Source organism: Cavia porcellus, unplaced genomic scaffold (assembly GCF_034190915.1).
Source record: "Cavia porcellus strain 051 isolate PalLab524CR breed Dunkin Hartley unplaced genomic scaffold, mCavPor4.1 scaffold_10, whole genome shotgun sequence".
NCBI lineage: Eukaryota > Metazoa > Chordata > Mammalia > Rodentia > Caviidae > Cavia > Cavia porcellus.
In genome coordinates, this window is record NW_026947493.1 from 67236478 (window position 1) to 67372956 (window position 136479).

The 136479-nt window shown below is 37.8% G+C and overlaps 3 protein-coding genes across 9 annotated transcripts; 2 read left to right on the forward strand and 1 right to left on the reverse strand.

Annotated features, from left to right (window-relative positions):
* Positions 1-5853: 5853 nt before the first annotated feature.
* Rbm12b (RNA binding motif protein 12B) lies at positions 5854-68010 on the reverse strand. 6 transcript variants are annotated; one of them, XR_010050222.1, is made up of 9 exons: positions 67605-67781; positions 64786-64835; positions 37225-37446; positions 29571-29640; positions 29271-29345; positions 26496-26553; positions 22298-24198; positions 15648-15795; positions 5854-8652 (listed from the first exon to the last, which is right to left on the reverse strand). XR_010050222.1 is itself a non-coding variant. In XM_013143889.3 (4 exons), the coding sequence occupies exon 4, from the start codon at positions 64180-64182 to the stop codon at positions 61324-61326; it is 2859 nt and encodes a 952-aa protein (XP_012999343.1). In that variant the 5' UTR covers positions 64183-64210; positions 64786-64835; positions 67605-67672; positions 67983-68010; the 3' UTR covers positions 60796-61323. The 6 variants fall into 6 exon arrangements, 5 of the variants coding, with proteins under 5 accessions (XP_012999343.1, XP_012999342.1, XP_012999341.1 ...); XM_013143889.3 differs by lacking the exons at positions 5854-8652; positions 15648-15795; positions 22298-24198; ... (2 more) ...; positions 29571-29640; positions 37225-37446 and adding exons at positions 60796-64210; positions 67983-68010 and having other exon boundaries at positions 67605-67672; XM_013143888.2 differs by lacking the exons at positions 5854-8652; positions 15648-15795; positions 22298-24198; ... (2 more) ...; positions 29571-29640; positions 37225-37446 and adding exons at positions 60796-64210; positions 67979-67996 and having other exon boundaries at positions 67605-67672.
* Cibar1 (CBY1 interacting BAR domain containing 1) lies at positions 38649-57702 on the forward strand. 2 transcript variants are annotated; one of them, XM_063257552.1, is made up of 8 exons: positions 38649-38845; positions 39639-39873; positions 41994-42062; positions 42694-42789; positions 46014-46118; positions 50815-50928; positions 55454-55573; positions 56791-57702. In XM_063257552.1, exons 2-8 carry the CDS (start codon positions 39781-39783, stop codon positions 56872-56874), a joined length of 681 nt encoding a protein of 226 aa, XP_063113622.1. In that variant the 5' UTR covers positions 38649-38845; positions 39639-39780; the 3' UTR covers positions 56875-57702. The 2 variants fall into 2 exon arrangements, with proteins under 2 accessions (XP_063113622.1, XP_063113621.1); XM_063257551.1 differs by lacking the exon at positions 38649-38845 and adding an exon at positions 39010-39166.
* Positions 68011-74502: 6492 nt separating the features above from the next.
* On the forward strand, positions 74503-114187 carry Tmem67 (transmembrane protein 67). Its single transcript, XM_003479952.5, has 28 exons — positions 74503-74750; positions 76341-76429; positions 78058-78151; positions 81224-81323; positions 81904-81973; positions 82068-82142; positions 83751-83813; positions 85505-85659; positions 85772-85880; positions 86600-86686; positions 87010-87075; positions 88952-89108; positions 89999-90122; positions 91228-91333; positions 95009-95065; positions 96321-96419; positions 98455-98553; positions 98859-98945; positions 100398-100497; positions 100592-100731; positions 102450-102590; positions 105896-105976; positions 106457-106573; positions 108854-108970; positions 109063-109167; positions 109711-109813; positions 111604-111746; positions 112648-114187. Exons 1-28 carry the CDS (start codon positions 74528-74530, stop codon positions 112726-112728), a joined length of 2988 nt encoding a protein of 995 aa, XP_003480000.1. The 5' UTR covers positions 74503-74527; the 3' UTR covers positions 112729-114187.
* Positions 114188-136479: the final 22292 nt, after the last annotated feature.

Genomic DNA, 136479 nt, shown 5'->3' on the forward strand with positions numbered 1-136479 from the left:
AAAAGTTTCATTTAAAACTCTATTGGTACAAGAGCTGCAAAAGTTTAGCTGGATGTTATTGCCAATTATACAAGTTTTTTTTTAATGTCCTTTTCCAAAGACAGCATTTCAATACTACATGGAAGATGGCAGGATTTAATGAAGATCGCTAAGGCAGGGAGCTAGTTTTCCCCGCCCATGGTATCAAAATCAGAAAATAACTCTCCTATAGAAATACCTAAAATAAGGAATCATTGTTTCTATATTTTACATAAATTTGTGAAATTACTTCCTAGAAGATGTGATTACAAACAAGTAAAAATCACACACACCTAAGGTGGCTGAACATAGAATTTGATATATGAATTCTGTGAATTCTGATAAACGGAAGACCCGGAAGCCCATTATAACAGCAAACCAGCAGCATCTACTGTCTGGAAATGAAATAGCAATGCAAGCCGTGTTCTGCAGAAAGCAGAAGGCCTTGGGAAAAGTGTAAGACTGGAACTGACATGGGGATTGCTGGTAAGAGGCTGAGCTCTCTTCAGAGACAGCAGAGGAAGAAGAAAAAAAACAGGGTAGTTACTGAGCATAAGCAGTGAATCTATAAAGACACCAGTCAAAAAAACCAGGAAAGCAGGACACCAAGGGAAGTGTCACCTACAAAATTAATTTTTTTCCTGAGTTCTCAGCTCTTTTCAGAGGAATTATTTCTCCTGCACCATTTGCTTTACATCTTCCTGTACTTTCTAACTGACCCTCCTCCATTACAAATCTTTCTGATCAGAAAAGATTTCCTGCTAAACTTTCAATCTACAAATGTAAAAAGACTTTTATGTGTATGCAACTTTCAGCCATTGTTGTTGATTCTATGTCTTTTAATTCTGCCATAAATAAAGAAACTTGGAACTTTAAGTGAATACAATAAACACTTAAAGCTAGGTTGATCTTTTATAGTCTATCTAGTACACATTTAACAGGTAAGAACATTGAAGCTAGGAAAATTAGGGCGACCTTGGGGTCATGGAGCCTGTGAAAGAAAAATCCAGGTGGGCTGCTATGTCTCCCACAGCAAAATAAAATTTCAGTCAAGGTAGCCACACCCACTAGGCACTACAAATTTCCCCACCTATAGCCTGTTTTGTTTTAGAAATGTTTAAGATTTCAGAGGCTTCAACAAAATTACACATTTTCCTCATTTTTGAGCTGTTGAGAGCAATCAGAATTCAATACCAATACACAGCTAAAAAGAAACAAAATGGACAGTTATCTGTAAGTTGGTACATCTGTAATGTGTCTCTGAGAAGAATAAACTGATTTAATGTAAAGTCACATTTTATGGTTTTTTGTAACATAGTACAATAAAATGAAACACCTAGCTTTTTATCTTATTTCTATCTGTATGCAACATTCTGCCATTATAGAATGAAATTTCCTAGCAAATCAGTAGTCATTAAATTTTCTATAAAGCAAGTATCTTAGGATGAACGAGGTATTTATTTTTATCGCAAACTTCCTAAATATTTCATTAATCAGTGATCTAAAGATTTACTTTCCTCTCCACTTATTTACTATTAAATGTGCAGTGCCTCTGCAAATCAGCCACCACATCAACCAGCAAATTGCACCCCCAATATGTACTTTATCTGTATTAAGCTCTAAGCATGGTTCCACTTTTTCATTTTCATGAAATACTTTATATATGTAACATTCTCCTTTTTTCCCCAAAAACACCCTGGAGAAGAAATTTTGAATGACAAAATTAAAAACCATTAAGTTGTTTTCACTTTAACCCTTTTGTGAAGCAAAGAGAACAGGGCCAGAGTATTTTCTGAATCCGTTCTCAATTCAGAAGTGAACAAGGTTGACTAAAATACACACGCACGTACATGCACGCACATACGCACGTGCATGCACTCACACAGACACGTACTTTTCTGTGTTCCACCAAATGGATTGCTGCAAAGAGCCACCCTTTCTACAGGACTCAGACAGAACTCATGGATGCTCCTTGGTTACCTGTGACCATACTGGACACAGAAACTCCACATTACAATGCTTTGGCTCATAAATGATTAGCTGAATCTCTTAGCCCCTGATCAATGGAAGCAAAATGAGTTAACCCAGTTTTTGCTGTTTCTCTTTCCTCTTCTGCCCTATGCACCATTTCTCCATCTTCAGCATCCGTTCCTTCTTGCCTTGTTCACATGTCTTATAAACACACTTTGCACGAAACTACTGAGATGCCTCAAGGTCTCCCAGTCACAGCTTTCCCCCTGTATAAGTAGTCTTCCCATCCCCACAATAGTGCCATGACTAAAACCTCTCCTGAGTCCAGGTTGTTTTCATTTAACAAAACCAAGAATTCTAAACAAGTGGAGGAAAGCTCATTAAATAAAATAGATCAGAATCATAAAGTCTTACTGCTTTAGAAGCAAAGTCAAATCATTTTCAAAAGAGTATCATATATCTTATATTTTACCTTTGCTCCAAAATAAAACTGTAAAGCTTTACAAAAGCAAGGTTTTTTGGACAATATTTGCATTAAATAAAAGTAAAATTTTTTTAACAAATTCTACCAAAAGTTCCAGTATTTTCTATATTTTGTCTTAGAGTATCAAAGCATACTAAAAAAAATGAGTGAAGTAAGTACTTTAGTGCTCAGTCACTGAATCTCTTGCAATTTGCTATTTTGGAGCAGGAGGAGAAATCTGAATAATTTTATTAAAAATTCCTGTCAACATGCTGAGTAGTCAGTTGTTTACCCAAAAAGAAATCTAATTGTTCAATCACAAAAGCTACATTGTGAGACCTCCTCCACCCAAACCTTCAGGATATTTCTATGGCCAGAGCTGACCATTACCATATGCCACATTATGTAAACAAATATGTACCAATGGGCTCAACTGTAGAAACCACAGGAGGAAACAAAAATGATGAGCTGAACAGATGTCTTAGAAGCATAATAATTTCCCTGAAATCCAGGAGAAAAAGACCTTTCGGTATGTGGAAACAGTCTGGAAATCTTTATACGTACACTCTTTATTTAAGAAAAATTAAGACTGTGCACACCAATGAAACAATTAGTTGGAGTTTCATAAATGTAACAGATCCAGGTAAATATGAATTAATTTAGCTGGTGCCTTTCCACATGTGTTGGAAAAGAACCATTCATTTCCCTTGACATTAGTTCTAGGCTCAGATCCAATGCCTATATACTCTGATTCATTTCTGCTGTGTTTATTGAATGCTGCAATCTATTTATTTCTTTATTTGTTAAATATTTATTGGTTTCCTACTGTGTGCTAAACTCTAGAGATTTAGTTGTGAACAAAATATACAAAAATCTCTGTCCTCATGGAACTTGCAATCTAGGCAAAAAAAATCAGAGAAATGAATAAAAATATAATCAACTATAATATATAATAAAATATATAACATATAATTATATATTATATAATAGTATATAATTATAAATATATAATAATATAATAAAATATAGAAGGCTAGCTATATTTTGTGCTAAGGAAAAAACAACAAAACATAGAACAGAAAAATAGGATCTGAAATGATATGAAGCAGGAGAATTTCAGAAACTGAAAAGGTGTTTTTTGAGTAAGCATAGGGAAGACCTAGCCTGTTCCCTAGTGCTCATCTTCCAGGTCTTAGCTTGTGAAATGCTTCCTCAGGGTCTCCTGTAAACAGGAGTTCACAAAAGAGGAGGAGTAAGTCCTTCAGACGTCTGGAGGCAACACTCCTGGCGCAGGGAACTGTCAGTGCAGAGGTCTGGAGATAGGCACCCTGCCACATGCAAGGCTCGGTGTGCAAAGGGTCCGCAGCTGGAGAAGCTCAAAGGTCTCAAAATCTAGTAAAGAGGCTGGGAAGAGCTGTACTAAAACAGATACCAAATGGAAGATTTTAAGAGGTGGGAGAGAGAGAAGAACATCATTCTGTAGCGGTTCATAAATGGAATCAGTGATATCCTTGAAAAATCTCAGCAGGCAGAGCAAGGTGGGGTAAGGTGTCAAAATTACTTCATAGAGGAGCCCAGTCTGAGAGCCATCTGTACACGGCATGTACACCAATGCCACCGTGCCCAGAGGACAAAGCGGAGTTAGGACCCCAAAAGGGGGAAGCATGTAATTGTTAAATATTTCACAGATAAATATGCAGCAGATGTTGCATTTTATGTTATGATGTTTATGGCCTATAAAGTATGCATCAACATACATTAAATGTATATTTCCCCTTTCCTTGGTAAGGGCTTCTTCTTCTTACATTTGGAAAGATCCTGTCAAATATAAAGCCCCCAAGATGGATGTGGGAGAGGGAAGGGGAAATGGCATTAGCTATTAAACTAGAACTCAGAAGAGTCGGGTAATCATTTTCTCTCACATTACCAAAAGGCATCACCGTACAGCATCATGGAATCTATCCCTCCCTTCCTCAGAGCACCCTCCCTGCCAGTTCTAGCCTCTGACTTTGCTACTGTCCCCCTTCTGATTTCCAGAATCTTGCTTTTCTCCCTCAGCAGCCAAACAACTCTCTTCCTGCTTCCTCAAGAAAGGGCTTGCTTTCTTAGGGTTTCAGTACCAGGCATGTAGTAGGGTCTGAGAGTTTGTAACGAACAAGACTGGGTCCTTGCTGCAAACAGAGCCCAAATGAGCAAACAGGAGGTTACTAGGGTCTGGGAAGAGCCACAGAGCGGAGTAGGAACCTGAGACCCTAAGGAAGCATTTCACAAGCTAAGACCTGGAGGATGAGCACTAGGGAGCAGGCTAGGTTTTCCCTATGCTTAAGGGACTTCGAGAAAGTTCTCTTAAAGGATCCATAAGGGCCGATGTTATAATTCTTTCAAGCATGTTCACTTTTCTCATTTCCTACCCTTCTTCCTTCCTACCGCCAAAGCAAACGGTCACTAGGTGTTATGAAAGCTCCTGTGTAGCTGGGGTTAACATCATGGTGCTCTTTCCACTTCCTGTTTGCTGTTTTGCATGTTTCCTGTTTTTAAAGAGCTGTGGTCATTCTTTAAATCATGAAACAAGTGGCTAAATAAAAGAAATGCATGCTGGGTGGTTGTCTCATGAGAGGATAAACATTAGAGCAGAGTCTTTAGGGTGTACCAGGAGGCCCCCTGCTAGAGGTACAGCCAGCTTGTTAGGCCTGTGCAGTAGGCCTGCTTAGCCCAAGAGGAGCTAAGCAGGATCTGGGCTTCTCCCAGGATCCAGCAGCCTACGGTTCATCCCCAGTTCCACTCCACTCTCCCTTCACCTCCCCTTGACTACCCTGGCCAAGTCACCCCGATTCTTCTTCAGTGGTGATGCTTACAATGCCCCACTTTGGGTCAGTGTCTATATGATGGCAAATAAAAATTATAAAACTCCTCATCTTGGGCCTCATATCCATCAGAATGTTGGAGATTGTGCATCCCAGCTCTAGTGCTCTCATAAGTTTGATTTAAGAAAAGATCTAAGCCTCACTTTCCCCAATAGGTTAAGTAACAGTTGATGAGTTGCTATTAAGATTCCTTAAAGAATTAGCCAAGTGTGGTGATACACTCCTGTAATCCCAGCACTTGGGAGGCCAAAGCAGGAGGATCCTTACAAGTTCGAGGCCAGCCTGGGCTACAAAATGAGCCCAAGGCCAGCTTGAACTACATAGTGAGACACACACACAAAAAAAGATTCCTTAAAGATCAAATGTCCCATTCTATGTACCATCCCTTTTGAAATGATCTAAAATGTCCCACAAATCTTTACAGTTCAGGAAACCTAAAGTAATATTTAAATTAATGGTCATTATTCTATACGACTTTATCCTTTATTCTAATATTTGAAAAAATATTTTATATTTATGAATTCCAAATGCCATTGTTTATTAAGAATATGTGAATGTACATACATGTCCCTTTTATTCCATCTTAAAATATAAAGTCAAATCAGAAAAATAATCTCATCAATGTGTAGATCAAGATTTGGATCAATAAGTCACATTTATTATTATTTTAAAGAAATATTTTAAATATTACTATTAGCATGATAGTAATTCACTTTATTCTAAAAGAATAAAGACCAGGCATACATCCACTGTCTTTTTCAAGGCATATTAACTACAATTAAATGGAAAAGGTATCCTTGCATTTTTTCTTTTCCCTATGCATAGTTCAAAAGCAATGATTTGCTGCCCCCTGGCTGTAAGAAGATCCTAATCTTTTAAATCAACTGTCTTCAAAAGGAGAAATAACTACACTGAGTATTCAAAAAGTGGAGAACTGGGGGGATTTCTCACCTCTCATGGATATTGGGATGTAAATTAGCACTGATTAAAAACCCGAAGTTTTAGATCAGATTGCCTGGGTTCGGATCCCAGCTCTACCCTGTACCAGCTGTGTGACCTGGGTAAATTTAACTGAATCCCTCTTACCTTCCTTTCTCAATCTGTAGAAGGGTAAGAAGAATGGTAGCTAGTCCATGTGGCCAGTGTGGGAATTAAACGAGTTCATACAGTGCTTAGATGCCCTGGCACAGATGCTGGATATTAATAAAATGGCAGTTTCAAAGGAACGGTGAGGAGATTTCTCTCTGACACCAGCACTCCTGGCCTCTGAACCCCCTGTGGTTCTTGTTTTTTTCTGTTGCAGCATTTCTGGCCTTGTGACATACTGTAGAATTCGATTTGTATTAGCTCTGTGACTCTGCCTGTATGTTACTGTAAAAAAAGTACAGGGACCTTTGTTTGTTCATTGATGTGTACACCAAGCACTGTGTCAGATCTGGTGTATACTATGTACTTGATAAATATTTGCTATAAAATTAATTTGCTGCCATAATTTCCTTGCTATCCACAGAATCTTAAACTCTTAAGGCTGCCAGGAGTTTTAAAGTATAGCACGTTCATCCAGCAACCTTTTGTGTAGACTTACTCCAGACTGATGTTCAAGGCGCAGAGTTTACAAAATGACTAATGCCCGATGTGTGATCAAGTACAAGACAAGCACAAAAACAAATCAGTTCAAAATACTAGGTTTCAGGACAAAATGTTGGGCATTGAGGATGAGAGTGCACATGTCTCTCCAGGAAATCAGAGAAAAGTGATGTAGTGTAAGATGCATTTTTTGGGCAAAAACTATATTTTATATTCAAGTACAGGAAGCACTTGAAAGAGAACCCTGAGAGAACAGCCTGTTTGGGGCACATAGAGGATCACAGGCTTGTGTTGGGGAAAGGTTTATTACTGCATTAACAGTAGATACGCAGAAAGGCCAGGTTTTTGATTATGGATGTTAACAAATACTCTGGATTGGTTTTAACCAGACAAGGCTAAATACTGAGAACTAGGAGCCCAGTGGGGGCTAGAAGAGAGTAAGCAAGAGTGCAGAATATTTTGCTGCTGACTTTTGTTTTGGGTTGTTTTTTCATGTGTGTGTGTTGTTGTTTCGTTTTGCTTTGAGACAGAGTCTCACTCTGTACTTCTGGCTGGCCTTGAACTCACTATGTAAACCAGGCTGGCCTGGAACTTGCAGCAATCCTCCTGTCTCAGTCTCCCAAGCGCTGGGTTTATAAGCTTGCAACACAATGCCCAGCAAGTTCAGGGTATTATTGACAGATATCCAGGATCCAGGCAAGCAAGGACTCAAACCCAGAGGAAATCATGGAGTCTTATAGTAAGTGTGGCTCTATTCTGGGTGAAAATGTAAAGTATTATAAAAGGCTTTTTGTTGTTAAACTAAGAAGAAAATTTTTATGGGTCGGTGTGTTAGAAAACATGATATATATATGGAGTACTATTGTGTCATAAAGATGGATAAATCTGAATCATTTCTAGCAAAATGGATGTATCTTGAGACCATAATGTTAAGTGAAATAAATCAGACACATGAGCTTTAATATTGTATCAGCTCTCTTATATGAGAAACTCAAAATATAAATAAAGTGCAAATAAAAGATAAACAGGAGGAAATAGGGAAATAGATTTTTAGCAAAATGAAAGGGATCAAGAGATGGAGGAAGGAGTAGGGAAGGAAGAGAAAGGGAATGGAAAAAAGAATTAAAATGTGCTGTGCACACACACCAACTCCTTTATGAGGAAGGTAAACATTGTGTATGGCAAACATGTTCTAATAAAAATTAAAAATTGAAAAAGATAAGGGTAACCTGTATGAGATATAGAAGAATAAAGGTCAGAGATGGGATCATAAAAAAGAAAAGTCCTCAGCCATGGCCAGAAGAGAACACAGCTAAGCAGCTCATAAGAGCAACCCCTGAGCAAGATTCCACATTAATCCAGAGTAATACCTGAGTTTTGCTGCGAATCTAGCATAAAATTTTTTCGTAAGACTTCAATTGCCTTGTTATCTAAGTATAAACATCCCACAGGATGTATGCGATTGTTCTAGAGAATAAATTGCAAGTTAGACAGTCTCTCAGAGTTAACAAGGGAGGCAGAATTGAGCAAACCTAACTACAAGCATCATCCTAGCGTCCAGAGAATCAGCAAACTCCAAGGCGACTATCACTGCTGGGGTGTGCTGCTCCCTTCAAAGGCCAGGCAAAGCATGCAGAGCCAGGTGAGCGAGCTTGCTGACGATACAGTAGTAAGATGGCCAGAGCTTGGTCAGTCACAGAAAGTTACCAGCCCTGGGCTTGAATGACCATCACTTCCAGTCTTCTCACTCTGAAATGCAGAGACATTAGTTAGGTACATGGTGGGCTAATAATTCTGACTGCAGGGTCACCCTCTGTCTAGGCAGAGCAGTAGTTCTAATGAGTAGAGGAAGACACAACAACAACAAACAAACAAATGAAAAACTTCCCCGTAATTACTTTGTACACAAAACAAAAATTGATTGGTAGCATGTTCCATTTTTGCAACTGGTTTTCTTGGCACAGTATAGAACCCATCATAGAGAAATGAAATTTATCATATTAAAAATCACATTGAAATACATTCTTGATGATTTTTATCTCGACCTCCTTAAAAGTGAGGGATTTCAACAAATACAGTATATCACTGAGAATATTCTCAGGCTAAACTACTGCAAAATGCTAGACATGTCAGAGGTGATCGTTTCTATCATTTGGTATGACATCTTAACAAGCAAAAGTTCCATGACACAAATAACATCCTACGGGGTTCAACACAATGTTTTTTACAGGGCCAAATAGCAAATATTTTCTGCTTTTCAGTTCATAAGGTAACAACTCTTCAACTCTACCCAGGTGGCACACAAGCAGCCAGAAACTACACACAAACAGGGAGGGGGAGAACCAAGGAACAGAAACAACAGACAGAAACAAGTACCAAGGTAGACCGTTTGCCAGCCCTCGAACTAGAACCTGTATCTTGTTCTTTTCTCTTAACAATATATCTTGGACAGTGGATTGAATGATTGATTGGTTGACTGATTGATTTTAGACAGGGCCTTGCTATACAATTCAGGCTGCTCTTGGGCTCACTTTGTAGCCCATGCTGGTCTCAAACTTGCAACAATCCTCCTGTTTCAGCCTCCCGAGGGCTGGGATTTACAGGAGTGCACCACCACACCTAGCTGAGAGTGGATTTTAAATCAGAATATTAGTGAGGTCTCATTACAAACAGAATGTGTAATAAACCACTGTATGCATATAACACAATTTATTTGGTTGTTCTAATTTTTTATTATTAGAAGTAATTGCTACAGTGAGCTATATTTTACATACTTCCTTGTGCATATGTATGAATTCATGTGTTGAATAAAATACCTACAGTTTAAGTTGATATTGCCAAATTATCCTCCAGTTTTGTACCCTACCAATATCATCTGAGATAAAATGCTCTAGATCCACATGGCATTATATTGATACAGAGTAAATATGGGATCCACTCTGTTATTTTATAGTTCTACAGATGGATGCTCAGTTGTCCTAAGATCATTTGGTACATCATTTTTACCTCCTAATTTGAAATTTTATTTGATTAAAGTCTTCTGCTTTTACTAGCAGCCAAGAAAAATGTTTCCTATTCACATATCAAATGAAGAAGTTAAAAATCTGAATGTTATCTTCATCAAAGCTGCCTCTCTTCCTCCCCTATTCAAATCTAAGAACAAGCAACTGATTTTGATTTTATTTTGAATCTATGAAAGACATATGGACATCAACTTAGATAAACATATTATCCACGAGATTTTGGGAACATCGGTAGCTGTTGATACCCTAACATGAGAAGTAAGCAGTTATGTGTATATTGTTATTAATGTGCTACTCTGCTGCTTCGTTCATCCCTCAAACTCTGAAATTCTATGTCAAAACTACATAGAGATCTAGATCCACCACCCTGAGGTCATGTCAAAGTCAAGGCTCATAGGAAAAAAAAACCCTTCTCTGCAATATTTGCTCTATTGCAGCTAACACTAAATAACACAAAACATAAGGGTAGATTTTCAAGGGTAATTCTTGATTTTCATTATATTTGACTATTGAATCATGCAACAGCTACTATCTATACATAGTTGGGCACCTGAACTTCAATAGTTGAAATCAAGATGGACTACTAAATATGTACCATATATCTAAGATAGAATAAAAACAGAAGCCAACATACCTCAATAGTATTTCATTTAGAATTCGAAATGCTAAAATTCTGGATAGATTTGTTAAAATTTACTATAAAAATTAAGTTCACTCTTTTTTCTAAGTTGTTCTGTTTCCTGTAGTTGCTACAAAAGTTATAACTACAAACAGGGCTCTTTCTATATTTCCATCATTGCTATTTAGCTCACCCTAATAGAACTTGTGAATTCAGTGTGTAATTTGAAGGCTTAGCTGTGACTCTTGGAATCTACAAAGAGGAACTATAATCATAGGACTTCCCAAAAGTTCAGAGTAAATAGCACAAAACACAACCCACATAGAATAGCATTCATTCTGCAAATATGGATTGAGTACTAATTATTGCCAGAAATATGTTTGTCACAGAATCAGAGTTGTAGAGGCCTCAATAACTATTTAGCCTTGACCTGCTGAGGCATCAAACTTCGGTGAATCCCCTAGCTCCATCTTAAAAACAGCCTCTACCCAAGGAGAAAAGATTGGAATTGCTACACTCTTGAAATCTTTTTTCCACGTTAAGATCTGTAATTCTGTGTGTATTTCAATTTTGTGATCAAGGTCTCTAGCTGGATATAAATCTGCATTAGAAAAGGTTATATCATAAATTTATATAGCACAGTTATGCCCATGATTTACTTGAGCATTTCCTCTCGGCATGTAAATACATTTCATCAGCATCTAAAATATCTAAAGCAATACAGTTCTGTAATCAGTAGTGTACTAAAAGGAGAAATAAAATTAAATATATCCATGCATCACATCATGACATCAGTTATATTTTGAGATATGTGACTTTTCATTGATTTATCTAATACTTATTTAATGAGTATAAGGCAAGATATGTATAGGATCAAATATCCATAAGCAAGGACCCCTTTCTTCAAGTAATTTGTCACTGTACAGTTTTCCAACTTCCCTGGCCAGTGTTTCTCCTGAAGGTAGATTCAGTTCCTTCTTCATTTATGCTTGTATTACAGCACTCAACATGTTGTCATTTTCCTGTTCTCATTTCTTGTTTCTCTCAGGACTGCAGTTTGTAGGTGAAGGAATTATTTATCTTTGAACTAGGTATATTACATATGCATGGAAGCCACGCAAGATGCATCGAAGTCTTAGTGTCAGACTATCACAACACCAATACAGGAGAGTTGGACAAACATGGACCTCCACATGCGACAGCCTGAAAATGACACGGCATCAACTATGCAGGACCTTGGCCAGGAATGCATGGCTCGATCTACTATGTTAAATGTGAGAGAAGGAAAAAGTGATATACATTCTACTAAGGAGGTGGGACAAAGAGACTAGAACTATATTCTTATAAAATATTAATAATATAAAAGACAAAAGAAGCTTGTGAAAATTTTCCATATTGAATGACTGACAAGCCAAGACAATCAAATGCAATGACTTAACCTAGACTGGACTTTTATTGGAGAGAAAAAGTACCATCAAGGACATTATTAGGTCAGTGAATAAAATTGGGATGTGGATGGTAAATTAAAATATTGTATCAATGTAAGTTTATGAAACTGGGGACTTCACTGAGATTATTCAAGAGTATTTCTGTTCTCATGAAATATGTACACAAAAAATATTTAAGAGTAAAGAGGTAGAACATATATAGCCTTCAAAAGTTCAGTATAATTATGTATGCACACACAGTCATGCATACATAAACAGTGTAGGAATCTAAAAGAAAAGTACACCTATGTTCCTTGTATGACTTTTATACTTGCAGATTTTGATAAGTTTGAAATTAGTTTAATAAATTTGAAATTATTTCCAAATAAAGTATCCTCAATTGCATAAAAACCATATATTTTAAAAGATATTGGACTTCATTACTATTTAACGAAATACAAATTAAACATTATAAACTATAGGCAAAAATTTAAAGAACAGAAAATATTTAGTTAAGGTGAGTATATTGATAAATAAAAGTTCACATACATGATGCTAATGGAAATACAAACCTCATTGGAGAACAATTGGATCCATACCTTAAATCTTTTAACCTATAAACTCAGTGTCTAAGAATCTGTCTTATAGAAATAAATATACTTGTATACATTAATAAAATATAAGACTCTCTTATGGATTGTTCATAATAGCCAAAAATAAATAAGTAACCTAAATATTAAATAATATGTTAATGATTAAATACATAAGGAAACATTCATACTATTGAATACTATGTAGTAGGATGAGATAAATGTTGATATGCTATTACAGAAAAATGTCCAAAATACAGTGCTGTACAAATGATTACATTCATCTTGTGAATCTGGTATATATACATAACAAACCTTAATTTCTTTTACGTCCCCTCCCTTCCAGCTGCATTTGTTTCCTTACACACACATAAACACACACACACACACACACACACACACACACACACACACACCAGCATCTCTTTTTCTCTCCTATTAGGGATTTTTAACTTTGCCTTTTAGGTTGTCTTCTGATTTTTCATTAATTCCAGTTAAACTTAGGTTAGTATTCTTTGCATTACCTAGCTGCTGTTGAATCCATTTTTTTCTAGTTCTCCTTGTTGTTGTTTGTCAGGTGATTGGTTGGTTGGTTGGTACTAGGAGCCTAAGTCAGGACCCTGCACTTGCCAGGTAGGTGCTGTGCCACCGAGCTATGCCCTAGGCCCCCTCCCTTGTTGTTTTTGAGGTATCTCTGAGTAACTGGTATTTGAAAGCATACCTGTCTTTCAATTCTGGTATTCTGTCCTCACATTGTCATTTTTGTTTTCTATACTTTCAATATGATTTTTAATCTCCTGGATTTCTTTTTGGAATCTTGTCATAGACTCTTAGTTCCTTGCCAAATTGGTCATTCATGTTCTTCATCATTTTGTTTAGCTAAATAACCTTTCTCTTTCCCTAGTGTCTTCTGTAATCTTTCTTATTGTTTTGGTTAATACTTCCATTATCTGATTAGTTATACATTCTATGTACCTTCTAAGGCCTTCATTGATCTGTTTTTAAATCTCATCTGTTAGCCTTTCAAATAATTTGACTGTGACTTTGGCTTTCCTCAACCTCGATGCCCCATAGGAAAATCTGGAGTTTTGGGAAACATTTTGATGCCTTATCTTATGTTTCTATTATTTTTCATTTTCTTGCTTACTTATTTGTTTTGTTTTGCACTTAGGTGCTCAATTGGTTATAGTGCAACGACTTTGTTACTAGTATGGAGATCTGTTTAATTAGTCAGCTTTAAAGTCCTCTGCTTCTGTCCCAAGATCTGATTACCTCTGCTAATATGGGAGAAGGACATAGTGCAATGGGCTCAGGTTCAGTTCTCTGGGAATGAATGATAGTATTGTTAATGTCACAAAGGTAATCCTGACATTGACATACAGAGAAAAACTGTTAATAGAGACAACTACACAATCATGCAACATCAAGTAAATCAGTCATGGTGCATCACACGAGTACTGACATACTGTAAGAACTAAGAAAGTACCACCCTTAACCTTAGAAAAGAAATCTACAATTACAGTGTAAACCCTAAAACAAATCAAATACTGGCATACTACAAATATCTGCTCAATTTGGTAACTATCTCCATTAATGATAGAAAAGAACTCAACAGTAGTAACACAGTAACCATCTAAAGATTACTAATGCTTAATGGATATGCTATTAAAGATGTAAGGGGTTGAGAATGAAAAATACAAAATGAGAAATTTGAAAAATTAGTGGGAAATGAGGAGGAAAAGTAAGAAAAAGAATCTCATCATGGAGGAGAAGGATATTTGTAGAGTCAAAAAGAAGCAACAGAGTAAAACTAAAAATAAAATATAAAAAATAAATAAAATGGACCTCCCCTCCCTGGTAAGCGGTGGCAGGGTGGCAGACTGCAGCCCTTCCAGGGGGAGAACCTGCAGTATCTCCTGAGATCCACGCCATGTTGGAACTTAGGACGCTGTGAAATCAAACGACCATCCTGCCTCCCTCCTAAGCAATAGTGAACCTACTGCTACATGGCCTAGAGTCAAATATTCCACTTCCCCTATCCTCCTTCTCCTCCCCCCATTAGCAAATGGGAACCAGAAATCTGAGCATCTCCTGGGAGGTTGACCATAGCAAATAAGGGGGACTTCCTTCTACCATTTCTTTGAAGGCAAATATTTTTATTACTGTTTTGCTCCTTTCTGATTAATGGTACTGCTCTATTCAATATTGTTTTGATAAGTTCTTTAGTGTTCTACCTTTCATCTCATTTTGATATACATGATTGAAAGAACTATTACAAAGATAACAAAATATACTGTGATACCTATTACTGTTATCCCGGTAACCTGCTGTGAAGTTCTGTACCAATTTCACTGTACGATCTTAGTTGGCTTTATTCTGACTTGTTCTGTTGTATACTTTCAAAATAAAATTTAAAAAAAATAATTCAATAAATAAATAAATAAAATGGAGGATAAAATTTAAAAATTTCAAAGGTACAAGAAAGGAAAAGAGAAAAAAATAAAAGAAGAAAGAAAAATAATGAACCCAAACACATTTTTTAAAAAGTTCTTATCTTATTTTTGAATGAGTGGTTTCCTTTGAGGATCCTCAGTTTTGCAACCCAGCAAATCTGTTTTCTCCGTTTAGCCTTTAAGCCTGTGGATTTCTGAGTCACGCCCCCGTCCCAGAGACCCTCCAGGGCAGTGTCCATGCCAAGATGTGACCTTGCTCTCTTTGGTGGACAGGGAAGGCTGTAGGACCTCAGATCTGTTCTAGATGCAGGCAGCAGGTCAAGGGTTCAAGCACTTACTGTCCCCAAGCACTTTCAGACCTACCTGTTTCTGACACTGTGATGAGAAAGGCTTTGCTGCCTGAATTTAAACTTCTCAGGAAATCTTGGGTTCCCTTTTTAGCTTGCACCCTGTCCACAGCTATTTCTCACCCATACACGGTGGGAGGGTAACACTGGGAGCAAGGAAGCTACGTTTTAGTTGTTCTGAGTCCCAGATTTCAATAATCCACTCCCTCCCAAATGGCATATGATCAAGCACTCTGGCAATATGGTGGGTGCCCAGACATGGGTCCCCCCGCAGCTGTTGCCTACCCTGTTGAGGAAGTCCCCTCTGAGCAGAACTCCACGCTGTTTCTGCAGCTCACGAAGACTGTGCATTTCGCCGGCATTCCTTCCTGGATCTCTCAGTCCTGGGTGATTGTCTTACTTACAAGGAGACCGGTTCCCTTCCCCAAGATCCCTGAGAGCCAAAACAAGAGTCCAAATTGTTTCTTGCTTTTCTGTTGTGAACCGTCTTCCCAATTTCTCTTTAATATTTTTTTCAGTCCTTTCTGATTCCCAGTAATCTACTTGTCTTTTCTTTTTCTTCAACAAGTTTTTGTTTACCAGTGTGTGGATTCTGAATCTCGAAGCAGTTGAATTTTGCCACCAATCTTTCTCTCCCAATTTAAATTTGACCACAATCAATTTTAATTTCACCACAATCTTTCTCTCCCAATTTAAATTTGCAAGGGAGTCTGTACAATCCTATTAATAATATACTTATGTCATATGTTTTTATATGCATGGAAAAGAGGGAGGGAGAAAGATAGGTGTGGGGGAGACAGAAAGAGACAGAGCGGGGGGGGGGGAAGGCTTTCCTATTGGTATATATGTAGTTATGCAGCTGTGGTAATTATTCTATCTAAAATTCTAGTGAATTGAAAGGAAATACTTACCAAAAGAAAATAAAACCAAATAAGAAACATGACCATGATAATACAGTGGCTGTTAAAATAGACAAGCGGTCCAGTTTGGCACAGTTTGTTAAAGAAATATATGAAGAAGACTTAACAGGGCACACTAAGGAGCCAGCATGGCTAAGTGGTATCCAGCATGTCTGACAGTGATGTTATCTTCTGCAAAGTACAGAAGAACCGGGTGGAGCTTGGAGAGTAAGGCAAATGCAGAGCAGCCAAGCAGTTGTAAAGCTGTAAAAAGGAGATGTGATAATGAAAGAATCCATTGCCTACTGATCTTTAACATATGTGCTTCTCAGCCTTCTATCTACTGCACCTAAGCACCTTTTATATGTGTGCATTCTGACACTGCAGATTAGCAGAATTAATAGAGTTAAGTAGTGGTGGACTAATAATCCAGCATATTCCAGCAGAAGCACATAAGCATGAGTACTCTTGAGAAATTAAAGCAGACCCAAGAGAGAAGGGGACAGAAAAGGGGAAGTGTCGGCCAATTACTCTAGATTAACAAAAACTATATATGCTAAAATGCCCAGAAATAGCAGAAAAGGAAACTAGGTTATACAAAACACACTCAGAGACAAAGCAAATTAATTTAAAAACACACTCAAAGACAAAGCAAATTAATTTATTGGCTCAAACCTAAGAGGGAGACCTCTTCCCCAAGGGAGATTACTCAACCAAAGCACTAAAAAATTATTTCCTCGAAGGTGGCAATGAAGAATATTTGTGTCAAGGAAAATACTGGCTTAGACACCACAGCTACCTGCTGGGAAGAGTGAGTTGGGCCAAGCCACGGGACCCCGTTCCAGCCTTTTGGACTGCCCTCTCTCCCCCCGAAGGCCACACCACAGCTGCCTGCCAGGAAGAGCCTCAGGATTCCATCCCAGCCTTGCGGACTGCCCTCTCTCACCCGAAGGCCACACTGCAGCCAGAAAGAAGAAGCTGGGCTGAGCCACGGGATCCCATTCCAGCCTTGCCGACCACCCTCTCTCACCTGGAGAGCACATGGCAGCTGCCCCACCTGAAGGAGAGAACAGGGCCAAGCTGTGGGAAACTGCTCCGACCTTGCCTGAGACCTTCTTTTAGCCTGGAGAGCACCAGCACTACTGCCACCGCGTGGAGGAGGGAGCAGCACTTCTGAGGAGGTTTGAGGTCTACCTAGGCCATCAGGGGACCCTCTATCAGCCTGGGGAGCTTTGCCATCCAAGGAGTTGGATGGTTACACAACATCCAATCCCCGGCAGAGTTGAGATCCTTGCTTTAGGGGGTTGGAGGCCCACTGGGCTTGCAGCCACACTAGACTGGGCTTACCAGGATTTGGGATTGCCTGGAACACACCAGGTATCCTTCTTTCCCTCAGGGAAGCTTTGCTCCAGAGGGAGGAGCTTTGTAGCTTGAGGAGGCCTTAGGTCTACCTAATAGGAGCCTGTCAACCTTCTTTTAATCCGGGGCTTCACTGCCCAAGGAGGGAACTACACTACCAGAGGAGTCCAGGAGTCTAGGACATAAGAGACAATTTACAACATGCCCAGGGGAAGCTTTGGAACAACACTTGAAGCATGGAAATATAGGAACATGACAAAACGAAAGACTAAAATGCAATCTCAAGCATCCAGCACAACCCAAGAAAGCCTAGGAGCCATGTACATAGAAGAAAATACATGCCATATGCCTGAAATACCTGAAATAACAGTAACCAAAATAAAGAAGCAACTCCGGGAAGCCTTAAAGGAATTCAAACTAGAAATAATCTCTCAGGTAAAAGAAGAAATGATAAAAGAAATGAAGGAGATGCTGAACATATCTAAAGAAGAAACAGTTAAAAAATTGGAGGAATTAAACAAAAAGATAGAATCCCTGGATGAACAATATAAGAAACAAACAAAATATATAAAGCAGATGCAAAGAGATATACAGGAAATCAAAAATTCCAATGAAAGTTGTAAAAACCACCTCAATGAATGTGAAGATAGAATTGAAGACCTCAAAGATAAGATTGCAGAGAGTGAACAGCTCCAAATATCCATAACAAAAATAAAACTACACCCAGACATATAATAATCACCATCCCAGAAATCAAACAAAAGAATAGAATGTTAAAAGCTGTCAGAGAGAACAGACAGATCACCTATAAAGGAAAATCTATAAGAATCACAGCAGACTTTGCAGCAAACAATAAAGTCAAGAAGAGTATGGAGTGAAGTATTTCAGATCCTAAAGGAAAATGGTTTCCAACCTAGACTGATGTACCCTGCAAAACTGTCCTTCAGAATCAATGGAGAAATAAGATACTTCCATGACAAAGAACAGCTGAAGAACTTCATGATCACCAAGCCAATCCTGCAAAGAATACTGAAAGACAGTTTAGATACACTTAGGAAAAAAACACTAAACAAAGCAGATAATTAAACAGAACAGAAAGATAAAGATACAACAGCAGAAAGACAACATGTCAACAATAAACCAATATATAACAGTTATAACCATTAATGTAAATGGTCTCAACACACCAATTAAAAGAAATAGACTGGCAGAATGGATCAAGAAACAAAATCCAACCATATGCTGTCTACAAGAAACCCATCTAACCCAGAAGGATACTCACAGACTGAAAGTCAAAGGATGGAAAACAATACTTCATGAAACAGGAAACCAAAAAAAAGTGAGGGTAGCTATTGTGTTTGTGGACAATGTGAACTTCAAACCAATAATGATAAGAAGAGATAAAGAAGGTCACTACATACTGGTTAGGGGAAAACTTCAAGAGGAAGAGATAACTATCTTAAATATATATGCAACCAAAGTCCAGAGCACCCAGTTATATAAAACAAGTATTAACAAAAATAAAAAACCAAATTAGCAGTAAAACAATGATAACAGATCTTAACACACCATTGACACCAATGGACAGATCAACCAGACAGAAAATCAGCAAAGAAATAAAAGAACTGAATCACACCTGTGAACAAATGGACTTGATAGATATATACACAGTATTCCACTCAACAACAACAGAATACACATTCTTCTCAGCAGTACATGGGTCATTCTCTAAAGTAGACTATATATTAACTCACAGAACATATTTAAATAAATGCAAAAGAATTGAAATTATCCCTTGCATGTTATTGGATCATAGCACTATAAAATTAGAAATTAATGATAAAAGATACTGCAAAAATCCCACAAACACATGGAAACTGAATAACACACTCTTGAATAATCAGTAGGTCAAAGAGGAAATTAAAGAAGAAATTACACTATATCTACAAACAAATGAAAACACAAATACAACTTACCGGAATCTGTGGGATACAATGAAAGCTGTCCTCAGAGGAAAATTCATTGCACTGAGTTCCCACATCAGGAAAACAGAACGAATACAAATAAATAACCTGATGTTACACCTCAAACATCTAGAAAAGAACAAGTCAAGCCCAAAGCCAAAAAAGAGGAAATTATAAAAATCAGAGCAGAAATCAATGCAATAGAAACTAAGAAAACAATCCAAAAAAATCAATGAATCAAAGAGTTGATTCTTTGAAAGAATAAATAAAATTGATAAGCCCCTAGCCAATCTTATTTTAAAAAGGAAAGAAAAAGCTCAAATTCATGCAATAAGGAATGAAAAAGGCAAAATCACTACAGACCCTATAGAAATACAGAAGATCATCAACACCTATTTCAAAAACCTCTACTCTCAAAGGCTTGATAACACAGAAGAAATAGACAGATTGCTAGAAGCATATGAAGTACCAAAGCTAGATCAAGAAGATGTAAAACTGATGAATAACCCAATTTCTATTAATGAAATTGAAAACGTAACTAAGTCCTTACCTACAAAGAAGAGCCCAGGCCCAAATGGATTCACTGCAGAATTCAACAAGAAATACAGAGAAGACCTAATGCAAACACTCCTCAAACTCTTCAATGAAATTGAAAGGGGAGCAATCCTTCCCAAGTCATTCCTGGAAGCAAATATTACTCTAGTACCAAAACCTGAGAAGGACCCAACTGAAAGAGAGAACTACAGACCAATCTCCCTAATGAACACAGATGCAAAAATCCTCAATAAAACATTGGTAAATAGGATGCAGCAAATCATCAAAAAGATCATACGCCATGACCAAGTGGGATTCATCCCAGGCATGCAGGGATGGTTCAATATACGTAAATCAATAAATGTAATCCACCATATCAATAGAGGCAAAAGTAAGAATCACATGATCATTTCTATAGATGCTGAAAAAGCTTTTGATAAGGTCCAACATTCATTTATGATAAGAACCTTGCAGAAAATTGGAATAGATGCTCTTCACCCAATATAATAAAGGCCATATATGACAAACCAACAGCCAGTATCATACTAAATGGCCAAAAATTGAAGGCCTTTACTTTAAAATAAGACACAAGACAAGGATGTCCCTTATCACTGGTCCTATTAAATATAGTACTGGAAATACTAGCCAGAGAAATTAGACAAGAGAGAGAAATAAAAGGCATGAAGATAGGAAAATAAGAAGTTAAATTATCATTATTTGTAGATGACATGATACTCTACATAGAGGACCCCCAAAACTCCATTGAAAGACTCCTTGATATAATAAATAAATTCAGCAATATGGCTTGTGATGTTTGCAGCGACACTGCTGTGTAGCTTCTGGCTTTAATTTCTGAAAAAGTGCAGCAGGCAGAGGGCATAGCTATAGCAAAACCCCCGGGCCATGCAGGAATTTAATGTAAGCAAGGCTTCTTATTTTTTTTTTAATTTAAGGAGAAAAGAAAAAAAAACAGTGAAGGGGTACAAGTTATACAGATTTACAGAAGAAAAAAAATGCACAGTTGGAAATCACTAGTTAATGGATTACATATTGCCATCTTAGAAATAATTGTTCAAGTCACAAAATTAAAGCTTGTAGAGTGGACATTCCAACAATGATACTGCAAACAGTTCTGTTCAATGATCCAATAAAACTCTGTGATATCATTTTCTATCTTATACACTTAAATATACATGCAGTTATATAGTTTAGAGCACTTTCTTTTCCTCTCTTTTGTACAATGACTATTACACATTTTGGGTTTCATTGCTCCCACGGTTCTTATTGCTTTTTTGGAAGAGAGTAAAACCAAATGTGACATAACAGAACAGAATCGGTCAAGTCAAAAGGGTGGACATAATAGATAATATAAAAACATAATACAAGGTGATCAACAATGGTTACCATAATGCCTCCCGCTATCTCTAATAGAATTGCCTATATCATTAGTTGTAATACAATTGAACAAAACAGTAAAGAACAAAACCGACAAAACCAAAACATTGGAGACATTGTAGGTCTTCAAAAGTAAATAAAAGTCAACGAGAATGGGCGTTATAATGAATCTCATTATCTTCTCAGCTGATGCCTAAACTTTCGAACCTGATACTATCCAGCAAAACAGAATAGAGGAACCTCAGTCAAAAACAAGATGGTGAGAGTAATACAGGGCTTCAAATCGAGATAATAGAAAGTCAAAGTGGGTTACTATATTATATCCTGCTATTTTTTTCCCTTTAATTAAACGGATAAAAATAAAAAAGTAAATAATGGAGTGGAGATTGAGGAAAAAAGAGGGCATTACAGCGAAACAGGGCAGATCAAAACATAACCATTTAAGCAGAATAGTGTTTCACCACCAGATAATTCCAACCCAAAAGTAGTTACCATATTGACTCTTTCCTTGAAGTCCTTGAGTACAACTTCGTATACTGTAGCATTAAGTATATCAAAACAATGTAAAACCATTTAAGAGAATGACAGCATTATAGAGTATTTAGAATCGACTAACAGAAAATGAACAATGGTTTCTGTATAATCTCCTTGTCTTTAAAAGGTTTTTGCTTATACTATCGTACATAATAAAATCCAATAAGATACAACCTGTTTAGACCATTGGAGACAGAAGAACAAAAGCTAGATGAGACTTCAAAACAAGATGGTACTAAATCAGTATTACCTATTAAGATGTCATTTTCTCCAAAATAGCTGTTCCTATCATCCAATCTTCTCTGTCTCATTTCTGTTGAGCTCTTTTTCTGTCAGTAGCTGTCAGTTTGTCTTCTTCATTTTGTTCTCTGCTCCATTCGTTGTGGCCTCCCCGCCACTATTTCTGGGTTCTTTGTATTTTTCTTTTTTTAGAATATCCTGCAATACTTTCTGTAGGGTTGAATTGGTGGTTGCAAATTCCCCCAGTTCCTCTTTATCCTGGAAGCACCTTGTTTTTCCATCAATTTTCAGGGACAGTTGTGCAGGATATCTCAATCTTGGCTGGAGATTATTATCTTTCAAAGCTTGAATTATTTCCCCCCATGCTCTTCGTGATTTGATGGTTTGTGCAGAGAAATCTGCTGCAATTCTGATGGGTGGTCTGTTTCTTGTCTCTTACAGCTTTTAATATTCTGTTCTTGTATTGAATTTCTGGAATTTTTATTATTATATGTGTGGGTGTTTCTCTGTTAGGGTTGTAGGTAGCTGGGGTCCTGTATGCCTCATACATCTGAGTATCTTTACCTTTTGCTAAATTAGGAAAATTCTCCTGGATTATTTCTGTGAGTAGCTTTTGTAGTTCACTTGTTTGTGTCCCTACTTCTTCTTTTATGTTCTTAATCCTTAAGTTATGGCTCCTCTTATCATCTTCTTGTCTTTGTATTATTACTGTTTGTTTCTTTGTTATTTTTAAGAAGTTTTTCATTTCATTCTCCCATATTACAAGTCTGCCCTCCAGTTCAGATAGTCTGTCCTTAGTTTCTTTCAAGCTGTTATGCCAGTCTTGGATAGACTTCTTAATTTCTTGATAGTCCCTTTGAACCTGCTTCACATACTCAATGCTTTCTCTGTTTTCTCCATCAAGCAATTCTCCCCTCTTTTTCTGTTCTTCCATTCCACCATCTGTTTTTTCCTGGGTGGTGCTTAGCATTTCTCTAACTATTCTGCATACTTCTAGCTTCAGGTCGTTGATAACTTCATTCCTGAATTGGTCTATGAGGCTCTCTATATGGCGCTTAATGTATATTGGTGCGGTGTCCACTATTGCCTGTTTCTCAGAATTGGGGGCCGAGGAGCCTTTCTTGTTGCTTCCCTTCCCCATATTTTCTGTTCCTTATAAAATGCAAGCTTACATAGGAGGCCCGGCTTCCCTGCCTGTCAGCCACAGCCTGATCAAATTGCGCTGGCTAGTTGTTCCCGCCCACCGCTGCGCACCAGGGAGTTGCGGAGGAGGCAGCCTACGCGGGAGTCAGTCGCTCCTCCGGGCCACCGTCAGGCTCTGGGATCTGGGTTAGGCCAGCCTACTGAGTCCGCCAGCAGCGTCACGCAGGCCAGGCACTTTTCACCAATCCCGTCCGAAAGGGGAATGTGTGGCTGGAGTCGCCACCACGCCCTGCTCTTACAGGACTGCCCGAGCCCAGAAAGTCCTCCGCTGGAGTCAAACTGTGGTAGGGGGTCAGTTTCTCTCACTCACCTCGCCACCAGTCAGTGTACGCCTCCTTGTCCGTCCTGTTTTCGACTCTGTTCACAGACTCCCGTTCCCAGAGCTTCTGCGCATCTCTCCTTGCCGAGCCGCTTGTGGAGGCAGCCAGCTGCTGAGTGGCGGGAAACCCAAATCGCGGTTTCCAATGGCGCGGGGTCGAGCCTCCACACCGAGTCTTTTCTGTTCCTATTTTAGCGCCAGGACTGTATTCTAAGTTGGTTTCTCTCAGCCCAGTTCGTTCCTGAGTCAGCAGAGCATATCTCTACCGGTTAATGTCTCCTTAGTCTGCATCATTCCTGGCCTCTGAGCCGAGCCTTTCAGAGAGCCTCCGGTAGTTACTGTTGTCTGTCCGCCATGTTCTCCCAGAGTCCAACAAGGCTTCTTATAACCTACACCAATAAAACCAAAAATAAACAGGTAATTGCATGGGCCTGTGACCCTGGGGGGTAGGGGGCTAGGAGAGAGAGACGGAGAGAGACAGGGAGGGAGATAAGAGAGAGAAACCAAGATCTTTATCAGAAACCTTTGTTGCAACTCCACCTTTCCGAAAAGTGTTGGAAAACAGAGATCTGTATGTAGTAACTAAACTGCAATTATAGCAAAAGGGAGAGAGAAAGAGAGAGAGAGAGAGAGAAAGCAAAGTCAAAACAACTTTGTGGAGCCCACAAAGTGGCAGTGGACTACCTACCTCTGTATATCTTTGATGTGACAAAAGAATAAATCAGTGACTGTTCCCATTATTCCTTGCAAATGAGCAGTGCTGAGCAAAGCAGATACAGATAAAGAGCAGGAGAGGGTGACTACAGTTAGTCACATTGCAACATCTATTTCATAATAACTAAAAGAGAGGATTTTGAAAGTTCTCGTAACAAAGAAATGATAAATGCTGAAGGAAATGTACATGTGAAATAACCTCATATGATCATTACACAATATATACATGTATCAAAACATCTCCCTGGACCTCATATATATGTACAATTATTATTAAAAACAAAATAAAACTAAAACAAGTAAAAGTCTATGCTTAAGCAATGAAAATAAAAAGATAAAACAACATTTTACTGCCATGGCTCCAGCGAGCAGTGGGTGCTCCAGGGAAAGAACCAGCCAGCGTCTCCTGAGATCCCACCATGCTGGACCTTAGGGCGCTGGGAAAGAAAGCAACCTGGTGCCTCCCTGGTAAGCAGCTGTGAGCCCACCAGCACACGGGCTGAGAATCAGACATCCCACCCTCCTCTCCCCTGCCCGCCCCCTCCATTAGCAAGTGAGAGCCAGAAGTCTGAGCCTCTCTGGGAGGTTGACCATGTGCAATATAGCAAATAGGAGCGATTTCCTTCTACCATCTCTTTGAAGGCAAATATTGTTATCACTGTTTTGCTTTGTTCTGATTAATTGTATTGCTCTATTCAATATTCTGTTTTGATAAGTTCTATAATGTTCTGGTTTTGGTTTGATTTTGCTATACCTGATTGAAAGGACAATTACTGTGAAGATAATGAGACATACTATGGTACCTATAACTGTTATCCTGGTATCCTGTTCTGACGTCCTGTACCAATTTCACTACATTGTCTCAATTGGATTTGTTCTGTTGTATTTCACTACCTTCAAAAAAAATCCTAAAAACAATTTACAAAAAGAGAATAATTTTGTGATTTAGGGTTCTGATACCATTTCTAGGCACATCCTTGAGAGAAGTGTCTTTGAGATCAATAGAAGAACAAGAAATGCATGGGGCCCCATCTTAGTTACTTTTCTCTCTCCTTGTTGAGACAAAATACGTGACACCCAAAATTAGGGAAGGAAAGGTTTATTTCTTATAGTTCTTGGAGGTTTCCGCCCATACTCCGCTGGCTGCAAGGCCGGTGGCATGGCCGAGGGGCAGCCGTTCACTGCAACTGCAAACAGCAAGGTGGGAAAACAGGCAAAAGGCAAAAGAGAGAAAGACACACTCCTTTCCTGCCCTTACACTTTATGTTGGCTCCACCCCTAGGCAGGTGTATGTATCACTCATTCCGCCAATTTGAGGGCTAGAGAATGAACCAATCACAGCTGCTAGATTCAGCAGTGTCCATGATTGCATGAGACTTGGGAGGTCATCTGATATAAACCATAAAAGGCCCTGAATTATAAGGGATGATACATGTTATTAAATAAATAGTACTGCAGAAAATTACTACTTAGAAACATCATACAACACTGTTATCTCCCTGTTTCAAACAAATAAATTTTATATGGGTCAAGAAGTGAAGTACATAAAATGCAACCTTATAAAAGCTACAGATGTTAGGCATGGTGGCACACACTTGTAATGCCAGCATTCAGGAGCTGAGGCAGGAGCACGGCCTTGAGTTTGAGGCCAGACTGGGCTACATAGCAAGACTCTGTCTCAACAGACCCTCCCACCAAAACACTGAAAGATTAATGATTTGAAGTTGGGAGAGGGCTTTCAAAAATACATAACCAAATCACAGTGTTAAATATTACTAAAATGGACTGTACAAATTTACTTACCTGTTCGTTCGAAACCATGAAGAAGCAAATTACTAATTAGAAAAATATTTTTAACAAATACTATGTATTCAAAACAGTTCACTGACTATTACATCTAAAATGCTAAGGTCCCAGACATCCCAGAGTGAGCAACACAGTCATGTTGTCTGTATAGACACAGTTGACAAACCTGCAGGACAGGCACAGGGAGTATTCATCACTCTGTCAAGAATCTACTCACGGCGTGCCTACCAACAAACAAACACAGGCATCAGACAGAGAAGGTTTACTTTCCAACTTGATATCTTTTCAAGAGTTAGAAAGCATTAAAAAATTTTTATGGTAAGAACAAAACAATAAACATGTATTTTTAAAAAATGAAAATTTGGGTTATACTTTTTAATAATAATATGTCTATTTTTGTATATCATCATGTAGATTTAAAAATGAATGCTTCTGAAAATTATTTAAATGTTTCAGTTGATTCCCAAATACAGATTTAGACACATTCTGATAAATGTCTGAATTTTTATGTCATGGTATTTTTCATATAAACATTGTATTTATAGACCCTGCTAACAGAATGAGAAGTATTTCTAAAACTGATAATCTGAAGAAATATTAATCTTTCTTCCCTTTAGGCTAGCCCTCTGAGTATGTTAAACTGCACACAAGTGTTACTAGTACAAATAATATATTATATAAAATAAACTATTTTAGAATGTTGCATTATTGGGCTGGGGATTTAGCTCAGCGGCATAAGCACCTGCCTGGCAAGCGCAAGGTGGTGAGTTCAATCTCCAGTACTGCAAAAAAAAAAATGTTGCATTATTTTTTTTTCAGTACTGGGAATCAAACTCAGGACCTTGCACTTGCCAGGCAGGCACTGATGCCACTGAGCTATCTCCCCTTAGATCAAAAGTATATTTGAACACAAAGAGATAGGATTCAATGCTGCTTTTCTACTATGTTATTCTATTATTATAAGATTAACATATTGTTCCATTGACCATTGCACTAACAGTCAAAATGGGTGGTTTTAATGATTTACTCAGCAAGCAAGTTATTCCCAAAACAACTGTGAAGAAAAATAAAAAATTTACAGTTTTTGTTTAAAATGATGCCTCAGTGTTTCTTGGAGAACTGGTTGGTTCCAAGCAGAGAAAGTATAAAGGGACTCTAACACTTTTTTTTTTTTTTTTTTTTTTTTTTTTGTCTTTTTGAGACAGGGTCTCGCTATGCAGTTCAGGCTGGGCTTGAGCTCACTTTGTAGCCCAGGTTGGCCTCAAACTCACAAACAATCCTCCTGCCTCAGCCTCCTGATGCTGTAATGAGATTACAGAAGTATGTGCTACCATGCCCAACTGTGTATAGCAACTTGGCAGATGATAGAAATAGTAATAAAAATCAGTTGGGGGATGAATAATTCAATAATTTAAATTAAGACAAATGGTTATTCATATGAATACACAAGAAATAAACTCCAACTAGTTTAAAGAATTAAAGCTTAAAACCCATGTCCTACAAAAGTTTCTACAAACAGCATAAAAAGAAAAACTATGTAGATACTCTAGAGAAAATCAAGTCCATGTGTGTTGCAGTATATTTTGGAATAAAAGGAAACAACCAATGTCTATCAGAAGAATGCAACCACTTCATTTATTCATTCTACTCAAAATCTCTGTGGCATTAAATGTAACAACATGGGTGACTTTCTAAAGCATAATGTTTCCAGGCACGGTGGCCAATGCCTGTAATCTTAGCACTTAGAGGCTGAGATAAGAGGGTCACGAATTCAAGACCAGCCTTGGCTCAGCATGAGTTCAAGGCCAGCCTGGACTATACAACAAGAATGTCTCAAAATAAACAAACAAACAATAAAAAACTAAAGCCAAAATTAAACCACATGAAATGTATAAAAAAGCTAATTTTTTAAAAATGTGTAAAATATTATACAAGCTATACAAAATTTAAAAACAAAAATTGTATCATTAAAGTAGACATATATACACAAAGTAGAATTATAAAATCAGACATGGAATGCTCACCACCCTGAAGACAGGCATTATGGAAAGAAAGCCCGGGGTAGAGAATTGTGAGAAAAATGGACAGAACTTTAACTTATCTGGAACTTTTGGTTAAAATGTAAAATTAATATAGTTAAATCTACTCAGTGATATGCAGGTATTTATTAACTGATTTCTGTGTATTTTCTGTATTTCATAATGTAAAAAATATAAGAATTCCCAAGTAAAGTTTACAAAGAGACACATACAAAAATCCTATTTTATAAGACTGTCTTCATGCTTACTGTGTGTGTGTGCATGCATCTTATTACTTTACTTGTTGCTGAAACAAAATACCAACATCCAAAGTTAGAGGAGAAAAGATTTATTTAGCTCATTGTTTGTAGAAGTTTCAGTCCACAATCTGCTGGTTCCAAGGCAAGGTGGCATATGGCAGAGCAGAAATAGTTCATGGTGGGCAGAGGTAGCAAAACATCAAGGGATAACCATAGTACCTTCCAGCTTTTGTATCTTATTTAGGGTAACTTAGGGCAGGGAGCACTCCCACCCTTCATCCTAGTGTCCTTAATCCTAGCATTGCACCATGAATCAATTCCAGCATCATGTACTCTAGAGCCAGCCATGTCTGAAAAAGCCTCACCCATAATCCCACGAGGCTTTGGGCAGACATCTAAACACAATCCAAAGCAGTGTTTAGAAATACAGACTCTACCTCTACCCTCAAGATACACCAAGACAGGGACATACAGATAGATGAGCAAGTACAGAACATACTTAGCATTATAAAAATTTATTTTATGATTATAAAATTTACATTTTTAATCATGCTTCTCAGTACAAAGGATGATAACAAAATATGACTTTTTAAGAATTTACTAAATACACAGTGACATCAATCTCCTTCAAAACACTGCTTCCTTTGCTTTGAATATACTTACCTAACCATTCTCGCCACTTTCTGAAACAGTCATAGAGTCTTCTTTCATTAATATCTGGTCCCATGCATCTTCTGGCTTTTCCCCAAAATCAAAATGACAGTGAGATGTAAACATTTTGAAATGATTCAGGATATTAAGATGGCTACAACAGCACAACTATTAATGACACCTCTAATAATGAATACATAATAATTTTATCTAAAAGTCTTGGTTTTTATACTTGAATCGTGTTTCCTTAGTTTTGACCCACTACCCACTTCCTGTTTGAGGATCTCATCCAGAATACAATGTCACATTTACCTGTCATGTCATGTCATCTTCAGTTCCTCTTGACATTAGACTTTCTCAAATTTTCTCTGTTCTTGATGCCCTTAAGAGTTTTGAGAAGCACTAGTCAGGTATTTTGTAAGAATATCCAGGTACTGGGACTTACGTTTTTCTCATGCTTACACTAGAATTATGGTTTAAAGGAGGAAAGCCACAGGTATCAAATTACATTTTCATCATGTCAGGAAGAGTCTGCATGTGTTAGATACTGGTAACATTACTTATCATTGTCAATATTGACCTTAACCATTTGACTGAGATAACACTTGTCATGTTTCCCTTCTATGAAGCTGCTCTTTCTTTCTCTTCCCATGTTGTTGTTTGTTTGCTCTTTTTTTGGCATGCATAACAAATGAGCAGGTTTACTCCACCTCTTGAGGACAGTGTATTAATCAGAATCATTTGGAATTGTGCATGGGAAATTTGTCTCTTCTCCATTTATTTCCTTATTTATCATTCAATTATTGACTTATCAAAGCATGGCTTCAAGAATATTTACTTTTCACTTTGGGTCATAATTCATTATTACTTTAGTTGCTGAAACTGTTTCATTTTTGGTCACTGAGAGCTCATCCTATTCATATCTGTGTTCCTCTGTCATGACACTACTATGTGTGTCTTTTTTTATTTTGTAACAATCTTTCAAATCAATACACAAAAACATTAATGCAAAAAGAAATGCTAATGGAAAACACTAAGAGTGTTTATACAATCCCAAGCAGGAAGACCTTAGTGATTTGTAAATGTGTTGATATATCTCAGGTAATATTGGTTCAGCAACAATATTAAAATGTCCTACATTATATAGTACTTTCAATTTCTTAAATGAGAAAGCATTGATAAATTTATGCTATTAATAGGAGCTAACCTCATGGCGGATAGGTAGCAGCAGTTATGGAGGCTCTCTAAGCAGTTATGGAGGCTCTCCGCTTAGAATCCAAGAATGGTGCGGTGCGGGGAGTCCTAAGCAAGGGGAGATATACCCTGCCGACCCAGGAACGAACTAAGCTGAGAGAAACCAACTGGAAATGCAATCCTGGTGCTATAACAGGAACAGATAAAATCTCAGCATGGAAGCTTGAACCTGCACCACTGGAAGCCACGATTTGAATTTCCGGCTGCCACTGCTGTGTCCAAATCGGCATGGCAGGGAGAGAGACTTGCAAAAGCTCTGAGAGTGGGAATCAGCGAACGGAATTGAGAGCAGGACTGGCAGGGAGCCCTGCATCGACCTGCAGTGAGTGAGCAGAATGGGGAAACTTCCATAGAGTAGGAGGCTCCAGCAAAGGATATACTGGGACCGGGCAGACTAACCGGAACAGGACGCTGCAGTAATTTTAGTCACATATTCCCCTCTCAAGTGGAATTGGTGGGAAGTGGCTGGCCTGGGTGACGCCACTGACTAAGACCCAGTAGACTAGCCCAAACCAGGTCCCAGTGCCTAGAGGTGCACCCTAGCAGTAAAGCCTTCGGTAGGTTGACCTGGAGGGGAAGGCCCAGCAGAGGCTGCCCAGGTCTGTGTCTCCCTAGTACACTGCAGTGGGTGGGAACACCTAGCTGGTGCAATTCAACAAACTATAATGGAAAAAGAGAAAAAAATTGGGCCTCTTACATTCGCTTGTATGGAAGGAACAAAAAGTATGGGAAGAGGAAGCAACAAGAAAGGGTCCTCAGTCCCCAATCCTGAGAACACTGATCCAGGAAAGGGAAACGCAAAGGAAGACAGAAAACATGCAACATCAGACACAGCACCAATAGACATAAAGTGATATCTCCAGAGTCTCATAGACAAGTTCAAAAGTGAAGTATTTAACGACCTAAAGCAAGATATAAGTAGAATAGTTAGAGAAATGCTAAGCACCACCCAAGAAAAAACAGATGGTGGAATGGAAGAACAGAAAAAAAAGGGGAGAATTGTTTGATGGAGAAAATAGAGACAACATAGAATACGTGAAGCAGGTTCAAAGAGATTATCAGGAAACTAAAAACTCTATCAAAAGCTGGCATAACAGCTTGAAAGAAACTAAGGATAGATTATCTGAACTGGAGGACAGATTTGTAATGTGGGAGCATGAAATGAAAAACTTCTTGAAAACAAACAGCAATAATACAAAGGCTAGAAGATGATAAGAGGATCTGTAACTTAAGAATTAAGAACATAAAAGAAGTAGGGACACAAACAAATGGACTACAAAAGCTATTCACCGAAATAATTCAAGAGAATTTCCCTAATTTAGCAAAAGGTAAAGATACTCAGATGTATGAGGCATGCAGGACCCCAGCCACCTACAACCCAAACAGAGCTACACCCAGGCACATAATAATCAAAATTCCAGAAATACAATATAAGAACAGAATATTAACAGCTGTCAGGGACAAGAAACAGATCACTTACAAGGGAACACCCATCAGAATTACAGCAGACTTCTCGGCACAAATCATCAAATCACAAAGAGCGTGGGGGGGGGGAATAATTCAAGCTTTGAAAGATAATAACCTCCAAGCCAAGATTGATATATCCTGTCCCTAGAAATTGATGGAAAAACAAGGTGCTTCCAGGGTAAAGAGGAACTAGGGGAATTTGCAACCACCAATTCAACTCTACAGAGAATACTGCAAGATATTCTAAAAAAGAAATATACCAAGATTCCAGAAACAGTGGCAGAGAGGCCACAATGAATGGAGCAGAAAGCAAAATGAAGAAGACAAACTGACAACTCAGGACAGAAAAAGAGCTCAACAGAAATGAGGCAGAGAAGGTTGGATGGTAGAAACAGCTATTTTGGAGAAAACAAGACATAAGAGCTAGTGTTGATTTAATATCATCTTGTTTTGAAGTTCCATCAAGCTTTTGTTCTTCTGTCTCCATCGGTCTTAACATGTTGTATCTTACTGGATTTTATTTGTGATAATATAAACAAAAACTTTTATAGACAAGAAGATTATACAGAAACCATTGTTCATTTTCTGATAGTTGGTTCTGAATACACTGTAATACTGCCATTCTCTTGAATGGTTTCACATTGTCTTGATATGTTTGGTGCTATAGTATATGAAGTTATACTCAAAGATTTCAAGGAAAGAGACACTATGGTAACTACATTTATGTCAGGATATCTTGTGGTGAAACAGTATTTTGCTTAAATGGTTATGTTTTGACCTACCCTGTTTTGTTGTTATGCCCTGTTTTATCTCAATCTCCTTTTTTTAATTATTTACTTTTTTATTTTTATCTTTTTAATCAAGGGAAAAATAAATAAAAAATAGCAGGATATATTATAGTAACCCACTTTGATTTCCTATTAACTTGATTTGAAACCCTGTATTGCCCTCACCATCTTGTTTTGACTGATTTTCCCCTAATTCTACTTTGCTTGATAGTACCAAGTTCGAAAGTATAGGCAACAACTGTGAAGACAATAAGATTCATTATGACGCCCATTCTGGTTGACTATTATCTTCTTTTAAAGTCCTGTAATGTCTCCAGTGTTTTGGTTTTATTCTTTACTGTTTTGTTCAATTTTATTATAACTGATGAAATAGGCAATTCTTTTTAAGATAGCAAGAGGCAGTACGGTAACCATTGTTGATCACCTTGTATTTTGCTTTTACATTATCTATTATGTCCATCCTTTTGATTTGACTGACTCTGTTCTGTTATGTCACATTTGGTTTTACTCTATTCAAAAAAAAGTAATAAGAACTGTGGGAGTAATAAAACCCAAAATGTGTAACTGTCATTGTACAAAAGAAAGGAAAAGAAAGTGCTCTAAAGGATATAACTGCATATATATTTAAGTGTATAAGATAGAAGACTGTATTACTGAGTTTTGTTGGATCATTGAACAGAACTGTTTGCAGTCTCACTGTTTGAAAGTCCACTTTATATGCTTTAATTTTGTTACTTGAACTATTTCTAAGATACCAATATGTAATCTATTAACTAGTGATTTCCTACTGTTTGTTTTTTCTGAAATTCTGTATAAACTTGTACCCTTTTTCTGTTTTTTTTTTTTCTTTTTCTCCTTAAATAAAATTAAAAAAAAAAAAAATAGGAGCTAACCTCTGCAGAGCACTTACCATGTCAGACAGCACATGAAGCCCTAAACATCTAATATCCCACTTCATCTTCACAACTTTGAGAAATGAAAGACAGTTTCATCAGTAGAGGACTCTAACAATGATTCTCAAAGTGCGGCCCCTGGACCAGCAGGATAATTATCACCTGAGAAAGTGTTATAAATGTACAGTATATACCTTGTCCTCACTTCAGACCACCCGAATCGAAAACTCTGGAGTTGGGATCTAGAAAGCTGGGTTTCAGTACACTCTCCAGATGCATCCTAATGCTTGAGACAGATGGTGTTCAGACCTTAAATCCTGGTTCCTAGACATCATATCCTACCAAAGCCCATGAGCATAATTCCTTATTCACCCTCCCTCTCTGCTACATGAGAAGAACACCAATTACAGATAAGTTTTACCTTAAAAATTCATTGTCAAGAGATATCTTGTGTCCTTTCTTATCATCTCACTTATTTATGTACTAAATTCACCACTAGAGGGAGGTACGACATTCCCACATACACTGAATCGTAAAAGCAAAAAAATGAACAAAACCAAACCAACAAAAAGTTAAATCTCGTATCAAAAAAGTTTTACTTCTATGTATTAACATTAAAATAATTTGCTTGATTTACTTAACATTGGACAGTTGCACTGGAAGTTGGTATTTTGTTAGGCATGAACTTAGTGTTAACAAACAAGTACAATATATCACGATTGATCACTTAACATTGTTTGCATTTCCTGTGAATGAGGGACAGGGAAAGATGGAGGGAGAGAGAGATGGGGAAAGGGAGAGGAGGAGGGAGAGGGAGAGGGAGACTAGGGGTTGAAATTCAGGACCTCATGCATGCTAGACAAGTGCCCTATCACTAATCTATATTCTCAACCCTCATCTGTTCATTTCTAAAATAGGAAAAAGTTTAGATTACCAAAATAATATTATTATTTAAATAAAAAATCTAATTTATACTGTATTATGATATGTAAAGTCCCAAAGAAACAGGACTTGAAAACAGTTCCCCCAAAAAAACTTATTCAGTTGTGTGCATGATGTCTGCTTTTACCTTACTCAGACAACTGAGTTCAGAAATGATAAATTCTATAGCCGGTACATGATGAAGTTCTCACGACTAAATTAGTGAACAAAGCTAATACAACTCTTTTCCTCTGGCAGACTCTGCTTAAATCATACTAAATAAGTTAGAATTTATTAAATGTTATACAAGATAATGTTATGCCATTTTCATAATGTATGACTAGCATATAGTACTATAAGAAAATCATACCATAATACTTATAACCTGGAATAATTTCCAGAGATTTTGGAAGCCTACATCCAATGATGGACCAATCCTATGACATATGACCTTCCTCTTCAAAATCAAGAATGACTTTCAAATGTTTATATTTGTTTAAGAACTGCAACAACAACAAAAAAAAGTACTCTTGGATGGGGGTCTTGGTGCAGTGGGGAAAAAAACATTAAGGAAGATGAAGAACTTAATACCAGGTCTCCTGCTATGTCATCATGTGACCTGCTAGGTCCCCAGCTCCTCTTCAGTGGGATGACAGGTTCCAAGAGAAAGTATAACTTATAAAAAATAAAGTGTCTCTGAGTAGTCAAAAGACTTGAGAGAAATTATGCTTATGTGTTTTGAAATGTCTGTTGACAGGACAATAAGATCAAAAACCTTATCTCAGGAGGTTTCCTAGAGAACATTTATCCCACATACCAGATGGAGACTGAGAAGTGCAAGTTGATACATTTTTGTTTCACAATTACAATGCTGTACTTGAGGCATTTGTTAAAAGCTTTATGTTACATTATGAATAACACAGTGCCTGCTCTTTTTAGCACATTAGTACCTTCACACTGTTACTAAAATAAGGTCAGTGATCCTTAATTTTATGTATCAACTCGATTGGCCCCCAGGTGTGCAGACAGAGATTCTGTGCGTGATTGTGGGGAACGTTTCTGAGTGAGATTAACGTGTAAATCTGTAGGCTGAGTAAAGTACATTGTTCTCCCTCAAGTGAGTAGTCCTCTGCCAATCGCCTGAAAATCTGAGTAGAACAAAAAAGCTGCAGAAGAGAGAATTGTCCCTTCCTGACCATTTGCTATAGACATCGCTCTTTTCCAGCTTCCTCACTAGAAATATCGACTTAGGGGGAGTGTATAACCTGCCAGTTTTCAGACTGGAATTTACCCAAACAGTTTTCCTGGTTCTCGGGTGTTTTCACCGGGACCAAGACTACACATTGGCTCTCCAGAGTTTCCACTTTACGGTGGTCAGCAGATCTTAAGATCTTTCAGTCTCCATGATACTTGAGCCAACTGCCTATAATATAAGCACTCTGTCTCTCTGTCTCTCTCTCTTAGTTCTGTTTCTCCGGAACTCTCACTCATACAAGAAGTAAATTGCAAACTCCTTAGCATGGTCCAAATACCCTAGAAGACCTGGCTGCACCTGTCCTGGACCACAACATGGTCACCCCCTCCACTCCCATCTCATGGGCTTCATTCCATTTCTTTGCTCACAAGAGGCTCCCTCTGACATGGGCTTTTCAATCACTCATTCACTCATCTATCTATTCATTGATAAATGCAAGTCATTATTGAGTTCTTATGATGGATACAGCACTGTGGTGGTAACAGGAATATAAGGGTAAGAGAAAAGTACCTCATTTCATGAGAATATACTCTAGTCATGGGAAACAGAAAGAGGATATAACCAAATGAATTGCAAAGAGTGGTATATGCTTCAAAAGCAAGGAACTTTGGAGAGTGGTACATTCTTCAAGAGAAACAGTAATTTAATAGTAGGTTGATGATCAGAGAAAGCCTTGTTCTGTGCCTTTAAAGCACACTATTATATGGTACAAACCTACTGAGACTCAAAGGAGAGGCAGCATAGGCAGAGAATGGCAAACGCAGTACTGACTGTGAAAAGCTTGGTAAGTGCTGGGAGCAGAACACTAGTGTGGCATAGCACAGCGGCTCAGCAAGAGAAGGTAGAGGGTGGACAGGAATGCGTTCAGCCTTCATAATCAGAGTAAGAACTAAAGATGCGACTTTAAGTGCACTAGGAGCTGTGGAGGGTTGACATGCTCTGAGTTTGATTACGCACCACAGTGTGTAACGGCAGGTATGGGGGGACCTGTCAGGAGAGGTGATGGTGAGGAGACCTGCATGATTAGAGGGGTGTGCAAGAAATGAAGAAGTGATTCAGGATGTGTTTTGAAGATGGAACAGATGGGAACTGCCAATGTGGCTACAGAAAAAGACAGCTCCTGGGCTTTTGATTTGAACAATTAACCAAAAGGTAATGCTTTTTTTGGAATATGGAACAGGGTTGAGGAGGAAGGTGGCAATTCGCAAGTGCTATCCCTCTTCCTAGACTGATTTTTACACCCTTGCCACCTAATTAACTCCTTCCCATTCTTTAGAACTCAGATTAAAATTCACTTTCTCAATGAAGTCTTGCTTCAATAGTTCAAACCAAAGCTCTAAGTGTGTTCTCCCTTGGTGCCTTGTTGTTTCCCGTAGTACCTCACTTACATTGCAAAAGTAGCCACTTTTCTTCTCCGCTCTTTACCAGCCACCTCTGCACTAAACACTGGAGAGCCCACTTGCTGATGCTGGTCTGAGCCACGTAACTTGCAGCATCCAATAGGATAGTGGTGAACGTGTGCCAGCGGAGACTTGAAAAGCATCTGTGCAGTGGGACTGGTCCTGTCTTGCTCTAGCAGAACGCTGAAACCACACGAAGAAGCAGGCTGTCTGGAAAAGGAGAAACACATTGTCCCTACTGCCAGGTGGCCTATCCCAAGACACATAAATGAGGCCATGTGTATTAATCTGTTTGCATTGCTAAAATGAAATACATGAGGCAGGCTATTAAAAAATAGAGGTTTATTTAGTTCCCAGTTCTGAAAGATTCACAGACGTGGTGCCTGTACCGGCTCAGCCTTGGAGAGGATTTCATGAACCGTGACAGCAGCACTTGTGGGAGGAAAAGACCACATCTGGACACCACGGTGCACAGGCTTTTGTAACAATACTATGGGGAGAACTAACCCAGGTCCCACAAAACCTTAATCCTAAGCAAAGGCAGTTCATTCCTCCAGTGACACAAGGTCCTCCCTCCTAAAAGCCATCTCTTAAAAGTCCACTACTTTCCATCTCCACACTGAGGACCAAGCCTCCAACACATGAACCTTTGGGGGACACACTCAAACCATATCCAAACGGCTCCATCTAAAATCACCCAGCTACCAGCAGACCCACTGGTTGATTAGCAAAAGTGGGAAAGAGCCTGACTGAACAGAACCAAAGCAGATGAAATACTCACCCACTCACAGAATCCTGACCTAGAGAAAGGAGTTTGGAAAACCACTAAGTTCAGTGGCGATACGCTGCACAGCAAAAGCTGATACAGAAGCACGTACTTCCACTGCGATTTTACATCTGTGTTTGAGTCAGGCCTATCCCTTTGCCCAGACAGAGAGCTCTGTAAGAGCAAAGGCTCTTCTGACTAGGTTATTCCTGTTCTCAGAGCCCAGCAGAGGACGAGAATACAGCAAGCATTCAACAGAGAGCTTGCTGAACCAATGTAGGGGAAGAGAGGCAGGCATCCTAAGACAAGAGAGAGAGGGAAGCTTTAAAAAGCATAAAAAGAACCAACGACACCCATTAATGCAAAATGACCTTCCACTGAAGCTTATGCCAAAAGCACGTTTCCTTTACCAAAAAGAACCCAAGGATGTAGAGCAAAATCAACAGTATGCTCCAAGAGAAAGATACCTAGACTGCCTGAGTGAGACCCAGAAAGCTTGACTTTAGACCGGGTTTACACGGAAGAGCAGCTCTTAAAGATTCCAAGGGGTGCAAAAGCGCACGTGTTCAGAGGAAACTCTGGGGTCCTTGTCTCCTCTGTGCATGGACACATTTGAAGGGTGTCCTTGTATATTATTCCCCGGCTCTGACTCAATCTTTTCCACCAAGGAGGAGCTAAACATCTGCCCACGTCTCCAGATTCCACATCGCGAAGCACGCAGACAGGCGAGCCAGCCGACAAGCAGAGGCGGCGCCCGGGCTCCCCGTCCCCCTCCCGGTCGCCGCGACCCAGCTTTTCCTCCTCTGCTCGCAGGGGCCTGGCAGGCCGGAGACCAGTGCGCCGGTACGGGCAGCTCTCCTGCAGGACTACAGGCCCCGGCTCCCGCCCTCCTCGCAGGCGGGCCCACGCCGCAGCCCCTCGCGGTCCCTCCCCACGACGCCCTGGTCGCACCCCGGCTGCCTCCCTCCCGCTTGGGGCCTGGACCTCCGGGCCGCGCGCCACGTTCCCATGGAAACGCCGGGCTGGCGCGGCGGCGCGCGCGGGGCGGGCTCTCGGGTGTGCGCGGTGGCTCGCGCCCAGTGCGCGCCGGGCGCCTCGGAGCCCTAGTCGTTGGGCTCCAGGCCGTTTGCGAAGCAAGATGTTGCGACGCACCCTGGAAAGCCGGTAACACGGAGGGCCTAACTGCCCAGGGCCGCATCTACGCGGGAGCTGGCGTGGGGGAAGGGTGCCCTCTGGGTGAGGGCCGGGGTTTCGCGCCCAGGTCGACCGCGGGCTAGAGGCGGCATGGTCCCCACAGCGCTCCGGGCCCATCTCCTTGCTGCGGGGAACCAAAGGCCGCAAGTGCTCGCGTCCCTGGGCCACCATCCGCTTCTCGCAGCTGCAATCAGGCCTGCGGTGCAGAAGCCTGGCAGGCTACTGGCGTCCGTGCCGGTCCCATCGCGGCCCTACGCGGTCCAGGCCGGAGGCCAGGCCCCGATGGGATCCGAGGACGGTCGGCCCTGGGGATGGTGGCACCGTTGTCGGGGGTGGGCTTTGAGAAGTGCAGGGCTCTGACAGTGTTTGCATTATCAAATTAACGTGAAGCCGTCTCATTTTTAACGAGAGTCTTTCGCGCTCTGTCACCTTTTTTCTCCAGGGACGCCCAAACCAGACACCTGCAAGATGCTGTCACAAATGTGGAGAAGCATTTTGGGGAGTTGTGCCAAATCTTTGCTGCTTATGTGCGGAAAACTGCCAGACTGCGAGACAAAGCAGACCTCCTGGTGAACGAAATCCACATGTACGCCTCTACGGAGACCCCAAATTTAAAGCAAGGCCTGAAAAACTTTGCTGATGAGTTTGCCAAACTTCAGGATTATCGACAAGCACAGGTATGGGGTGAGGTCACAGCGACATTGTTAAGAATGACCCAGGAGGGGCTGGGGATTTAGCTCAGCGGCATAAGCACCTGCCTTGCAAGCAGGCGGTCCTGAGTTCGATCCCCGGTACGGGCAAAAAAAAAAAGACCCAGGAAGTAGAGGATTATGGTTTCATGGAAGTTTTCACTGTAATCTATCACACAGCGGTGGCAACACACATTGATGATAAACATAATTTTCATGTTTGCATCACCATGTGAGCCCATTAAAGGAACGTTTTCTGTATCTTGCTATTTTCAAATAAAACTTCAGGGTGTCTGTGGTATCATGAATTTACCCACTTCGTTTGCCAACTTTAGTGAAAAGGTGGGTCAGTGTTCAGGTTACTTCATCTATGTATAGGTTACTCCATCTTAATTATTACTAGTGATGGAAAACGATGAGGACGGCAATAGGAAAATACATGTTAATAAATGGCCAAGATGTGGATGCTTCCCTGCTCTAGAAAGCTGACCAATAGGAAAGCGATGATTTATATCATACAGTAGTGGAACTTTGTTAAGGCTGCCTTTTGCTTTTTGTTTTCAGTGGTCGAAGTACTTGTTTTTGTAATTGCTTTCCTTCTAAAAGGCCGTTGTTTCCTTTAATATTTCATAAGCACTTGCACTATTTTCTGTTTCAAGACAGAGGTTAGCTTGTCTGAGACTGCCCATCAGGACTCCACTGTTTTTGTACATTTCTCATCAGTACGCTCATCTCTGATTGGCTCTTTTTACAGCTTAAAACAGAAATTTTGATTATCAAAAGAAAGCGGACAATAACCACCTTTGAAACCATCATTGTTATGCATATAAAACATCTGAGTAGTAACCACATTTAGATACCTTTTGGAAAAATGCCGAGCTCTTGTACATTTTGTGATAAATTCTCAGTTATACACAGCACTTGGGTATGGTATGTTTCAAAACTAATTTATATTCAGATACTTCTGAAATCCTATTTTAGCCAGTAATTTTCCCTTTTTAGAAAACGTGTATGTTTAACAAAAGCAAAGTGAATTGATTTACATTTGTTCTCCTTTTATTTCCTTTGCTTACCAAATGGTGGAGATGCTAATGAACAATGACAAAAGGTAGGCAACAGGAAGAACCCAGGGGGGGCGTCCTGAATAACCCTTACACCAGTCAGTGTCTGGATTATTAGCAATGCTATAGAATAACCTATCCTGAATATTTATATGCTCATGTGAACTTGATTTTTTTCATTTTTCTAAAGCTTTTAAAATGAAACGTTTATACATTTTTGTATAAAAATGAAATGTACTAATCAGCATATTATTAAAAGCTTTTTTCCTGCTATACATATTTTAATACATGTCATTTGTATTACCTGTCCTGATAAAATTTTAATGTCAAAGTTGTTTTTCTTACACTGTATTTATACATATTTGTTTTTAAAAACTTTTTCAGTGCTATTAGCATTTGTAAAAGCTTTTTCTCAAATTGTTTTAAAAACTGTAATAACACTGTTAACTCTTGATTAAAACTTTAACTCTACATCATAGTTTAACAGAGCAGAGATACTAAGATGATTTATCTTGTTCTCTGTCCTTGACAATTTAAATGGCTCAGGAAAAAAAAAACTGCAGTAAATATAGTAACATCTATGCTTTTTTGCTTTTGAGGGCTTTTTAAAAAATGATTTCAGTATGCTATATTTTTCAGCTTCCTTTTTCTGGAAAGTTGGACTCTTACAATTCAGAAAATTCTGTGAAGTATCCACTAAACACACTGAAATGATAGCTGTATTACAATTTGTGATGTCTTAATTGTTAAGGTAATTCAGATCATTTTGCAGCAATTTGTGCTCTGCAGAAACCCATTTTGTTATATTGTACACTGGCTGCTCATCTGCTTTTATTATTACTCAACAGGGTTTAATGTATTTTAGATTTTTGTCTTACAAAGTTCTGGTGATTATTCTTTTATTTATAAACATGTTAAAACAGTAGCATTCTAGAATAGTAATCTGTACTGTATTTCAGGTTTAAACAGAATAGGTTTTATTTCAGTGTTTAAATTTTGATATCTCTATGTTTCTTTTCAGTTATATTTTATAATAATTTTCAATAGGTTGAAAGACTTGAAGCCAAAGTGGTTGGACCTTTGAAAGCTTATGGAGCAATTGTAAAATTGAAACGGGTAAGTCAATCAATGGCAAAAAACATGAGGTTTCAGACTATCCTTTTAGTTAAAAAATACAAAGTGATGTGTTCATTTACATACTGTGAAAGATAATTTCTGATTTTTAATAATGAAATATTTTTAATGAGCTAATAAAAATGCTATTAAAATATACTGTGGCAGGATACTTTATTGGAAATTTTAAAAATATTTAATAAAGTGAAAGAATATATAGACAGAATATTTTACCAAATAGATGTATCTTTATGTATCTTTGTTTTAAAGCAGATGACACTTGTACTTTATGGATGTGCTGACGTTCTACTTTTAAAATCAATTCAGTAGAATTTGGCTGTTTTTAAGTGTTCACTGAATTTTGACAACTGCATGTCCATATAACAACTACCACAATCAAGATCATACACATTTTTATGGTTGCAGTTTTACATTGAATTATGTCATTATTTTCAGAGTATTTTAAAAACCACATGCACTGACACTTATACAAACATACATTAACTCTGCAGTACTTGTAATTCTTGTGATAATGGTACCTTGGATTAAATGAGCAGCTTTTTTTCATTCTTAAAACAATATATTTTTATTTCTTAAATCAGACACCTTTATTGACAAAAAAATACATTTGCAGGATGATCTCAAAGCAGCATTAACAGCAAGGAATCGAGAGGCTAAGCAATTAACTCAATTAGAAAGAACGCGTCAACGAAACCCATCTGATCGACATGTAATTGTATCCTTTGATTTCTGATCTGCAAAAAACATTTACTTGTAAAGTCTGCAGTAGAGAAGTAGATGTATATGGATGCTATAGAAATTCTACTTTGAAAAAGTGTAGAGAATTTTAATATAAATGCTGAAATGCATAACTTAGTTACTGCAAAACTTATAGCTGAAAGGTGAGTATACACCTATCTCAATATTTGTTTTCAACAATAGACTTCCCAAAGACAAAACAAAAAGCTTCCACTCATAAATGCAGATGTTTTCTCAAATTCAAAATTCTGAGAATTTTTTTCTCACAACATGATGGCTATGTAATTATAAAATTAAAGATCTATCACTACCCTTAATGTCAGTGCTGTCTGTCCCACTTTTGAGAAAAATAATCCTTCAATAATTCTCTCCATCCTTAAACAAACAAAACTTAGGTAAAACCATAGTTAATGATTTTCAACAAAAGACTCTCAGGACACTAAGAGTATAATTAAACCAGTCCCACGTGGACACAAAGTATCTAAACAGAAATGTCTACTGTGCATACTCACAGCTTTCTTAGAGTATACCTTGTTAAAGACTTACAAATTTAATTCATATGCTAGTTGCTAAATGCAAGCAACTGGTAGGCCTGCTGCTTTTTTCCCATTTCCTTCATGTATGTCTTCCTACTTAAGGTTATTGCTTAGCTCAGCCAGAAACCAACAGGAGTGGCACATTGGGGACTTCTGAGATTCCAGAAACTCCATTCCTGAGGGGAATCCCTTAAGCAGTTGCCTGGTCTTCCTTCCTTTGGACTAAAGATACACAAGTCCAACCTGTATTAAACAACTGGCAGCCGCAGGGCTGAGAGTGTCCACGGGAGGCCAGGACAGGTCCATGTAGGCAGTTATTGAGGTTTCCCAACTCAAACTGGAGATTTTAACAATGTATTTTTAAGTAAGCCAGACAAATGAAGAGAATGCTGAAAATTTCATGACTGATAACTAGAGATCAAGGCAGAGGCCAGGAAGTCACCAGTGTTTAAGAAGTAAGCTGGAGACCAAAATTGTTTTGTTCTTGGTGAGAGGGATACATGAAGGCAGGTGAAACAAAACATCTGGAATCTTGTAATTGATGACTGAATCAGCAGTACTGGTACTGACCTTCAAAACAAAGGTTTTTCTGACAGAAGTTCTGTCAATGCTGCTGTGAAAGTAGCCCTACAGCATAGAAAAGGTCTGTGGGTTCAAAACTGAGGGAAGTGAAACAAAAAGTTGTCACAGATTAACTAATTTGCTCAATATTATGGTATGATCTAAAACTTGTGGATTTTAACCACTTGAGACTTGAAAATACAGGGCAATCTACATATTTAAATATAAGTATAAAAATACTCTGTCACACCATTATAGTATTTTTAAGTAAGACAAACTATTAAAATTCAACTGACTCTATTCAGAAGCATGCTGAAGTTCAATATGTAAAACAAAATGAAGTCTCTGGTTGAAGAATGCCAGGGTTCTGTCTGCTGAACCCTGAAGACCTGGGATGACTTGTGAACAGCTTCCTGCAGCATGGTTTGACAAGTACCCATCTGGCTCAATCTTTTATAGTATTTGAAAAGTATACAAAAATAGAAGATGTAAATGAATATATTTTTAAGTACTTTTTAAGTTTAGTTTGAGTTTTAAGAGTATAGAATCCTGCAGGAGTGGTTTTAATTTATTGAAAAAATTGGTCTATTCTCTTTGAAATGCATTTTTTCCTTTATGAAAACTTTCAGTCACAGGTGGGTGATAGAAAGTGGTGTACCAAGAAATGGATCCTTACAGTAAACCTTTTTACTTCTTTCAGTTTATATATGTTCTTGACAAAGAGAGCAATCACTCACAATATTACATGTCCCAACTTTGCTGACAAATTCAAGTTTTTCTCATGGTTAGTTATTAGACACTTGAGCAAATATACTAACATAAAAATCAACTTTGCTAGAAATAATTTCATCAGAAAATTGGGTTATAAAATCTGTTTCTATTGTGAGAAAAGTCTTTTATGATTTCTCTTTTAAACCATTCTTACATTTTAAGAAAATATTTTAAATGTTTTGGGGGCAACTATTATCCTAAAAAAAGAGAAGCTTAAAGAGAATCCTTGATTGAATTGGAAATGTCTGCACTTAACATTACTATTGATTTGGCTGAGTTCAGGAAATACAACCACAGTAACCTAAGAAACAGTTTTTGTATCTTTATTTAATGTGGCAGGTGCCACCATATTAACTGCACAACACAGATTTAGATAGTTTGAGTACATGTCAACGTGTGTGAAGCAAAACATTAAACTTGCCATCTAATTTACTACTAGTGTATACATACTTTTATAGAAGCACAAGCCAACAAACAGTATATTTCTAGTTCATAAAAATCTACAAGTAAAAGTCCCATGCTGAAATAATTTTAAAAACTCCAACTGATGACTATTCTAAAATTAGACATAGTTCATGAATTTGGAAAACTGTTAAAACCAAAGTTGTAGCAGATTTAAATTACTGTACATCCTTGATAACCTCAAGTGCTATACTTCAGTGTTGTGATAAATTTTGAAAATGACTTTTCAGTGCTAGAAATTGTCATGGCAATTGTGTTTTCTATTGTGAACTCTCTGAGTCCTTTCCAAAGACTACTTCATTTGACCCATAAAATAATCTTTTTTTTTTTTTCTTTTTTGAGACAGGGTCTCTCTATGCAGTTCAGGCTGACCTTGAGCTTACTTTGTAGCCTAGGCTAGTCTTGAACTCACAACAATCTTCCTGCCTCAGCCTCTCAAGTGCTGAAATTACACCACCACACCCAGCTCATAAAAGAATCTTGTATTTTACAGACTGACAATGCTTAAGAGAACTGGAGATATTTGTTAATTATAAATATTATTCCCTTTGGGGGAAGAAAAAAAGGGTAATATGATAAATGGCATAGGCATTAAAACAGAAGGAAGCAATAGAAACAGGTGATGATAAAATGGTTTTATAGAAAGATTTTTGAGTTCATGAACCATGTCACTTAAGGGATTTAAAATTAGTGATTCTGCATGACTTAACAGAGATCATTTTATTATATGTGGTAAATTATAATACTGAATAATTTACACTGTTATGCCCAAAAAGCAAACACTGAAATGGTAATATTTCCCAATAGTTCAACTAAATGGATCCTGATGTAATTTTTGTATTTCTGATTGGGGAATATTTTATAGGCAGAAGCCGAATTACACATAGCTTCAACAGATGTTACCCGAACAACTCGTCATCTGGAGGAAACTATTGACAATTTTGAAAAGCAGAAAATAAAGGATATCAAGGTAATTAAATTAGTTAGGTTTGAAAAATGTTTTCTAACCTTATTTCTATTTAAATTTGTGAAAAACCAAAATTACTGATTTTTTGTAACCCCATAGTTCGTATGAAAAGATATCCTGGATCAAAATATATTAAATGTCAACAGTAAAGATATCATAGATCAAAATATTTCAAATGTTTAAAGTGGTAAATAAAGGGGCTACATTGTCAGCCAAAGGCTAAATACTGTTTGATCAGGGGGAATTAATATTCCTTGTATTTTCATGAATCAGGTATTGTATTTTTATGTATCATCATAACAATCACAAGAATGAGGTAATTATTAAGAAACAGATACAATATAATTTACCCAGGGTACCACTGCCAGAAATATGTTTTTTAAAAATCTGTTTTACTTATCATTAATATCTATAGCACAAAACTTTCTAACAGCTATTTATAAGAGCCAACTATATAAATTAAATCCATTACTATAGCTACTAATTGCATTACTTTAACACATCAATAGATGATCTGAAACATTTCTGAGAATCATGGAATTCAGTAGGTCCTCAGTGTCTTTTTATTAAGGTACCTTAGAAAGACCTGAATAATCGTTTGCCAACTTTTGAAAATGCATCTAGGAATGTCTTTTTTAGCTCACTGAAAATTTTCCTGTAATAAACTTTAAAAGTAGGTTTTTACTGTTATTTTGCTACTACTAACAAAGAATACTTTATGACTTCATGAGCTATATTCTTATCAATGAGTATTATGTGCCCCTTGGTTGTATAATCCATCTCTGAGATCCATGAAATATTAATTTGCATCTTTTAATGTCCTATGGTAGTTTCAAAGAATTTTATAACGTCAGCCTCCCAATTAAGTCACCAGCTCTGCAATCTGTTGTGTAACTGCAGAGTGCAATTCACAGATGAGCATCTAAAGAGATTGCCTTGAAACAAATGCCATTACCAAGCTAGGAGGAGCAAAGAAGGGCAAGGAGTTGTACAATGGCTCACTTCCTCTTTCTTGAGTGCTAAAGGAAGAAGGGTTTTTAAATAATTAACTTTAAGCTGAAAATTGAGAATGGAGACTTGAGAGGATTGGCCTGATGTTACTGCCATCACTGAGGGCTTCCTTAGTAATAGGAATCCCATTCCTTGCTCCACCACTGTTTTTGTGCCTAAAAACTGTTTTAATCAGATTCATCACTACCCTGATCTTTAGAATCACTGTTGTGTTCCACATGTGTTGGCTACTTTTACAAGCATTATCAATTCCCTGAACTCAGCAAGTACAAAAATGGGACAGAAAGGGTGAATGCAGAATTCGCAGCTACAACTGCTATACCAGAGACTTCCTGCAATAGATGGAGGGACTGGGGGAATGCAGAGAGCTTCCAAACTTTCCTTTGTCTGGGAGTATCATGTCCCTAAGCCATCTGACAGTTGTATGGGGTGCAGAACAGACGGAAAAAAACCTTCGCCTTTAAAAATCTGAAATACAATTTGAAATATACAACTCTGTGGTTTCCAGTGTACTCAGGTACATGCAAACATCATCAACAGTAGAACATCTTCATCACCTTAGTCTTGTACACTTTAGCTTTTACCTGGCTTAGACCCAAACTGCAGGCCTTTGTTTCTATGAACTGGACTTCACTTCATACAAAAGGAATCATACGTGGTCATTTGTAACTAGCTTCTTTCACTAGATTTTAAAAGCTTATCTACATTGTAGATCAATACCCATTAGCATTATTATCTGGACTTTTTGTTTATCCACTCATCAGTAACAGAGATTTGAGTTGTTCCCATGTTTTGGCTGTTAAAAAGTAATGCTGATGTAAACAGATTTAAGTTTTTGTATGGACAAGTATTTTCATTTTTCTTGCAAATATACTTAGAATTGCTGGATCATTTGATGGCTGTATTTAATCGTTTGAGGAATTACCAAACTGTTCCATAGCCAATGCACCACTGTACATGCTTTCTGAGTGTAATGAGGCTCTAACTTCTCTGCATTTTCAATACTTCCTAGTCAAACAGAATTCTTAATTGTTCCCAAACTAATGGGTACCAGGTAGTATCTCACTGTGGTTCTGATTTGCAATGTCTTATGCTTTTAGGTCATTCATATATTTCCCTTAAAGAAATTGCTATTCAGATCCTTAGTCCCTACTTTGAGTTGCTTGAGTGGAAAGATACACATACACATCTGCACACACAATCCCTTACACGGTAAAAGTCCCTTATTAATGATTTGCAGTTTTCTCCCATTCTGTAGGTTGGCATATTTTTTGATGTCATGTGAAGCACAAGTTTTTGGATGAAGTCAAATTTCTTTTCTTCTGCTATCTCTGCTTTAATACCAGCTAGGAAACCACTGCCAAATATGAAGTCATAATTCACTTCTTCCTCATAGTTTTATAATTTTAGGTCTTATTAGCCTTTGACCCATTTAAATTTTGCTTTGTAGTGTAAGCTGAAGGTTAAATTCATTCTTTTTCTTAAACTGTTCCACACCATTTGTTGAAAGGACGACCGAATGGGCTTAGCACCTTTGTTGAAAATCAGCTGACATGTTTTGTTTGTGGTCCTATGATGTATGCTCTTTCATTGATGTATCTTATGCAGTAGCACACTGCCTTGTTGCTATTAGAGCAAGTTTTAACATTGGGTTGTGTGAGTCCTCCTGTATTCTTTTTTAGATTAATCTAGCCATGTCTGTTGCAATTCTACATTAATTTTAGGATCAGCTTCTCAGTGTCTGTAAGTCAACGGCAACTCTGGTACATCTGTCTGAAGATTAATTCTCCTCATCCATGACTATGGGATGTTTATTTAAATTTTCTATTTCTTTACAAAATATTTGTAGTTTTCAGTATGTGAAGTAGCTGGTACAAGCAAGAAACAAATTTCAATGGTTTCATTTTTCCTTATTGATACAGTGTCACAATTTTAAAATAAAATTATATGGAAAAAATATACAAATATCACCACCATTAAAACAATGTTACGGGGCTGGGGATTTAGCTCAGTGGCATAAGCCCTGCCTTGCCAGCAGGCAGTCCTGAGTTCCATCCCCGGTACCGATAAAAAGGAAAAAGACAAAAAAAAAAAAAAAAAACAATGTTACCATTTTGGTTTACATCTCTTCAGACTTTTTCCAATGCACATATGTAAGATATATGGTAACAATAATGACAGAAATCTCAAGTACTAAGTTCCAGATACTATTTTAGGATTTTATGTAGCTAAATTCATTTACTACAGTATCTATGTGAAAAAGGCACTATTATACCCCAATGCAATTTTAAATAAATACAATACTATATGTAGCATCTTTTAGAAATTTAATATATCATGAATATATTCACATTAAAAAAAGATCCAGTCATCTTTTTTGGTTATCTTCACAGCATTTTACAATATGGATATTAGTGGGCATCTAGACTGTCTTTGCAATTGTAGATACCATGCTATCACTAAACATCCTTAAACACTGCCCTTTGTGCTTGACCAATTATCATTTGGGATCAGCTGCCGGAAGAAGTGGAGTTCCTGCTTCAAAGAACATAGATATTTTCAAATGCAATACTATTATTAAGATTTTTGTCTTTCGTATCTTGCATGAGCACAAGTACAGCAATGACTGGTAATATTTTTAATAGCTAATTTGATAAGTAACAAATAAGTATCTCATTATTATTGCTGAGGCCTTGAATCTTCATATGATACAACTTATTTCTTTAGCCAATGTTTCTATTGAACATTTGCATTCTTCTTAATTTGTAATTGTAAATATATTTTATCATTTTACTGCTTATGGTATTTTTGTTACCTTAAAATTTTTTGTTCCCAAGTCTATTAGTTTCTACCTTGTTGTCCTGCTTAAAAAGATTTTTTTATCTCCAAAACATATGCTTATGTTTTTGCACAGTCTTTGTGTGATTTTTTAAAAACATACTGTAAGCATGTAAATTTTTTAATCTGATGAATTTTGCATACAAGGTAAAAACAACCTTATTGTTTTCAAATCTACTTACATCCTTTATTTAATAGCTTCTACTCTGGAAAGCTGTCATTTCCTCTTACTCATTCCTATAACCTCTTTTAAGTATTTTGCTTGCCAGTCAACCATCTGCAGGTATTAATATTAGTGGAGAAAAAACATGTTCTCATTTGGCTGTTTTACTTCTTAAGCACTAAAAGCAAGTGGTTCATCCCTGACTGCCAGTTGGGCTAATTTTCCCTCTAGCAGTTTCTACACTCCTGAAGGACACAACTCCAAAACCCTGTCACAGCAGAATGCTGTTTAATAGTATTGCAGGGCCCTCTGTGACCTATCTAAATCAACAGTAAGTAATCACTATTGGTCAGTTACGTATTTCTCATCCCAGAGTCCACTCTTCTCTAATATCAGACCTAATTACTAAAACACCAGCTTCCTGTAACTGGAATACATGTGGTATTTGAGGGCACAATAAACATTTTAGATTTCTTTATTGTTAGTGTCAGTTACCAGGTATAAACAGAACTAAGATAAAAGGAGGTGAATGGTGATGATATAGGAAATACTCTGTGTATTTTAACATTCTGCTGCAAAAGATATTGTAGAAAACAGATACTTTAGTATTTCACAAAATGCTTATAGTGGGGAATAAACTTACTAAATTTATAAAAGAATTTAAATGTCTATTCAAATCTTTTTTAGAATATATTTTCAGAATTTATCACAATCGAAATGTTATTTCATGGCAAAGCGTTAGAGGTCTACACTGCAGCTTACCAAAATATACAAAAGATTGATGAGGATGAAGATTTAGAGGTAAGATTGTCTATCGAAGCATCATTCTGTTAATTAATGTGAAAACACATGAGAGCATTAATACAAGTAAAAACATCTTTGACATTATAGTGCTTTGTTATTGTGCAATCCTAAATACCTGAACTTTTGTAATTTTTTTCCAGTATTTTCTTTTAAAATTTCAAATTAATCATAAGTCCCAAGAGCTAATTATTTATAGCTAGAAAAATATAATCTACACAAAGCCATTGCATAAAAAAAAAAAAGTATCATTTTGACTGAGTGATATAACCCCACTAAGGTGAGTTAAAAATAATGTTTATTGACTTAAACAACCAAAGCTTCACATGAATTTTCTTAATCCTCACAGGAACCTGTCACAGCAGCACCTACCCTCAAAGGTTCCTGCTGATGCTCTTTGAGAAAAGTAAAAGGCTTAGAGGCTTTAAATGTCTTAGCTGTGACCACTTAGCTAGTAAATACCAGGATTCCAACTGGTTTTGTAACCTGATTGTTATAAAATAGTTTATGCAGGCTTGCTTTGTAGGTAGAATAGGTTTGTAGGTTGGGTTTCTTGTAGATTAAATGCAAGTAAACAGGTTTATGTAGTTTTAGTTAAATGCAAATGTAGGATTATGCAGGCTTGCATTGTGCTAAATTTAAGAGAAGTTAATGCAATTAAGTATCAAAGCCTGGTTTTCAGTAAACCCATCGGAGGTTAATGTCCTACCTTCTTAATCTTCCAAAAGAAAAAAAGATACATGAGTATTTTTGATAAAACAGATAAAATATTTTGTTCATATATTATCTCTAATGTAAAAGTGCAAAAAAAGTTAAAACTCCCAAGTTACAATCAGAATTCTGTGTTAATAAATTTGAGCATGGTGGTGCATGCCTGTAATACTGTACTAGCACTGCAGAAGGCTGAGGCAGAACTGCAAGGGTGATCCTAGGCTAGTCAACTTAGGACGACCTTATTTAAAAGGGAAAAAACAAAAAAGCTAGCTGGATATTTAGTTCAAAGGCCTTGGGTTAAACCCCAGCACTGCACCAAAAATTTAAAAATAAAAATAAAAAAAGATTTTGGGAGTATCTACCACTTGAGTTTTGAAGCCTTCTCCCAATAGACTGCTGCTTCTATCGATAAAGAAATTCTCTGAGCCTTTTTGTCCCAGGGCTCCCCTAGTTCCCTGGAAATGAGAGCTGGAATTTAGCCTAACTAAAACGACGAAAAAGTAATGTCTCAGTACATGTATGTTTTCAATGCCAAATTGTGGTTTGTCAGTCATACATATATATTTTGTCAACAGATGACTGTCACCTTCAAACACTAAAAGCTAAGGTTCTTAATTTTCACTCCTTTTCATATTGTTTAAAAACAGATTATCAAGCTTTTACTTGCCATTTGTAAAATAAATAGCAAATGTTCAGTAACTATTTTGGGCTAATCTACACATTTTAACCATGGTACTGATCAACTTTAATAAAAGTGCTTATGGTCCTCATGTCTAGGATGAGAAAACTGAAGGATACTCAAGAAGTATCTCAAAGGTCTCACAGCTATAGCAGAGCTCAGTTACCTGACTACAATGCTGGTTTCAATCCTTTCTCCATGAGACTAGTAATATTTCTAGGTGAGTGACTTGGCAGGTTCAAAAGTGATCCCCACTCGTCCTACAAACCTGGAGCCTCCTTTACAAGTATTTTTAGTTTCATTCCCTGATAGGTCCTTTGTTAACTGCTACTAAAATTCCTTCAAGCCTTTTGGTCCATAAGATTCTTCTCGTCCAAAGGCCTTAGGTGCCCTTTTTGTCACACCACTACTTTCGTAACTTCTCTTACCATCTGTCTTAATCAGTGACGTAGGTATTTCGCTGGAGGTTAACATCCATGAAAAACTAAAGGTCTCAGGGCTTATGAGGTATATAGTTTTGACATCAAATTCCTATCTGACATTTAAAAAAATATGGTATATCTATGTAAGTTTTATAGCATCAGGCCCATTTTTTTTTAAAACAATTAAGAAGCTTAAAACAATAAGGATGCCTGGCAAATACTTTCAGGCACAGAGCATACTTTTGTGCACAAAAAAAGCAATGTATTTTGTATTTTAAACAAAGTGCAGGGCACAAGCACTTTTCCAGTGAACCACAGGCAACTGAGGAGAGCAGAGCAGAATAGAGTGGTGCAACCAAGAGAAATAAAATTATTTCCAGTAGGTCTCAAGAGGAAATATTCTCTGAGTAAAGAGTCTTTAGAAACAAGTGGAAAAATTTTCAGAGTGAGAACTAATTTGCTATCCTTTCTGTAGTCCATGCTTTATGAGAACCACTGTTACATATTCCAGCAACAGCCAACTTTTTGCAAGGCATTCTAGTTATATTACAAACCATCTTACCTTATTTGTTCTTCACATAAAAAGTATTGTCAGGCCCATTTTCCCCTTCAAAAATCACTTCTGTGCAACCATTTCAGAGAATATTCAGATCTTGACATTCACTCCTAGGAGAGATCTTGAATTATGTTGGAAAAATGTATTATTGCCAATAAAGTAATATTTCTGTAAATCAATTTTGCAGTGAGGTTAATTTTATTAAGTATTTAACTTTTTTATCTAAAGAGTGATACTATTCTCTTATTTCACATGTACTAGAAAATTTTTTAAAATTTGAAATGACAATATATCCATTCAAAATACAAGTTGATTCATGAGCCTGGTATGATTATATAGTTCCTGGACGCCACTGTATTGTCTAGTGTCTAAATAGGACTTGGTTCTCGGTTCTTGGCAACCTACTGACTTTATCATTGGATTGTCTCAAAACTCAAGTCCCACCTTCTGTATGTTCCCTTAGTGTCCTGCAGGTCTCTAAGATTCAAACCAATGTGTAGGACTTTATCCCCACCCCCACCCCCACAATAGGTAGACTGTTCATGTTAACATTCTTTTGGACAAAAGTGAATTAACACCTTCTGCTGGGAAGAATTGCAATGATAAAACAGGGCTTCTTGCATTAGAGGAAACTAAGACTAGTTGCATAAGCACGTATTTCATTAAAAAGTAGTGTAACAACTATCCTTGAGGGTAAGAACAGTAGGAACTACTGGCTATACAACAGGGAAAACAAAAGATGGCATTTGACTTGGTTCTCAAAGGATCAGTAAGTTTGTTGGGACCCCAGGTTGAGGAACCAGCACTGGTACTGTTCAGCATATAAGGTAGAAGAGTGGTAGGTAAGTCTGAGTCTTAGGCATTGGTTGTTTCCTAAACCATCTGAACTCTGATAACCACAAAGTTTTATTTTTGTTTTAACAGAGAAACATTTTGTTCTTTAGTAAGCTATAAAGAAAAGGCTAGGTGTGGTAGCACATGCCTGTAATCCCAGCACTCAGGAGGCTGGGGCAGGGGGATCACTGTGAGTTCCAGGCCAGCCTGAACTACATACTGAACCCTGTCTCAAAAAGGCAAGACAAGTATGTAGTCAGTAAATTAAAACAAGTATCTCAGGTCGTGAACTTTTGGGGAAGATGTGCATGGTTATAGCTTTGGGTAAGACATAAAATAATCTCTTGCTGCATACCATACTCTTCAACCAACCAATACTCTGTATTCTCGAAGAGTACGTATTAAATACTGTAGATAAAAATCTTTCTGGAAAATAGTTTTTTTGTTTAAGTGTACTAAGAGAAACCCTAAAAAATATTTCAGGTATAAACAGTAGAAACAGAGATACAAAGATGTAGGCCAGTCAGCAATGGGACAGTTTAGTGATAGCATAAGAAAAAGAGGTTTAGAGGCCTGGGATGTAGCACAGTGGCAAAGCACCTGCCTGGCAAGCACAGTTTTTTTTTTGTTTGTTTGTTTGTTTTTGTCTTTTTCCTTTTAATTGGTACCAGGGATCGAACTCACGACTGCCTGCTTACAAGGCAGGCGCTTATGCCGCTGAGCTAAACCGCCCCCCCCCCCAGCTTGATTTCTGATCCATGTTTGGGGAAGATAAACACAAGATTTTGTTGATTTTGGCAAGAGCAATTTTAGTGCAACATAGCCCAGTTGTAGTTTGTTGAGAAATGCATGAATTAAAATATCTGGAATTTTAAAAGAAATTACACTTTTGGAATAATTTACTGTGAGCTTTTCTAGTAGAGCGAACTGGTGGAAAATCGAAGTTTTTGTTTGATGCACACAGGGAAGGTCTAGAATGATGCTTGCATTTTTTTGAAGTGATAGGATGGAAGAGAGAAGTTCAAATAAACACAAGCCTAATAACCTTTATTAGTCAAAATGTAAGGGAAAATATAAAAGATAGAAATAGACTTTAGAGACTTTTTTATCAAGGGAACTGGCACAAAGCATAATGAAGTTATGAATTATAGCAGCTCAAATTTACTCTTAGGTGATTTTCCATCTCTAAATTCTCCGACTTACAGTAACTGGAATTTTGTCCTTTTAGAGGGAAGGTTTACTTAAAAATTTTAACCAACAGTTTCTTTTGGCTATACAGATTTACTATCTACCTTATAATGTTCTTTTATTTTGCAATAGGTTTTCCGAAATTCTCTGTATCCACCAGATTATCCGTCGCGTTTAGATATTGTAAAAGCAAATTCAAAGTCACCTCTTCAGAGATCACTGTCAGCTAAGGGTATATCTGGAACAGGACAGGTAAGCTAAAAACGTAACTTAGGAATCTGAGCTGCTACTTTTGGAATTGTTCAGTACAGTTCAAATGTTTGCTTTCAGTCATAGGATCTCATAACTTACACTTGTTAGGTCTTCTTTCTCTTCTGAAAAATGATTGGAAGTTGATGCCATAATCACCTACTACTACTTTAAGCAAAACACTTGAAAGCAGTAGAAGACAAAATGCTAATGTAACATTACTATCTTAAAATAATATATTTTAAAAAATCATTTATATTATAGTCATGGGTCCAGGAGTACAGCTTTTTCTTTAATCTTCTCATTTCTTCTATAGCCTAAGGCAGGCTAAAATGCAGCATGCCAAACTCTAACCCAGACCTTTTCATATCTAGCCTTCAGAATTTAAAAATCATCAAAATATAATTTTTAAGTTCTTATAATTTTTAAGTTCTGATTCTCTTGTATTCATTTAAGTGCCACAAATTTAGTATTACAATACATACAAAATTTAACTGTTTAGAACTAAATACTACCTAAATTAGCTAACATTTGCATACCATTTTAGAATAAATTACATAGGTTTTTTCAACTTGTTGAATTGGGACCAGGGCCCTGGGGGACGTGAATGTGCTGTCCTGTATAGCACTGAGCAGCATCCCTAGCTTCTACAAACACACACACACAAACCCAACTATGACAACCACCAGGATTTCCAGACATTATCAAATGTCTCCTTAAGAGTATACCTTACAAAGAGTTGTATCCTTAAGTTTTAAGCAAAATGCCCCAAATACATAGGACAGAGCTGGTGGAATTGATTTTAACTCATTCCACTTAAAGACTACTTTTATGTCAGTATTTCTGTCCTATGGCTTAGCTGAAATATGTTCCATTTTTGCCAGTCATCAAACACTGTCTTTGCAACCAAAAAAATTAATTTTTAATATTCATGATATACTGAGACCATTATTTTGTTACTGAAGTTTTAGCACCTAGCTAACTGGAATCACATAGTTAATTTTACCACATAGTTAATTTTACATGTATGATAAATGAATGCAAAAGTTTGCAACCTTAAAATAATTATCCTTAGGGAATTTTCATTATTACAGATTACATATGGACATTTTTCTCTGATCTGCCTTTTCCTATAAAGATACAAAAAGAAGATACCAAGCATGTAAAAATATTTTTAAGTTAGTATTTTTTATTTTTAAAAATGTATAAATTTTTAACAGGTATCTACCTGTCGATTAAGAAAGGATCAACATGCAGAAGATGATGATGATGAAGAGGTAGACTTTACAGAAGAAGAAAATTAATTTTAAGTTAATTTTCACATGTCATTTAATTCTACTCACTTGATAAACAAAAAATGAAATCCTACCATAAACATAAAAATAAATTCATGCTGACAAAAAATTAAGGTTATAAAAAATAATTTCAATATCTTCTCTAATGGTATATGTTTTTTTATGTAAGTTCCATTTTTTAAGAAGATTTTATATTTTAAAGCATTTCATAATGCACTGTACTTTGTTCAGTTGCAACAATAAGGGACTAAAAATGAAAGATTTAATAATTCCTCTTAGCTTCTTCAACATTAAGACTCCATGTTTTGAACATCAGAAAAGGTCTGATTACATACAAATTTTATTCCATGAAACTTAACTTTTGTACCTTTAACTTCAGTGACTGTATTCAAATAAAGGAAATGAGGCATTATATCAGGTGTTATAAATATGAAGCTTAAATTTTAAGCTTTAAAAAAGCCACATTCAACTTGACATTGGTTTTAAAACAAAACTGCTATCATACTGTCACTATATGGTAAATTAGAAAGCTAGTAATTTGTTGGAATGTTGCCTCATTATGTTTCAAAGATAAATTATTAAAAGCTAAAAATCTGTCCAACCTATCATCTAGATATAAGAGTATATAGTTACTCTTATTCCTAATGATACAAGCCAATTTAATCAAACTTTTCAATGTATTTGCTGCTTTTGTTTCTTCTGGTGAGGAATTAATACTTCTGTGACTTCATGGATCCCACTCAAGATACAGAAAAACTGGAATTTATAGTCATTTGGGAAAACTGGAAAAAGCAATTACTGTATTCACAACAGGAAAAATAAACTTTCTAGAAAGTATTTTGACTTGTCATTCATGGTTCTGTTTTTAACAAAGTATTGCTTCCTGAGAAGAGTGCTGATAATTTTATAAAATACTCAAAACATTTTAAAACTTTAAATAAGTTGCCACTTTAAGAAACTGGTTTTTACTTTCTCAGTATTTAAACCTGGTGTTGAAGTTCAGAGGAAAACAAACCATCGTTATAGTATTTTTCTTGCTGCTTAGCAGTTGCCTCATCTGTAAGGTTAAAACAGTACCTAAAACAATCAATAGATAATCTGCAATGAAACATATTTTTCCTACCTCAAAGAAGTACCCTATTGACCAAAGAAACACTACCAATAAGAATTATTTTCATCAGTGTAAAACTTTCATTATTTAGAACAGACTTTGGGTTGACATATACTTTGTAGCCCAGGAGTTAAGATGATTATTATTATTAGCCCATAAATTAAGATTATTGGGCCAGGGATTTAGCTTAGTGGCATAAGAGCCTGCCTGGCAAGCACGAGTTTGTGAGTTTCATCCCCAGTACCAAAAAAAAAGATTATTATTATTATGTAACCATTTAAAAGATGTTATCACATTTTGAAACATGAAAACCCACTCCTTAGCTTCCCTGCTGAAAAAAACAGTTCTTATCTCAAATTTCTTATCTCAAAAATAGGAGTAAAATTAGGATTATCAACATTAAGTGATAATTCATACATTAGACCATAAAAATAAAAGTAATATCTATACACAATAAACAATATTTAAAGCAAAGGCAGAGGCAACGGGGTTACTACTTAGCAGTATCACACTTGGTACCTATTTTTAATATTCTTCATAAACTGATAAAATCCACTTGTCTTTCACTGACAGTTATCTCTTGATTATGAATTAAGCTTACTAGTATTTTTCAGGTACCTTCTAAAAATGTTTGAATTTAGGACAATATGCCATTTGGCACAAAGCTAAAGAATAATATACTTCCATATCTGCAGGTAAAAGAAAAACTTGCAAGATGAAAAACTTACGAGATTATCAGTTATATAAGCCACATGAGGATTTAGAACATTTCTCTTTTATGTGTTTAAAAATGTATATGCTAGTAAACTGATTCTGAGTTGATGAAGGAAAGAAAATGCCCTATTGCGCTGCATTTACAATTTGCATGGTATGTAGACACCTACCATGATCAATTTATCATCACTGAATGAGAAATGGCTTCCAACCAGCAGAAGCCAGATTACTATAAGAAAGTTTTTAAACAAAGTTAAAAGGTATTAAGTCCTAAGATATTTTGAAATACAATATTCATGTCATTTAATTTTAAAGTCAAAACACAAAACTTGTGCTGACCACAGATGGCCTCTTATCTATACTATCTTAACCCAGTCTGGAAGCAATCACCCACTTTAAATTATCTATTACTTTAAGCTTCATCTTATCTTTATTGCTATGAACAGTATCTGAAAAGTATTGTTTTGAATCTTCCATCCATGTCTCAAAGTTCCACTAAACAATTATCCTGTAATCTTAAAGCAACTACAAATACCATCTCTTGCTAACTGCCACCCCTCCTTAATCTGCCCTGTAACTTCTACGTTAAGGTATACATTTGTTTTTCCTATTATACTTATTTTTAAGTTTTTACTCAGCTTAAACTCTGCAGAGCCAGTTTCTCCCTTACTTTTAGCTCTTTAAAATTTTCTACCTTGAGTAATGTGAAGCAGTTAAAAAAAATGTTACTTTGTTCACTGTGCTTTGTTTAGATATTGCAAAACTTATATTCTCCTGCTTTAAGTTTACTGTTGTAAACAGCCATACTGAGGTACTTTTTAGAACCAAAATACACTATTTTACTCATTCTACTAAATGAGGATGCTGACTATAAAAAAAAGTTAAGTGGGCTTCTCTCAGATTTCTTTAAACCACTTAAAATTAAGATATTTACAGGTACTAAGTACCAAAAAAGTATATTACTTCAGCAATATCCTATTATTAAATGACTGAATTATCAAATACAAATTCTATTTTAAGCCAGACACGGTAGTGCAAACCTATAATCCCAGCACTCTGGGAGGCTAAGGAAAAACAATCACGAATTTAAGCCAAGTCTGAGCAAATTAACAAGATCCCCACCTCAAACACGAAAAAATAAAAATCTGTTTTACACTTATTTACTCAATGTGGGACATCTCTGGATCAAAGAATTAAGGAACAAACATGTTCTATACAAACTATAAAAGGCCAAAGTCAAACCATGTTGGATACAATGAACAACTGAATTAGAAGCTAATATGTAATGTGTCCCAAGAGAAACCTTAAAAGTCACTTTGTCTTATGACAGTTTGAGCACCCTAGTTGCATCTTTTTCAAGACAGATTTAAAATGAGAATGAAGAAAACATCACTTACCCTTGAAAATATTTTGAGCATGGTCTTCACTGAAACCAGCATATAAACAAAATTAGGCAACAAAAGTATCAAGAGCATGATCATGAGGCAGTGGAATGTCTGGGTTGAAACTGCCCCCAAACTGTGACTTCAGTCCAAGTTTCTTCACTTCTCTAAACATTATCTCATTTGTGAAACAGAAGTTAAAATGTCCTTTATTACTAAGAAAATACTGAGATCAGTATATGAAGCACTTATAGGACCTACATGGTGTGCCTCATAAATCTGAGCCATTTGTATGATTAAAGAAAGGTTTCCAATATTTGCAGAATATCTACAGTAAGTATTAAATATCACTAGAGTAAAAATTCAACCACACAAGTCTTATACTTCATATTTGAATAAAAGTTTTGATGTTAAAATGTCCTAAGGACATAGTAAGAAACATACAAGTTATAGGACTCATCAGTAAACAACTCCTAGAAAAACAAACTATATCCATTTTGTCACATTCTTCCCAGCATAAGTCTGAGTATCCCTTCACCCATAATTGCATTCCTACTGTTTTGAATATTTTGTATTAATCTTATCTGGTTACTAAAATGTTAAAGAACCCATGCAACTATACATTAACAGAATGGTCCTTCCCATCATAAATTCAGCTTAATGCACTGTTGAAAACTTTATACCCAGCTCCCATTTTTTTCTTTTTATACAAATACAAGTTAATTAGTCTATTCAGTTGCAATTTTTATTTTTATAGAATTTTGCCAGGTTATAAACATGGAAACTAAATGGACTATAATTAACAGGTGATCTTAACACAGTAATATCTCAGACAAGAGGGCATTAATTCTGCAGGCAGGTAGCAATGAAAATGCCAAACCTAACAATCAGCCACTGACCATTTCCTTATACAGTTTGTGTAAAAGGCATTGACCACAGGAAAAAAAATGAATATAAAATGTATCTTCCCTAAATACAAACTTTGAGGTTTACACGTAACAGCAACAAAAATTGAGGAACTCAGGGAATTAGTTCCTGCTGTCCTAACAAAGAAAAATACAGCATATGTAATTTTAAATTAGGAAAAAAAAAAAAAATGAATGGTAATTTGCAAGCAAAAGTCAAATTCACATTCTATTTACAGTTTTTCTATTCACAGGTCAAAATCAAAATGTTTCAAAATAACACTTTTTAAAAATGCATTTTACTGCATCAATACTGTGGGATAGTAACTGAACTTAGAAATGCTTTCTAAAGCAAAATTAGCTTAACCTTCCGGGGACCAACTGGCCTATCATTAAGATCTTTAATAGCAGCCATAGCTTCATTATAGTTGATCATAGCAACAATGGCTTCTCCTGTCGGTAAACCTTGCTCATTATATTGTATTGAAACTGAATCAGGTATGATTCTATATCCATGGAAGAAGTCTAAAATTTCATTTACATTTGCTTTAAATGGAAGATTCATTATCTTAACAGGAGTTACTCTACCTGAACCACAATTTAATTTGGGATCAGGCATAAATCTACCTTCAGGAAAACCTCCCATATTACGCTTTCCAAAATCAAACTTGCCACCGTCAGGGCGACCAAAATTCACAAAAGGGCGATGACTCCTAAAATCCCCAGGTGGGCTCCTAAAATCCTCACCAGAAGGTCGGAAATTGTCAGGAAGTCTAAGGTCCTCCTCTGGAACTTCTCTGAGGTCTTCCTCAGGGAGCTGCCTGAAGTCCTCATCAGAAGGGCATCTAAAATCTTCTTCCTGGGGGCTCCTGAAGTCCTCATCAGGAGGGTGCCTAAAGTCTTCATCCGGGGGGCCCCGGAAGTCATCATCTGGCATATTCCTGAAATCATCCTCTCGGGAACGCCGGAAATGCTCCTGGGGTGGTCGCCGGAAATGCTCCTGGGGTGGACGCCGGAAGTGTTCCGGGGGTGGCCGCCGGAAGTGCTCCGGGGGTGGCTGCCGGAAGTGCTCAGGAGGTGGCCTCCTGAAATGTTCCGAAGGTGGTCTCCGGAAGTGCTCCTGGGGTGGCCGTTTTAAATGCTCCAGGGGTGACCGCCTGAAGTCCTCTTCAGGTGAATGCCTGAAATCCTCCTGGGGGGGCTTCCTGAAGTCCTCCTCCCGAGGGTGCCTGAAGTCATCATCTGGAGGGCCCCTGAAGTCCTCCTTCCAAGGTCGCCTAAACTCCTCCTCTGGTGGCCGTCTGAAATCTCCCTCAAGGGACCTCCTGAAGTCCTCCTCAGGGGGCTGCCTGAAATCCTCCTCCAGTGGCCACCTCCAGTCATCAAGAGGTCGTCTCCAGTCTTCCTCCCGAGGGCGCCTGAAGTCTTCCTCAGAAGGCCTTCTGAAGTGCTTCTCCCGAGGGTGCCTAAAGTTCTCCGGTGATCGCCTGAAGTCCTCCGGAGGGAACCTGAAGTCCTCTGGAGAGTGCCTGAAGTCTTCTGGAGGGCGTCTATCCGGCTGTCGGAAATATCCCTGGGGATGCTTGAAGTTATTCTGTTGCCTCAAATCCTCTATCTGGTATCTGAGGTCTTCGGAAGAGCCAACTGAGTAAACTGATAGGTCTTTTGAGTCAAATAAATGGGAATGGTCATCTCTATCATGTGACTGAGAACGGGCTTGCATTTTCTCAGTAGACATCAAGGGGAAATTTACACCAAATTCCTGCATCTGTGCTTCAGATATAAGTCTTAATAATACCTCTGTGCCTAAGAATCTCCGTCGGTTTAAACGTTCAGCTTTCGTGGCCTGTTCTTCTGATTTAAACTTGACCAATGCTTCTCCCAGACCAACTCCTTTGTCATCATAAAGTAGGTAAATGTCATCCTCAGCAAGAGAAAAGTCTGCAAAGAATTTTTGTACTTCAACTTTTGTAACATCAAATGGAAAATTTCTTATATATATGCACAGCTTCTGGCCAGAGTAGCCTTCTTGGGAGTATTTTTGTGAAACATGTCCAGATCTCTCTTTCTCTATGGACCCCGGTCTCTTCTTTTCATAACTTTCAATGAACTTCAGCATCTGTTTTTTAGAAACCGGATCAACATGAACTGGACGATGTTGTAAAATAGTCTTATGGAAACCTAAAGCTGTTTTATAGTCTTTCTGAGTCTTGAAAGTCACAAAGGCATACCTTGTTCTTTTTTCATCTTTATATAAAAACCTAATCTGTTCATTAGTCAGATCAATATCTCTAAAGAAATTTCTTAAATCTCTTTTGCTAACATTTAGGGACAGATTTTTTAAGTGAACATAAAATCCAACAGGGGAACGAGAACGTGTTCTTCTAGGAGACTTTGAATGAGACCGTTTTCGAAAATGTCTGTCATTAACTCCTCTTGGAGGAGAATGTCCTTCAGTTCTCATAGGAATTTCACCCTTTTCAATTGCATCTCCACCAAACTCAATCCACTGTCGTTCTGAGCCCTGCATTACTTCTATAAATCTTGAACCCATAAAACTTCTATGGCATTTAAGACCTCCTGAAGCATCAATACATGAAGCAAATTTTACTATGGCATCACCATTATTTCGGCCATCATGATGTTTTAAGAAAATTACTCCATCCACACACAAACCCGAAAAAAAGACACGTACATCATCTTCATTTACTAAGTAAGGCAAACCTCGTAGAAATAAATAAGGATTCTCGGCCTTCGACGGCCTTGTCTTTCTCGGCCTTAAATCATCAAGTCCTGTACCATTAGTATGAAACCCAGCATCTTGGTTAATTGAAGAGCCATATCCAGAATTATTTTCATCTTCTTTCATGGCCTCAATATAATTAGATAAGTTGCCAACCCCTGATGCCCCAGATCCAGGTCGCCCTCTTTCTATGCGATCAGTTCTTTTCATTTCGATAGTCTTCTGCATTTCTGCCTTGCTACTAAGAAAAAGCTCCACCGATGAATCCTTGATAAACCCTCCTGAGCGACATATGGCACGTCTTGCATCTTCATCTGTTGCAAAAATAATAAAAGCCTCCCCAATATCCCCTCCAATTATATGCACTCCTCCATCAGGAATAGTCAATCCCGTGAAGAAGTGACGAATATCCACAGGCCCCGCAATAAAAGGAAGCCCCAGTAAACGGATGACTACAGCCATGCTGAGCTCAAACCACAGCAATAATGACCTGCAGACAAAAAGGTACACATAATAGCAAGTCTTATTTTTAAAGTACCTTAGCCCAAAATAAGCTTAATAATTATCTGGGTTCCTGTTTCCTTCACCATTTATAAATGAAAACAAGATACAAGTTCACAAAAACAATGATCTTAAGATATCTAAGTCTTAAAGAAAACAAAGAATAAACTTTCTCCCAACTAAACATACAAATAAACCAACTACCTTGAAAAAATTTCTTATCACCCATCCTCTACAATAAGAAACGTCAAAAATATCAAATCTTCCTTTTTAAGTCTGCCAAACGTTGCTTCACAACAAAACCAAACTACTTTCAGACTCATTTAAAACATGTATCCTACTGAAATGTGGGATTTATGTCTTTTACCATCCATAGTAAAATTTACAAATTTAGAAAAGCCATCTACAGTCATTACATAATTTCTGCTCATGATATTAAGTCACCTATCACCAGTGTTATTGCTGGCCAGACATAAAGGACAAATGCCATGAGTACCAGGATATACTAATCCATATGATTTTCATCAAGCCTCTGTGAAAAGCCTTAAGCTCTGAATGTCTTACCTTTTCTTTTTATTTCTTGGAGACCTGTTAATTCTGTAAAAGCAACTTAACTGTGGAAAGAAAATGAAATATAATTAATCTTTGAACCCTATAATTATCTCAATACTCGATTAGGATATTCATTTCAGAATTACCTTTCAGAATTACCTATCAAAAATGAAGCAATAAGAGCCACAATTACGGGCATTATAAAACACTCTTCTTTGTTCCAAAGGGAAATTCATTATCCTTCTACAAGAAAGTACAAAATCCAACAGGACATCTGCAAAGTATTAATAAATTTCACAAGTGCTGAAATGATACTACTCCCTTATTGGTAGTAGTATGAAGAAAGGCATGGGAAAATGTACTCTGAGTGCAGTGGTAGAATGCATAAAATGAGCATAAATTTATCAAAGCTCACTGAATTCTCTTAAGGTCTATGCATTTTGTGTATGTATTGAAGTTTTATACCCTCTTTAAAAAAGTTCCAAAAAAAAATAGTTCCATGACTAAATACCAATTTAAAAACATCGAGTTTAAAAAAAAAAGACCTTCCATCACTTCCCTCCATGAAAATACATACAGCTACTTCGTATTTACACCCAACTCTTGCCAGGTTTTTCCCTTTCAAAATATAAGACCACATCAAATTAATAAAGCAACCATTCAAAATGACATGACAAAATATCTAGTTTTGCAATTCCAGTATCTAAAAATTCCAATCTTTAAAGCAGTAAATCCAAGCCAGTGACTACCATTTGAATTCAATTTTAAATTCTCAATATTCCCAACACAGAATCGAATTTCATGTCTCTAGTACAATTAAACCAAACACTACAATTCCCCAAAACTCAAATCTCAACACCACTATTTATCTGATACTCTCAAAACAATAATTCATCTCAAGCAAAACACAGAATACCAAGATAGACTTATAATGCCAAGACTCTTATGATGCCCAAAGTCTATTTCACTTCAAACAACTATGTTGCACTCAACTGAAGAAACCCAAATAACAATGCAGAGAAGTAAAAAGTTAAAATTTATCAATATGGAATATTGGGATTATCAATATTAAGTACTGAAAACCTCAATTTAGTATTTTTTAAGGAAATTTGCATCTAAATACTTTCATGGATACCCAAACAAACAATATTTAAGGAAGTCTTACCAAACAAAATCTGTCAAAATAATTAGTATGTTTTTAGTGTACAAATAAATGAGCTTTTGTTCACCACTTACACCTAAGTACCACTGTTCTACAAAGTGGGGTCTGAAGACATACTCCTCGAGGCTTGAAAGTTTGTTTTCCTTAGAAAGAGTCCGTTGATTCAACTAAAAGCTAAGCCAGCAAGAGCATCAAAAAATTACTTGGCACATCCGACATCCAAAATATCCTGCACACTACCAAAAAAAAAAAAAAACACTGTTTAAGCCTAATTTTTACATGAATCAATACCCACACCTAACACATCAACAAAAACTACAACTGGCTCCTGGAATACTTGTACATTTTAAAATTCCAAGAGTCCTATGTTTTTCACCTTTAAAATATCTAAGCAGCATTAAAGAGAAATGGCACTTTGTTATAAACTTACTTAAAAGGTATTTACCCTGAGAACATAAGCTAATCTACAAGCAAAGCAAAATGGAGAAATGTTTCAAGGAATAGTTAATTATGTCAAATTAAAAAAAAAAAAAAAACCTCTAGAAACATATCCTAACAAAAACTAAGTTATCAAGAGCAAAAATCTCATGAATTCAAAGTTAAGCAATTTAAAAAGGTAAATACAATTAATGCATAAACTTCTTGCCCTTTGATGGTAATGCATCACCCTCTACAATCACATCCAGAATAGCTTAACTTTCAAACTGAGTAGGTACTTCTACAGTTGCAATATGCTGTTTCCTCAAGCAAATCCTCCAGAAATTAAGATTCTTTGAACACACTACATTGCACTGAAAACACACAACATACAAAAGCAAATCCCTCTCCTTAAATTTTTTCTATTTATGAATCTATTTTTTTCACGCTGTGTAGGTTTAAGAACACAGTGGCCTTTTAGAACTATTAAAAAAACGAAATGGATCCCTAAAAACTCAGCTAAAGGTATGCACATTTAAATTCACTGTGGGGTCTCTATCCAGTGATCACCGCCCACATAATCACCGTTCTAACTAAACAATACGAACTGTGCATCTTCTAATCAAGACTGAGAGGAAAACAAGGGAGAAAGTCTGATTTTAAGTTATCTCAGATTCGTTGGACTTAGCTGGTAAAGTTATTTGCCAGAAACTGCGATTCTACGTCTTGAAACCCAAAGTTATGATGAAGCAGGTTCAAATTCTAAGTGTGAACTGCCCCTGCAAAAAATAACCTACCACAGTCCAAAATTATTCTGATGATCTACCCGTTAGAACACAGATGGTTAAAACAAAAATCAAAGGCAAAATGAAGATGAATCCACACGGCACAGGATTTCCGTTCACATCCATCATCGTCAAACGGGAATCATCCGAAGGCATCGATTCTACAGCCCAAAGCCTTTGTCCACTCCCAGGGGTCACAGCTTCTTTCTTTTGCGCCAGGCCGAAGTTGCTACGTGGGATCCGATGCTGTCGCCAGACCTTCGGCCAAAATCAGCCTTCCGATTAACCAGAACCGCCCAACCTCCTGCCTCTCTGTTGCGCCGTCCCAAGGGCAAACACTGCACCCTGACTCTCCAGACCGTCAGCTGGCCCCGGATCTAACTGAATCGATTTCGCCCTTCTGAAGCCTAACGATCCGGGCCTCCTGCAGACACGGACTACGATGACATAGCAAAGAAAAACAATACCTAGGAAATCCTTCGGGCTCTTCACTGTCAAGATCACGGGGAAGTGCACACACACCACCACATGGAGGCTGACGGAAGAGGGAGAGTCGGTGTTTAGCAGGGAAACAGGGCGCTTAACGGCAGCAGCAGCAGCCGCGACGCCGGAGGCTGAACGGCCGCCGGCCCCGCCTTTCCCCGTCCTTCCGCCCCTGTCGCCAGCCCCTCCCCGCCCCGACGCCCCAAGGGAAACTGCTTCGCTCTTGGCAATCGACACAAACCGCTGCTCGGACACCAAGCCGGGGGCTGGGGCGCTCCTCGTTGCTGCACCGCCAGAGGCTGTAGCGAACCTAGAGGAAGATGGCGCCCACCCGCCCCTCCCGTCCGGACAAACGGACCTACTGTTTGTCTGCCCATGCGCTCTCCCAGCGTAACCCACTACCACCCGCGCTTCGGCCGCGCTTGCGCACCCAGCCTCGCCCGCGGCCTGTTGTAAGCGGTGGGGCGGAGGGAGGACGCTCTGGATTGGCTGAGCTTCTGCGCGTGCCCAGATACCAGCCAACCAGGGAACCTCGACATAGAGGTGAGCTTCATAGGCCAAATTAGGAGTCAACTGGTTGTTGTAATTAAAATCACCAGTTCGTAACTGTTAAAATGCACAAAACAAACTTTGCATTTATCAGAAATTAAAGAACGAGATGAAAAAAATAAGGAGATTTCTTTGTCTTTCAGTGCTGTAATCACTATGGAAAGTAAGCATCTTCTGATTCTTGAAAACTAAAAGACCATGACGTGGTTAATTTTACTGACTTTGATGTTCATCTGGCACGATGTCGTCACCTGGGAGCTTAATAAATCTATGTTTGTCAGTCTTACAGATATTAATAACCTTGTCAATTACCTTCATAAATTTGTGGTTCCCATCTTCCAGACTTTTGAAACAAGAGAACAGATGGACCAGTTCTGAAAACTGAGAAATGAAAAGCATAATTACAGGCACGTGCTGTGATAAGTGCTACCTAATGGCAGGTGAACAATATTATGTTTAGTTTTATTATTTACAAGTAACGAAGCAGCCTACCATCTTGAGCTCACATGGTGCAATTATGTATGGACCCAAACTCACCAGAAACTACTTTTGGACGTTATCATAGAAAAGGAGAGAGGCAGGGGAAGAGCTTGTTGTGTCCTTCATTCACTGCAAAATACTGATTCTTAACTATAATGTGACTGTCAGAAGAGGTAGTTTAACGAGGGAATTAAAAAGAAAGAAAAGATGGTACTCAAAGTTAGGACCATCTTTTTTACTCTTTTGGGCAGTGACAGCCTCTCTGTGCCTCAGTTTCTTCACCTGAAATGGGAATGGTAACACCCACCTGTTAAGGTCGTGAGAATGTAAATGATTTAAATACCTAAAACTTTTAGTAACTTGTTTTAAACATCAGGGTAACTCTTAGAGAATCGGAGGATGTTACCTGTGGGTCCAGGTTTCCTTGACTGGCTATGATTTACCTTGCTAATCCAAAGAGTCATCCTTGCCTTGCAGGCTGAGGAACCTAGCCTAAAAAGCTAACATTTATTGGGAATTTACTATGTGCCAAGTTTTGTACATTATTTTAGTCTTATGACTATTTTTCCTATATTACAAATAAGGAAAACCAATGTATAGAGGATTACATAGCTTGCCTAAGGTCACATAAATACTATAGTACAAGACAAATATTGGATTGAACCCTCATGGTTTGCTTCCAGATATCACTACTCTGTATTACACAGAAAGAAGATTCTGAGCCACAAGGCAAATTCCCTTTCAACAAATATGCATAACGGTACTGCACGATATCAGTGTTATTATTATTCATGCTTAGGAAGAAACACTAGCAAATGAGATCAGTTGAGGCTGAACAACACTTTCCTGGTGGTCTGTGGGTTTTTTGTTTGTTTTGTTTTCTGTTTTTTGCAGCAAGGTCTCCATATATAGTTCAGGCTGGCCTTGAACTCACTATATAGCTCAGGATGGCCTGGAATTCCAGCCATCCCCCTGCCTCAGTCTCCCAGGTTCTAGGATTACAGGTGTATCCCACCAAAACCTGATTATGCAGTCTGAATTATGCACCACCTGTGTATGCAGTCTGAAGCCAAATTATCAGAGTTGTTTGCTAAGCATGGAAATGGAACATGAGTATTACCTAAACTCAAAAAGTGTAGTCATTTTCATTCATCCTAACAAAAATAACAGCTATAATTTAATAAGCTCAGATAAGTCCCTGTCCCTTGACAACATCACTCATGGCCTCCCTCATTATTCGACCAGCCACACTCTTTCTGGTCACAGAGACTTTCTCCACACAGGACACTCTAATGAAAGTCTTTTTAGTGTGCTCCTTGCCTTTCTCAGATGTCCATACCATTATAGTAAAAAAAAACCAGATCAAGGTAATTTAGAATAAAACCACATAATATTCTGGTTATTGAATGGTTTGTGTACATTTAGTGTGTTGGCATCAAAATCTAACCAGTTTTGAGAAAATAGAACAAATTGTTTCTGAAAAAGTACAATAGCCCTGAAATGATCACCTGGATCTATGACCATTCTGTGGCTTTGTCTGAACAAGGTAGATAGCTTCCCAGATGTTTTCCCATAACTGCTGTACTACCCACCCTAGTGAGTGCTTTTAGTGTCAGACAGTTTTCAAGTACCATCCGCAGTCTTTCAGCAGCTACAAGAACAGACTTTGCTCTCTTTGTCTCAGGTTTTTAAAAGTTTCCACATTTCCCTAGGATACTTTCTAAAGTTTATATTACTCCCTCTTTTAAAATCTTAAACCTGAACTATGGTGGACAAATACAAGCATTCAAAAGCCTTCATTTTTATTCCAACCTCTTCTTTTGTCTCATCAGGGACATTGACATACATGTCATTCACCAATGTGCCTGCTTTCTCATGCTGTTGGCATTTTCCAGCTGCTTCTTCTGCCTGTATTGTCCTGTGATATTTCCTCCTATGTGATCTCCATTGATCTTCCAGTTAGTTCTATGGGCTCCACTAGTCCATACATATTTTAATGATCCATTTCTGTATCCGTTTCTCTATTACACTGTGAGACCCAGAGGGAAAAGCACTCTTCTTTTGGACAACTCTTTATCTCATTGAAATGCTAAATAAATGGCTCAAAAATTATTGAACTCCCAGACCAAAAAAAAAAAAAAAAAAAAAAATGAACTACTCTCTGAGCAGTTTCCAGGTAATGAGGCCTCTCAATTCAGTTTGGAGATTCTAAATACAGCAGCCAATGAGACAGCCTCAGATTTCTGTTCCCAACCGCTTTGTCAAGCACTAGACCTATAAGCTCATTTATGCTATACTTGCCTATCTTAGTAGGAAATCGAACTATACTTATCTCCTCAAAATGCTCATCTCTAACCTCGGCCTTCCCTGCTCCTCTCTGTTATCTGCTCCCACTCCAACATAATTTAGTCTTGCAGGCAAGACAGACTTAACTACCAGTTTTTAATCACCAAATGATTTTCTTTCCAATTATTCACTATATTCTAGAAATACCTCCTAAATTTATCCATATTATTTACTAAAAAACTGATCTTGTTTGACTTCTCTGAATTTCCATTCTGCTCTCTATTTATCAGATGCTAAGAATTATTTTTCCCCTGAAAAGGTCCTCTTCCCATTCTTTGTGACAGTCCTTGACATCTTTCAACTCCAGACAAAAATAAATTATTCCTCTTTATTTTTAATCTCTCCTATTGATCATTTCCTCTTTACTTACAGATATCTTACCTCTTATTCCTAAGAAAATTTAAATTATTTTGGTCATCCACTCTTTTATTTTCCTTTCAAGGCCAAACTTCTCAATATAGTTTTTAATCTATCTGGTGCCTACTTTTTCTCACTATTGCTGTATGATGTTTTTCTACCATAACCACTGTGATGAGATTACACTCCAAAAGGTAACTAATGACTATCTATTTGCCAAATCCAAAGATCTTTTCCCCATTTTCAGCCTTCTGCCTGTCCCCCTAACCCTTTGCAGCATTTATATGTAGTACTATAGCAGTCTCTACAGCTAAAGAGATAAATTTCAAAGTTTGCTTCTGCAAATTTCTAGCTGAGGGTTTAGGTAGGGGGTGTGTGTGTGTGTGTGTGTGTGTGTGTGTGTGTGAAGACCAAATCCTTGCCTCTGCTTAATTATCTATAGAAAGAAGATGATAATAACAGTGCATATTTCAGAAGCTTGTTTAGTAGAGTCTCCAAATCTCTCCTCTCTTTGTTTCATATCTTAACTGAATAATATTGGACATTTCTAAGCTTGATAAATACAAATAATCATATTCTCTAGTCATAAAGTTGTTGACAATATTGAAACTGTATGTAAGAAGTCTACCACCGTAGATGGCATAAGGAATTTGCTTTCTTGATTAAGAAAATGAAGGACACATTTGTGGTTCAGTTCCTTTCCTTTTTGTTTGAAATCTGAATGGTGACATCTGGTGTAAGGCAATCATACTACAATGAGAAAGAAGAGCCACAAGAACCGCAGAGATGACTGCCTCCTATCACTGAACAAACATCAACAGCCCCCAGATTTAAGTTTGCTTGTGCTTAAACTGCTATGAACTGCTTCAAATACCTAGACTTTGCTTATTTTCAAAAAAAATCTTTAATGATATTATCTCAACAACTTTAGTTAACAATCTTTTCTGCTGTCTTTGTAGGCACGTTACACAAATGAACCTACAGTTATCTCAAACTTAACCATATTTGTTTATTTGTGGTCTTTCTACTATAAATAAAGTCTCCAGATCCTGGGGCCACTTTTGTAGTCCCTACTAAGATAGGGAAGTATAGCATAAATGAGCTTATAGGTCTAGTGCTTGACAAAGAGGTTGATGTCCAGAGGCCCTAGACAATTAAAATAAGTATGTAACCTATAATTCACTAAAGAAGTACACTTGTAGAATGTTAAAATTTTAAAATAAGTAACCTATATTTCACTAAAGAAGTGAACTTGTAGATTATGTCAAAATTTTTGTATTTCTATTAGGAGCTACCTACTATAGTGAAATATGAAAAGTTTTAAAGTTGGCCAGAATAAGATACATTCTGGTTGCCTTACTTCCTAACATTTAATTTTTTAAATATTCTCTTATTTTTCTAAATGAAGGATAAGACTTCCTCAAAACATTGTTTCTTTTTTTTTTTTTTTTTTTGTCTTTTTCCTTTTTATTGGTACCGGGGATCGAACTCACGACTGCCTGCTTGCAAGGCAGGTGCTTACACTGCTGAGCTAAATCCCCAGCCCCCAAAACATTGTTATGAAGAGTTAAGATTAATGTTGCCAAGCACCTAGCACAGTGATGCGTGGGACATACACAGCATACACACACCATCATGAATGTGAACTCTTTTTATTGCTTTTAATTAAATATTAGGCAGTAAGTAAATATATTGTCCTGATCCTTGCCTTAGAGTATATAATGGTATAACATTTTATCAAAGAAGACTACAGTTAAAACTTATCTGTATGAAGCTTTTAAAGATTAATCCCAGCTATTCTAGCCATATCTTTTCTTAGTTTTCATTAAATTTATATGGTCATTTTAAAAAATCCATAATGATAATTGAAACACTAATTACTCAAAAACTTTTTTACAATTTATTTTTTAAGAATAACTTTCAGAAAATACACCTGCTGTGTCATAGGTACTGGTGACTGAGTAAATGTTGGTCTTCTGAGCAAGGACTAATAGTACCTATTAGTTAAATTTATTGCATTGAGAATGTGTACTCCTTAACAATAAAAAATAACATTATTGCAAAATTTGCACTTTTTAAAGGAAGCAAGAAGTCATTTCGTTACTTTTGATAAATAAGGTAACTTAAAATATAGATGACTTAATGAGGAAGAAAGGGAAAATATATAACAATTGTACAAACAAAACAAAGTAAGATTTAAATATTAAGGTGGGTTTTTTTTACTAGTTAACTGGCTATGAAGGTAATTCCAAAATATGTTTCATCTAACAGTCTACAAGGTGTCTTTTTGAAAAATAATATTCATGTATGTATAAATTTCATTTAAAGACAATTGACATGATCTTACTCTACATAATTTTCTATGTTCAAAACAAGGAAAGTTTTTAAAAAGTGAAAATATTTTGTTTCTCTAGTTCTTGACCCATGGTAATCCTTCAGCATTACAGACTTTAAGTCAATGGGGACTTGTTTTGCTCTGCGCGGGTTCTAAACCAGGGCTTCGGTATACTAGGCAATCACTCTAGCACTGAGCTATTCTGCCAGCCCTCAAAGTGGTTTTTTTGAGAATTGGTAAAATATATGTCTTCTTTGACGTGAAAATTAGACTGGATAAATTCTGATGTGGTTATTTAATAATCATGAAATGATACTTTTTTTTTTTAAACAAGGACTCGCTATGTAGTTTATGTAGTCCAAGCTGACCACAAACTTGCAGTGACTGTGTTAGCGTCCCTAGTGCTGAGACTACAGGTGTGCGCCATCACGCCCAATCAAATGATACTTTCAGTGTTTTATAATCGTATATTTTCTTGGTGTGATATTCTTCTTCCAGCCCTCCACCCCAATGATTTCACATCCTACGAAGATTTGAGTACAGGAGTTTGAAATATACCCTTTAAAAGGCCATCTGACTCGAGCGTTAACCTTGCTCTACCAGTGATGGAGAACTTTTTAGAGCTTTCAATAAGCATCCCGCTCCAGCACGCGAGCTACAGGTTCCCTGCCACAGCTAGGCCAGCCCAGCCAGCACCCGCCACCTTGCCGCGGATTTGGTAACCTAGCAACTGAAGCGCACAGGCAAGGATTTCTGGAACCTGGGTTATCCAATCAGCTCGGCGGATTCGCCGCACGGGCTGATGGGGTACTGGAGGAGGCGGTCTCTGGCCTCAGCACCATGGAAACGCTTGGTGGGGCTGGGGTGGCCATGGCTGCTCCGTCTGTCTTAACTGCTAAGGCTGTGACTGCTTTCCTCGTGTTGGTCGTCCCTAGCATCTCGCAGGCTCTGACCTTCTCCTTTCCTTTCCAGCAGCCGGAGACATGCAGCCACAACCAGTACTTTGATATCTCGGCTTTGTCCTGTGTCTCGTGTGGAGCCAACCAGAAGCATGATGCGCGAGGTGAGACGGGCGCAGGGTGGACTCGGCAAACCTAACACTCCCACCTTAGTGCTGTCCTCAGGCCACCTAACCTTTTTGTTTGTAGAAGGAATGATTCAAAACACTGCAGGTTTCCTGGGAGGACTCCAGTTTGCACACTAAAATGGTCGGGGAACCCGGAGAGCTTTACCCTCCTTGCGTCTGCATTCAGCGTCAGCTCCTCAGCCTTGATGGGGGAAATCTGTGAGGGCACCACCGAGAAAGCTGCCTATCGAACGACGTAGATAAATAGTACAGAAGTAATCTGAGGTAAAGAGATGCAGATAACAGGAAAGATCAGGGAGGAATTAACGCTTGTAAACGTTGATAGCCCTTTATCTTGCTTTTTCATATCCCAGAAACTTAGAGCTAGAAAAGACCTTAATTAAATGTGATCAGAGCCAGTCTTTTCATTGTACTCATAAGAAATAAGTCCCAGAAGAGAGGAAGTTGTGAAGTAGTATATCACCTAAATTGGGACTGGGAGATCGCATGTCTTTTCCTCCCTCACTTTAATTTCCCCCCTAAAATGTGCAATAATCTGCTCAGAATTAGTTTTTCTCCATACATTGAAGTCTAAGGTGTTTTCGGTCTCGATTTGATCATCCAGAAGTGGTGGCAACCTACAGCAACCATGCTGCAGCGGACTGTTTGTGTCATTGAAAACTCTAAAAGGTTCGGCATCACTGATACAGTATTATTAACTTTCTGCCACTTTCAACCTGATACATGCACTGACCAAGTCACTGACCAAGGTGGATTAGGTTGTTTGGGTAAAGACACACGAGTGAGAAAGCAGTTCAAGATCTAAAATGTAAGATATTAGTATAATTAAGAATCTTGACGTTGTATGCATTGTACTACACAGATTCCTGTGATTGTATGACACAGAGAATGCTGCCCTTGCTATGCAGCCAGTTAGTAGTAATTATCTTGGAACATTTGCTAGCTTTCCAAACAGATGGGAATAGTGATTTGTTTTCTTTTCCATTAAGGTTTGGCAGTTTGTAATTCACTGAATGTTCATGCATAAATTAACTACATAGAAATACAAAATTTTCTATAGCAGTTAATAGTTTTAAAAGTTCAGTTATTTAACAGTTTAGTTATACTTGAAATTAAAAAACAGTAGCAATGTAATATAAGCTGTGTGCCAGACTCAAGGAGATTTTTACATATAGCAGCTAATTCAAAACATGGTAGGGCCCAGGATATAGCTCAAAGGCACAAGCACCTGCCTGGCAAGTGCAAGGTCCTGAGTTCGATTCCTGATATCAGAAACAAACAAAAACTCACACTAATGCTATGAGGTAGGTACTGTTATTTTTGTCTATTTTACTGAAGAAGCATCAAGGCACAGGGTTCAGTCACCAGCTCAGTGTCACTCAGCTTAGTAGGAAATTTAATATTGGAACCCAAGGAGTACGTTTGTGGTTTTGAAACCAGACACTGCTAGTTCCAGTATCTTGCTGTTTGCCACTGTACAATGCTGCTCCCTTAAAGTCTTGAGATTTACTGTCATGAAGTTTTATTTTGATTTACCAAGGACGAAATTGTCTCCTTTCTTTTCAGGCACCTCATGTGTATGTTTACCAGGATTTCAGATGATTTCTAATAATGGAGGACCTGCCATTATTTGTAAAAAGTGTCCAGAAAATATGGTATCAAGATCTTTTAAATAATTTTTTCCTGTAAAAAGTAATGAGTTAAATCTCTTTATTTTTCAAACTTGAATATAATATTTAGTCTAATTTTCCTCACAATCTTTAGAATTATTCAACTAGTTTTACTAGAATAAATTTTGGGAAATTGGTGGAATTTTATGCAAACTTGGAAAAAGCTTTTTAAGTCTGAAACTTTAAAAAGTGTACAAATCTGTGGAAATTTGTATTTTTACTTTAACTCACAGAATAACTCATTTATAAAGAAAGATGAATAATACATATACTAGCAATCAAGGATATATATGAATAGTAGGTTATATGATGATCTATGTTTGTGATGATACCTAAAGTAAAATAAATTCATGTAAGCTGAGCATAGTGGCACATGCCCATAATTCCAGCCTTCAGGTGGCTGAGGCAGGAGGATTACTTTGAGTTCAGAGCTAGTCTGAACTACACAGTGAGACACTGTCTCAAAACAAAACAAAAAATAAAGTTCATGTAATGCCAGTTGGGTCAATAAATAGTTAAATAATGTCTCCATATTTTGTTAGCCATTTTATTATATCATTTTGGGGAAATAAATTAATAGTAGCCATGTAGAATAATTTCTCAATTTTTTCAATCCTTTTGGATAATTGGGAGTTTCTTTGTGAGTTTGATTTTTTATAGCAATATTCATTCTCATTATCATAGTTTAAAAAAATTAAATCTAGGAATTAAAATTAAACTTATGAGTTGTCCTAATTTAAAGCTATTTGTATATGGGTCTGCTTATCATTTTGATATTTACGTTATATTGAAATTGTTGGTAATAACTGACTCACTGATGACAAAAAGCTGCTTTTAAAAGTGGTGACAGGGCAGCCTTCATTTTCCGTGACATTATTTAAGCTATTTTAGTGGTTAAGTAATCCTAAATAAGTATAGTGCCAAATATAAGCGTACTTCAATTTAAAATAATTTGTGGCATTATTCTGTTTTTACCATTGTTCTCTATTACTTTTGGTCACATGTATTTATAATTACCATATTATTGTCCCTATTTTTCCTAAGCCATAAAATAACTATGAATTGAAATGTTGTAGAAGTTTGCCAAAAACCTTTACCACCACAGATCATTAATGGATAAAACAAACTAGTCTCACAATATTTGAAAATTGATTTTAATTTATATAGCATGATAATTTACCCATTTTGAGTCAGAATTTAATTTATAAAAGTTAATGTACTTCAACTTTTAAAAATTAACTATTTTAGAACTTGTAAGCCTAATTGATTCTTTATTGGTTCAATCCTGTTGATTATTTTTGCATTTTATATTTATAAATGGAAAAATTGAATGACAGTATTAATTATGAAAGTAAGACTCCATCTGAGCTGAGGAACAAAGAATTATTACTGAGTTTATCTTTTATTGACAATTAGGACAATAGTAATAAACTTGCCATTTTACTTTGTAGTATAAAGTGTGAATTGGCTATCCAAGGAATTTTTCTGAGATTCATATACATGTGATGTGCTTGAATATATATTGCAAATTGCATACTGTTATGGCTGTTTGAACTTATACAATCAAGTCAGAAAAAAATTAATTAAAAAGGAGAAAAATGTTTTTAATTTAGAAAGGTGTTACTGAAGATGGCTGGAACTGTATTTCTTGCCCTGGTAGCTTAACTGCAGAAGGGAAATGCTACTGTCCCACTGGCCATATTTTAGGTAAGAATTAACTTCTTTATAAGATAATGGTGATGAATTTTTATGTGTGTCTCATAAAGAACATTAATTTAAGGCTGGGCATGATTGAACATACCTCTGATCCCAGCACTTGGGAGGCTGATGAATGAGGATCATAAATTTTGAAGCCAGTCTGGGCTAGAGAATGAGACCCTGTCTCAAAAAACCATTGAACCAACCAACCCGAAAGAACATTAATATAAATAGTTTAGTGATTACTTAATAGAATTTTAATAATTATTTTAGTGCAAAGTTTAGTGATGCTTAAGACATCAGCAGGCATTAAGTAGAAGCTATGTTCTGTCTAGTTAGAAAAGGGACTAGATGGATTCTTCCTTAGCATAATATGATAAAATGTATGTGCCTCAGCTCAAAAGCCAACATAATACTTAACAGGGAAAATTTATAGCCATTCCTGTTAATTTTGGGGCTGGAAATGGATGAAAACTGTTGCATTTAAGGAAAGGGAAAATCATTTTAAAAAAGAAAAAAATATAATTACTGTTTGCAGATGAATTATTTAGAAAATCTGAAGGAGCTGGGCATGGTGGCACCATCTGTAATCCTAGTATTCTAGGAGGCTGAAACAGGAGGGCTGCAGGGTTGAGCTCAGCTGAAACAACTTAGCTACTTAGACTGTCTTTAAAAATTACAGGAACAGGGGGTGTAGTTAAGTGTAAAGGCCCAGGATTCAATTCCAAGGGCCATAAAGAAAAGACAAGACTCAAAATAATCACTACTAAAAGTTAGAAAGAGTAAAAGTTCCTAGATACAAAAATAATATCCAAACATAGTAGCCTTCCTATTTAAAAACATAGTCCTTTAGAGATGTGATAGATGATATTTCATTTGCAATTAAAAAAAAAATGTGAATTGAAGAAAACTTTGCTATTAAGGGACACAGAATCAGGCTTTAATAATAAAAATACATTCTTCATTTGGGGTGAGAATATTGGAGAAACCATACCACCAGGTATTTATTATTCATGCTTCATGACTTTTATCCTTGGTATCAGCTACATGTGTAAGCCAGTTAGTCACTGGAAGAATCAGAACCCCTGAGAAATCTTACATAGCAATCCACTCCTATTCCATTACTCTAGCCATTGTTGACCTTGTAATTTTACAGATACTCTTGAAATTTCGGGGGTCATAAGCAGAATATTTGGGGGGGGTATTTTTGTTTTGCTGCTTTCTCTGGCACCGCGTGTCTCCTTGAGATTAGGTGACAGCTATAAAAACATAGTATTGCTATTTAGAGGTTACTGTCATGTGCTTGAAATTCTCCGTAGTGTAGAGCAAAGGAGGGACAGTAGGAGTGAATTTACATGGATGATCATGGAACACCTTCTGGAAAGATGACAGCTGAGCAAAAACATGACGGGAATGTGGAACACAGCCCTGTGATGACAGGATCGTGATAAGCAGAAGTCATACCGAACGCCAAGATCCCATGATGGTAGCGCGTTCAGCACGTACCAGGAAGAGGAAAGGGGAAGCTGATGGAGCTGATGGAGCTGAGCAGATCTTTAAGGCTCATGATGAGAGCCTTGGAAGTGACACTGTGTGAGACGGAAGGCCATTGGTAGATAGTAAGAAGAGAAGTGGCCTGATCCTAGTTAGGTTTTAAAAAGCTTCCTCTGGCTTCTATATAGAACATGGAACCAGCACACCAGTTAGAAACCAGTTACAAAAGCCCAGGTCATAAAATATGATGCTTGATCTGTGGTATTCATTGTGGAATTAGAATAATCCAGCTTCTGAATAAGTCCTGACAAAAGAGTTGGCAGGATTTGTACATCGATTTATTTCAAATTTTATTTATACAATCTTTGGTTCTGTACAGGGATTGACCTCAGGACTTTCATGTTGAGAACCACATCCTCAGGCCTCATTATATTTTATTTTGAGGGTAGGGTCTCTAATTTGCCCAGATAAGACTGAAACTTACGATTCTCCTGCCTCAGCCTCCAATAGTGCTAGTATTATAGATGTGCACCACCATGCTCAGTTCAGTTTTTATTTTTTATGTGAAGAGGAGACTCTCAGGACTAAGGCCTGAGTAAATATTCAAGTGGAGTTGCACTGCACTTGAGGGAGATGATTATATGAGGAACAAGTTTACCTTTACTTTTGTCAAAAAGATTTTGTAGCCCCACTCCAAAACCTTACATTGTATATACATTCAAAGTCCTCCTTGATCATTTTTCCCAATTTGGTTGTTAACCCCAAAGTAATTGTTTCTGATTTGGGGGTGGGGGGGGATGTCCTTCCAAAAATATTTCCTCCTAGTTTGTCATAAAGATATTCATGTTAACCACAAAAATTATAACTATTATACAAGAAATATAAATTAGTATTTCATATTCCAAATATTGTTCTGTTGCAAACTTACTTCAGCTAACAATACATATACAAAGTCTACATCATTCTTTTTAATCTATCCTACAGTAATACATAATATGCATATATCACCATTTTACTGGTAGCTGTTCATACTGCTTTCTAACAAATGTTTTAGTGAATATTCTTATACACATGTAAAATATTTCTGTTTTGTATTTAAAAACGAAATTATGCTGTGTAAAATATGTGAATTTAGGGGTTGGGGATTTAGCTCAGCGGCATAAGCACCTGCCTTAAAAGCAGGCAGTCATGAGTTCGATCCCCGGTACCGATAAAAACGAAAAAGACAAAAACAAAAAATGTGAATTTAAAACTTTTATAGACATTATTGAAAGTTATAGAAACTTAACAGCAATCTATGAAAATTCTTATTTCAGGATCACAAGAAAAAGGTAAGAAAACTTGAGGAAAAAATGTTACTGATTCATTATTAGTGATGCCTTGGAAAATTAGTTTCTTCTGTGTTTTGTTATTGGAAATGGAGAGAAGGCTTCACTGTTCTACACTTAGAGATGCTTGAGTATGCAAGTAATGTGTTTTGAGAATTATAACAATAATTACAAGTGAATTTTATTAAATATTTTCTAAGTACATGAAGCTTATGTGTTTTCTTGAATTACACCTTGTCTTTGCTTCTGAATCATTTAGTGGAGAGACATGTTAATGGATCGTTGTTATCTCAAGCAAAGTGTGAGCTTTGTGATGGAAATGAGACGTCTTTTACAACAGCCAATGCTTTAGGAAACGTGTAAGTAATACTGCTGGGACTGCCTTCATTAATATGGTCTTACATTGTCATCTTGCTTTTAATAAATGTCTACATAAATCCACCAGAGTTACCACCCATCCAGTGTCCTCTTTCCTTAAAGGATAATATGAAGTGTTTTCCTAAAATGAACAGAGAGGATGAACAGTGCTATTTGTAGATTTGGTGAAGAGGTTAGATACACTCTTCTTTTCAGCTTATGCTGCTATTTTGTGTATAACAGATAAGGAAAATATATTTGATATAGCTACTTAAAGTTAATTTATATTGAGTTGTTGGTGTCTTTTGTTAACTGAGTGACTTTATCATCTTTAGTATTTAGTGTATTCATTTATTATATTTCTAAATATAGTCTTCTATTGGCTTTCAATTTTGTTTATAGGTTACCTTGTAACACAAAGAATGATATAAAACTATTTAAATCAGTGTTAGTATTTGCTTAAGTAATTGCAAATCTGAATGAATCTGTTCTAATCTAGTATTTAGGAAAACAGGTTCTTAATTAAATTAGTTTAATGTGACTCACTAATGTGTTAAAAATTATTTTTGTTATGTTGAACAGATGTGTCCGATGTGAACCAACATTCATTAATGCCACCAGATCCTGTGAATGTTCAGAACCTAACATTTTAGTAAGGATAATCAAATTGATAAAGTATATATTTTAATTCAATCATTTGTAGTATTCCATAAACGAGGTATTTTCCCCTTATTTTATTTGTGAAGGCAGGGGGATTATGTTTCCGCAGCCTAGAGAGTTCTTCTTCACGTGTAATTTCAGCTGCACGCCAGGGAGAGCCCGTAAGTATGTTTCACATTTTTGTTTGATTATGAAGGATCTTTCTGCATCCCTTTCTTTGATAATTAATTTCATACTACTGTGAGAAACAATTATGTGTAAATCACTTTAAAACAAATTTTTAATGTAAGAAACATTATTCTAACAATTCTGCCCTGTAATTTATTAGTACCATATTCCATATGTTGGCTTATTCCTTTCTCAATGAATTACAGAAAGTAATGTCCTCTACAGGTCTTATAAAGTATGTAGATTTTTTTGTTTTTTTTTTTTTGTTTTTTTTTTTTGGTCTTTTTCCTTTTTATCGGTACCAGGGATTGAACTCACGACTGCCTGCCTACAAGGCAGGCGCTTATGCCGCTGAGCTAAATCCCCAGCCCCTAAAGTATGTAGTTTAATACAGTTAAGAGCATCATATATTATACATTGGAACCTCAGATTTTCCAGTCATTAGTTTTGTATCTTTGGACTTTGGGAAAGTTGCTTAGCACTTCTAAATTTCAGTTTATTGTCTATAGATGAGACATAATACTGGCTACATTGCAGTGTGAATACGTGGTGGGCATTGGAGAAATTCAGATTATTCATATCCAGCCAGCTTGTTTTATAGGAGAGAACACTGAGAACTAGGACTCAAGCCTTCACAGTAGATGCTGGGTAATAACAAGGTTTGGGTGTAAAGCAGGAAGCAGATGAATTGGAACTGTAAAAGTCACAAACCTAAGAGAATAAGGTTATGTGACTAATGGACATTAAAAGTGTCAAGTATACCAGCACAGCTTGGGCAGAAGACTCTCATCTAGTTGTTAATTATCACCATTAGCTATTATCATTAAGTAGGAATGATTAGAAGGTATGTAAGAGTTAGCAACGGTGAGGGTGGAATTTGGGATCTTTTGAAGAAATTGTTATTTATTAGTACAAGGTGGCAGTAGATAATAATTACATTCACTATGAGGAGTTGGTGCACGTATATATACATCTTAATTCTTTTTACATTGCCTTCCCTTCTGTCCCTCCCACTGGAATCTGGGATCTTGACAAAGAAAGCAAAAACTTTCTCTCCTCCACTTTACTTTATGATGCCTTTTTAGAGAAGGAATGTAAACATTTGGGATTTTGGTATCTAAGGAGGTCCTAAAGCCAATGGCTAAAAACATAAGAAAAACCTGTTTATCCATATATATGTACAAACATTTTTTGTTCTGAACTATTTGAAAATGAGTTGTATACATGATGAAGGTTTACTCCAAATGCTTCACCGAATTTCCTAGCAGTAGGGGCATTTTCCTAGCATCACATCCAAAAAATTTAAAATAATACAATAGAAATATCTGATACCCATTAGATTTCTCCAGTTTTTCCAGTAGCACCCTTCCTTCCTTTCCTGTTTTGGAGGAGAAGGTCCGGGATACAGGCAAGGATCGCACACTGCAACCAGTCTTTTTTCATTTTCTTTAATCTCCAATAGACACCTGCTTCATTTCACTTCTTTATTAATACTAAGAAAATAGCATTATTTATTTTCACGTAACAATATACATATCAGTATCTTTCTAACAGCATAAGTTCAAAGAATCTTCATTTGAATTTTATCTTTTCATTTACAGGGCATGTCTTTCATTTCAGAATGGTTTGCACAGTATTTGCAGTCAGCAGCAGCTGCATGTCGGGTAAGTTTGAATTTTAAAAAAATGTTTTATGTCGCTTTGAAGAATCATGGTTATTTTTTATCCAGATAAAGTTTGCTTTCTAAGTGGATGTATTTCCTTGGTCATATTCTCTAAGAAGAATAGACACTTTATAGTGGATTGAAAGAGAATACATAGGGGCTGGGGGTTTAGCTCAGCGGTATAAGCACCTGCCTTGCAAGCAGGCGGTCGTGAGTTCGATCCCCGGTACTGATAAAAATGAAAAAGACAAAAAAAGAGAATACATATAGAAAATATCATTCAATAGAAACAGATTAAATGTCTCTAAGCTTAATCATCTACATTTGAGTATTTGGGAAAAACTGACTTGTCATTTAGTGAGTTTTGTTGATAGCTACAGTGCCTGACCCTGTTCTTAATCAGCTTAGATAACCGCAGAAGAAGAAAAATTTTGCATGTAGAGTTGTAATGTAAATAAATATCAGTTTGTACTGAATGCTGTGAAGGCAGTAAGTCAGGGTAAAGAGCAGAGAAAGTGGTGTTGGGAGTGCTCTTTTATATACAGTGATCAGAACAGGAATCTCTGACAGGAGGATATTTGAGCAAAGACCAAAAGAAGCACAAGTGAGTCATGTAAGTAGCTGGGGAAAAGTATTCTAAAAAAGAGACCACAGTAGTTAGCAAAGGTCACAAAGCAGGAGTTAGTGGTGTGTTCATGCTTCAGAAACAGGAAGGAGGCTGGACTGGCGGAGGCAGCATGAACAAGGAAGGTAGGGAGAAGAGGTCAGCGGGCAGGAGGGCCTCTGGGGAGGACCTAGCGTCTGGCCTGGGGAGACAGAAAGATTGTGCACAAAGGAAGACATGCTCTAACTTCAGGCTTTTAAGTAAGTCCTGTCTCATAAGAATAGATTTTGTTAGGCTGAGAACAGAACAGGGAGACCACTGGGTCGTATTACAGTAATCTGAGAAAGCAGAACTGCAGGGGAGGGAAGTGAGAGAAGGGTTCGGCTTCTGGCTGGCTGGAACACCGAGCCAACGGTGTTTACTAATGAGGTAGAAGTGGGTGCCACAGGACTAAGTTCACTGTCAAGTTTTTGACTTGATTAACTAAAAATGCAGTTGCATTTTCCTCATAGGAAAAACAGAAAGAAAATTAAAAGGAAACTCAATAAATGATCTTCTTTTGGTTATTCATAAAACAAATTACTTGAAACAAAATGGGTTAGCTATCACTGTATACATTACTATTATTAATATTCTACTTAATAGGTTTTTAAAATAAAATAGCATGCCATAAATTTTCACTTAGCTCTTTTAGTTGCTTGTCTTTATAGTTTAGCCTGAAATTTATACTAAAAATGTACTTATTCTTCTTCCTATATGGAAAGTTTCTTTTCTATTTAAGCTAGAGGAAAGGTATTAAAAAGCAAAAGGGTAAAAAAAGAATTAGTGTGTAATGTATTAGCTGGGTGTGGTGGTGCACATGCATCATCCCAGCACTCAGGAAGCTGAGACAGGAGGATTGTTGCAAGATCGAGACCAGCCTGGGCTACAAAGCGAGCTCCAAGCCAGCTTGAACTGCATAGCGAGACCCTGTCTCAAGCACACACACACAATATATACATAAATAAAGAAGAATTAGTAAGAGAGACATACTGACTTTTGTTTAAGCTATTAATGTTGCAGTATATTTTTTTGCCATGGTTTCTTAGGTGTATGCCAACTTAACATCTTGCCAAGCTCTTGGTAATATGTGTGTGATGAACATGCATTCTTATGACTCTGCCCTTGTGGATGCATGTCGCCAGTTTCAGATCATCTTTGAAAACACTACTGGAATGAGCACAGTGCATTCCATTTCATTTTGGTAAGGACATTTTGATCAATGAAATGTCATTTTGACCAAATGCAGTAGTTATTTTCACAAATGCTAAGAAATGTTTCTTTACTTTTATTAAAACAATTATAATTGTTTGTAGGAGACAGAATCTTCCATGGCTGTTTTATGGAAACGAATCAGGAATGGCACCTCAGATACTCAGTAGTACACCTCTTCCTATGAATTTCAGTTTTAAAGGACAAAACCAGGTACAAGTCACTCTAACATTAGAGGATAACCACATTTTGATTTGCAGCTTCAGAAAGTAGTAAAGTTACTAGTCACACTTCTAAATTCATGAAGACCATTTAAAAATTTTGGTTACTAAAACAAATAGGAAAAAAAAATAAAAAAAGAACAAATAGAAATATCAGCCACTTAATGGAATTAGACAGTGTGATCATTGCTGTGTTGCATGAGTGTTTGGATGCTTCTGAAGGATTATTTGGTCATAGCAGGTTGTACTTGTGGAGCTGAGAAGAGTATGCAAGGCACTCTCTGTCCTTCTATATCTTCACAGGTTTGCAAAGTGCTTGGAGAGATCGACTGAGTTTCTGTAGCTTTTCCCAGCGCTTCATAGGTCCTAATCATCACCTCTGACTTTTTAACTTTCTAGAATGAAGAAATAACCCGTTCTCCACACCACCCCCCTCCATTCAAAGACTTGAAAGGAGGTTATCTGTCACTAGTATTGACACTCAATTCTGCAATGGTAACTTTCATTTAAGAAAACCAGTCCTGATGGTGTAGATGTATTTAATCACAGAGATGGATTAAGTTAGATTCAAAATATAGTTGAATGTAATATTGCAACCAAAATCAGTCAATACTGAAAAAGAATTAGTCAAAAATGAAAATTTCTTTATAGAAATATAAAAATATAGAAATATTCTCAGAATATTCAACGTTGTTGTTTTTCTTTGATCAGAATACAAAACTGAAGTTTGTCGCTGCTTCCTATGACATAAGAGGAAACTTTCTTAAATGGCAAACTTTAGAAGGAGGTGTTTTACAGGTAAGTGTGATTCTAACTAAACAATTGCCAGGGTTTCCTTATTTTTGCCTATGCCAAAAACAAATGAAAGACTCATTGCTTGCGAAATCAGTTATATACCATAAAATACTTTCTGATGCTTTATACTGGGGTTTCTTAGAAGTGTTTTTTAAAGTTATGGCTTTAATTTATAGCAACATACTCCCTTAACTTTTCATGCCCTTGCTACGTTAGCACGTTTATCTTCTAGGGATCTAGAGAACTGTGAATCTTAGGCAAAAGAAATATTTGTGAGACAGATTTATGGCTATTTTTGTTTGTTTGTTTTTGTTTTTTTGCTGTAGCTTTGTCCAGACACAGAAGCAAGATTAAATGCTGCTTATTCTTTTGGAACAACCTATCAACAAAGTGTAAGTGTGAACTATGTTATGCATTCTGTATTTTAGCTTTGTCTTTGGAAAATGTCACATCAGCAATAATTGGAATAATATGTGAAACTTTCAAGTTAGAAATGTTTTTAACAGTACTAAGTTACTTTATTAAGTTTTTATTATTTGGGTACTGAAAATGTTAATTTAATGAACATAAAGAAACCACCTCCTCATCTATGAAATCTTTTTTCCTTTTTAAAGTGCTGGGACTTAAACTCAGGGTCCTCACACATGCTAGACATGTGCTCCACCACTGCTCTGTATAACCCCAGGCCCTAGAATCTTAAACATCCCATAATGTTAGAAATTCATAAAAAAATTCTTTACCTTCTTCTAATCTTAAAGATCTTTAAAAATATCAAAACTTCGGAGCATGTGGGGATAAAGTTAAAAATACTGCTTTATTTTTAGTGACTAATGAATGTTACTTCCTCTTTACTCTACCCACTAATAACAAATACACATGCTTTTCTCTTCCTTCATATTGTCCTCTCTCTGTCCATATCTTTATTCTTTTTGCTGTCACCTTTTGTTTTGAAATTACTGTATCATACAGAGGAATATTGTGAGCCATTAAATATTTAAAACACATTCAGTAGTTTATAAAATTGCTCCTTGCTAAAATATATATACATATACATAGAACAAAACCACATTGAAAAATACTAGCATGGAATACAGGTTGAAAGAAAATATTTTCAACAATGATTCTCTTTGGATGATTGGGTTAGAGATGAGTTTAGTTTTCTTGTATTTTCTAAACTCTCTACGATGAACCAGAAGTTTGCTTTCATTTGTCAGATGTGACCTTTATGTGGTTTTGTTTGGTTTTTAAAAAATATTATTTTGTGTCTACTATGAGCTGATAGATTTATATTTAAGTATCTGCTACTATATGCTTAATATTTTATCTCATTTGATCCATAAAATAATGAAGATACTAAGTATCTGTGCTTCACAGATGAGAAAAAGGTGTTCAGTAAGATTAAAAATTTAGGAGGCTGGGGATTTAGCTCAGCAGCATAAGCACCTGCCTTGCAAGCAGGCGGTTGTGAGTTCGATCCCCGGTATTGATTAAAAAAAAAAAAAAACAAGATTAAAAACTTACTGTCTTGCCTCAGGTGACTCTGGGGCCCATGTTTGGTTAGATTTAAAGTCTTGATATTGCACTGAATCTGGCCGCTACTCATGTAGGGTTCACAGCCCAGTAGACAAAACAGCGAAAGAGAGAATTGCTAAGAAAGTGGTAAGTAGTGTACTATGAATATGTAAAATATACCATTTCCCAGGGTAGTACAAAAAGTCTTCACAGATGGAATAATACTTGGGCTTGTATAATGAATATGAATTGCACAGAAAAACACAGTTGGGAATGAAATTCCAGGCAGAACCCACATTTGTGATGTCAAAAAGAGAGACTGCATGGCACAGTTAAGAACTGCAGTAGATCAGTGTGAATGGACAGCTGGAGGCCACAGGGAACAACAGAAGATAAGCTGAGCTCCACTGCAGTCAGCCAAATCATATACACTGTTCTGTATCGACAGAAAGAACTGAAACATCATCCCGTAGAACAAGAGCTGTATCTGTGTCTTTACAATCATATACACTTTATATCAAAAAATGAAGGGGTATCTTTTCCATTAACTCCAAGGTCAAGAACAAAATTGTTCTTTACTATTAGTTTGTTTTTGATCCTTATAAAAATCATATTTATAAATTCATGTTTTGAAGTTATACAGAAATGCATGTAAACAAAATGGTTTATTTTGCAAAACTAAAAAAGTATTAGAGATAAAAAAAATATTTTCTGATTTTCAGTTGTAATCCTTTTGTTTTGAATTTTGTTTTCCAGTGTGAGATTCCTCTTTCTAAGATCCTAACTGACTTTCCGACTCCTGTATTTTATGATATTTACCTTGAATATACTGATGAAAATCAACAACAAAATATTTGGGCTGTACCCGTGTTAAACTTAAATCTTCAGCACCATAAAATGTTTGTGAACCAAGGTAAGATATCCATACCTGTCATTCTTTCTCTGAGCTGAGATCAACCAGTATGATAATTTAACAAACCACTAGTTATAAGAGAGGCCATGAATTCTTTCTTTATATAACTTTAAATACTGTTCTACATGAGATTGCTGATATGTTTAGGGATTTTTACGAATTTCAATGTCAGGCCTATTGTTAAGAAATTGTAGTGTTACTACACGCTGGGTATAGTGGCTTATGCCTTTAATTCCAGCACTCCAGTAGGCTGAGGCAGGAGGATTACCATTAGTTTGAGGCCAGCCTGAGCTACATAGAGATTTCAAGGCCAGCTACATAGTGAGACCCTATCTAAAAAAATACCAAAACAAACAAACAAACAAAACCAAAACGTACACACACACACACAAGGAAAAGAAATTATACTATTGCTAAGAGTATATCCTGAGAGAGCTGGTGATGTAGCTCAGTATTAGAGCATTTGCCTGTCATACGCAAGAACCTAGCTCAACCTCCAGAATGAAAAAAGAAAAACTATATGCTGAAAAACTTAGTGGAGCTGTAAATTGTGGCTTTTCTCCAAGTTGTCCTTGATTTACTTTACAAACAAATTGATCTTTTTTTGGTACCAGGAGAACAGATTAATTTTATTGTTTCTCATGCTATAAAATCTGAGTTTTTTCAGATAATTTGCATTCAAAGTAATGAAAAGTTCAAACAAATAGAAGGCATTCAAGCGAGATAGAAAAACGATAATATGTCGGAATTGCTTAGAGCATTTACTCTTTCAAGCCATTGAAATATTAATGTTGTGTTTTAAATTTGTTCAGCAAACATCTTAAAAACCATCTTGAATAATTTGAAGATTTTTTTTTAAATCCCATCTTTTTCTTCTGTTTTATAACAAGATAGTAGCTCCGCCAAGTGGCTTCTGACTCGGCGCATCTTCTTAGTGGATGCAGTCAGCGGAAGAGAAAATGACTTAGGAAGTCAGCCGCGAGTAATTCGAATCGCTACCCAAATAGTGCTGAGGTAAGCAGATATCTAATTAGGTTTAAATTAGGCTTGGCGTGTTTGGAAAATGTTATAATGAGAGTGTTTACCAGTAACTGTCAGAGAAGAACAATAAGGACAACCGAATGAGAATAATGTGTACATCTGTGTAGACTGGCATAGACCAGGAAAGGTGAAGACAGTGGAGTTCGTGGTCTGGAAAGAGCTTGAGGAATCTGGTCAGAATTCAAGTTCTAGACTACACCCTGCACATGCTGAATTACAATATGCAAAGAGTGAGCCAAGGCCAGCACCAGTGAGTTGAAATGGGTATTTTAAAAAGAGCCTGCTAGATGATTGCTAGTGGTTCATCCTCCTCAGTCTCATTTCCTTTCATGGCTGTTTTGACTTGGGATACCTGTGACCCTAATTTAGAGGAGTACCATACGGCCCGTATCTCTTTTTTTTTGAAGCATTTCAATATACACTCTTTTATTTTTTTCACTGTACTTCATTTTGATTTTCATGATATTCTTATGAAGTAGACAGCATAAAGCCTTGTCATGTAACTTGCCGAAATCTAAGTGTATTGTGTTTTCAGCATTCCCTCAATCGTTACTGTGGTAACCCTAATGACAGTGAAACCAGACCTAGTCAGGCTTCACCTGATCTTGATGAAACCCTGCCAGCACTTTTCCTTTTTGGACTGAGACTGTCTGGCCCCAATGCCACGTACTTGGCAAAGTACTCAGCTTTATCCCTTAACCTGTGCTAGATGTGACACATACTTTAGAAGTCATTTTCTCTTTTGAATGTTAGAGTAGTGTCTGCCTTTCTTCAGCCATCATGTAGCTCTTCTCTTTTGAATATTCTTGAAGGTTGATTCACAGTGCTTCAGCAATTTCATTCGTAAGCTTGGTAGCACCTGGATCAGAAGTTTCAAATTTGTCCCCAGCAAGTATACTTTAACATTAAAGTTTTGACCACTTAAGATTAGCACTTTCCCTAACCCCTGTTTATTGGTCAGAACCAACCAGTTGTAGAAGTCATCATGATAATCTGTATTAAATTCAAAGGAAATGAGAAATATAGGTTTTAGGGCCTAGATATATGTGTAACTATAAGCATATTTTCTTTTAAATAGCATCCACCTTGTACCTGATACAAAAAATGGAAACATATACCCTCCCCTAATCACAATTGCCTACAGTGATGTTGATGTCAAAGGTCCCGACAGCCAGTCTGTAAAGGTGAGTTCTTTGATATTCAATGACCTTGTAAATGTAAATAAAGTACTGATGTAGTTTACATAATATTTTTTAAAAATCTGTTTTTCAAGTTTCAAACAAATCCTTCTCTTCCTATAGTTAGGTCTTGATTAGTTTTAACTAATGGTAAGAGTTAAGTGTTTACAGATCTTGAATATGAAAAAGTAACAGGTTAAGTGTTTGAGTAGTGGAGTCACAGAGTTTGAGCATCCCCATAAGGGATCTCAGCTGTGCTGAGATCTATACAGTTTGCTTCTGTTCTTTTCTGGCCACTTTGCTTCTAGTCTTCTTATTTAATTAAGCCAGGAACTCAAAATTTACAGGGATCATACTGTGCTTGTCAATTTATAGCCCATTTGATAGAGACCTACTTCAGTAGGCAAAAGATTTACATTACTGGTTTTTTTTTTGTTTTTTTTTTTTTGTCTTTTTCATTTTTATCGGTACCAGGGATCGAACTCACGACTGCCTGCTTGCAAGGCAGGCGCTTATGCCGCTGAGCTAAATCCCCAGCCCCTACATTACTGGGTTTTGTGGTACATTAACTAATGATCAATTTGGAACACCCAGTTGAATGAGTCAGCGTAGTTCTGGGTGTGCAAGACCCACCTGAGGATTGTTGCCAACAGCAGGAAAGGAGAACTGGAGGGGAGGATGGTATGTTGCTGCTGGAGAAGTTTGTTCTGTTGCTTTTCCTGATGTGAACCCAGCTGTGCTCATCATCAGGGGAGCTCAGGTCCTTGCTATTGCCAAGGATGGCTGCTGTTCTCTTTGGGGGAGCTTTGGTCGTAGTCGCTTTTCTCATTGCTGATACAAAATACCTTGTGTCTTAGTCAGTTTTCTCATTGCTAATCCAAAATACCTGACACCCAAAGTTGAAGGGGAAGGGTTTATTTAGCTCAGTTTGTAGAGGTTTGAGTCCATAATTGGCTGCCTGCAAGGCAGGGTAGCACATGGCAGATGGGCAACTGTTCTTGGTGGCAGAAGACAGCAAAAGTAACAAGGGAGTGACAAACCCCTTTTACACTGGGGTAGGTGTAGCACTTAAACCTTAATCCCAGCATTGGACTGTGAATGAGGCACAAACTCTGGATTCAGCCACCTCTGAAACCCACCCTGCTGCGAGACTGCATGAGGCTTTGGGGACATCTAGACACAAAATGTAATACCTTGAGAGTCACTTCTTGGCTCTATTCCAGATCCCTCAGCCTGGTGGCACAGAACCTTCACCCCACTGGCACAGACTTTCTAGCTTCTTCCACCATTGGCTGTTGGGCCTCCCCAGTACAGATCCTTGATAGAGACTTGCATGAGACTTTTTTGTGAGCTCTAGGCCTCCAGCCAGACACATGGAAGACATCACCATGGGCTCTAGGTCTCAGCTGGACTTGTGCAGGACACTGTCATGAGATCCAGGCCCTCAGCTGGATTCTGTGTGTCTCTGATATGTGGTCAGATCTCTTGCGCTCTTCTTCATATGACTTTTTGGGTGAATATTATAAATTATATCCTATAAATTGTATGTCCTATATTAAATCTATTTCCTTGCAAACCCTGACCACAACACAATTATAACAGTAGTGCTAAAGTGAATAGAGAATGTGATTTGGACCTGTAGCCTCAATGCACCCCAGAACTGAAGACTTCGCACACCCAGAAGGCTCTATGTATAGAAGAGAGAGACTTCATGTTTCCCAAAGGCAGGGCACACTGACGGTAACAGGCCTGGGAAAGCCTGCACGTACATGCTCAGCTCCCTCTTGCAATCTCACCAGTCAGATAGTGCATCCCTGCTTTGAAGAGGGGAAAATGAGAAGAATGATAGAGATAAAGACAAGAAGTAACCCTTCTGTGCTTTTGTTTCTCTTAGAAACTATTTCCTTTCTTCTCCAGAAACAGGAGAAATAGGAAGAAACATGATTTAGGTCCAAGACTTATTTAAATAGCTTTTCATTTCTGTTATTTTAGTTTTCTGAATTTTGATGTTTCAGTTTCTGTCACCAGTGCTTTCTTCCTCTCTGATGTGCATGTACTTGTATCCGCTGCTCTTGGATTCAAGCTTTCGTTAAGACGAGGCACATAATGTAACTTTTCTCTTAAAAATGTTCTGTGTTAATTAGTATTACCTGATACCTTGCCAAAATTAGTTTCAGTTGACTAAGCTTATACCATATACACTGTAAGATGAGACCAAAACCACAGAAAAATGTGATTATGTAACAACAAAAGGCTGTTTAGTTTAAATCATCCTGTAGTAATTATTCTTGGGTAATGTGGAATGTACTTATTTTAATACTAAAGCACTTCTGAATCTTCCCTTTAAACATGATGCTTGTCCAAAGTGTTTGAGACAGCCTAGTGACAAACTGGAGAATAAAACATATAAAAAGAATTGGAAGAATCAAATGTAACTGTAAAATATATGATTTTTTTCATTGTCTTTAAATTGTCTATGGCAGTTATTTCAAAAATTTATATCAGTTTAAGCATGTAGGCATGTCTCTTCTTTCTTAGTTCTTGTTTTATTGAGCAGACTAAGGGTCTTTCTTTAGATTTTCTCTTGAATACCTTATAATCTCTGTGTTTGTTCCTATGTCGAAAAGAAGTTCCCTCCTCCTGTCCTAAGCTATCTTCTACTTGTACTTTCGAATTGACAGGACTCAGTCCTTATCCTGTTTCATACCAGCACCTTGTTCAGCTACCCTCTCTGCCAGTTCCTTTTTTTTGCTTATAAAACTAACTCTCATGTTAGGTCACACATTCAAGCTCAGCCTGAGCAAGTTAGTGAGACCCTGTCTCAGAATTTAAAAGAATTAAAGAAGGATTGGGGGTGTACCTCATTGTGAAGGCCCTGGGTTCAAAACACTCCTGAAAACAAACTACACCAACCAGCCAACCAGCCAGCCAATCAAAATTATTTTTTCACAATTCTCCCAGTTCCTTAACTTGCCATTAGATTTCTTTCCTTCATTTCCCAACCACTTACTTTCATCATTTTAGGTCTGGCTCTTGGATTCAAGTTTTCATTTTACTTCTTTGAAAACCTCTCTTATCAAAGTCAGCAATGGATCCCACCTGTAGTGGCATCATTTCTTCTTTAAATTGATATTTATGCAATATCTGGCACTGTTCTCTTGACCTCCTCTTTCCTCCTTCCTAAAATTTCCTATTCTTCAACCACAGTAAGACTTAAATTAATTAAGTAGTAGCCTCTCTACCTCTCTTTGTCTTCTTTTCTTACCTTTTATTGGTAATTCTGTCTCTTGTCCCTTACTGTAGTGCTGTCCGTAAGACTCATGCTCAGACTTGCGAGTAACCTGCCTTCTTAGGATATGATTGTTTGCTGAACTCTGGGTACACAAGTTCAGTCACGTTTCTAAGTTACAGAAATCTATCGGGGAATGAAATACCATTATTTCAGTTTGAACTGCTGTTAGTGATTCTAACTCACCTCCCAGTGAACTATTCTCTTTATTTTGTGTGCAAGTAAAACAGCACAAATAATTCTCAGGAAGCATAGCTATTTGTCTATAAGAGTCAGCTCTGGTAATATAGTTAAAAATATAGCATTCATGGTAAAATCCAGCTACAAATGTATTTCTATGGTAAAGGGATTGTTATATAATTTTAATATGGCTAATTTTTTTTAAATGTCAGGTTTCTTTCTCAGTCCAATATGAAATGAATCAAGGAGAAGCATTTGTCCAGACAGATGTGAGTGCATTTTAATTTTTTTAAATATTTACTCTGTGTGCGTGTGGGAGGGACATATTATGTGTGCATATGTGTATATATATATATATATATATATATATATATAATTTTTTTTTTTTTTTTTTTCCTTTTGAGGACCTGGTGACTGAGGCCAGGACCTCACATATGCTAGGTGAGCACTCCAGTGCACTGCGTCCCCAGTTCAATAGCGTACGTCATTTTTTAATTAAAATTTTTCACATGTAAAAGAAAGTTGTCACAATACATTTAACATAAACTCTTACAATACACCTTAGATAACCATGGAACAGTGATCATTATCTTTTTCTGTTTCAGGACCTAATTCAGATCCTAATATTTGATTTTTAGGACCACAACTCTATTTTTTTTCTCTGTTTGGTTGATGTGGTCTTGGTCTGCAGTTCACGCTCGCCTTGAACTCACTCTGTAGCCTAGATTGGCTTTGAACTCACAACAATCTCCTGCCTTGACCTCCCGAGTACTGGGATTATAGGAATGAGCCACCATGCCCTGCTCATAACACTTCAAATAGTGTAATACTTGTTAATTATTTTAGCTTTCAATTTGGGTTTGTCTGCTATTGTCCCATGATTCAGTTAAGTTCCTGTAGTTTTGGCAGAGTCGCTGCAGAAGTGCCGCTGTGGCCTTGTCAGGGCCTAGTGTCAGGAGCCATATGACGTCACTGTTGGTGTCACGAATGTTGGTCATTTTGTGTGTGTGGTTACAGTGGTTTCCGCCGGACCCTCACCTCTGTGTTTTCACTTGGAGTTAATAAGTATCTTAGGAAAGATACTTTGAAGCTCTGCACATATCCTGCTTCTCATTTTTTTACCTTTTAATTTTAGCATCCACTGACGATCCCAGCCTGCCGGCAGGTGTAACACAGAATTTACCTGCTGACGTTTTTCTACTCCATTCGTTCCTTCTGTATCATGAATGGGAGCTTCATCATAAGGAGAAGCTTTCCCTTGGCCCACATTAATTTATTCAACTATTATACCCTGCAAGCTCTTGGATACTTGTTTGGGTGATTGTAATCCATTACTAGGGTGGTTTTGTTTTGTTTTTTGCTCAAATTTTGCTACATTTGGCCGTTGGAACTTCTTCTAGTTTGATTTCTGTGAGCTTTCAACATGCCCCCCAGTGTTTTTTGAGTACTACTTACTTTCTGTTTACAGTGCTTTTGAATATTGGTGAGAATAATCATATAAAGTGTTCTTTTTCTTGTTTGTAGATTGCTCTGGGTGTGCTGGGTGGCCTTGCTGTTTTATCAGCCCTTTTGAAGACGGCGGGGTGGAAGAGGCGCATTGGGAGCCCCATGATTGATCTACAGGTATAACATGGGAAGGTTTTAACACGTATTTTTATCCTTTGACTATTCTAGATCCTTCTTATAAGATACCACTAGAAGATGAGTAAGAATTTTTTCTGGGGAATCATTAGGAGAGGTATTGCTGGGTCATAGGGTAAATTCACACCTCATTTCTTCCCACGAGGTATGTTAACCCACGTGCTTCCCTGGCAGCGCCACTCCTGTCACTGGCTGTTTTTGTTCTGTCAGTCTTGCCAATACCTGATATGTTCCCAATCTTTCCTTTTCTTTTTTCTTTTTCTATTTCGGTACTATACATTAATATGTCAGAGTTGATTTCTTTCTCGTGGGGGTTGAACCCAGTGCCTTTGTACTGTGCTATACAGTAGCCCCGGCCCTTTTCGGTATTTTTATTTATTTATTTACTTATTTATTTTTTGATATCAGGACTTGAACTCACGGCCTTGTACTTGCTAGGCAGGCACTGTGCCACTGAGCTACGTCCCTGGCCGTCTTTATTTTTAATTTTGAAACAGGATCTCACTAAATTGCTCAGCTTAGACTTCAGTTTGTGATCTTCCCGCTTTAGCCTCCCAGGGCCCTGGGATTATAGGCATACCCCATCACACCTAGCTGATTCCATTTTCATTTCTTCTGATATTCATACACATTTTAATAATTTGAATTTCCCTTTTTCAATGAACTACCTGCATAAATTCCTTGCCCATTTCTCCATTATGTTTTCAGTTTTCTTATTTTATTTGTTAGAGTTTGTGTTTTCTAATTATGAATCCCTTTTTGGTTTTCAATGTTACAATATTTTCTCTAAATAAATGATCTATCTGTTATTTATATACTAGTAGCCCTTTGTTTAGCAGAAACTTTGAATTTCTATTTTATCATATTTGAATATTTTCTCATGTTTTGTTATTTGCTTTTAGCATCTTGTTTAGAAAAACCTATCCATTCTCAATATCAAAGAAATGTTCTTTCTCCATTTTATGCTGTTTAACTTTATAGTTTAACTTCTCATTTAATCTTTTTAAATTAAAAAAATTATCTAATGTCTACTAAACACCTACTGTGTATGAGGCACTTTTTAAAGCTTTACATAAATAATGCATTTAATCCTTACTGTAACTCTATGAGGTATTAATAGTTCGATTCCAATTTTATACATGATGAGATTGAGGCAAACACTGAATTTTCTTCTCCTGTTTACAACTCAGCAAAAGTTATGATTTATTTCTATTTTGCTGTTGAAAAGCATGGGCAAATCTACACAGTAACTGTTTAACCAGAGTATCTTCTACTCCAAAGCCAGTGAGCTAAGAACTCAGAGCAGGATGGCTAAGATTTATTGTCCCAAGAAGTCAAGAAAGGCTGGTTATCTGTCATTCCACAGCCGCCCCTGAGGGCCGAGCCTGCTCCCCACACCCGGCCTGTGGTGATGAGCAAACGTGCCCGGGCGGTACCCTCAGAGTTCACGAGAGTTCACAGGAGAGGGAGAAAGAATATTTGATAAATCAGTGCCTGTTTCATTCCACAAAATGTTCGGGATGGAAGTATGGAGTGGTCCATTGTAAAGTGGGGGAACGAACAGCTGAGGATAAATAGATAACTTTGGTTTGCGATGTGAAGGACCTGGAGGATCAAGAGTATGTTTTAAGGAGGAGTCCTTGTATCTTTTTAAGAAAGAGAATAACGCAATATCATTTACAGTTTAGAAAACTAAAGCTGGTGAAAGTGTAGAGGATAGATTGGAGTGGGCTTCCCAACTAAGATTTGGAGTAGTTTCCACTTTCTTACATAGAGCAAGATGAGAAGCCTTGAAAGAAGACAAAGGCTGCAGGAGTGGAATGAACAGTAAGGATCCAAATGGTAACCGTAGGAAGAAGCTCAGTGTCTTTATATGGGGTAATACATGGGCGCTTAAAAACAGGGCTACACGCTTGAGAACATGGGTGGACAATACATTATTAAAAGTAATAGTATTGCTAAAACTGGTAAATAGCTGAAATCTTTAACAGCTGTAATTCTTCTTCTTAAATTGCAGACAGTTATGAAATTCTTGGTGTTCTATGCTGGTGATCTGGCCAATGTCTTTTTTATCATCACAATGGGAACAGGTCTTTATTGGCTTATTTTCTTCAAAGTAAGTGACTTTCTGAATTTAAATTAAATACCAATATATAAATAGCAGATAAGTGCTCTTTATTATAAAAGAGAATGATTTTTATGTGGGGGACAGTTCTGACTAAGAGTCTTGAGGCTAGCTTGGAGGTACAGTTAGCGTGCACAAGACCTTGGATTAGATCTCAGGCACCACAGAGAGTCTTGAAGCAAACCTTAAACCCACCGTTCCCTGCATGTGCATTTATTGAGTACATCACTATCTCCCTCTTTCATGCTGTCTTCAGCTTATAAATTGTGTTTACTGACCAAGTAATTTTGTCATAGGCACAGAAGTCTGTCTCTGTTTTGCTTCCGGTACCAGCTCAGGAAGAACGCTTTGTGACTTATGTGGGATGTGCTTTTGCTCTGAAGGTAAGCTTCAGAGGCAGGGACTGAACTTCAAAGGCCTGCTGATAACTAGTAAGTCTGTAAAATTGAAATTCTTTCAAATAGAGCTGATGACACCAGTGCTGCCTATAATCTTAGCACTTGGGAGATTAAGGCAGGAGTGTTACTGTGAGTTCAAGGCCAGCCTGGGCTACGTAGTGAGTTCAGCAGCAGCCTGAAATATATAGTGAGACTGTCTCAAAAGGAAAAAAGGGGGAAAAAGCTTTCAAAATCTTTGGTGCAAAATTTACCTTAAAAGAAAGCATGAATTATTTCACTTTACCTAGGAAGTCTGTTTCTATTTATAATAGTTCATTCAAAACAATTTTCCTGAAATAGTTTTTTTTCAAAAAACTATATCTGGGCATGATGACACACGCATGTAATCCCAGCACTTGGGAGGCAGAGGCAGGAGGATCACTGCAAGTGTGGGACTAGTCTGGGTTGCAAAGTGAGCTCAAGACCAGCCTGAACTGCATAAAGAGACCCTGTCTCAAAAAGACAAAAAGAAAAGAAAAATGAAAAAAGAACAAAAAAACCCTGTAAATGTGTTTGAATTCTCGTGAATTATAGCTAATTTGATAAAGTTATATTTCAGTATATAACTTTGTTCCTTAAAGTCTGATGATGCATTCACAATGTGACTCTTTGTTCATCAAGGGTTAAAGTACTGAAATCATAGAAGTTGTTTTCTCTATCTCCATACTAGATTCCTTTCCTAGTCTCCTATGCCAGCGCCTCTCCAACTTCAGTGGTCACTGTCCCCCTACGGGAAGCTTTGTTTGTGCCTCTGTGGCAGAAATCAACCCATTGCATTGGGATGCGTAGATCCCAGCTAGTCCCGTAGAAACATGATCTCATTGAGGAGAGTCATCGTTCCATCCACAGTTCGTACCCTTTGCTTGTCAGTACTGCATCTACTCAGGAGACTGCTTCAGTTTAAACATACTGCTCCTGTAAATGAGAAAGATGGGTTTCAGCAACATGTTTGTTGAAATCTGAAATTTCAACACTAGAAATTAAAAAAAAAAAAGAGTGAGAACATCCTACAACTTTAATTAAGGTTACAGTTGAAAAAAGTATTTTTACTTATAAAGAGATCAGATGATCCATAAGAACTGGAAAAGAGTGTCAATTAGGCAAGGCTCCTAGTGGGGGTAGGAGGGAGGATGTTTCCATTTCTTTCATATTCCTATTTTAAAGAAAGAAAGGAAGAAGGGAGTTGAATTTATAGATGTATAGCAATTTTATCAATTTGGAGATTCCAGATTATTTGCTGAGCTCCTCGTGACCCGCCCCCAGTACCTTCATGTGACATCTCTTAATAAAATTACATTCTCTTGTGGTAACAATGTGTTTCTTAAAGAATCAATATTGGTTTCATGAGCAGGCTTAATCCTGGTACTTTTCAGTTGTATTATTGTGTGTTGTTCTCAGGCTCTGCAGTTTTTGCATAAACTCATATCCCAGATGACCGTAGATATATTCTTTATTGATTGGGAACGGCCTAAAGGAAAAGTTCTTAAAGCAGTCGAAGGTAATTAAAATAAAAATTTGTACCAGAATTCTTTTGCTCCCCTTAGAGAGCAAATGAGGTGAAATGCTTTTGCTCATTTTCTCTCCCTGACCAGGTGAGGGTGGTGTACGGAGTGCCACCGTTCCTGTCAGCATTTGGAGAACGTATTTTGTAGCCAATGAATGGAATGAGATTCAGACTGTGAGAAAAATTAATCCACTCTTTCAAATACTTACTGTTCTCTTCTTCCTGGAGGTATAAAGTGTTTGATAAACTGTATGCAACTTATTGGTGCCTTATAAATGTTCATACAATTCCATGCTAGTTTTCCTAACAATTGGAGATTTTTTTGTACAGTATTGAACATTGCCATCAAGACATTAACAAAAAGTGAATTTTATAAAACTGTGGGGACTGCTTCCTCTTTTTCCCATAAAACGAAACAAAAATACTTTTAAAATAAAAAGTTGTAGTGAAATATTTAAATTTGCTACTTAGCCATCTTTAGGTATATAATTCATTATTCATTGTTGAGCAGACTCTCCCCACCATTGCTAGAACGCTTCATTTTGCATAACTGAAACTCTGTACGCACGCACAGCTCTGCGCATTGCTGCTTCCCTCCTCACCCCAGCTTCGGGCAGCCACCCTTCTACTTCTCCTCTCCACGAATTTGACCACTCTAGGTATAAACATAGATTTTTAAACCAGTGGCTTGTATCAGAATCACTTGGGAGACTTTTGTTTTTTGGGGTTTTTTTTGTCTTTTTTCCTTTTTATCGGTACCAGGGATCGAACTCACAACTGCCTGCTTGCAAGGCAGGCGCTTATGCCACTGAGCTAAATCCCCAGCCCCTAGATTTTTGTTTTAAAAAACAAAACAATCTGTGCTCCTCAATATGTTATTTATTGGCTTTGAGGGGAGCCTAGGTATCTGTATTTTGGAAAATCCCTCTCTCCCCATGATCTGTGTTCTCACCTTTACTTTAGAACCTCTATTTTATAATGTTGATTTTTTTTTTCAAGAACTTATTCCCAAACCCTAACTTTGAACTATGTTCTAAGCTAAAAGCTAGGGCCACAACTGATCAAACATGAATTTGCAGTTATTACTTGGTTCTTGTTTAAATTATCCAAAGAAATATTCTGTACTAGATAGAAGAATGACATGTAAAAATTTATTTGGACAACAGACTTTCTCAGGGATTCTCTGTCATCCTTTCTTCTCTCCTTTTGTGCTATTTACAGTACTCTCAAATTCAGTCCTGGTAGTGCTTTTCTTTAAATCAAGTAAATATTGTAACATATATATAGTATAAAAATATAATTAATCTATATATACCTTGTGGAATGGTTAAATCACACGAATGATCTATTACCTCATATTTCAAGGGCTTTTTTTATGGTAGTGACTTAAGAGTCTTTGATAAGATTTGAAAATGTATTACATGAAAAAGAAGTTTGCTAATCAATTAAGTTTACATAATACTAGAGTCAATAAAATTGTACAGAAACGTTACTAAAAACTTCTCAAAGCCTTTATTCTACAAGGGTTGGGTCAGGTAGATGAATGTAACATACAGATCGAACTTACTTAACAAGAAGAAATATCCTTCAGAAGATATTTTGGAAATACAAAAAGCATTTAGTATAGTGCGTGGCACATGTTAAATACTCATGAACTGCTGGTCAGTTGTTAGTTTATTAACAGTTTACTGAAGAAAGTTTTCTTCTTTGAATGGTAACTTTTGAGTAAGAACAAAATGATTGTATTTGGCCTTAAGTCATACTGGAAAAACCCAAATGCCCTAACTAAATATTTTTAAAGCTACTTTCTAATTAAAATACTGGATAATTATTTCTATCTAGATTTTCTACTGTTTGCAAACACTGATTTTTTTTTAAAATGAGAAGTAGAGGAATATTCCATCTGCAGTACAAAAGCATTGTCTTTTTTTTCCTTTTTACTTCAGGTTGTAGGATTCAAGAATCTAGCATTAATGGACTCATCTTCTAGTCTCTCTAGAAGCCCAGCTAGCTACATACCCCCTTACAGCCGCATACTGAGGTATGCCATATCTGCTGCTCTTTGGTTAGTCATTGGAGTTACACAGGTAAGTAGAGACTGTACTTCGAAGTAACATTGTCTCTCTACAACTCTGCTTGAATATTGATTACCTTAAATTATGAACCAGATCGTGACTTCACAGCGAAAGGTGACAAGAATAACAATGATAATAGCTAATTCCTATATTACGTTATAATCCAGATATTATATTAATCAATTAGTTATACATATTAACTACTGAATCTTTACCTAATTATCCCTTGGCCATAGTTCTGCAAGCAAGCTCATTTTACATGTGAGGAAATTTAAGGTACTGGAAAGTGAAATAATTGCCTGTCGTGCAGCTATTGGAATTGGCAGAGCTGGAATTTGAACCCAGGTAGCTTGATCCTAGAGTTCTGATTCTTGTCAGTAATGGCCTCTGAAGAGTCTGTCAGACTCTACAACTTTAGAAACCCAGGAATCCCTTGTCTTGTTGAAAAATAACTACAGTGATTGCGGTGCTACTGTGGAACATAGCTTATTGTTTGCCTGTATTTACAAATCATTAATCTCACTCAAATTGCTAGTAACGCTTGGGGAATCTTCCTTGAACCAGCCACTGAATGACTGAAACTAAAAGCAAATTCTTTCCACCTCAGGGTCTCACAGCTTTGGTACAAGTTTTTTCTATGCTTATTTTTCGTTCCTTAAAAAAGTGAAAAGACAAAACTCTTTAACATCTGCAGTTCTTTCTCTTGCTTTTAGCTTCTCACATGAACAGAAAGAACTTCTCTGTTTGTTTAAAAATTCCTTTAACTGTTATAATCACCAAATAAAATGGAGCCCCTAAAAAGATTAGGTTTAACTTGTTATTTCCTGCCTAATATGTACCCAAAACAGCCTGTTTTAAAAGATCTTTTAGCATTAAAGTTCTTTTAAGAGAACTTATTCTTTTTTTTTCCAAACGGTAGTAAAGTTTTATTAAAGATAGGAAAAAAACAGGCTCTGCAGAGCGAGGTTTGGCCAAGTGAAAGTAGAAAAGAAGCCCACCCTGCAGCATGAGGGTGGGCTGCCACGCCAGAGAGAGCTTATTCCAGTAGATAGATGCAGCTGGCATTTTATAACCTGAGAACTGACTTTGTAAGTGTCACTTTATTATAAATTAATGACGTTTGTCCAAAATTGAAGCTACATGGTTAGAGCTCATGAAGAAGAGTTGACACCCAGTAAAGGAAGACAAATTGAAATTAGAGTTCAAGATTACATGGGATCAAGAGTGTGGAGTTGATGTTTACCAGCAGTGTAACAGCACGGAGATATTTTATGCATATACCAGCATGTTCTGTGACTATATCAGATTCGCCTGATTGTAGAGAATTTAAAGGAACATCATCAGAAGTTTTTCATATGCAGCTGAATATAACAAAACAAAATAGAGGGGCTGAAATAAAGAGAGCTTTATCTCTCCCAAGAAAAAGAACAGAGCTGAGCAGTGCAGGGCTGGAATGATGGCACAGTGGTGTCATCAGGCCCCCAGAGCCTGCTGTTTGGCTCTGTGGCAGGTGGCTGTACTGCCAGGTCACCTCACTGGCCATAAGGGAGGCAAACTGCATCCTGTCTCTAAGAGTCTTTCGGAAGTGCCATTAGATGATCCTTGCCAGAAATGTATCGCGTGGTGGATGCCACTGTCTAACGTCCCTCTTTACTTCTGACTTTGCTACCCTACTGCCAGGAAAGCACTTCTCTCCGTGGCAGTGTTCTAATACAGTCAGTGTTCATTCCTCAAGAGTCTCGTGAGTTCCTTTAAAGATGCGTCATATTTTCAATAATGTATCTAAGCTCTTCTAGATTGTAATAATCAGCTAGGCTCTATTGTTCACTCCTTTCATTTCCTTAAACCCAGCATCTTCAACTTTTGAGTGATACACTTGGATTTTTAAACTTTGCTATTTCTCATGTTCTTCAGAGGGATTTAGAAATAGGCATGTGAAGCGTTTGGGATGGCCAGGTTTGGTGACCCACACATGTAGGCCTAGCACGCAGGAGACCAAGGCAGGACTGCAAGATGGAAGCAGGCCCAGGGTACACAGTGAGTTCAAGGTCAACCTGGTCTACGTACAGAGACCCTGTCTCAGAGACAGAATGCTATTAGTGATTATCATCTCTATCATCAACTTATGCGTATTCCTTTATTTATTCATTCCTATACATGAAAGCATTTTGTGGAGCTCATGGCTGTGCTGTAATAAGAGCTACACAATACTGTGACGAGGCTCCCTGAGGACCTGAGGTGGTCACCAGGTCAACGGAAATGTGCAAAGTAGAGCCTGCAAATGCGAACAGTGCTTAGGAAATGTTGTCTTTCTCTGAATGTATCAAAAACATATCTACCATACAAAACTTTTTATTTGTAAAATTTGGTACCTTGTGCCTGTAATTCCACTGCTCTCCAGCACTCTGGGAGGCTGAGGCAAGAGGAATGCAAGTTTGAGCCCACCCTAGGAAACTTAGCAAGATTCTGTCAAAAAATAAAAGGTGAAGAAGGGCTGATAGCTCAGGGCAGAGGCCCTCATGCCAATCCCCAGGCTGGGGGAAACTTTTTTTTCCTTTCAAGTATTGTTATTAAATCCAATACTTGAAACCATTCCACTTGAACACTTAAAGTATTACCTATAGTCAAAATAGAAAACTAGGTACATATTTTTTATGTGCTATTTTGTCAAAGATTATCTGAAAAGCAGAAAGTTTCCCGAAGTCTTTGGGTATGTAGATGAGCAGCCTTCCAGACACGAATGTGGCCATTAATGCATTAATATATCCTAAATTTTAAAAAGACCTTTTCTTTCTTCCCACATGTTTGCCTTACCTTGTTTTAATGACACAGAAATGTATTTAAAATTCAAAATTGAGAGCCAGGCATGATAGCACACATGTATAGTTCCAGCACTCAAGGGGCTAAGGTACAAGGATCACCGTGAGTTTGAGGCCAGCCTGGGCAACATAGCAAGAACCTGTCTCAAAAAGCAAAACAAATAAAAATTCAAAATGGGCTGGGCATTATACATACCACTGTAATCCCACTGTAATTGAGAATTTGAAGCTGTATAACAAGACCCTGTCTTAAAAAAACAATTAAAAAATCAAAATCTGTTCCAAATGACTTAACACAGTTCCATAATCCATCTTCTTCTGATGTTAAAGTCAGAAGTGACCAGTAGATTTTATCCCATAGGAACCATTAGAGGCCACTGTGTTCTTGGGTGGAACTACTTCTTCTTCTTCTTCTTTTTTTTAAATACTACAGTGTGACTATAAAAGAAAACTGAAATCCTAAAAACCATTAAGCATGAACTTGCCTTAATGTTTCAGATTGTGTTCTTCGCTGGCTTTTATGAGAGATTCATAGAGGATAAAATTCGACAATTTGTTGATTTATGTTCAGTGAGTAATGTAAGTACTTCCTGGTGGTTCTTTCTTGCAACTGTTACTTTTCCCATTTAAAGATCATGAATATATTAAGAGAGGCGTTAAAAGTGAGTCCGTGTGATTGGGTTTTTTAGTCTAATTCTCCATTGGTTGTAAATTCCAAATATAGTTACATGAGCTACAAGTTAATACTGACTGCCTAAGTTTTTCTTTCTTTCTTTGTTGTATTTCATCATAAATTGCTAATGCTATCAAATAGTTTGTTCATTCTATGGTCTTTGAAAAGTTTTTTATATATCAAAAATTTCTTCCTTTCTTGGAAAATATTTTAAATACCCTATCCATTTATTTTTAAAAATTATCTTTTATTACCTTACTATCCTTTTATATATTTTCCAAGAATTAGATCCTCATTATTTTGGGAGAAAGGAAAGAACTTTTCAAGAAAAACTTGTTATTTTGTCAATGAGTTGCTGTTGTATTTTTATGCTTATTTTTTTTTAGATATCGGTGTTTTTGCTGTCCTACAAATGTTTTGGGTATTACATTCATGGCAGATCAATCCATGGACATGCTGATACTAACATGGAAGAAATGAATGTGAATCTGAAAAGAGAAGCGGTATGAATATGTATTATATATCTTTTTGTTTTTAAGTTGGGAGATGACTTTCCTTATTCTTGGATTTATACTTTTTAAAATAACCCTTATGGATCATTTTGGAAAGTTGTTAGGATACCAGCTGATTACCCTGAACATAGGTAAAGAGAATCTAATTTTATCCTGCAGTTCCTGTATGAACTATATTTCAGAGTAAACAAATGACTCATGAGGGGCAAAGTAGAGGGAATTTTAAGTTAGAAAAATGAGATCAAGATAACCTAGAAAAGAATATTTCAGAACAAGAAATCAATTCGCCCTTCCTGTGAGCTATCACAAGCCATGCCAGGCCTGGGAGGAGAAACAAGAAGCCAGCTTGCCCTTCCTGTGAGGAGTCATCTGGCACACTGACTGAGTGACAAGAACACTCACACACACACACACACACACACACACACACACACACCTGGCTGATTCAGAGGAACAACTTAATGCTTGTATTATTTGATTAAGTATCTACTAAGGGGTTAACAATATGAAGTATAGCAAATATCTGAGATTTCTTTATGCCTTGTTTTAGAAATCCAATATTGTTTTTACTGTTTTGTTTTCTTTCATTTTATTGTTTTGTTTATTCAGTGTTCTGTTTTGATTGATTTTAGTCTGTTCTATTTTGTTTGATTTTATCATGTCTGATGGTATGGGCAGCTATTTTGAAGACAACATGACAGTATGGTAGCCATTGTTGATTTCCTATTATCTTGTTCTGAGGTCCTGTATCACTTTTATTGTTCTGTTCTTATTAGTTTTATTCTGTTTGGTTTGGTTTTATTCTCTTTAAAATAAAATTTAAAAAGTAAAAGGCACATATCTATTCATATAATTAAAAAAGAATTTTAGATTGAGGAATGACATTAAAAGCATAAAAATAGAAAGCATTAAAAAGGGAATATTAGTTGATGTTATTTTGTTAATATAGTATGTTTCTATATCAAACAATGATAAATAAAAGATGACAAATTAGGGCAAATGCTCACAACAAATATGATAGATCTAATGATAACAAAATTGAAAATTACACAAGGTCATAAGAAAACACTACATTTAAACATCAGTGAAAAAAATGACAAAAAGTTTAAAAAATAAACAGAAAAAACTAATAAACTTCTAAAATATTGTAACTCATAATCAGAAAACTGAATCTATGACTCCTCGTAAAACTAGCAAACTTTTTTTTAAAAAGGTAATATTTAATAGAGACACAGTGAAATTGGCACCCACAGATGTCATGATAAATTTTTACAAACCTTCTGGAATGCCTTTGAACAGTACATACCTAAAGCTTCTTAAGAGTTTATAATCTTTGACTAATTTTATGACTTTAACTCAAGGGAAAGGATCTTTATCACAGAGGTCACTGGTAGGGAAAAAATATGTAAAAATTGGAGAGTATGAGATAAATTGATTTGCCTTTACAGTGAAATATTAACTATATGTTAAAATCATGTTTTACAGAATATGTAATAATATTGAGAGTTGCTTAGGATATGAAAACTCGGTGAGATCCCAATTTTATGTCATATATAGGCCAAGTTGAGAGGGGCAGGTCAAAATGTTAGGTGTTTATGGTTGTCAATATTAAATCTTTGAGGAGACCTGATGTTGGTATCTGTTCAGTAAAATTCACTGTTTAGTCATGCATCACTCTTTCTGATTGAAAGTATTTCAATGTTTAGAAGACAAAAAACCACTTACAATTATAAAAGTAATCTAAGATCAGACTTTCTGGCATTCATTTACGAGTGATAATGTTAATCATAAAGAAAGCTAAAAATTTCAATATACAGTGAACTTTTTTTTTTGTAGTACTAGGGATAGAATTCAGGGTCTTCACAGTGAAGTACATCCCCATCTACTTTTTAATTTTTTTGTTTTGACAAGGAATCACTGATGCCCAAGGTGGGCTTGAAACTGATTCTCCTGTCTCAGCCTCCAGAGTACTAGGATTGTAGGTATGCACCACCATGCTTGGCTTTTTTTTCCCCCCAAAATAGAGCAAAGTAAAAGGGATGATATGAAGACAATAGGGGAAATATGAATTAGAATAAAATAGAAATTAGTAAAATCTGGAGAGGCATGAGACCCTTGGATATCATGTTATCGTCGGTGTCTCAAATACAGTTAATAAATTTCTCTAGGCTTCTAAATCTTGTAATGTGTGATACCAACTAAAAGAAAATGTTTTCCTTTTAAGATGGGCATTTTTTCATGACTTCAATCTTAAGTCCTTTAATTTTTCAGGAAAATTTGTGTAGCCAAAGAGGTTTGGTGCCCAACACAGACGGCCAGACTTTTCAGATTGCGGTTTCCAGCCAAATGAGACAGCACTACGACCGGATCCACGAGACACTAACAAGGGTTTGTATGAAGTACAATTCAGCATTTAACATTATTTAAATACCAAGAACTTAAGACGTGTTATGTTTATTCGGTTCTCTTTTCCATATTAGAAAAACGGCCCTGCTAGACTATTGAGTTCATCAGCAAGTACGTTTGAGCAGAGTATAAAAGCGTATCATGCAATGAATAAATTTCTTGGCTCTTTCATTGACCACGTACGTATAACAACATTGACATTTAAGCCTGGGCCAAATGCAGTTCTTCAAAAGTGCAGTGGAAGTGTCAAGTTTATCGTTAATCAACCAAGTCAGTGGAGAGTGCCCCTGCTCCCTTTGTGTCTGCCAATTTAATACTCAGAAATGATAGATTAACAAGTATGGTTTAGGATTATATTTTTTAAAAATGAGATTTTTTTTGTCTATTAGCATATGATGATTCCTTTGAAATGTCTGTATTAGAATTTTGTTAGCAATATTACTATATTACTCATTACTGAAATTCTTATGCTATAATTATATTCCTGAAAAGCATTTAATATATTATTTTTCAGTATATCTAGCTGTAAATCCTATTGACATTTAAAATTTAAAGTGTTTATAGGGAAAATTTTGTTGTAAATCCTAGTATAGTACATTTATTTTGCAGAGTAGATTCTCTTTGTGCTCTATTTATTTTTCATTTTTCCCTTCTGAATTTTGCATTATTTAGAAAGTATGTATATTGCTACCATTTTTTATACAGCTGTCTTCTTATATTAGGTTCATAAGGAAATGGATTACTTTATAAAAGATAAATTGCTTCTTGAAAGAATTCTTGGAATGGAATTCATGGAACCAATGGAAAAAAGCATCTTTTATAATGGTATCTTTTAATCCTTCTGCTGAAGTTTATTACTGTTTTCGAAATCTGGGAGGAAAGTACTTACAATTTTTCCTTTTTAAAAAATAATCTTATAGGGGGCTGGGGGTTTAGCTCAGTGGCGAAACATAAGGTTGTGCGTTGGATTCCCGGCACACCCAAAAACATCTTATATACAACACAGGAAGCATAAGGAACTCAATCTCAGACCTGTAGTAGTTTTGTTTTATTTTAGCATGATGTGTAGCAAAAACCAAATATATGAAAGAGTCTAGAAAAAAGTAAAAAGCTGAATTTCAGAATGAGAATCAGCAGTACACCTTGAAGAGATGATAAAACAAATTTTTATCGAAATGTTAATGTAGTGGCAAACTTCAGAAACATTTAAAGAAGCATAACACGTGATCAGTCTTGGATGTCTAATTTTTTATTTTGTCCAAATTCTTCAAAGTCACTGCTAATCTGACAGAAATGGTGACTACCCTGGGTTGTTTCATGGCATCTGTGTCACCCATAGTGTGACTGATAACCTGTCGCGTGGGTTGGTAAGAATGACAGTGGTACACCTGATGTCCCGGCTCAGATACCGTGTACCCGTGTGTGTTCCCTGCCAGCTGTCGAGCCAGGCCTGGGGACACAGACCCAGGTCCTCCCCTGGGTGTCCCATCAGGTAGGCTGGGGAGAGGAGTCCGGCAGGGCGTGGGCAGAGCGCGCTGGGCTAGAGGTCTGGGCGGGCAGAAAGACAATACACGTCTTCCAGGAGAGATAACGCGGAGATATTGGAAGAGGGTCCTAAGAAATACGTGCCTGTTTGCCAAACAAGAGGGCCAAGGGAAGAAAGAGAATCTGTAATTCTATCACTCTAAATTTTTTTTTTTTTTTGTCTTTTTCCTTTTTATCAGTACTGGGTATGGAACTCATGGCTGCCTGCTTGCAAGGCAGGAACTTATGCCGCTGAGCTAAATCCCCAGCCCCTCTAAATTTGTATTTTTAAGGACACATAAAGAATAATGATATTGTATATCTGCTAGGGGAGTGTATCACAGTATTTTGTTCTATACAGATACATGATCAGAACAAGTTTAAAAATCTGATGCTGGCAAAACAAAAACAAAATCTGAGAGCAGCTGCTAGTGCACATGGGTGGCAGGGAGCTGTGCTAAGCGGATCTGGTTTATACACTGGCTCGGTTACTGTGGCGGGTGGGAGAGGCTGAGTTAAAGAGGTGAACTTAGTCATGAAAAATAAAGCTTCGAGGATCTTCTAGTCTTGGATTAAAAATATCACTACCATTTACCAGGTTTATGAACTTAAGGAAATGGCTTAACTTGTCTGAATTTTAATGCTGTTTTTGTAAAATGAGGTATAATCATCTAAAAGTTTTGAAGGATTACTACATGGTAGAAACTACTACATTGTAGTCTATGCCTGGCTGTGTTTTGATTTATAATTACTCTACCTAAAGAATCTTATAAAGATTAGCCTTTAGTTAGATAAAGAAGTAGAGAAAAGATATTCATTAACTAGTCTTTGAAAGGTACATATTTATACTATTAGTAATTACCAGTCTTTTGTGCTAATATTAAAACTGTGTCTTATGAGTTTTTATGAATCTTTTGACTAACTAAATCTTAGTACCTTTTGTTTATTTTTTGTATAAATCATAAAATAGTCTACATAGTAATAGTTTCTAATTTGCTGTTTTTAAATATCCAAATTATATTACCAGAAATTTACCCAAGATGTGCTGTGTTGTTAAGTCTCTAACGTGTCTTCTACAATGTTTTTCATAGATGAAAGTTACTCTTTCAGCAGTGTACTGTACTATGGGAATGAAGCCACGCTTCTTATTTTTGACCTGTTGTTCTTCTCGGTCGTGGATTTGGCTTGCCAGAACTTTATTTTAGCAGCTTTCCTTACATACCTACAACAAGAGGTAAATTGAAGTTTTTTTCTGAGTTTCTTTTAAAAGAAATATATTAGTAGATATTTATTTTTATAGCACAGAGTAATGTCTACATACAGTAGGAATTTCTAAATGTTTAGAATATGACTAACTCTCAAAGAAAACCAAAAAGGAGTAACAGTAACTGACCACATTCTGCACTCTGTCCTGAGGGTCAGGGATACATACACTGCCGTCCAGCAGAGGCCGTAAAGTGCTTGAGCAAAGGTGAGAGAGATCTGGTAGGAGACACTTAACTGCCTGCCTCCTAGATACCAACGGGAGCAATAGCTTGAGCTGTTCATAGGGATAAAGCAGTCACTGGAGATTTAATTCAGGGCTCAGCCCTGGAGTCCTTTCAGCTTTCCTCATATGGATGATAAATAACTGAATGAAATCTCTGAAACGGAGATTTCAAGAAATGGCAAATCTGTGCTTCTTGAAATGCTGTTATTAATAATCATCCAAATATTCTCCATGGTGCCTAGTAAGTATACAAGTTAGTAAAATGCAATTTCCTGGACCTTGTTAGAGACTTACAATTATGAACAAATTCTGTCCCTACCAAGTAGATTCTTTCACTGTTTCCACAACTTTTAGACTTAGCAATGAGCTGCCTTTTCTAATATTTAAGTGTATTCCTGTGAGCATGACAGAGTTGCATTATTCATTTATAAAAACATATTGTAAATAGGAAGATACATTACTTTGATATTATGAAAGGTGAAAATAGTCTTGAAATAATTTTGTGTATCACCATAGAATTTAGATGTCTGGTACATAAAAATAGATAGTTGAAAGAATTAGCTAGTTTAACTTAGATATTTTAATTGATGTGCATATTTAATTTTCTTTGTATTTCATCTCATTCTTAATTGTTTTAATTTTTCAGATTTTTAGATTTATCCGTAATACAGTAGGACAAAAGAATTTGGCAAGCAAAACATTGGTGGATCAAAGGTTTCTGATTTAATTTATTGATTAGGTAACTTAAGGGTATAAACAGTCATGATACAGGTTTGCCATATTTTTTAAAACTTGTAATACAAATTACTTTTTGTTTTTTTTACCAACAAGAGATTTATTTTTATAAGCTGTGAAAATGTGTGATATAGTAGAAAATACTGTTTTCCCATTATGTCTTTTTCTTAATTTACTAATTAACACTAATAACCTAGAAAAATGTTTAAATGATCCTTTCCACAAAACACTTTTTAGTGATAATCAAAATAATTGTCATCTTTGTCTCTATGGATCATTTCATAAACTGTCATTTGCCTACATTCTTTCAGATTAATTTCAAGTTTATGTCAAGTTCAAAGCTAGTTTTCACTTCACTGTTTATGTTTTATTGACACTTATGATTGAATAAAGTTTGATACTTTCACGTGTCCTTAGCAATGATGAGTGGTGTTTTTGCCGGCTCCCTTTGCTTTGCTGTGGTCGCTCACCCTCTGGCCGTGGACTCAGGCACCGGTAGGATCTGGTGAAGGGGCACAAGTGTGTCCTTCCCACCCGGCCTCACCGCGTCACCACACCTTCCGGGGAGTGCGGACGTCTTTAACGTGGTTCACACTTGTGTGGCAATGGGGACCTTTCTCCCACTGTAGTGTTCAGACATTTAAATTGCTTAATATTTTTGCTTTTCAACTGTTTTTATCTATTATTTTTAAAGATTGCAAATAACAGAGTGTAAATTTTTCATGTTCTGTTTGAAGCAAACTTGGGCTTCATAAATCAGGATTTTCTTTTTTATAAAAGTGTATGTTTGCAACACATAATAGTTTCACTATGGGGAGTCAGTGTGTGTAAACCTCAAATCTTGATCATTTTTTGATGCCTTTTTTCTCAACATTTCTTTCTTGCCCATACTTTTGATCCTCTTCCTCTCTCTAAAAGTTTGCTTCCGTTTCCTACCATTTCTATTTTATTTTATATTTTATTTGTTAATACTTTGGATTAACTTTTGGATTTCCTTATCAGAGAAACCATCAGTATTTAACTTTCTACATGTGAAAGTTTTTTTTTTCACTTAACATTGTGGTCTTAAGATTCATCTATTCACATGATTTCATTCTTTGTTATGGCTGCATAATATTCCATTGCATATATGCATCACATTTTCTTTATCCATTTATCTGTTGAGAGGCTCTGTTTAAAATAAGGGAAAGAATTGAATTCAGAATATCAAAGTAAACTCAAAACCATGTAGCTAATACTTTTCCACTTTTTTTTCTCAACATACTCTGTAATAATTCTTTCCTATGGTATACCATGTCTTTGAAAGAGCCTTGTATTTAACATACGATTCTTAATTCCCAAACCAATAGGTCTTATTTTACTTTGATGCTGTGTAAATAAATAAATAAGTGATATGTAAATATTGTTCATATTTCTGACCTGAAAATATATAATAAAATCGTCAATGGTTCTGTTTCTTGTTTATTCGGTGTTTATCTCATGAAGTAACATTAAAGAGCATAGACGGTGGGAGGGGTTCTCAGCCACTGTCAAAAGCGTGCCTTTCACTTTTTGCTGAATCTTGACATCGACTGAAGAGAAAGAGGAAGCTAATGAGTTGAGTCTTTGAAATTCTAGTTCCTAAAAAGTCGCAGTAAAGCAATGTCTTTTACAAGCCGTAGAGATGCACAAAAGACTGACACAGATTTAAAAAACAACTCAGAAGCATGTGAAAGAAATGCAGCTTTTGTTCCACATGAAAAGTTATGACTGTCAGTGGATTTCAAAATAGAGGGTCACTTGGCTCATCAATAAATTAAAACAAAACATTTTGAAATTACTCAAATTTTATGCAGTACTACTTTTTATTTCAGGTAGATACACAACAATGTGTTCCGATTTTCAAACACTGACCCGTTGGGTCACATTGCCAAATTTAAATTCAGTAATCATTGTACACCACTTTCCCCCGGTGTCCATTTTTCCTCTGTGTCTGAAACATCCCTAAGTTGAAACAAATCCTGGAGAGGTTCTTTTAAACTGCTTCGTAGTTAGAACCCTTAGAAACGCACAGGCCCGCCGCTCACAATTTCTGCACACGAGTCCCTTTGTACTGAGAAGTTTATGTGCTCACTTCCCTGGCACTGCTGTCCTGGCTGTCTTCAGAGAAGGCCAGGCTGGTTGCTTCTGTGAGGAGTGTACACAGTGGCTGTCAACTTGGCGCTTTCCAGCATAAAGCACGTAGGTTTTCCTTTTTAGTGCTGGGGTGTGAACCCCTCATGCATGCTAGGCAGGTGCTGTGCCATTGAACTACATCAGCAGCCCAGCATGTATCCTTTTTGTTTTGAAATACGGACCAATATAAGCTGACAGAAAATAAATGTAAGTGGAAGAGCAGCAAACTTAATGGAAAACTCTCCAGATTTAATAAAAGAAGTCCAGGATTCAGATTAGAGTTTTGCCCCTATCAGGAGCTGTGGGAGAGTAAGCTAAGTTATTTGGCATCATAGAGCTTCACTCTCAATGGAAATAATACCCTCTGATTACCGCTTGGGCTGTTGTAAGGATTAGGATATTACAGGATGCTTGCAACAGGAGGCTGAGGGTGTAGCTCAGTGGTAGAGTGATTGCCCAGGATGTTGGAGGCCCTGAGTTCAATTGTCAGCACCAAAAAAACAAAATTTCTAAATGCTTGTAACAGTAGTCAGACTGAACACTGAAATTCTTAAAAATGTCATCTTAAAATAGCCTCAAAATATATTTTCTATCATGCTAAAATATAAATGCCATGGTATTAAAACTTAGATAACTGATCTCAGTAACCAGTGCAAATTCTAAGCCTTGTCTTCCTTAAAAAGGCTCTGAGCACTTTTTAAGGAAGCTACAAGGTGAAGGGTGGCAAAGTGACATAGTCATAACATAGAGACCACCTGAGGGACAGGGGACTGACAAACTCCTGAGCACTTAAGCTGTTACTCATCAAAAGCCTGATTTTGTTTTTTCTCAGGCAGGCAGGAATTGAAGAGTAGTTTTTACTAAAAACAGTGACTCTTGAGCATAGGAATCCTCAGTGGTAATCAAAATTTAGAATAGAATTCGATCTTAATTTTGTGAAACTCTGGGTCAAATCCTTCTTCTCATAAGCATTGTAGTCATTTAGAAAGTGTCTAACAGTTGGCAAAACAAGATCAATTAGCCCTAAATTTACCTAGTAAAGCTCAACACCCTTTAAGACTGGAGACATTAGGATAGCAGATTTTCAGGACATTCAGTTACACCCATGGTCTCCAGTTCCCTAACCCCAGGGTCTCCGTGGAGAGCTTCACCACCCAAGCTACAGACTCCTTCCCTTTCAGTTAATGCTTTTTTCCTGAAATTCTTACTTTAGTTTTCATTTCCATTGTTATTATTAAAGCAAGGACCCACACTAGCTGGTGATGAAGGCATTACAGCTCCATGCTGGAAGAGAGGGCTCGTTATTCATGTGTTCCTTGAGTCACAGCCCTGTACTGATACGGGGCAGGAAACTCCTGACCTACTAGATGACCAGTATGAGTTCGTGTTCTCTAAAACCAAAGAATGAATTTTAGGAACAATGGAGGTTATGAGCAGAATATATTTATTGAGAGAAAGCAAGTTTCTGTCTGAGACAGAACCGGAGTGGGATACCAAAGACTGTCTTTTCTAGGGACTTTTATAGAGTAAAACCATGAGGTGAGATGGGTCCAAGATGGGGAAAACTGGGAACTCAGCAGGTGGGCGTGAAGTGGGATGGAACTATGGTCAACCACTAAATTAATTGTTCAGGCAGAAAACAGGCAAAATTGACCAAATCAGAGGCAAATGGGAAACGGGTGATGTGAGCGGGCTTTCCTACAGAGCAGTGACTCTTCCTCTAGGAGGCTGGGATGGTGGCTCCTGGCTTCCTCAAGGTGGTCCATGCCTACTTAGAGTATCAATCCCTGGTATTTATACTTAGGTGTGATTGCATTTGTTTTGCCTTTTGTCTTGGGATCTGGCCCACAAGAAGGAGGCATCTGTCTCTTCCAACCTCATAAGACGTCTGGTCTTCTGTGCCAGCTCTTGAGGGCCCAGCCCTGTCTGACTGCCTATAATATTTCTAACTAACTCAGCTGCCTATAGCATACCACCATGCACTATACCTCCTGTTTCTACAATCTGTGAGTATAATAAGCTTCCGTTTCCTCTAAAACTGCAATTGATTATCACATAAAAGAACTCAGAACAGGACCCTTGGGAGTTTTGGAAGAAGATGTGGTTAGAAGGAAAACAGGAGTCACTGAAGGGCTTAACATCCAGCTGCGTATCCAGCCCTGTGTGGAGAGTTTAACCAGCTACCTTTGCTGCTTACCTACAAACGAGCACAGGCAGTGCCCTGCATCTGCAGGTTCCACGTCCAAGGGTTCAACCATCTGCAGATGGGAAATATGTGAAAAACACTGTTTCTATTGAATACCACAGACTTTCTTTTTTTGTTATTTCCTAAAACAACAGTGTAGCAAAGATTTACACAGCATTTACTCTGTATTTGGTATTATGTGTAGAAATGATCTAAAGTATACAGGAAGATGTATGACAGTTATATACAAATACTATGCCATTTAAATAAAAGATTTGAACATCCAGAGATTTTTGTTTCCCCCGTGGGTCCTGGAACCAATTCCACACAGATACCAAGTGGGTCAGTGATCAGCAGGGCTGGAGGGAATCGTCTCTAGTTCCATTGCTCTGGGATAATAGATGATCCCAGGAGCACCTAGGAGGCTGGTGCTCCTACTCCTCATGGCTGTGTCTTGGTTACTTTTCTCCTGTAGCTGAGACAAAATATCTGACACCCAAGGTTAAGGGAGTTAGGTAAGTTTATTTAGCTCACTGTTTGTGGAAGTTTCAGTTCATACTCAGCTGGGTCCAATGCAGGGTGGCTCACAGCAGAGAACAACAGTTCATGGCAGCAGAAAGCATCAAAAGCGACAAGAGCAAAAAGGGGAAAGCATGACGGGAAGACTCCTTCTGTTCCTTGTATTGTATGTAGGCCACCCACACTAGGGTGGGTGTAACACACATAACCCCAGTTAGGGACTGTGAATCAATCACGAATTCTAGAAGCCAGCCCCACGACGGGGCCGGCTGGGGGACATCCAGACACATACCAGAATAGGCTGTTTTTGTAGTTGCAGGGAAATACATTGCCCAGAAGTGAGGCACCAGGGTTAGGGGTTAACAGTGTAGACTCTGGAGTCAGACTTGCCAGTTCACCAATTATGAGCAGGGGGATTTGGACACATCATACTTCAGTGTCCTTGTCTGTAAAAGGGATTAATAATATCTGCATCACTGAGTTCCTGTTACTGTGTAACTCCAAAGGGATGCAGACGAGGCCCTCTGGAGCCTGCGAGACACTGCCATATCCTGGCTGTGCTAGGAGTAGTAAGCCACTTGCCACAAGGGAACCTGGGTTTTAAAAAAGAATCTTGCCTCATGGGTGCAGTGGTGCACACCTATAACGCCAGCTACTCACAAGGCTGGGGTAGGAGAATAGGCTCATGGTGGCTTAGGTCTGGTCTCAAAATTTGAAACAGCATTCAGGGTATATAGCTCAGTAGTAGAGCCAAGAGCAAGACCTTGAGGTCAATCTCAAGGACAGAAAACCTAAATAACTTTGCTTCTATTATAGTCAATACAAATATTTTTGCATGTTTCATTGTTATTGCAAAGAAATACAAGGCTGTGGCCCAAGGACAAATAAATGACTAGAAAAATGGACCCAGGGGCAGAGCTACAGATGTGTAGTTACACAGGCAGCATGCCATGCCAGGAGGAAGGGGTGTTTTGGATGACACCCCCACATCACGCTTAAAAGTCAATTCTAGGTGCAGGATAGATCTAAATGTGAAAGAAACGACAAAACTTCTAGAAGATAATAACTGGCAGTAAACTCAAGACTTTGATGTAGCTCAAGACCTCTTCAGCAAGACCAAAAAAAAAAAAAAAAAAAAAGGTAGATCATAGAGGGAAACATTGGTAAATTGTACATTAAATTTACTTAAATGTAAATTTTAATTTTATGTTAAAATCAAAAGTTCTATACATTAAAGTACCCCATTATTTTTCTCATGCTGCTTGTTTCTGCCAAAACATCCTCATTTAGAATACAGACGTTATCAAATCAATAAGAACAGTCAACACAACAGAAAAAGAGCAAGACTTGTGTATCCTGCCCTCAAAAGAGGTTTCCAGATGATCCACAAGCGCATTTGAAAAGTGTTTTAACCTTTTCGGTGTCACTGTGAGAATGCAAAATAAATGCGTAGAATACTACCAAAAAGTCACCCAAATGGTCAAAATGTCAAAACTTAGATACCACATGCTTTCGGGGACTGTGTGGAACAAACACACTTTTTGTTTGCCCTGTAGAGTGAGGGGCGTAGCGGTCAGCTGTAGCTTTCATCGGGAATCTTGAAGACAGAAGACCCGAGTCTCTGCAGTCCGTGCCTGACCTAACCCATGGGTGGCAGCAGGTGGCAGCAGAGTGCACGCCAAGTTTTTCAGGACCCGACTGGGCCTCTTCTGACTATTATGCTGTGGTCAGGCGCAGGACACTGCAGGAGGAAGAGAAATTCCACGCCCCCACCTCCTTCGCCACTTCACTACCTCGTCACCCTCCTCCTCCCGCCGCATCCGGATGCGGGGCAGCTTAGATAACCAGTGTGTCCTCCTCACCCACTGCTGAGCTGTGCACAACCTAGGTGTGGGAATGAAAAAGTCAGAAATATGTTTTCATCCATCTCTTTGGGAAGAGGGTTACAAAACAAGTCACACCTAGAAAAAAATTTAGAGCAAATTATGTAATGATTATGGAATTCCCTCCTCTCATTTTAATGAATACAAATTTACACTGACATGTTTTTGAAAATTAAGCTATTATCCAGAATGTCTGATGCCCCATTTATACAGCTGCCCCAAATAGAATCCAATGGGTCATTTCCCTCAGATAACATGGTATGCAGTATTGTGTCACGGGATGTACATACTCTGTTGTATGTTAATATGTCACAAAAAATAGTATATTTTACATACCTTATTATTGCAAATTAAATATTTACCAAAAGGCATATAACATCAAAGACCATGAAGCCTGATCTTTCTTTTCTTAGATTCTTAATTTGTTTTGCTATGACTCAAGTCTTCAGATCAATAAGATTACAGGAATATGTTTTTGTATATGTGAAAGTCTGTCTGCATATGAATATATTCCACATTTTTATTTATATAGTATTTGTACTTTTTAATACTGTTATCATATTATTTTACATCTTTTGTATTTGTTCTTTTACTGGATAGAAACAGGACAAGGTAAAAATAATCACATCTGATGAGAAATATACACAAATCTGTTCCTGGGTTTGATCTCAGCTAGCAATGTGGCCCTAATCTGAACCTATTTCTTTTCATTTGGAGACAGCAGAATTTACATAAAATGATCAAAACTAGTTTTGAATTTCTGCTTATTCAGACAACTTTCTAATAACTCTTTTAATACACAAAGAACTTTTTTCTACATAGCTTTCAATTGTCCTTCTGGTTTGTTTTCACAAATGACAGAGTAAATATAAACAAGACTTTTCACCAAAGATTTATGTCCCTCCTGCCCTAATCATCTTGGAAAATTATGCACAGGCTTGTAACAGAAAGGGGGTTACAGCTGGTGGTACCGTGTACAAATTCTCCTCGCTGAGGGAAAAAAAAGAGTTCCATTGTGTTCATGGTCTTATCTCAGCTGTCTGGCATTGCACTTGAAACATAACAGAGACACCCAGCAGCTCTTGGAGGAAGGAGTGATTGAGTGAATGTTTTGGTTTGCCTGATTATCTATTATATAAGAGACCTGGCGAGATCTAATGATGCTATTACTGTTTCTTCTCTGGATCACAATTTACTAATGTGTTTCCAGTGTTTACAAGTGCCAGGTACTGTGCCAGGTGCTGAGGGTACAAGGGTAGCTAAGATTTTGGCACCTGTTTTTACAGAGCTTGTAGTTAACATTAAAATACAGAACAGCAAATAAGCGCAAACATAAGAACTGTGTTAGTTTGCTATTGCTTTTCTAGTAAATTACCACAATTCTGTGGCTTAAGGAAATTCAAAACTGTCTTGCAATGCTGAACACCAGAAGTCTGAAGCCGTTTAACTGGACTAATATCAGCAGCGCTGTGTTTCTTGTGGGAGCTCTAGGCAATCCTGTGCTTTCTTGTCTTATCCAGCTCTGAGGGGCTTCCTGCATCCCCCAGCTCTCACCCCTTCACCCACCTGAAAGCCAACAGCATAGTATCTTCAAATCAATGACTCGCCTGCCTCCCGTTTCATCTTACAAGGATTTCAGTGATGCCAGTGGGTCCACTGGATGATTAGGAATACTTTCTCCATCTCAAAATCATTAACTTAATCACATCTGCAGAGTGCATTTTGCCACGTAAGGTAAAATGTTCACCAGTTCTGGGATTTCAGTGTTCCCTTGGGGCCTGGGGCTAAGCATTATTTTGCCTACCAGAAGGACAATCTACGTGCAGGGTGAAAGAAGGACACAAAACCAGCATTCCTGCAATTCTTTGTATAGTCCGACAGGGTTGTGCGGGAGATGCCTCAACTGAGACACAAAGGACGATCAAAAGTCAGCCAAGATTTTAGAATGCAAATGAGGTTGAAGGTTTCCAGATAGAAAGAACAGCAGGCGCAAACATCCTGAGGTTGAAGTATCCTCATCAACAAGGCTCTAGACTGACCTTTTGACAGCACCAACCAACACTGGGGAAAGGATTTGTGTAGAGTCAAGCGAATAATTTCAAATCAAGGAAAACAAAGTGCCTCATTCTATCTAATTCTTGTGCTGACCTTCCTCACTGCAGCAGACAGAGCACGATTTTATTTTAGCGTGGCTCTTTTTAGCTAGCAGAATCTAGGTTCAGTGCCCTGAATAGTTCTCATTTTCTGGAGCCTTTCTGAAAGCCATCAATACACACAGTTTCTGTGGAGCACTGTCTGGAAGGGGGAGAGATCAAGTTCAGAGCACAAAGCCAAAGTCAGTGATCTAATCCTGTGTAGGAAAGGGCTGCTCCTTGCTGGGGTGGGCTATTATTCTGATCATGTTTTCACATGGTCGGTTTTCTTTCATAGCCGCTCATTGTGAAGAGCTGAGGGACAGAACTCACACAGCAGGAGACAGCAGCTGAGGCAGGCCAGGGCATTTTTTAAAAATAGTGTTAAAATGAATCATCAGGCCCTGCTTCTTCTTATATTACTTACTGAGCTGTCACACTCAAGCCAGTGTTGATTGGAAATAATGATTGTAGTGTTTTCATGGCACTCGGTTCCCAACATTGTAATAAATATTTGGGTGCCCATCTATGCCTCCTTTTTAGCTGGCTGTGTCTCATGAGAAAAGCAGTTTTAGTTGCAGGAAAACTCATTAAATTGATCTTTTTAAAAATATTTTTTCCCTTTTGTGCTTAGAATCGAACCCAGGGTCTTTGCAGGCTAATGACATGCTTTACCACTGAGCTACACTCCCGGCCCTAAATTGGCATCTGAAGTATTTCTGTAAGTCAGTAGGCTACTTTAGCTCTAGACTCTAGAGGGGAGTTATGAGATTTTTATGTCTGAGGATTTTTTGATCCTAGACATTGTCTTGGTCATTTTCTGTTTGCTGAGACAAAATACCCAACACCCAAAGTTAAGGAGGAAAAGTTTATTTGAGGCTCACAGTTTGCAAAGGAGAAACAGTCCAAAGCAAGGCAGGCAGAAGGCAACCAGCAGTGAAGCGGCAAGCATCAAGCGACAAATGACCAGCAACGCCACTCTTCCTGTCCCTTATGTCTTCTCCAGGCTGCCTACTTAGGGCAGATATCATGACACCCTAAATCCTAGTGCTGCACCATGAATCAACCCCAGCATCACACACCCAGCTCCAGCCACCTCTGAAAAGCCCCACCTATGACCTCAGGAGGCTTTGCAGGACATCTACAGACAAACCATGACAGATACTGACCAAAACAGAGGCCCACACCTACTCCTCTTGTTCCAATTGCTATTCTTGGTTATTATTCTTGGTTGTTTGCTTTCTGTCTATTCAGGACAAAGAGACAGAATAGAATTTCACTAAGAGCAAAAGCTCTGAATTTCTCATCTATTTGCTTGGGTAGCATTCTCAGCAAACCCTTCCACCTCTGTGTGCCTGCTGCGCATCTGTAAAAGTGGAAAATATTTGCCAAAAAGGGAAGCTGTACGGGTTGGCGGAGATAAGGGAAGTGCAGTTGTTAGCACAGGTGTGTGCCCAAGGAACGTATTAGGTCGAGACTGAGTTGCTATTTTTGACAATCATAAAACAATTAACATGACACATTTACCTGTATGAATGCTTAGGTGGTGTTGAGTTTCAGTATTGATATGACATTCCAGGGGATGTGAGCTGGCCCAACAATGCTCCAGAAAAGCAGTCAAGTTTCAAACCAACACACTTGAGAAGGAACAACATTGGGGTGACCATGTTAACTGAGTATCCAAAATAAAGGAAGAAAGGGCCCTATGTTATGGCTGCTTAAACCTTATCTTTACTACTACATCTAGTTCTGAGTCTGCCAGATTTGAAGGAGCCGTGATAAATTCAGAAGATGACACCCCGAGGGTAAAGGATCCAGAGATGCCCCATGAGGAATAACAGAAGGAAATGGAGAAAAGATACACCCGGGCCATGACAGCTTTCTTCAAGCTCTTATCCTGTGAAACAGGAAGTTAACAGCTTTATATCTCCCAAGTACAGAACAAATATTAATGCATGGGAATGTCACATCAGTACTGACATGATGGCTTTCAGCTCAAGAGAAGGAAGAGCTTTCAGATTGTTTAGAGCTGCCCAAATAATAGCAGCTCCCTATCATTCGGGCCTTCCTATAGAGGACCCTGGAACCAAATGCAAGTGTTGAGAGGTGTTGCCTGCCTTAGTGGAAAGATGAACCACGTGAACCCCACTTTCCTTTCCCATTCAGTCGTTTGAGTGCACCCATGAAGCCTTCCGTAATGTAATCGTAGCATCATAGGAGGCCGTCTCTTGGCCAGCTAGGAGAGGGTTATGGTTTATACTGAACACCTCTCCCTCCATCTCATGTATTCAGCGGTGGAGATTTGGAAGGTGATTGGATCATGGGGCGCTATGCTCATGAATGGCTAAATCTCTGACAAGTTCATGGCTGAATCTGCTGTTAGGATGTGGAGCCTGGTTAGACACGGATGGCTGGGAATGGCCTGGAAAGAGCTCCCCTTCTCTCTCTGTTTCCTGGCTGCCAAGGATTGAACAATTTTCCACTGTCAGGCCCTTCTGTCAGGCTCTCTCTGCCGTCGTGCCAGCTGATCATATGCCAAATCTTCTGAAAATCACAAAAAATAACCACCACTCCCTCGCCTCCAGGAAGTTTTAGGTGTAGCTGTCTTGTTCCAGCAATGGGAACTGAAGTTCTGAAGAATTCTTAAAGCAATTTTCCTCAAGAATTAGAGGTGAATATATCCCTAGCATTTGGGGAAATATGATTTATTTCATGATGTGTGTGTCCACATCCATAAAGTAACAAGCCTTGTTACCAGGATTCTCCAAGGAGACCTTATAAATACAATTAGGTTGGGGAAGAACCTAAACTGCGTGGAATAAAATGAAAGTTCTGAGGCTCTTGTCTTTTTCCTCCCGACTTACAGACAGAACTGAGTAATGGGAAATTGTCTTAGTTACTTTTTACTTGTTGCTGAGACAAAATACCTGCTGGTCAAAGTTGAGAAAGGAAAGGTTTATTTCTTACAGTTTTTGGAGGTTTCAGTCCACACTCAGTTGGTTCCAAGGCAGGGTGGCACGGCGGGGCTGCGGTTCAAGGCAGCTGCAAACAGCAAGCAGGAACCAGCAAAGAGCAAGACACACCTTCTTCCTGCCATTACATCACATCCTGGCTCCACCCCTTTGTGGGTGGAGCACTGACATCATCAATCCAAGCACTAGACAATGAGCCAATCACAAATACACAATGCAAACTCATGAGGCCTGGGGGCCACTGACATAAACCATGACAGGAGTCCACTAGTTTGAAATTTGATGTTTTGAATTTCAGTTCTGTCTCAGTTGATAACTACACCTTGGCTAAATCAGCTCTACTTTCGGGACTTCTCTTCCATCACGAGTGGTCCCCATTGTCTGTCTCTAATTCCATGATCCATGGCTGATAGCCTTTTACATGTAAAACACTGGATGAAGACAGTTAATTTCATTAGAGCCCAGTTGTCTTTGGACAAGTAGTTTAGCCTAAAATTTAGTTTCATATATTTGTAAATGGGGTGTAACAATCTTGAGTGTGGGTAGAGCAGGATTTAAGAAAAGCACATCAGGTAAAATACACAAAGTCACTCTAATGACTTTGCCATTTGAACATGGCTTGTAGTGCACAGCATGCTGCTGAAAAGCCCTGAATTACTGTCCCCAGATAAGTCCACTGAGAGAAACGTATTACTAGATACTTACAAAGTATCCATTTCCCCTTCTTTTTTACTATAGAACACTGACTGATTTGGGGATGGAATATGCTGAATTTCTATTGAGGATCTATGGGTATATTTCATGGTAGCCAAAGAAAAGTTAGAAGCCTGCTAAATAAAGGCTGAAAAGGCTATTGGCGTCATCATAAAAAGAGCTAAATGCCGGTGCTCACTTTGTATGCTTCCTTTGTCTCGGGAGGTGCTCATGAAGCCTGGAGATGTAGACGCAGGAGGAGGACGTAGCATAGCAGGGGACAGAAGCAGTGTATTTGATGACTCTGGAGCAGCTGTGCCAGTGTCAGCCCGCTTTCACTTTTTTGTCCCTGGAAACCATGACCCCCTAATGATAGACAAGTGTTTATTACATGCAGCCTAATGCAATCCTAATTAGTGAACTATCCCCAACAACTGCTTCCCACATCAGCTACACCATAGTATAAACTACCTCTTAAAGAATGTGCAGCCCAACCGATATTCAGTGACAGTGGAGAACCCCCTTACTGTACCCGTCCTCTCTGTTTTGGTTCTAAATAACGGGAAGAACTCTGGATATACCAAATAAAGTTTAAGTGGAGAGAATGGAGGGGAAAAAAAAGACCACAGTTCGTTCCAACTCACAGCTTCAACAAATTGACAAAACAAAAGCTGCAGCCACATTGCTTTCCTGTGTGCTGACGACCATCCATCAGAGCCACATCCTACTCAGCTTTTGGAGCCAACGTTTAAACAAGACAGAGGGAAACCTTCTCGGATCCCAGCGCTTCACTCCCTCTGCATTGTCCTGCCACTCTTAGAGGTTCCGTGTAAACTGTTTCAATGTCTCCCAGGTTCGGGGGACATTTTCCCACCTGTTCTCTGGTCAAGCTGCTGGTGGCTTAGGGAATCTGTCACAGGATGGTCCTTTACCTTTGGTCACCATCTATAAGAGCTTGGAGTAGTCAGGGTGGAGTTTCAACTCGGTGGGCTTTGAGATTCACGAAGGTGACAGGTGTGTCAGGGTGGGTCTTGGGGGTGTGGGGGGTTTGATGTCTGGTCCTTTGCTCCTTCCTCTCTAGCACTGTTCCTTGCTCTGAGTGCTGGCTGCCATGAACTATGCAGCTGTGTACTACTGCCTTTTCGCCATGAAGTCTTTGCTTTGGAGCCAGCGGATCATGGACTGACGTTATATGCAAATTAAACTTCTCATTTAAATTGTGAGTTTTGGGTTATTTTGCCTCAGCAATGAAAAAGTTTGCTCATACAGAGCTCAATGCAACCTTTATTTCAGAGATCTCTCAGTCTCTTTTCAGTGTTGTTACAAAAGAAATCATTATCATTGTAACTCTCAACAGTACCAACAATAGTAAGCATCTTCTATGGTCCTTAAAGGGCTCTTGATTAATCAGCTGACTTCAAACAGGGCTGCTTAACTCAGGAACATTCAGCTGGAGAAAAGATGTTATTAACTTGAATTTTCTAGAATATCCCTTTTGGAATTATACTTATTGTCCCATAAAACTATCCTAAAATGCTAAGAAGGCAAACAGAAATATTATTAACTTTTCACTTCATTTTGATCATAACTAACATTTCTTGGTAAATACGTTACATCACTTATTTCATAGCTATTCACTCTATAACATAGAGTCTTATAAAATCATGCCTACATTACATTTATATCTGTTATAAGCTTTAGGTGACAGGCAGCTGGTTGCATATATGTTTAAGTGATACTGAACTGCTACTCTGTTATAGTAATTTTCCTGAGACACACAGCTACCCTTTTATAGCAACGCCCTCCACAATGCCATTTCTAGAAATGGCTGCATTCCATTTAAGAACAGATAAGAGTCATATTTTTCTTCTTCCTACGAGGATTTGTCTCTGTAAGTCCCTGCTGGACAAGATAAGTTGCCTTTCTGAAGCTCTCTCTCAACCAAGCTTCAGAAGCGTTGCCAGTTCTCTGTGGCCCTTTTCACTAAGCAGCTCGCCTCACTCCTGAGTATGCACGCCTCCTGCAGCACCTCGGCCTCTGCTCACTAGGTCTTGTTCTAGCTCCCTGAGGTTGGTCGTGGCCCTCACGTGCAGTCAGCGATGTCTCCTTCTGATGGTATGGGTCACAGCTGCTTGGCTCCCATCCCTCTGTAGTTGCAGAAGAAATTTTTGATTTATTTTTGAACTTTCTGAATATCCGGATGTCCCAAATGGCCCAGCACCCAGCATCTCCTGTCTTACTTCCTCCACTCTAGGGGATCCCTGTGGAATAACAAGCTAAACCCGAGCTCTGAGACCCAGCTTTACCTTTCCTAATAAAGGCCAGCTCTCCCAAAGAGCAACTCTGTTCACCTTTTGAGAGGTAAGGAGACTCAGGGTCAAACCCAGGACCTCACACATGTTACACAAGTGCTCTAACACTGACCTACATGCTCAACCCACCCCCCAGCAGCTCTTTCACCAGGAAAGCCAAAGGAAGCTCTGACTTCACAGACTCTGCCTGAGCTTGATCTTTACATTTGATTCTAAAAAGCTATGAGCCTTTTGGTTGGCGCCACCCACATCCAAGGTGGGCCCTCTGCTTATCCTCACCCCAAACCAATCAGCGGACTAATCCAACCGTCACACACCCTTAATCCACATCCACACACCCCAGACCCAGCTGCTTTAGCGGCCCTGCCTTTGAGCACTTTGGGGACCATCTGGAGACAACCATAATGACAAATAGAAAGAGGCAGACTTGGGGGTATATCTAGAATTTCTTTGGGTTCAAATGAAAGTATCTCAAAGACGCACATATGTCCAGAGTTCTTGGGGCTGACTGGTCAGGTTTGCATGCACATGGAAGCAGAGTATAAATTTAGCTTAGCTACACAAGAGGTTAAAATATAAACCCAATTTACTGAAAAAATTGCCAACACTTGAGAAACGATTTTTTTTTACAATGGAAATTCCCACTATTTTTAAAGAACAGCAATTCTGCCAACTGAAGCTTAATTTTGCTATGTAACAGAAACGTCTTTTTTTTCCTATCAAGAATCATCCATTTCCATGAGAGCCATTCAAAAATCTCCCCACGTCTTGAGAACATCTTGTCCCATAACATAACATCCTAATGAGACGGTGCCTTTTCAGGTCTCAGTCAATACATCAGGGAAAGCCCTGGCTCTTTCTAATACTGAAGATTTTTGATAGGTTGCCCATGAGTGCATGCATCTATGTGCACGAGTGCACATGTGTGTGCATTTTCATGTGGTCACATGAGTAGCTGTAACAGAAGAATAAAATATGAGGGAAGAGTGTTAGCTTATGGCCCACAGGTCACCCGTCCCTCTGAATGGTTCTGCTGAATTCCTGTTCCTCATCTCGCCCTTGCAGCTAAAGCTCTTGCTCCTATATTTCACACCTATGGGGACCACCCCCTTACTCTTTCAGCTACTAAAGTTAGGCAGTTACATGTTTTAAGCTTTTGCTGAATCTAGAATAATTAAGGAGGACTAGAGTGTAGCCCAGGTGGGGGAAACTGAACATCAGGTCCTGGTGTTCTTAAAGTCTTTCTGCAAACTGTCCAGCACACTAAACTTTTTCTTTCCTTTTAAGACTAGGCTGGCTGATGGGCCACTCAAACCTGCATTCCCCTCTAGCTCAGTCCTTTGATCATTTATCTTCTTCTCAGAGTATTCAGGGTTCCTGTACCGTCCTCATTCAGGGATAACTCAAAAACTCTAATGTTACAGAGGAAGAGGCTGAGGGAAAACATCATGAATGAAAATTAGGGCTAAGAATTCATCTCAGAAGGGGCTGGGGATTTAGCTCAGCGGCATAAGTGCCTGCCTTGCAAGCAGGCAGTCATGAGTTTGATTCCTGGTACGGATAAAAACGAAAAAGACAAAAAAAAGAATTCATCTCAGAAGCCTTTGTTTAGAAGCATGTGCTCTCAGAGTGTGTTTTCTATGAGTTGCACTGGGGCCTTGGATGAAGGGACCAGCTAGCTAATGTCACTGCCATGGATACAGCCACGCCTCATCACTAACATCAACCCACTCTGCATTACCTGCAGCACATGCTGGCTGTCTGCAAAACCTTCTTCCAGAGCTCTGCATTGCAGAGTTCACCTTGTATCACTGACAGCCTCTCCACATGAGTCTCAAACAGAAGAGTAGCCTTATCTCTTTCACCTTCCAGAATGTGAAAGCAACTTCAAGCAACTCTTTTTAATGGGAAACACTCCTTTTCTGAAAAGCTTGCAGGATATAAATTATTAGAACAGTGATTCCTTGTTTAACGACCAAGTTATTTTCCTGCAACTAGGTCATTAAATGAATTCGTTGCTAAATGAGGAAGTGTATGTAATATACATATTACAGTATTCAGAACAAAGAAGTGGTCAAAGGAAACTCCAACTTGATGGCAGCTTTTATTTGCATAACTCCTACATGCAGTACTGTAATGTATAACATAACATGACATTACAGTACCATACTATAGAGTACAGTCAGCAAAAATGATAGTATAGTTCTGTATAAAGGTGTCCTGTACAGAAAAGACAATGAGGCTCTAGAAAAATATGCCCAGAACTGTACCAGAAAAAAAAGACAGATTACAAGTCTGAATAGCACACTACTGTCGTAGCCTGAGCTATGATTAAAACAGGTCATTAAACAAGGAATATCTGCATTCAAAGAATGCTTATACTTCCCCCTATTTTTAGGATGCTGTCAAGTTTTACCATGTAGGAACAATATCCTGACAATGAATTTAGTGGACCTATAGCTTGCCTCCCCTGTCTGTGGTTCGGAAAACTGAGGCTCAGAGCAGTCCTGGACCAGATCCAAGCTCACTGGCAGGCTCCTCTGTAACAAGCTGGGGCTATAGACTCCTTACGACAGAAGCTGGTCTGGTGACGGCTTCATGGGGACATGGCGTACTCCAGGTTATTCACCTTGCCTGTCAAGCATAACAAAGGTGGCTTAGAATTCTTATAAACATGATTTAGGGGTTTAAACTCTGCAAAAGATGTGATTAGACATGCAAAAAAATGTACATATGTATTAGCAGTACTGGTAAAACTTAGTTATCAATAAGGAGCATTGTGTTGTATTGTCAAAAAATACAGCTTCTGTGATAGCTAACTGTTGTGCCAACCTGAGTAAGAAATGCCCAGATGATTGGCTTTGCACAGTTCTGGGTATGGCTGAATGGATTTACTAAGGAGGGAAGACTCAGCCTGGGTTTGAGTGGCTCCTACAATAGGCTTGTGGTTCAGATGGAATAAAACAGGGAAAGAAGGAAGGCTTGCTCTGTTTCTACCCATGAGGCCCAGCCTTCGCCGTTGCCTTGGATATCTGTCTCCTGGTTACCCATGCAGGCTTCTCAGCCTCCTGATGCAGACTCGCATGGGACTCTACAGGGACCTCCAGGCCTTTGACCTTTGCCTGGATCCTTCAGATCTCCAGCATGCAGACGCCCTTTTTCATCTTCCACACTTGACTCTAGGTGGGGCTATTACAAGACTACCTTGTAGATCCTTATGTATTTATATATCTTACATTAAATCTGTGAGCACTGATTGATGGAGCTTCTTCTAGTGCCATGCCAATTACAACTCAGATTATTGTTGGGAAAACACAAAGAAGCCTTACAGGCCATGGAGTGCCATTCAGATCTCACTTGAATCTGTTTTCCCCCATGAGAGAATTGGCTGTATCTCTTTAGCATCATTCTGATATTCTGTGATTTCCTGCCTGTAGGACGCTGCTGTCTGTCCCTTGGACATTCAAATATTTTCTTGCAATTATAAAAATTATATATATATATATATATATATATATATATATATATAATGTCTACAATGAAAATACATATATTCATTCTAGAAATTCTAGAAAATTCAGAAAAAGATAAAGAAAAAAATATAAGGGGTCAGAGATTTAGCTCAGCAGCATAAGCACCTGCCTGGCAAGCGCAAGGTTGCGAGTTCGATCGCCAGTATCAAAAAAAAAAAAAAAAGTATATAAAAAGAAAAAACAATACTACCTATAATTCTATCACCAAAGGTAACCACAGGTTACATTTTGGTTCAGCATATTGCCCTAAGATGTTAAACATATATGGAGATCTGTTAGGTAGCTTAGGAGACACTGGCAGGAGGCTCCACGATGGCCATCTGTGCCCTTAAGAGGTGGAGCATCCATCCAATAGCTGCTCAATTCAAGAAGCCGGAAGCCACAGAAGTAGAGAGATCAAGGATGTAGCCTGAGTCAGAGACTAACGGCCTGGAAACTCCCTGGAAAGTTGTTAGTAACTCTGCACTAAAAGGTTGAAGAAATTGGAGTCTCGTGTCCATAGGCAATGGCAGCAAATGGTAACTGCTGCTCAGGCAGAATGGAGCTCAGAATGGAGCTCTCCCAAACACAGGACAACTTCTTTCTTCTTTCCCTTTCCATCCGGGCTACAAGCCTACAAGGATGGGTCTTCCTTCTCAGTTGGCTGGCCTACATGTCAGTCATCTCTAGGAACACCCTACAGACACACCCAGGACTGCGCTTTACTCATTTGCTGTGGGTTTCTTAATTTGGTCAAGTTAACATATCACAATTAAGGGTCATGTACTTGTGTATACCATGTTTATACTATTTTCATAGTGAGATGATGTGCTATATATATTCTTGGTTACTTCTTAAACACAAAAGTGAATCCTTGTGAGTCAATATTCTTAAGCAATTGGTTTTAAAGGTATTAATCTAAAAATGTTTTCTAAACTAGATGCAGTGTTGTGAATCTATAGTCCCAGCTGCTTGAGAAGCTGAGGCAGGAGGATCACCTGGACCTAGGGGTTCAAGGCAAGCCTAAGCAACAGAGCAATATGTCTTAGAGAAGTAGAAAGGAAGGAAGAAAAAGAAAAGAAAAGAAAGAGATTTCTCCCTCAAGAGTACAACCTAGGGCAAGCTTCGTTTTCGTTTATTGAAACCGTCACCTCTTTGTAATGACCTTTGAGAGGTCTCCCAGTTTAGCTTCTCTCTTCATTGCTCCATCCCGACTTAAGCTCTAAATGCCATAGACACCAGCATAAGTCTCTGGAATGAGACCTTTGGTCACACAGCCAGCCTGTTTAGTCTCCCTGCTTTTCTCTCTTCTCGGAAATCCTCCAACTTGAATGCTGTCTTTTTTTTTTTTTTTTTTTTTTTTGGCAGGTGCTTATGCCGCTGAGCTAAACCCCCAGCCCCAGAATGGTGTCTTTCTGAGCGCTCTCCTGTTCCAACGGCCTCATCCTACCTTATCTTTTAGAAGCTAATTTAGACTTCTCTCCCAGGGCTGCCTTTCCCGATTCTCCATGATCAGGCCTATGGCCTCTTTTCTGCAGACTCACGCATTCCTGCTCCCTTCTTCAAAGCATTTATCATGGGATCAGCCTTAACCTGTTTTCTTGTCTGCCTCCATGAAAGGACTGAGACCTCTGTCGGTCCGAGACCAACTCTATCTCTAGCTTGTTTACAAAATGTCCAGCACTATAACAGTAGTATTGCATGTACTTTATATTTATTTATATATTAAGTTGTTCTCTGTGTTATGTATTTCCACGTGAGAATGTAGTTTCTATGAAAAAGAGCTTTGAATGTTTTATTTGAGACTGTATGTAATTGCACTGTCTACACTTTTGTTAATGTCTTAAAGCTTAGCATTCCGGTCTATATTTTGTTGTGGCTCTACACAAAGTATGATAAAAAGAAATATGGTGACTCTTTAAAATTTAAAAGTATTACAGAAGACACACTGCAATTAATCCCCACCAGAATTTCCCTCCTCCCGTTGAACACGTACCCCATCCGGCTTGCCACTTTCTGAAGCACTTCTAGAAGTTCTTTTTCATGAGTACCTTCAGTTGTGCTCTCACTGCTGCTTCAGTGTCCTGAATCGATTTATCTTTCATGGTCATTTTGACCCAGAAGTAGTGGGGTACTAGATCTGGTCAATGAGGCGGGTGAGGGCTCATTATCATGTTTCTGTGGGTCTGACTTTTCCGTTGGTCAGCTCTCAACAGAGCGTTCCTCACATTTTTAAAATCGTACTTCATAAAGACCCTTACAAGAGGACTTCCGGAACTGCTGTAGAAAGTGGCAAGAATGACGGGAAAAGTATCTTTCACTGTAATTTTTAAAATTTAAATATTCATCGTATTATTTGATCACCCCTATTTCCTACTGCAAACAAGATGCTTGGGATTACTATGGCTACTACACCGTAACCATTTAGTATCAACTCCCCATGGTGAAAGTAATCATTATGTACCGCAAACGTACTAATAAAAGTTAAGAATTTCTAGAAAAAGTAACTTCTATTTGGTTCACTTACACAGGGAGAGCACAAGGTGGCGCAAGAGAGCGCTCTCTCACCCTGGTGTCCTCCGCGTCCCCACAAAGTGAGGTGTGGGAGGTACTGACCTTTTCTAGCTTCTTCCTTTGGGCTACTCTACATCTCACCGCACTTCTTCCCAATCCTGTCAGACCTCTGCCTCAGAGTATAAGATGTTTGATGACCTCTAGTTTGTCCAATAATGGTGTTTGGGAACAGAAAAAGAAAGTGGCTCTTTCTTTTTCTGGCATGACAACTTCCCTGCATCCAATCTGTCAGCTGTAAAAACTGAGCCCCGGAAAGGAACAATTTGGAGTTTCTTTCCTATTGTATGCTTAGGCACACAATATTTAGAGGCCACTAACCCCAAAGAGCCATGGTCACTTGCTTGAGAGGGTTTCATTCAACCCGCAAACATTTAATCAGCTTCTTTTCTTGTCTAAATGCAGCAACGAACAATCAGTTAGCCACAACTTTGCCTAATTAATTGTTCTCAATGATATCTTTAGGAGAATATTCTAGGAGAGCTCAAAGGTTACATATATTTTAAAAAGGTGCATGAAGTCTGCTGACACTGTTAAAGTGCTTCCCATAGAGTGTACCACACTGCATCCTCCGTAATGGTGCCCCAACACTGCCTCTCAGCATCAGGAATAATCATTCACTCTATGAGGCAATTGGTGGTATCTCATGTTGCCATCACGAGCATTTCCTTAGGATATCTGTTTTTGGATGATAGATAGGCAAAAACTGATATTTCATTGTTGCCTTACTTTACATTTATCCAAAGCATATATCTCCAAATATTCATAATTTCAAAATACATTTTTCTTTTTAGTAAAGTAATATATTTTTAGGAGTTTTTGTTAGTTTGTTTGTTTGTTTTTGTCTTTGTGAGACAGGGTCTCACTATGCAGTTCAGCTGGCCTTGAGCTTACTTTGTAGCCCAGGCTGGTTTTGAACTTGTAACAATTCTCCTGCCTCAGCCTCCTGAGTGCTGAGATTGCAAGCATGCACCACCATGCCCAGGGCTCTAGTTTTAGGGTTTTTGTCTGTCAGTTCTAAGATCATGTGAAATAAGAGAGCCTCAGGGTTTCTGACTGTAGCCCAGAACCATACACCACAGTTGGAATTGAAACAGAGATCATCCAGATACCACTGTTGCTTCATAGATTAAAAATAATCAAGGGCCAGTTAAAGGAAAGACATAGCCAATGACAATTGTTCTAGTTGAATCGGATAAAAATGTGATTAACTTATAGCTGCAAAACTTCTGTATATTTATATTTAAGCAATGTCTTAGCAGAAAGGAGACAGAAAATACAATGAATATATGTACATTTTAAATTTATTGCAGTAAAAAAATTGACATTATCTCCATCAAAATAGTCCCCCCAGCTTGGAATATGCTTATCCCATTGTTTCTGAAGCAGTTTAAGAAATTGTGGCCTTAGTTGTGCGTCCACGGCTGCCTTCAATGCCTGATTTAATTCAGTTTACCTTTCATGGCCGTTTTGACCTTTGGAAGAGCCAGAAATTGCACAGGGCCAGATCTGTGCAAGAAGGTACATGCAGAAATACCGTAATGTTCTTATTTGACAGAACATTCTATACCGGAAGCAATGTGTGACAGAGTGCATTGTCATGGTGATGAAAACATTGCCTATTTCTCCAGCCGTTTTCTACGTGAACTCTCTCAAAGGCCTTTTAATATTCAGAGTTCTTTATGCTATTGTTGGTTACAAACTCAGTTTATACAATTCTATCGATATCCAAAAACGTCAACACTAGTTTGATGCTGGATCTTGATTGCTGTGCTGGTTTTTGTATGAAAAGAACTGGGTAATTTCCACTGAAACCCTTGAACCTTGGCCTCAAGAGCATAATCATAGACCCGACTTTCACCTTCCAGGATGACATTTCTGAAAAAGCTGGAGCTGGCAAGATCATGCAACTCCAAAAAATGCATTGTTTGTGATCCATGATTGATAACACACTTTAAAACATATCTTCTCTAAGCCATAGCTCATCACAGCTGACTCTACCAAACAAGCCAGAAATTGTTGTATGACTTATTAAGACTTGATGCACTGCTTCCTATACTGAAGATCCCCTCCTTTCTGTGGGATGTCACATAGCTGCAGTCCTCACCATATTTGTTGATCATGCCACATACTTAGCAAAAGTTCACTCAACAAATGACACATGAAAACACAGAGAAGGCTGGCTTCCTGTGAGAGTTTACATACACGATGGAGGGATTGACGTTTACAAATAGTTTGGCAGACAGCACAGTTAAGCTTGGAAATGTAAAGACCAAAGTTGAATGAATAAAGATACATTCAAATTTCAGAGACTTCCAGCATTTAATGGAAGAAAGTAAAACAAAACAAAACAAAACAAACAAACAAAAAAACGTGTACGTGAGATGCTTTTACGTTCTGGTAAAAAGCTTTAAAACTGACACATGCCTGCAGTTATACATACTTTCTGCTGCCCTGAGTCTGGTTGTGAAACAGAAGTTTCAGAAGACTGAGGTGCTGTTTAGATGTTCCTATCTGGTCTTCCTATGAGAGTAGGAGCCCCCTCAGCCACTTGTTTGGGAAAGAATATTCAAATAACAAGCACTCATTCAACAAACTTTATTCTAAATCAGGCGCTATGGAGGATCCACCAGGACCAAAGACAAGCTTCTCTGCCCTGAAACGATTTAGTCTAATGGATGAGAAAGATACAGTAATAACACAAACAGTGTGGTGAGAGCTCTGATCACCCAGTTGGGGTTGTAGGTTCCAGAAGAGCTACAGTCAGGGGACAGAGAGAGGTCAGATGCCAGAAGGAGCAGGACGAATGT

What these genes read in the sequence shown, in the direction of transcription:
- Cibar1 (XM_063257551.1), top strand. Translation starts at nt 39,141, where the DNA reads ATGTTGCGACGCACCCTGGAAAGCCG. An exon ending in CGACGCACCCTGGAAAGCCG is followed by an intron (nt 39,167 to 39,638) that starts GTAACACGGAGG and finishes TTTTTTCTCCAG; the next exon opens with GGACGCCCAAACCAGACACC. An exon ending in GAAACCCATCTGATCGACAT is followed by an intron (nt 42,790 to 46,013) that starts GTAATTGTATCC and finishes AATATTTTATAG; the next exon opens with GCAGAAGCCGAATTACACAT.
- Rbm12b (XM_013143889.3), bottom strand. Translation starts at nt 64,182, where the DNA reads ATGGCTGTAGTCATCCGTTTACTGGGGCTTCCTTTTATTGCGGGGCCT.
- Tmem67 (XM_003479952.5), top strand. Translation starts at nt 74,528, where the DNA reads ATGGAAACGCTTGGTGGGGCTGGGGTGGCCATGGCTGCTCCGTCTGTC. An exon ending in GTTCAGAACCTAACATTTTA is followed by an intron (nt 81,974 to 82,067) that starts GTAAGGATAATC and finishes TTATTTGTGAAG; the next exon opens with GCAGGGGGATTATGTTTCCG. An exon ending in CTGTTCTCTTCTTCCTGGAG is followed by an intron (nt 100,732 to 102,449) that starts GTATAAAGTGTT and finishes TTTTTACTTCAG; the next exon opens with GTTGTAGGATTCAAGAATCT.